This window comes from Esox lucius, chromosome 13 (assembly GCF_011004845.1).
Source record: "Esox lucius isolate fEsoLuc1 chromosome 13, fEsoLuc1.pri, whole genome shotgun sequence".
Lineage (NCBI taxonomy): Eukaryota > Metazoa > Chordata > Actinopteri > Esociformes > Esocidae > Esox > Esox lucius.
In genome coordinates this window covers 26652782-26759162 of record NC_047581.1, presented here as the reverse complement: position 1 = coordinate 26759162, position 106381 = coordinate 26652782, and the positions used below count along the sequence as shown (strand labels likewise).

The 106381-nt window shown below is 44.0% G+C and overlaps 6 protein-coding genes across 14 annotated transcripts; 4 read left to right on the top strand and 2 right to left on the bottom strand.

Moving 5' to 3' along the window:
* Nucleotides 1-6724: 6724 nt before the first annotated feature.
* foxn4 (forkhead box N4) lies at nt 6725-16770 on the top strand. The gene is made up of 10 exons (XM_010876747.4): nt 6725-7603; nt 8257-8357; nt 11314-11501; nt 11966-12078; nt 12161-12271; nt 12599-12726; nt 12925-13021; nt 13361-13568; nt 15199-15582; nt 15733-16770. Exons 2-10 carry the CDS (start codon nt 8278-8280, stop codon nt 15990-15992), a joined length of 1569 nt encoding a protein of 522 aa, XP_010875049.1. The 5' UTR covers nt 6725-7603; nt 8257-8277; the 3' UTR covers nt 15993-16770.
* A 36-nt stretch (nt 16771-16806) lies between these two features.
* On the bottom strand, nt 16807-54651 carry acacb (acetyl-CoA carboxylase beta). 5 transcript variants are annotated; one of them, XM_010876742.3, is made up of 54 exons: nt 54541-54646; nt 50612-51325; nt 43523-43655; nt 43231-43369; nt 42911-43020; nt 42578-42659; nt 42375-42473; nt 40954-41063; nt 40685-40795; nt 40148-40357; nt 39804-39974; nt 39291-39452; nt 39027-39190; nt 38651-38801; nt 38431-38534; nt 38214-38295; nt 37980-38125; nt 37700-37850; nt 37374-37508; nt 36860-37006; nt 36465-36653; nt 36108-36208; nt 35936-36024; nt 35712-35836; nt 35271-35384; nt 34432-34545; nt 34245-34334; nt 34017-34135; nt 33056-33079; nt 32324-32464; nt 32110-32209; nt 30509-30616; nt 28906-28962; nt 28415-28456; nt 28101-28316; nt 27743-27898; nt 26235-26438; nt 25887-26042; nt 25660-25782; nt 25275-25544; nt 24726-24823; nt 24470-24590; nt 24208-24318; nt 23976-24119; nt 23625-23745; nt 23319-23415; nt 22936-23032; nt 22592-22727; nt 22127-22304; nt 21688-21800; nt 21141-21295; nt 20740-20910; nt 19792-19928; nt 16807-19158 (listed from the first exon to the last, which is right to left on the bottom strand). In XM_010876742.3, the coding sequence occupies exons 2-54, from the start codon at nt 51253-51255 to the stop codon at nt 19038-19040; spliced, it is 7389 nt and encodes a 2462-aa protein (XP_010875044.2). In that variant the 5' UTR covers nt 51256-51325; nt 54541-54646; the 3' UTR covers nt 16807-19037. The 5 variants fall into 5 exon arrangements, 4 of the variants coding, with proteins under 4 accessions (XP_010875044.2, XP_010875045.2, XP_010875046.2 ...); XM_010876743.3 differs by lacking the exon at nt 33056-33079; XM_010876744.4 differs by lacking the exons at nt 50612-51325; nt 54541-54646 and adding an exon at nt 48351-48580.
* Nucleotides 54652-55413: 762 nt separating this feature from the next.
* Nucleotides 55414-73557, top strand: pole (polymerase (DNA directed), epsilon). Of its 3 annotated transcripts, XM_020052993.2 has the most exons (48): nt 55414-55564; nt 55730-55842; nt 56042-56177; nt 56389-56469; nt 56575-56619; nt 56807-56899; nt 57115-57269; nt 58252-58396; nt 58592-58672; nt 58913-59020; nt 59195-59305; nt 59391-59476; nt 59625-59744; nt 59846-59978; nt 60360-60473; nt 60599-60811; nt 60916-61023; nt 61297-61425; nt 61620-61722; nt 61837-61983; nt 62188-62333; nt 62451-62599; nt 62736-62828; nt 63017-63319; nt 63552-63747; nt 63844-64058; nt 64151-64253; nt 64418-64498; nt 64731-64853; nt 65266-65694; nt 66038-66181; nt 66679-66819; nt 67170-67323; nt 67524-67630; nt 67764-67940; nt 68117-68340; nt 68497-68717; nt 68989-69193; nt 69324-69497; nt 70007-70132; nt 70547-70679; nt 70773-70971; nt 71161-71292; nt 71529-71722; nt 72139-72339; nt 72448-72573; nt 72675-72764; nt 72881-73557. In XM_020052993.2, the coding sequence occupies exons 2-48, from the start codon at nt 55775-55777 to the stop codon at nt 73004-73006; spliced, it is 6888 nt and encodes a 2295-aa protein (XP_019908552.1). In that variant the 5' UTR covers nt 55414-55564; nt 55730-55774; the 3' UTR covers nt 73007-73557. The 3 variants fall into 3 exon arrangements, with proteins under 3 accessions (XP_019908552.1, XP_010875043.1, XP_028980669.1); XM_010876741.3 differs by having other exon boundaries at nt 55414-55842; XM_029124836.2 differs by lacking the exons at nt 55414-55564; nt 55730-55842; nt 56042-56177; ... (2 more) ...; nt 56807-56899; nt 57115-57269 and adding an exon at nt 57399-57517.
* A 2580-nt stretch (nt 73558-76137) lies between these two features.
* Nucleotides 76138-81067, bottom strand: p2rx2 (purinergic receptor P2X, ligand-gated ion channel, 2). Its single transcript, XM_010876740.3, has 12 exons — nt 80874-81067; nt 80086-80221; nt 79675-79746; nt 79334-79409; nt 79138-79234; nt 78953-79033; nt 78562-78709; nt 78120-78250; nt 77846-77936; nt 77484-77549; nt 77282-77359; nt 76138-77098 (listed from the first exon to the last, which is right to left on the bottom strand). Exons 1-12 carry the CDS (start codon nt 81011-81013, stop codon nt 76991-76993), a joined length of 1224 nt encoding a protein of 407 aa, XP_010875042.2. The 5' UTR covers nt 81014-81067; the 3' UTR covers nt 76138-76990.
* Nucleotides 81068-81985: 918 nt separating this feature from the next.
* pes (pescadillo) lies at nt 81986-98169 on the top strand. Its single transcript, XM_010876739.5, has 15 exons — nt 81986-82157; nt 83371-83450; nt 87010-87163; nt 87305-87414; nt 88317-88488; nt 89754-89843; nt 90381-90497; nt 90629-90706; nt 90881-90970; nt 92132-92262; nt 94741-94866; nt 96226-96410; nt 96499-96644; nt 97111-97296; nt 97773-98169. The coding sequence occupies exons 1-15, from the start codon at nt 82134-82136 to the stop codon at nt 97845-97847; spliced, it is 1764 nt and encodes a 587-aa protein (XP_010875041.2). The 5' UTR covers nt 81986-82133; the 3' UTR covers nt 97848-98169.
* Nucleotides 98170-99987: 1818 nt separating this feature from the next.
* gal3st1a (galactose-3-O-sulfotransferase 1a) lies at nt 99988-105168 on the top strand. 3 transcript variants are annotated; one of them, XM_020052268.3, is made up of 4 exons: nt 99992-100070; nt 100172-100306; nt 102413-102560; nt 102868-105168. In XM_020052268.3, exons 3-4 carry the CDS (start codon nt 102433-102435, stop codon nt 104021-104023), a joined length of 1284 nt encoding a protein of 427 aa, XP_019907827.2. In that variant the 5' UTR covers nt 99992-100070; nt 100172-100306; nt 102413-102432; the 3' UTR covers nt 104024-105168. The 3 variants fall into 3 exon arrangements, with proteins under 3 accessions (XP_010875040.2, XP_019907827.2, XP_019907828.2); XM_010876738.4 differs by having other exon boundaries at nt 99988-100306; XM_020052269.3 differs by lacking the exons at nt 99992-100070; nt 100172-100306 and adding an exon at nt 101414-101467.
* Nucleotides 105169-106381: the final 1213 nt, after the last annotated feature.

The following is a 106381-nucleotide window of genomic DNA, read 5'->3' as shown; positions in this document are numbered from 1 at the left end:
GGATAGCCAAACGCTTCGCTGGCTTCACAATTCTCTCATCTTTTCACTTGACAATAAAGTCAGTTATCGTTAGTGACCGCCATACGAGGCTTCATTACCGTTCTTCTAGCAGCAGGATGTTATGCTAGCAGTGCTAACTCAGTCTTTTTCAAAATAAAAGCCATAATATAACTGTATAAGTTAATATAGTTAACAATCTTGTATGTACATGTTATGTTTAATGTCCGTTCCAATGTAATTCTTGTCTGTTCTTTTTCACAGACTAGATTGTTAACTATATTGCCTTATACATTTCAATTATGGCTTTTATCATCACCCATATTGATAGATACTGTATCATTCACAAATGGCTAAATAGCTGTTAAAACGGCCAGTGGCAAAATAAGATTTGTTCAGGATAGACAAAAATCTCGCTGGCCACAACCTTGTAGATTATGGGAAGCCTAAATAGAAACTGTTTACCATACTGCGACTATTTCTTGGGGATTTACGAATTATGTCTCTGGATTTGTTCAGGATAGACAAACACTTCGCTGGCTACACGATTCTTTTGTCTTTTCACTTGACAAAAAATCAGTTATCGTCACTTATGATACTGTAGTTATTGTATCAATGTCATTCACGAATGTCTAATAAACTGTTAAAACGGGCAGTGGCAAAAGCCATAAAGTTCATAGATGCTATTTGTGGTGGAGGTAAACTTAATAAAAAACGTTATTCAGTTTAAGGCTAGTTAATGGTGTCTAACAAAATCTTCAAACTTGGCGTGATGTTAATGAGTGAAAATAATATAATAAATGTGTACATTTAAACAGAATAATAAACTGTTATTCACAGTTTGCGTCGACGTCAGTGTTGCCATGGTCAGAGACAGATATTGATGAAAGTTTAGCCTAGTTTATACAATTCTTAAAAATCGACAGGTTGCATTGGGAAAGCAGTGCATGGAAAGACTATGATTTTCACCTTATAATGGTGATTCATGGCTAATCCGGTGCGATAATTCAATGCCCAGATATAGCCCCGCCTCCACGCCAATATGGCTCAAAACTTGTTTTTGAGAAAACATGACTTGAAGAAATTGCCAGGGAGACACTACTAAAATGCGGGAGACTCCCGTAACTTCCGGGAGAGTTGGGATGCCTGCACATACTTCATAATGGTCACCATCAATCAATCAAATGTATTTTATAAAGCCCTTTTTACATCAGAGGCTGTCACAAAGTGCTTTTACAAAACACCCAGCCTGAAACCCCAAACAGCAAGCAACAACAGGGTTGATGTAAGGTCGCTAAGAAAAACTCCCTGAAAGGGCCGAAACTTAGGAAGACACCTAGAGAGGACCCAGGCTCTGAGGGGTGGCCAGTCCTCTGGCTGTACAAATTGTAATAATAAATGCATGTGGGTTGTGTCTGGAGTCATTAAAACAATCCAAGTCAGCAGGATGACCAGATAGACAAGGACTGGGACAATCGGGGGGAGGAATGATCAGCGGAGTGGCAATCAAAATCATCAGGTATCGTCAGCTACTTGATCTGCAACCCACTCAGGAGGACTTTTGACAGGGACAGCTACGAGTCTTGAGGGCCTGGTGATCCTGAGCTGTGGTCAAAGGGCTCATGTCTTAAGTTAAAAAATTTAAATGTAGAGAATGCATTCATTCAATTTACAAAGGAGAAGAACTGACCCCACTGTCTAGGAACAATAATATAGCAGCGTAAAACCTGGGGGTTGAGACAGGGGTCCAGTGACACTGTGGCCCTATCCAAGGGTTACCCCGGACAGGGCCCGTCCGGCAGGAAGTCACTCCACCCACCAAACATCAACCAGAGTGACACAAACCAACCACAACCACCTTGAAAGAGGGAAGAGTATCGCCCACAGAGTTCACTCCCATTACATGATAACCTACAACCGTACTGAATTTTCATGCTTAATTCATTTTCTCCCATCATATATCTTTGCCTTGTAAACAGATATAGGAGACATTAAAATTAATTAAAATCAACCTGAGACTGTCGAGCCATTCAATGGTGTCCCCCCATTTTTTCATCACAGGGAAATCACAGTAACCACAGTAACATGTAGCCTGTAGTGGCAAACACACCCATGTACACCCACAGACACACACACACACACACACACAACGGGAAGCACAGGTGTCGGGTTCCACTGCTCCGATGACCTAAATGAAAAAAAATATCCCATTTCCCTCAACTTGTGGCAGTTTGAGCTGCTTCCCACCATTGGAGTAAAGTTAGACATAATGGATGTTCAGATGTTGCCCATTTCAATTATCCACCCTCCACTCCGAGAAGTTGTCAGAGGGGCTACTTCTGCCCGAGCCCCCCTCCTCGCGCTCCCAAACCCGGCAGCCCAGCAATGCTTGTCCAATCTTAACAAGCTTTGCACTACCCACTGGGCTCTGATTCAGCACGAGACCCAGTTAAATCCAATTACACAGGAGTCAGAGAGGTTGATTTTCCCATTAGAGATTCCATGCTGAGAATGAAGGCGGGATGATAACATTCACATCATACGACCATTACTGCCAGGTCTCTCTCTATCCACACTCTCTCTTCAAACTCTCTATCTCAATCCCCCTTTTCCTCTGTCCTTCCATCCCTTTTTCTCTTGTATTCTTTCTCTCATAGTCCATCATAGTAATTTTTCCAGAGCAGCGGAACGAACGACCAGGCCTCCATCTTTAGTTCAGATCCCAGCTGTGGAATACAGGGTCAGCAGTGTTACTTGTTCCTTGTATACATCGAAAGACAGTTCTTTACTTTCACAAAATGTTGTGTTTTTGTCTGGCCTTTTTGGGGCCCTGGGCAAGATGTTGTTGGGGAGCCTCCCCACAATGCAGGTAAACAATGTATTTAAATGTAACAACGTACTGGGGGGACAGAGAATCTTTAGCTACAGTTAATGAACATTTAAAAAAAAAATCTTTCTTTTATATATATTTTGTATGTTTTGCTGTAGTTTGGAGGAACGCTGTTTTTTTCTGCATATTTCCTTTTTTTCACCCAGTTTTTCTCTCCAATTTTGTGAAATTTTGTGAAAATAAGGCCCTACCTCATTGCAGCAACTCCGTACATTCAATGTTGAAATACAGTGTGTTCAGTGGTTCTTATCAAGCTACCTGCTAAACCAGGAAGTTAATACTGCAAAAGCCGGAGCGAACGCATTCTCAGGTCTTCTACCTTCACTGAGCTCATAGAAGCCCCAAGCCGCCACAAGGAGAAGCTACATCGCAACTATATTAAAGTACTGACCCCCCAAACACAGATGGGGCTGGCCAATTGGACTGCCCTCTGTGGGACACCAGGCTAATCCGAGAGAAGGATTTATACCCTGCTATCACAATGACGCAGCTAACTGCTAGGCAGTGATTTTACCGCTACACCATTCAGGGGCCCGTTTTTCCACTTATTTCCCAGTTTCTTAAAAAATAAAAAATACAAATATTTGATGTAGGTCCAAAACCCTTATAGTGGCCTAGGAGGCCCCAGGCATTCACCTATTCAGCTTATACAAAGGGCCGGCCCAAGATAAATGACACAAGAACCACCTGTATCTTTTTCAACCTATCTGAGCTGGATTACTGTCTGTTCTATATTAACAATATTACATTAGCCCAGCTGTGGCAGTATCTATTACTCTACAGAAAGATCCATGGTGCAGACAAACAGAAAGGCATAAAGAATCGGAGAACAAAAGGTATTCCGAGCATGGCCAACTTGGAATCCTGCTCAAAAGCAATAAAGTGCACTATAAACATACAACCCAATTCTTTGAGCATTCATAAATAAGGCTAAATACATAAAGGCAACTTGACATTGATATGTCCAGGGCCATACATCCCTCTGGAATACGCGGTGACTGCTTTGTCTTTTTCAAAGGACATTTGGGAGCTCTTTTGGAGTTAAGGCCATGTCTAAAGCAGTCTTTTTATGAACTGTTTTTCTCCGTCTTACCATTTAAGCCTGTGAATAGGTTGGTCTGGAACTGGGTGCCACAAATGTCAACCTCATTGACCTCTTCAAACCTGAGAGAGGAAGGTTGTGTGATCTCCCAGTACAATAGCACTGTGACAGAGAAAATGTAACCTGTAGATTTTTGATCTGTTCTGTAGTCGTCCTAAGCAATGCCATAGTCTGCCTTTCAGAGGGAGGATTTTTTGGGTACTACAGACGTCAAATAGTCTATCCGAGAGAGTTGCCCATGAAATGTAACCTTTTTATCTTCCTCATCATAGCTGGATGATAGTAGCTAAAAGGCTGTGTTGGTACATCTCAAAAGCAGACTGATGGAAAGTGAAAACTTAACAGCGCTTTAGAACACCTAACCCACTACAACTTCATTGCCAGTCCTGAAATACTGTTAGTCCCATCTGTGCTCTCTTTTTATTGGGTGTAATGCTCCTGTCAACTGTCTCTCCTTTAAAATGAAAGGAGAAGACACTGATGTCGGCCAACTGAAGTACCCAGTATTTTTAGACACTCTGAAAACATCTCCATACGGGCTCATTACCACATGTGTAAACGACAATGTGTAATTGGAATCGTGGTTCTTTCTGGAAATTCCATTAATCGCCTAGAAATAAAAGAAAAAGTGATTATCACTCCCTTCTTATAAGGCAGAAATTGGCAGTAACTGTCACAAAAGGTCTTCGGACCAAATTAACCAAAGTCTGAGGATAGCCCATCAGGCCAACCCTAGCCTAATAAAGAACACAATAGCTTTGGCTGCAAGCTGGACTCTCCTGGCGCACCTTTGCTAAGTACGGCTGACAGCTAGCTTCCTCTCTTTGGCCATGGGGTCACCCCGGGTGACATGTCAGTCGGGGGACACTCCGTTACTGGCTCTCTATCTGGAGTGTCAATTAGACGGGTGAACTGACCGCCCTCTCCCTCTTATGGACTGACTGCTGTTTTTGGTAAACACTTGGGTGGAAGACAAAAACAGAGACATCAAACAGTGGTTGCTGACCATTCAGACGGGGCATCCCATTGTTTCCCTATTATTTCTGAGTAAAGACATGGAACCAGTTCTGGAAGTCCCATTCTGACTGCTCTTCACTGGGCAGTCATTTGAGTCACATCAGCTAGGCTAGTGATCAGGGTCCATATTATTAAAGCATCTTAGACAAGTGCTGATCTAGGATCAGGTCCCCCCTGCACCACTTCCTGCGTTAGGTATGGCTGTACTCCAAATGTTGTAAAGCATGAACCTGCAGGAGTAACACTTATTGGGGACAACAAAAGGCTTTTTTTGCACTCTGGAGAAGAAGAGCAACTCTGTCTTGTTGAGGATGAGCTTGAGGTTGTGGGACGACATCCAAACCAAGATGTCTGCCAGGCGGGCAGAAATGTGTGACATCACCTGGAGGTCAGAAAAGTAATTGATTGTTATCCTCATAGCTATGATAAGAGAGATGATGTGAGGATATGATGGAGGTAAGTAAAGAGAGGAGGGCCAAGTGCCAAGGAGGCTCACGAATAATAAATGACACAAACACACATTGATTTAATACACATTATTTGAAAATAAGCACCCGAAATACTTCAAATCTACACAGGAGCAGTGAGCATGCCAGCTGTTCCCAAAGACAAACAGCCATTGCATGAACCCTAGTAAGCATTTGTACAAATGCTAGATAGAAACTTCCTTCAAAATGCCAAAAGACACAAATAATGTATATAAATCTTAAGTAAATACTGAACCTCATGGGCCTGATTCCCAAAATATTGAAGTATCCCTTTAATTTGATACTATAAAACAGCCAATAGTAATTAATAAATCATTCAACCCAATACACATTTTATTGAATAATCGTATACTTTTATTTGTGGCCAGATCATGAACAGAGGAAACTTTTCAAAACCCCACCTCAAACTGAGATGAGCTGGCCAACAAGGGGTCCAGAGAAGCATAACCTGGCCAGTTATTGGTCAAATTTTCTATTGTTGGGGTACCACAGCCTTCCAACACAGAGAAACCATTTAAGTAATTAAAAGTCATATTTCATACTGGTCTGGAAAAACTGGCCTAACATTAACTATGTGAAAACAATATGATGGTTAGATTTTGATTTTACATGCATACGTGAAAGGGGTTAGGGTCCCTGGGCAAATGAACTGCTGTACTGGAGCCCTGTGAACCCCACGAGCTCTAGGACCTAAAGGCTAGGGACTTTTTGGGAAGGTCTTATTTTGTCCGTTACGATCATGCATGTAATCATTGATTGTGTTCATTGTGACAGGGCGATTTACCATCTGCGGTGTCCCATGGGGTTGACACTCCTGTCATTGGCTTTATCCCCACAGATTTAGAGGAATTTGTATGAATTTACGGTGGTGAACTTGCCTATAGTTGAGTTCTTTCAAATTTGTTCATGTGAAATTGGTGGGCAGATTTTTAAACTGGGTAAACCGACAAAAGTAAATGTGACATTGGCTTAGACAATGTAAACTTTTTTCCGCATTCCCTTAACTGTTTTCCTTTAGCACGTAGTTAACATGCTCACATTTTATATTGCCGCCTAGGCTAAGGAAAACTACTGTGTCAGTGTGTCTCATATCATAGGTTGACCTCACAAGCTCAGCAGCGCAAATCTCTTCTGACAAGTGTCAACTTTACCGCCCTGTTGTTTCCTTGGCTCCTGCACTCCCCTGCGCGCCTCCCAGGCTATTTTTCCCGCTGTTGTGCGGAGCAAATACGCGGGTGCAGCCGCGGGGAAACAAATTGTCTGCAAGCACTCGCCTTTTAATTCACATTCATTCAGGGACTCACAAGTAACGATAGACACCATCAGAGTCGGGTCTCAGTTGTTGGAATACCTAAAAACTGGAACTTACGGAGAAGGACCGGACAAAAACGAATCGAAGGGGGAACTTGCTCATGCTACAAACAGGCTATATATTTTTCATGAGCAATTGTGCTTTGTTTTTTTTGTACTTGTCATTTTTGTAAAATCTGGTATTTGTTTTTCCACTATTCAGCGCTTTTCCATTACAATTGGGCAAACTTGTGCGTGCATAGAATAGTAGGCAACTATGGTGTTCATAGCCTACTGATGCATTTAAAGCGCACCTGCGCTAAGATCAAAACGATTTATTTTTGACTAACCAAGAAAAAGTCACTGTAGGCCTAGGCTGTTGGCAAATGCCTTAGAATGACAATTGTCAACAATGTTGGATACAAACTTGGCTGCAGCTATATAGTGGAGACTTTTTTTTAAATCCAACAAGTCTCTAATTTGGCATTGGCCATAGGCGATATATTATAAAGAGACTGTACAATCAGAATAATTATTAAGGACATAAGCTGCATATAGTTTTTGTACGTACGGATGCTGTCCTGTCTTCAATTGGACGATCAAAACTGTTACATAGGCAGCGCCTGTCAAACCCTTGGGATCCATCCCCGTGAGCAAAATGAGTCTCCACTGAGGCTACTGCGCATGACAGTCTGCTGGACAGCTCCAGAGAGGGAAATTTAAAAACGGTTTTAGGGAAACAAGTGCAGCACTGTGAAAATACAGTAGGCTACACGGACTCATTACCAGCTCACTTTTTCAGCAGATTATCCTAAACAGGTAAATTGTCCTTTTTTGTATTACAACTATGATTATTTGGAAATAGGTGAGACGTTGATTGAAATGGTATTATGAAATTAGAACACCATTTGTTTGCAAGTTTCATTGATATAATAGTGGGAAACGTCGAATTGGGACTGAATACCTATTGGACTATTTTCTTTCAGTCAAGTTAATAAATAGCGTTATAAATTGCAATTCTAACCGGTAAAAGCAAAATACTGTCAAACTTCAATTTTATATTTAAAGGGTAATGCGAACTAAGAATACACCTGTTTCGTTTTATTTATTTAACACTAACATTAAAGCAGGAATTAGTAATAGTTGATTTTGTCTAAACAGCTGACATGATTGTTAAAAACCTATACCAGCATTGTTATTAACTGGTCGTCATCAAATTGTAAATGTTATTATAGCAATTTATATAATTAGCTATTACATTATTAGATTTATACATAAGCTGTTTGATGTGCTAATATTATATTCATATTTATTATATCAAAATGTCTGAATAATTAATTAATAACCTGCAATAAGTATGAATTCAGATTGTCATGTCTCTCTTAAAAAGAGAAATAGACCTAGGTCTAAATTATGTGAAAGTATTGAAGCCTAGGTGTCTTCATGTCTTCAGTGCCACTTTTTCATTGCAGCATTATCAAATAAACCAGGAAATGATAGAAAGTGGAATTACATCCAGAATGTCAGGAATTCTTGAAAATTCTGGCCATCATCCCTCTCCACAAGATTACAGGTAAGACTGGATACATAATGTTGCATAACTTCTCAGGATATCTTTTCAGTTACTTTGATCTGACAAAATCCTAACCACTAGCAGAAATTCAAACTTTTTTTAAGTTCACTACACTTCAAAGTGTTATGTGATGATGATAATTAATGTACGGTTCTAAAATATCCACATAAGTTTAATCCAAACATAAATGGACAGGTCTTTTAGTGAAGGTGTGGAGAAATCATCCCTCTCTAACGACACTGCTACAAAAGGGGGGGGGGGAGGGGGCAAAGGGGGAATGAAAAAAAAAACCCACCCTAAGAATAAATGATTTTCAGTCTGAATGGATCTGTCAGAAACCATCAGCTCTGTTTACACTCCCGCTGTCGACACACGGAGACACTGAGCCCCATGGCTGGCGCGGTCCGAGGGGGAGACGGGGCTCTCCAGGTCACTAGCGGGGAGAAGTGGCTCCCAATTAGGAGGAGGTGGAAAAGGGTGGGGTGCTGTGTAGGGATGAACCTCTGGGAAAACTTGTGGGACTGGTGCTAGACGAGGGGAAGTCACATGCCTGGTCTTCACTGAACATGCCCTTTATTGTGGGTTATGTGGGGGGTGTAAGGGGGAGGCTTCCCATTGCTGTAGACACATTTATGGTGATAAGCCTGGGCCTGGAGATACTAGGTTTTCAGAAACGCCATTAACCGTGAAGCATGTGACCTCCTTGCATAGTTCAGAGCTTGACATATGCAATAAGAGTCGTGTAGACCTGGATTGCTTCCATTCAATTTACATTTACATAATTTTTGCACCTTGGCTGAAGTCAATTTCTCATTCAATTGGAAGATGGGTACAAAACACCTTACATTGCAAAAAGCTGCCCTTGTTGAAATTCATGTCTGCATATTGTATTGTTCTATGTTTCGTTATAATAGAAATAATCCCCTACCAGATTGTAATTTGATGAATCTCAATGACAATATTAGACAAGTGGATTCAACTTAAATAAAGAAAGCAAAATAGCAAGGGATACTACTGTAAGAGCTGGATTGTCCTGTTTCTAAAGTTTGATGAAGAATGGCAATACTGTCCTCACATATTGACCATCAAACACCACAGTAAAGGAAACAAAATACATCTCAGAAAACTGTCTGAGGGATCTGACCACATCTAAGCTATGTGGCAATTGACATTTGGTTTGCATTGATTTTAACATTTGTATTTAGTTTCAGACCAAATTAGTTCACATTTGCATTCTGCTTCACTTGGAACTAGTGCTCTCTAAAATGTGTTTGACCATTTGGATTTAGCCTCAACTCAGGGTTCCAGCTGGTGAGTCCTATATTTAGATCTTTTTTTAAGATTTAGAGAGACAGACCCTGTCAGGGTATGTGCATGTGCCTGGTTGTGAGTGGATGTAGATGTGCAGGCTTTTGTGTGGCACGTGTCATACGTGTTTGTGGGGGAAGAGGAAGCTCATTTGAAAGCTGAAAGTCGAAATCGGTGTAGTTTCCACTGTACAGGATCGTCTGTCACTCTGCTTCAGAAGGGACGGTTATTCCCCAGTCTTCACCAGTAACAGCAGTCAAGGTGTCTAAACCCTTGTGCCAAGGCAAAGCTCTTGGGAAAATCCTGTCATTCATTCAGGTGACAGACTAAGGGAGCAGTTTAGCCTGACCTCCAGCAACTCCACCCTCCTACCCCCCCTCCCCCCTGTCCCCCAGGGCGCTGTCTACTGCCCGGATCGGGGGAGGGAAGGCCAGGAGTGAGGGGAGAGGCTGGAAAGGGACAGGGAAGCAGATGGCATCCTATTTGTCCCTCTTCTGTGAGGGCTGTCATTCCAACAGATTAATGCAGGAGCTGGTAAAAAAAAAAAAAAACGGCAGAGACAATTAAGGAAGGGTCTAGTGAGGAACAATAGGGCCACGTGCCACTGGGCAGATTTGTCGTTTGGGACACAATAGGTGATCATTTTTCAATAGACAAGGCCAACTGTTGCGGAGTAACATGTGTCGCTCTCCCATGTTTTCAAATGATCTCATGCACTGTTTATTTATGATTCAGCCAATGGTAAAAGGGAGATGGTGGTCACCTGACATAGGGGTGATTTTGTTTGCAGTTGGTGGTGGGGTGGTGGTGGGGGGGGGGGGGGTCCTGCAGTGTCCAGACCCACAAAGTAACTGCATAGTGAGTGTTGTCATAGCGACCCCAATTACTCAACTCTTCTACAGTAAGTGTGCACGAAGACGACTGAAGAGGATTCAAGAGGAGTCTTCCTTTTTCTCCCTGCAGAACCCAGCTGTATTAAAAGAAATAATGAGCAAAAGCTGACTGGCATTCCATGCACCGATTAAGCAGAAATTGCTTAGTTAGTCTTAAACAATATTTTATGCTGGTATAGGAATTCATTTTAGACAAGACTAAATCCAATTTCAGCTGTGGTTCAGTAGCAAACCTAGACATAATTTTTCTTTTTATTATTTAGAGCGGAATTGTAGAAGTTGATCATGGGACTGAGTGACTGAATTACAAGATGACAATTCAGTCTTTTCAAACACACGAGGACATAATCATTTATACATTTCCCGAGCACCACTGCAAACTCAGTGTAGAAATATATATGAACACGCCGAAAGGTTTCTCACTTCACTGGGATGTTAATATCACTAATCAAATAGCACTCAATAATCTAAAACGGTAATTCCCAGATGAGACTACGCTCTTGGATTATGGTGAACTTTCACTTCCCCTGCTCCAGTACTGGCTTGTTACTTTAGGTGTACGTTTGCTTCAGATGCAACCAGACCAGGGCTCAAATGATGCTTTTGTTAAATAAATGGACACTTTCGGGTTTGGATTTCTTTGATTTCCCAGCCAATAACTTCCAATGCTATTTAAACCCAGGCCTGGATATAACATACAGCTGAAGGGTAGTCTGTGTCTGAGCGGCTGTGTTGCTTGTGTCTCACCCCTGCAGACTCCTAACCACAGACCCCTCCCAGCTACGAGAGGAGGATCTCCCCGGGGACCTGCAGTCTCTGTCGTGGCTCACCTCTGTGGACGTGCCCCGGCTGCAGCAGATGGCTGATGGTCGCGGCGGCGCCGGAGGAGACTTCAGCGCTCCGTCCCAGGGGCAGGGTTGCAGCCTGCTAGAGCAGCAGACAGGTGAGGCGCCAGCAACGCCAGCCGTGATTGGGTAGCTCAGCGGCGCTGCTGCTGCTGGGCTCTGGTGTGGAGGAAGACAGGTTGGACAAAGTTTTGGCCAAACAAGCGTTAAGAGGTCATCCGTTTTGGCCAGGGAGTTGGTAAACCATGGTCAGGGTTGTGATATGCTACTGTGTAAAACGTCTGTGTTTATTCCCACTGCAAGTCAGCTATCTATCCGGACAGTTCTGTCTAAGAAAGCATAAATGTTGTTTTGTTGTCTGCTTACATATTTTAAATTTGGACTCTTTTGGAAATGGCTGCAATTTCACCCCATTCTGGAGATTGAGTCTGTAATTCAGTGGGATCTCTGTGGATATTAGACCTGAGCCGTATTCATCTGGAATGACAAAGGGAAATAAGGAAGGGAAGATTTCTAGCATTTGAAGAATGCTGACCTGGATGTTGTACTGCTTTCCTCACAGCTCAGCTGAACAACATGACCATGGCAGGGGGACAGGGAGCCATGATTCACCTACAGAGCAACATGCAGCACAGCCCCCTGGGAATTAATGTCATCACTACCCACAGCGGAAGTGTAAGTGGCATCCCGACCAACCTTTTCATTAATCAATACTTATAATCTTGGTGTGGGTTATTAACCTGGGTCTCTTGCACAGATGTCTCCATTCTCCATGAATGGGCAGCCCTCCCCTGGGTACCAGTGTCCTGCCTCTGTCTACCAACCTACAGCCCAACAAGTGTTCACTCTGACCCAGGCAAGCCAGCAGGTAATTATGTCTTTCCTGGGCTGTGGATCCAGTTGGTGAAGTATAGATGCATTACAGTTTTGCAGAGTTGTTAAAGTGATGTGTTTATTGTACATTTAGAAGACCACACATTGTATACCTAAATTATAACATGGCAGCCTTTATTTGCATTATAATTTCTAAATGTGTTAGAAATATTCTGTTTTATTACCTAATATTTGGGTGAACTGTGAGCCAAAGGCTGATCAAGAGTTAGATTTTTTATGTCATTCAGTCAAACAACAAGGCATTTTTAGTTGAAAATAACATTCTGAAATGTTTTCTTGGGTGTCTCTTTCTCTCTCTCAGTGTTCTCCTGCTGGGCTTTACAGCAATGTCTCCTTCAACAACCAAAGCCTGTTCACACAGCCCCGTCTGGCTCCACAAAGCCAGGACCTGCAGCCTAAGTCTTTCCCTAAGCCCATCTACTCCTACAGGTGAGGGTTCCACCAGAGGTCTTCACAGTAGTATTGCCATGCCCGGGTAACGTTCATTATTGTGTGTGTTAAAGAAAAAGACACGCTCATGTGGTCTCTGTGTTTCAGTCATGAACGTAACACTGATTATCAACGTTATGTAGAATGGATTTACTTTTGACACTAAATGGTAATTTGGCTTGTTTGACCCATCTTCAGCTGTTTGATTGCTATGGCCCTGAAGAATAGCAAGACGGGCAGCCTCCCAGTCAGTGAGATCTACAGCTTTATGAAGGAGCATTTCCCCTACTTTAAGGTAAAACTCAATGAGGTCTAAAGGATTACCCAGCCCGAGATTAAGACTCACCCTGGACTCAAAGCATGTTCAATCACCACTGAACATGCTTTTGAGTCCAGAACTTGGTTCTAGGCTACTTTCTGGATCCATAAATCTGTCACAGTATTCTATATGGCAGAAGTAGTCATCCCCGTTCCTGGAGTTTTGCAAGTCCAACTAGGGGCTTTCCCAGGCCAATGGGTAATCAGTTCAGAGATGACCCAAATGGTTCAGACAAAAACATGTTGCCTACCTCTGTCATAAACATGTTGCCTACCTCTGTTAAGTGTGTTGTCTAAATGTCATCTCTCCCTGTAGACAGCACCAGATGGATGGAAGAACTCAGTACGACACAACCTGTCTCTAAATAAGTGCTTTGAGAAGGTGGAGAACAAGATGAGCGGGTCCTCGCGCAAGGGCTGTCTTTGGGCCCTGAACCCAGCCAAGATTGACAAGATGGAGGAGGAGATGCAGAAGTGGAAACGCAAGGACCTCCCAGCCATCCGACGAAGCATGGCCAACCCTGGTAAGACCCCAGGGCAGAGGCTCACCAATCCACACGCTCCAGTTCATTAGGCACGAAAACAAGCAACAACAAAAACCACAGTCAAACAGGGAGGGACAACCTGAACTTGACATTTTCACTGTTCTTTGCAAAACAGTTAAAAGCAAATTGTTTATGTGCTCTACTTAACACTATTTATTAACAAAGAACATGAACGAACATCAATGAAGATCAGTTTTATGTAAATTTGGTAGGTGTCGTGGATACAGTACAGTTTTCTGTTATATTGGCAAAAAATTGGTTTGACCAAAGTATTTGTTCGATAATATTTTGTATGTCACTGTTAGTATTACAGAACATTTGTTTATGATACAAAACCTAATATATCCATTTAAATCAGAAAAACTGAAATTGCTTTGATAAAATGTACACCCTAGGCTCAGTATTTGATAGCACAGCCTTTGGCCAAAATAACTAACAAGTGCTTCCTGCAACATTGTACTGGCAGTGTGTCCTCTTTTGGTGGAAACTGATCTAGTTCTTCAGATTTTAAGAGCCTCACAAATGCAGTTTTCAGATCTCTTCACAGGTTTTTAGTAAGCTGCCATTGCAGCTCAGCGTTTTGTCTTGAAACATACCTACATGCTTTTTGAAGATTGTTTTACAGTCATTGTCCAGCTAGAAGACCCTTGACCTTTAATGGAAACCAAGCTTTCTGACACTGTGTTTGACATCGTTAACTATCGGGAAGATGTTTACTTGGAAGGCTTTATTTTGTTTCCAGAAAACAGAGATGGTGTGCTTTATCGTGAGTTATAATTTGGTCTGTCAACAGGAGACAGTACCAGAAGGACTGTGAGAATTTCAGGAGTATTTTGGAAAATTTTAGTCAAGCTTGCTTGTCTTTTTCTTAGCAAAGGGTCTCCTATCATACATTGCCCTTTCATTAAGTTGGCAACGGATGGTGGTTTTTAAAACTGTAATACCTTGTGTCCAAAGGTCAGCTTGAATATGTGTGGTTGTTGTTTGAGGTACTTTTTTCACCTTTCATACAATCCACTGTGATCTTCCATCATGCTTTCTCTTACTGCCACATCTAGGGAAGTTGTTTAGAGCGGCACAGGCCTTGAACTTTTTACAGTGGAAGAGGAACATAAAGGTCTTTGGAGAACTTGTAGCCTTGAGCTTTTCCATGATTTTTTAAGTCTATTCAAACTAGTTGAATGCGTGATTTTCATATTGCAGGCAGATGCTCACCACAGTTCCATTCTAAATTAAAGAAAAATCATCTAATGACATCTAATTATTTTGGACTAAATCCTAAAATACTGACGTTTTAGCAAATTATTCAGATAATTCTTTGGAGTTTTTTTTACTGCACACCAAAGAAATACATATGTGCATACCAAAATATGTTGGATTTCAAAACATTTCTAGAAGAAATGGTGCAATGTATGTCAGTGAAGCGATACTTGGATCTAAAGGGACTTGTATGGGTGGTCATGGGAATATCCCAGTTGACACAGACATGATGAATCTCTGGGTAGCGTTACGCAGCATTACAGAGAATGTGCAGTGTTGTTTACTTTGGGGTCAGTCCTCGACCTTTTATTAGTCACTCATCCGCCCAACTCCCTATTCTTTTGGCCAGATGAGTTGGACAAACTGATCACGGACCGGCCAGAAAGCTGCAGACGGAAGCCCCTGGACCCTGGGATGACCCGTCTGACCAGCTGTCCATCCGGCCTGTCCCTGCCCGTCCCGGGCCAGATGCAGGCCCACCCTGTTGTCACCCTGTCGCTGCAGTGCCTGCCCATGCACCAGCACCAACAGCTCCATGCCCAGGCCAGGCTGGCCCCGGTGTCCCCCGCCCCTGCCCAGACACCCCCCCTCCACACCGTTCCGGACCTCTCCCACAGCCCCCTCACCACCCAGCATTCCGGCAAGCAGCCCCACGACTTCTACAGTCTCCACGGTGACGTCAACGCGGAGGTGGACGCCCTGGACCCCAGCATCATGGACTTTGCTCTACAAGGTGAGTCTCTGCAGTGTAGCGCACAGTCACAACACGGAGTGTTTTAATCAGCAAAGTTACCTTACTCTGCACAGCAGTTACCCACCCTTCTTGGCTCTAAGAAGCAGTGATAACAACCAACGTGACGAAGTGAGTTCCTCATGTCCACAGGTAACCTGTGGGAGGAGATGAAAGATGACAGCTTTAACCTGGAGGCGTTGGGCACCTTCAGTAACTCTCCTCTGCGTCTGTCGGACTGTGACCTGGGTACCATGACCGGCAGCCTCCCTCCCGCGTCCAGCGGGGGTGGTATGCCCTTCTCAGACCTGCAGGTGACTGGCCTGTACACTTCCTACGCCGCCCTGGACGGCCTTTCCTCTCAATATATGGGGACGCCAGGCAACAGCAAGCCCATCACCGCCCTGCTTTAATGAACAGCTCAGTACGACCGAGTGGAAGGGGAAGCACAGGCAGGGCTGCACTGAGGCATAACCAACAGAATCAAAATACAACAAACTACATTTTTGCACAGTGGATCAAATTGTCGATAGCCCTCTCGGGCATCAAACAGCCACCACATCTCCATAGACCGAAAGGCCTGAATCCTCATAAGTTTTCTTTGCCCAGTAACAGAACGACCGGTGTTGCTGAATCCAAGCCCCTGCTAACAGAAAGAAGACCTTTGGAATTCGGACAAAATCATTGTTTTTCCAAAGTGGGAACAGTTTAATTGAGGAATTTGACCAAAATAAACTGACGTTCTTGGGGGGTACAATACAACTTGGCAGGACAGATGTACCTCCGGCTAACAATTGTCCCATTGACATGTCTGTGTTTTTGGCCTTATCATGGTCCTGTTAGTTCTTTATCTGTTGTCTGTATTGTACTAGACAGTGTCACTGTTACTGTGTTTTATTTATATTTATAAATGGCAGCCTGCGAATGGGAGGAATTTATCAAACATGGATACCTGTAAATATTTCAATGTTTTAAATCCCTGTTATCTCCATGGAAAAGCTATTGTTTCTTTAACAGTATTTACCCATACAATCTCAAATTCCAATATCAAAATTGTCAAATATGTTTGTTGGCCATTTACAACCATTTGGTATTTAAATGTTAAAATCCATCTGTTTTGAATTCACATTATTGTTTTACTAAATAATATCAGGCTCAATGTACTGTAAAATTATACATTAATAAAGTCACAACGGGTGAATAAAAAAAGTTGCCACAATCAGTTTCTTGCTGAAAATACATTTATTGGCTTTATTGATACCCATTAGGGTAATGATATATATTTAAATAATGATATTTAATTACAGACACAATTTCAAATGGACATCTGGTATTGTGACGGAGGTATCAGCAGAATTAGAGGTTGGAGTCTCATGGCTACAATGCTGTTAACCATTAGACCCACGCCTGGCCCGGTTCACCTGAGCTGAAGAACAATTAGCATTCTACTCAACATAGTAAAATCACCTAGGCATTAAACACATCAGACCAAAAGTAACCATGAATCCATCGAATCCAACACATTCCCGTTGAATATTAGCACCACACTAACACTGTAGAGGTGTGAAGGTACGCACTAGCATCGAGACGGTGTCATTCTCTTCTGACAACCATGCAACATCAGTAGCTACGTATTCATACAATGGTGTTTTCTGAACTCAGCATAAAGAAAATTTGCACATTTTGCCATCTGTGCTTTGTTAACATGAAACTTCTTAAAAATAAAATTACAAAACGTGTGTGATGACGTAGCGCAATCAAACATTCCTAGCGTTTTATGAACACCACAGGTGGTTTTATCAAAAACAGCTGTTGCATTAGATAGTGAGTAGATTATATATTTTTTGAGCACATCAAATATCATGTCAAAGTTATTGGAAAGTACATGCAGTCTCATGCTGAGCACTTTCACCACTCTGTGAAGATCATAGTAGTTAATATGTATTACAATAAATTACAAGTTTCCCCAAATCAGTGTGAGTATCACAGAACATAGTTACCACTTGAATGCAAGTTAACTTCAATATGTTGATTATTTTATCTGTAGTGGCATAAAAAAAACTGCAATGCTGAATTTCTAAAGGGGAAGTTAAACCTTTTAACTTATTTGTGCTGAGAAAATTGGTTGAATTGCACATTGTGTTATGAAAATGTGTCAAGGCATGTTAAAAAGAACTCCAGACCTACCAATATTAAGTCAGAACCTTATTCTGGTTACTAATTCTGCTTTTAAAAAAATTCTGTCATCAATCATTTCACTCATGCTGTTTACAACAACAATAAAAACATGCAATATTGATAGTGGATTTGGGGAATCAGCAGAGCAAAAATAAGGACAGAAATGTTCAAACCTATGGCAATACTATTTATATGCAACATTACTGGTAGTAAAACTGTGGATGGAAATTGAGTTACTGACAACAATATGTCAGTATTAGAAATACATTTTTTTAAAAATTCTTTTAAAATCAATAATACAACTAAAAAAATTCAAGGGCACTTAATAAACAATTGTGTACTACCAAAAAAAGATGCTGACTGACTTTGAAATTGCACATGGTTAGCTTTTGAAGGACAATTCTGACATGATAAATCATCTTTGATCTATGGTAGATCAATGTATCACTTAAATTAATGGGTAAATTGAATGTAATTTAATTCCACTGAAATGGGCCTTCAGTTAAAGCAGTCATTAGTGTGACTGCTGTCAGAAGGCTACACATCCAACCCCAAAGAAAAGCTTATGGAAATGTACTGGAACTGGCACATAATTCACATGAACTACATTTTACTTGGTACACAAACTGAGGCTTCGCTGTGAACACTCTTTTCGACACTGACTAAAACCCTGAAAACAAACCTGATCTCTTCTCTAATACAGCATTAGTGAAAAGCAATAGGAAGCTTTATAGAGTATTTGACAAAAAAGGCACATCCTCCAATCCATTCAATACATGTTTTTCCATTAATAATGTGAACTGGAAATAGTAAGGAGAAGTGATGGTCGCCTGTGATTACAGCAGTTTCATCAGTAACACGGAACCGCCGTTAGTTTCAGTTTCTGGTGGATGGAGGTTGAACTTCTGATAATGTTCTACTGGTTCCATGGGAGGAGTCAAAGCCCATCCAAGCCCTGGTACAGTATGTGAAATTATCTTTAAGTATTTATACCCAGTCCTGCACGGATCATCCAAAACATGTCCGAGCACAGCATGTCGTGTTCAGTGGATAGTTCTAGGGTGTCATTATTATCATGCCTAGCACATTAGTGAACAGCTAGCCCTGACCCTGAGAATTAGACAAGATTCTGTCATTGGCTTTATTGTTTAATCTAGTTACAAACAGAACGTACTGTAAGTGGCAGTGATGGACAGATACTGGTTATGCCCGGTCACATCCAACAGGCTGACTGAATTCCTGGGATTCCTGGGATGGGATGCTTAGCTCAGACGTATAGTTTAAGTGGGGGCGTCCATCGTGGCCAGCAGGTGGGAAATCTTTGCCCTCTGGGACGGGGTGATGGCCTGGCTCATATGGATGATGCAGTCCATGGCTACCTCAGGGTTGGCCTCCACCAGGCTGAGAGAGGACAAACAGTCCATACATATAACAGCATTGCTGGTGGCAGATAGCCAGCATACAGTGGGGCGAGTGTGTTGACATGGTTGATAAACACGCAACAAAAAAAAAAAGTGACAGTATGAAATGACTCAAATATTGACTATATATTTAGCATAGCTATTTTACTCTAAAAACTATTTAAATTTACTGTAAATCACATTCAGCTCAAATCGCTCAAGAAAATATATTTTGTTTAATAAAAACAAAACTTAAAAAGGAAAGTGGAAAAATAATGGACATCTGTTATTTTCAACCCAAATCTCCGTAAGGATAGGACACAAAGAACATGACATCTAGGTGCCCACAAAAAAAGGGCCCTTTCTACTAACATATATACATAAATTAGGAATAGAGGTTTAGGGGGTTATAATTAAAGGTCATGTTTAGATTTGGGGGGTTAGGGTTATGTTTAGGTTTAAGGAGCAAAATTATAGGCTTAGGGGATTCTCTTTCTCTGGGCAATTTTAATATAACATTTTATTTTGCATACAGTATAGTACTTACATGATTTGCTTAATGCAGTCATTTTAATCATTAACAAGGACAATTTCTCACTCAAGTAAATGCACATGTGTGTGTGTGTGTGTGTACCTGCGGATTTGTTTTAAGGCGTAGTCCCTCTTCAGGTACTTTATGTTCTCTCTGATGGTTGATCTCATACCGTCCTCTTTGGCCAAATGCTTCTTCAGCCAGTCCACCACCGCTTCATTGTTGTCCCAAAGGTAAGCCTGGGGATGGAGCACAGAACCTCATTAACCCACGCAAAACCTCAGTTAAAGACACAGAACCTCATTAAACCATGTGAAACCTCAGTTAAACACACAGAACCTCATTAAACCATGTGAAACCTCAGTTAAACACACAGAACCTCATTAACCCACGCAAAACCTCAGTTAAACAAACAGAACCTCATTAAACCACGCGAAACCTCAGTTAAACACAGAACCTCATTAAACCACATGAAACCTCAGTTAAACACACAGAACCTCATTAAACCATGCAAAACCTCATTAAACCACACAAAACCTCATTAAACCACACAGAACCTCATTAAACCACACAGAACCTCAGTTAAACACACAGAACCTCAGTTAAACACACAGAACCTCATTAAACCACGCGAAACCTCAGTTAAACACACAGAACCTCATTAAACCACATGAAACCTCAGTTAAACACACAGAACCTCATTAAACCATGCAAAACCTCAGTTAAACACACAAAACCTCGTTAAACCACACAAAACCTCATTAAACCACACAGAACCTCAGTTAAACACACAGAACCTCAGTTAAATACACAGAACCTCAGTTAAATACACAGAACCTCAGTTAAACACACAGAACCTCATTAAACCACGCAAAACCTCAGTTAAACAAACATAACCTCATTAAACACAATGGATAGGAGTGGAATAGACTGTGTGAACGGTGGAATTTGCCTCCGGGTACCTCTTGCAGTAACCCCCCATCATGATGTTTAGACGACTTGGGTCTACTGCCACGACCAGAAGAACGGAGACATTCCACTGTGACTCACCTGGACCGTTCCCTCTGTCTCCACGAACCAGCGGCGCAGCATCGACTGGATGTGTCCGTCACTCAGCTCCGGGTTAGCCTGCAGGACCTCGGCCTTCACCACGCTTTCCAGCAGAAGGCGCCGCAGACGCCAGTAGAAGAAGCTCCGCACATTCTTCCAGTCCAGGATGTCCTGCATGCAGCAGGAGGATTTAGAGGGAGGGACACTAACACCACGTTTACATTAGCAGGTACAGAATAGGTCGAGGCATCACACGTGAATCTCCAGCCTGTCCATGTTCTCCCCTGGGTCTTCCTGATTCAGCTCTGCAGGGTAAAACCAGGCTCTGGAACGGGCCATCTTTAGACTGACAGTCATAATGGAGTGTTGCTTTAGAACACAAGAGGAAAGTGGTTCCTTACTGTGATGGCGCCCTTCTCCTGCATTCGACCGGGTGTGTCGTGGAGCTCCACAAACTGCACTGCCACCTGGTGGTAGATGGGCAGTAGGAACTCCTCCCTGGCCCTCAGCTTGGCATCCAGGTCTAGCCGCTGTTTGTCCGTCAGCTCTGGTGTACCTACGCAGTCAAGAGGTTTTATTGGCCAGTGTCTCCAGGGTCGTGTTCGTTAGGACGTGGTGCAGTCAAAAATACTTTACAGTGAAAAGTGAAAAAGCAGATGTGTTGAGGTAAACCTGGTGCGTTTCCAGATTATCCTGACGCATTTCAGGCCACATACTAATAATATATAATACTATAATAAGAATTCATAATATAATAATACTCATAACAATAATACTATTACTAATAATAATCTATAATAATTTACATGACCCAGTTTTACTTAGAAGGGTTGTTGAACCGTTGTGACTCAACACATGGCAAACATAAATCTATTGTTATAATATAATAAAACATGATTTCTATTGGGCATGAGGCAGAAGACAACAGGTAATGTTGTAGAAGTTCACCAAGCTGTTCAGCCAGACTGGAGTAGACAGAGTCGGTCCGGCGCATAGTCTTCAACAGGTCCTTCCTGCGATACTTGATTTCAACCGTCCCCTCTGCCTCGAGCACACCCCCTCTGAGAGGGAGAGGAGAAAAGGAGGAGGGGACAGGATATGAATGAGAGCTCATTCAAATCACACAGAATCTTCTCTCCGGAACAAATGTATAAAGGCATCAATATTTGAGATAAGGAAAAACAATATTGACAGACCTTTTTACACTGTCAGAAGGCTTTACTATAAATGTGTCAGTTTGCTTTAATGCCGGAATCTGCTACCAAATAATTAAACTGACATCATACTTCAGAGAATGAAATGTCCTAATGCCAAATACTTCTTACTACTATAAACTTTCAAAATCGAGCACAACAATTCCCCTCTCGACAGAAGTAGAAAGGCCCACCTGCTCTCCCTGTCGGCATAGAGCTCCATGCACAGAGGGTTTATGGTGGGGTCAATCACGACCCAGGACCCCCCTCTCAGCTCGGCGTGGGGCGGGATGTAGATCAACACGGGCTGGCGGAACTGCCGCAGGCCATCCACAATGTAGGCCCCAAACTTCAACACCTGGTCATACATGTCTAAGGAAGAGCGAGTGAGAAACAGACACTCAGTCATGGCCCAGTGTGTACGCTGTTTACACATGTTTCTGCAGCCGTACACTTTTGGTAGTCAGAGCTAGGTAAAAAAAAATAATGACTTGACATTTTTTAAATACTTCAACATTTATTTCAATCTGTCAAAGAGGCTTTCTTTGGCCTCTTGGGGCATATCCATTTATGCCACTTTAACAGGCAAGCTCAAAAAAGCACAGTGTGAAGTATTTCATGTGATTTCAAATAGTGTTTCCGTAAAGCCAGGTCAGTACCCTTCATTCCGCCAGAGAATCCTCTCCAGTTGGCGAACACCATCAGAGGAAGCCGCTCACGGTTGAAGTCGTGGATGACCTGGGCTGTCTTGAAGGCCGAATCAGGGAACCACACCTGGCCGGCTTGTTGGACCAGCTAAGAGACAGAGACACACGGAGGGCTGTTAGATTACCGCAGCTGGCGTGGGAGTCTGGCTTGCCTTATCAGATCATGTTTCGCTTTTGGAGATGATGAAAAGCCTCAGACTGAATTAATAATGGCTTACTGGCGTGTCCCTTTGAGGTCTGTGGCATAATCCATCATTCAATCACACAACCTACAATGAGTACACAAAGCCACCTACTCTGGCCTCCGAGTCCAAGTTGGCTGGATCGGCCGGGATAGCAACCTCAACGGTGCGTGTTTCCACAGCGATGACACCGATGGGAATCCCTCCTAACCTGTGGCGTTCATTATTACACGTCAGAAACATCTCAGTTATTACCATATCCTGCCGGTAAAAAGCTGTTTGAGCCTTTATAATGTAATTTAATAACATTTAAAGTATCTCCCTCTATGGCTGCTAATTAGTTTGGATTATTGGAAAATTATTAAGTCATAAAAAGTCATAAATGCTTCATGAAGCATTTCGCCCTCAGCCTTAAGTATTACCCTTATGTCTTGTGTAACCAATTCCTAACAGAATTACGGTGTTACAGGTTTCAGTCATGTGTTGAATCCACTCACCTGGCTCTGCCCACCACCACTGTCTGGGCCCAAGACCCCAACACCTCCATGAATGAACCGTGGTCACAGAATCCACTCAGCCAGCCTCCCTTCACAGCTAAACACAACAGACCCAGTTTCCTCCACAGTGAAGTGCATCACTTGTGTCGAGTGCACATTGAAGACATTTTGTTCTGTTATACGGTACACTAACACAATAGATCTACAACAACCGGCCAACACATCCACGTCTGTCAACTGCGGGGTGGCGGAAACAGAACCCGGGCTGAGCTAAGAGGATTATGTACGCTGCAGTGCGTGTCTCACTGGGGTGGGGCCTCCCGGCCAGGAGCCAGCGGGGGTCATACGGAGCCTTGGTGGGGGTGAACTCGATCTCCCTCTCCACAGGGTCTTTGGGCGTGATCATCGGCACCGGCGAGTGCTTGTTCTGAAACCAGAGACGAACAGTTCTGAGATCTCCTACCCGGGGGGTTGGACAGCGGAATACGACCGCGTAGAGGACACCTGCAGCAGAAGTGCTGAACTAGGGTCAGATGTGTCCGTTTGGCCGAATGGACAGGGCAGACCTGATCGCAGACCAGCATCTCGGAGAAGCTTTATGACTATGGGCTCAGATGTGGGATAAGGTCAGGACTGTGTTCCATTCATCTGACCTACCTTTGGCATATAGGAGAGCCATTGCAGAATGGTGAAAACTCCCTCAAAGTCATCCGGCACAGTAGTGTGACTCACTCCATTGTTGTGCATGATCTGAACCCCTCCCAGCTGGTTATTAGAGGTGTACACCTCACGGCCCAGAACCTGGAACACACAGCCGGATAGTTATTCTGGGTTTTCTCCTTGGAAATGTCCCCTGGCGTGAGTCCAAACACTAAACTGAAGGAGGCACCTTGTTGAGCGCTCCAGCCCCAGTCAGGATAATGTGGGAGTTTTCCACCTGAATAACCCTCTGCCCCAAACGCACCAGATACGCCCCGATCCCAATGGCCCGGCACGTCACCTGCAGAAACCAGGACACAAGAGGGTATTGAACCAAGCCGGGTGGCACGGTAGGTCCCGGCCCAAACGCTGGGGTGTCTGACCCCACACAAATAGATGCGTGCGTTTGTCTCTGTACAGCGTGTTGGGTGGATGTGACGGGTCTTCCTGACCATGCTGATGGTGATGATCTCGTCGTAGGCCTGGGACGTCTCCCCGGCGATGGTTCCCGATCCTCTGAGGTTCTCTACCCCCAGACCGTCCTCGGTGCCGATAATGTCTGTGATGATGTACCTACAGCCCAGCCAGTGGGCGGGGAGAAAGAGAGTCAGCCAATCGCTGGGAGAACAAACGGTTGGTCGGATGCCTCAGTTGATGAAGGAACAACTAGCCCCTAGTCAGGGATGCGGTTGTGCGTGCGCGTTCTACCTGGACTCTCCGCCCTCCTCCACGTGGTGGCAGTGAACGGCGCTGGTGGAGCTGATGCGGGTGTAGTCCTGCGGCGTCAGGTACAGATACTTGAACCCCTAAAGGTGGAGACAATCGTCAGTGGTCAAGGAGGTCGGCTACCACAGGGCAGATTGGGATACCACCATGGTGACAGCCTGTCACCAATCCCCAGCCACAGCATCAGTCCCCAGCCACAGCATCAATCCCCAGCCACAGCATCAATCCCCAGCCATTCGTCCGACCACCAGACTGTTTCCCCCCACATCATTGCTTCCCTTCTAGCTCCCACCTAGTTCCGGTTTTGAATGAGCTTTAGATATAGTGGTATTAGTTTGGCTTACGTAAACAGTACACTACACTGAGGACCTTATTTTTAAATTAAAGATATTATTTGGGGGGTGTTTTGACACTTCATTGAAATAGTAAATGACAAAAGGTGTACAGATCGGAGACAGGGGTTGAAGGGGTTGGAGTGCGGGGAGTCGAACCCTGGTCTCTGGTGGGAGGGGGATGATATGATAATATCACCTTGTAAGGGTCCTGGGGGTCGATCCAGGCCACCTGGAACATGTGTCGTATCTCTTCGGCCAGGCCGATGCGCGCCCCGCTGTTGGCCGAGATGTAGATGCGTGGAATGCCTTCGGCCCGGGCCAGCTCTGATGCCCGCAGGAACAGCTGGTCCTCCTGGGGCCCAAACGAGCCAATCATGTGGGTGATGTCGTTGCAGATGACGATGATCTCACGGCCCGTGGGATACTCTGGGGTCTTCATCCGCATCCGGAAGGCCACCATTCCCACCTGGGAGAAAGGAGAAGGGGAAACAGGATCGCCATGGGTCTTTGGGGGGTTTTGGGGCTACGCTTATCTCTGTTCTAGTTCCTTCCAGTCCATGTAAACATCTTATGGGTTTTACATCATTGTCTCCAGGCAAGCGGTTCATCTGCACCAGCCGGTCCTGCGAGTCCAACACCAGCTCTGTGCAAATAAGCACATCTTCAGGGTAACTTTCCCCGGGACCCCACAGCTTAAAGAGGGCCTAGCAGACAAACATAAAAAAAAAGACATTGGTTGAAAACCGAAAAGACAAAGGATCGGGTATCAGAAAACATTTCTGGTCACAGAGAGACAGTGTCCCCCCACCTGTCGGAACATCTCCGGGAAGTCGTAGGCGTAGGTGGTGCCGAGGCTCTGGGCCTGGAAGCGTTTAGACTGCAGCAGGTCCTTGGTCACATAGGGGTGGTTGATGAGCATCCCGTGAAGAGGGCCCTGCTTGTCCCCGTAAGACTGGAACATGATCTGGAGTTCACAGGGGAACCAGAGGTCAGCTGCAACTCATTTTACAAAACTGATGGCAAAACTTAAAAAATAGATGGACATAAACAATGAATTTCTCTGGCTATGGCGTTGAGCGCCAATCTGTGTGACAAGTCAAGAAAGCCCATGTCCCGGGCACCAGCCTGGTTATACAGCTCTCCCAGATCCATCTACCTGTCTCGTTGTGGGGTCAGTGACCTCCTTGTACAGGCTGATGTCCAGGTAGTACCCGGACTCGTTGGTAAGGAACAGGCGGATGGGGATGGCGGTTCCTGTGGGCGTCAACCGGATGTTGATCTTCAGTTCGGCCTGGAGGACCCGGAGCTTCCACAATCTGCTGCCGTACCGCATCACCATGGAGCGCACGGACTCCTCAATCTACAGAGGAAAGAAGGGATCAGTCACTGAGTGGTATCACAAACTCCTCAATCTACACAGGAAAGAAGGGATCAGTCACTGAGTGGTATCACAGACTCCTCAATCTACAGAGGAAAGAAGGGATCAGTCACTGAGTGGTATCACAGACTCCTCAATCTACAGAGGAAAGAAGGGATCAGTCACTGAGTGGTATCACAGACTCCTCAATCTACAGAGGAAAGAAGGGATCAGTCACTGAGTGGTATCACAAACGGCCTCCTTCATATACTCATTAAGATGTAACATGAATCATTTCCTAAGTGGGGTCGGCTTTGTTCTGTCCCATAAGGTCAGTTCTGGCTCAGAAGCGCCCATGGAAGAAAAGGTTCTGCATAGTCCATTTAAATATGGGATATTTAAACTATAAGATATAAGAGGATGTGGTATATGACCAATATACCTTATTTCTGCTAAGAGCCTGGATACAGAAGTGGAGAGAAGTGGAGGTCTAAACAGATTAACGCAGAGTAAAAGTGTTTTGTCATACCTGTGGTGTACAGTGACATATGGTGTTTTGTCATACCCGTGGTATATAGTATCATACAGTGTTTTGTCATACCCATGGTATATAGTATCATACAGTGTTTTGTCATAACCGTGGTATATAGTATCATACGGTGTTTTGTCATACCCGTGCTATATAGTATCATACAGTGTTTTGTCATACCCGTGGTATATAGTATCATACAGTGTTTTGTCATACCCGTGGTATATAGTATCATACAGTGTTTTGTCATACCCATGGTATATAGTATCATACAGTGTTTTGTCATATCCATGTTATACAGTATCATACAGTGTTTTGTCATACCCGTGGTAAAGTGTCATATGGTAAGTGTTTTGTCATACCCATGGTATATAGTATCATACAGTGTTTTGTCATAACCGTGGTATATAGTATCATACGGTGTTTTGTCATACCCGTGCTATATAGTATCATACAGTGTTTTGTCATACCCGTGGTATATAGTATCATACAGTGTTTTGTCATACCCGTGGTATATAGTATCATACAGTGTTTTGTCATACCCATGGTATATAGTATCATACAGTGTTTTGTCATATCCATGTTATACAGTATCATACAGTGTTTTGTCATACCCGTGGTAAAGTGTCATATGGTAAGTGTTTTGTCATACCCGTGGTATACACTGTTATATGACACAGCTTAAAGCATTCAGGGTTGAAACCGGTTTATAGAAGTACTAATCAATCACTTAGCTATGCACATGCCAGAGAGAAGCTAAGGGACAAGGCCCACTGACCTTGGATGGATCCATGATTACGGTGGGGACAAAGTTGAGGAAGATGTGGTTGCAGTCAGTGCGCACATTAGTGTTGCTGAAGGCGACCTCCAGCTCATCCATGGCCTCCAGGAGAAGACGCTCACCTTCATTCTGCAAGTACTCAAAAGAGGCTTCCTGGAAGAGGGAGTTATAAAGAGAAAATACTCCAGAATTAGAGTGATAAGAAATTCTCCAATATAGCAGTAATAAGCCTCCAATATAGAGTTAATAATAGGTATACATGGAAGCCAAATCTTTGGAAAAGTGGAGTTAAAAGAGGAGTTAAAACCTCTCTCCACCCTTGACCGTGTGTAGCATTGTCACCAGCCCCCTGTACCTTGGTAATGAGGTCAGAGTGGCGGATGATGGCTCGAATGAAGAAGCGGTAGTCGGTGACCTCGGCACCCTCCTGCACACGAGCTGCACCAAGGTACAGGTGCATCTTGTGGTTGGCACAGGGCACGGCTGTCAGGTCAAAGTTACGCAAGCGGTTCAGCTCCAACTGGAAGGCCAGAGCAGGCTCTAGGTTTCTGTAGATACGGTCCTCCTGGAACTGGGAAAGAAAGAAAAAAGGGAGTAACCTTGTGTTTAAAGTTGTTCAGGTTTAAGATCAGTTTACTGGGAAAAATATTTTGTAAAAAAATGTTTTACCCCATCTCTGGCTCTGAAAGTGAAGAATTTGGGAAATTCCCTCTGGTAAAAATCAAAGAGGAAGATAATATCAGTCTCCATGCATAATAAGTGGGCAGAAACATGGACTACAGGAACTTGTCCAACAAGGAAGACTAATTTCCGTTTTCAATGAAAAAACATTCTGCTATGAACCGCACGGATATAACAATGCTTTTAAAATAAAATAATAGTCAGGGTTTGGGTCAATTGCATTTTTATATAAAATAAAATATTTCAAATCCAATTTCCTCTCATAAATGTTTTTTGGGAAATTAGTACACCTAATTGACTGGTTCTGAAATGGACCTTAAAAAAAAATACATATTGTATGATGATATTATGTTAAATATTAAATTAACAGATTAATTGCGAGTGAATACTACGAATAACAGTAACAAATTGCACTAATATTCTAGATAATATTCAGCAAGAGCAAAGGGAATTTCAAATGTTTTGTAGAAACGTCTTACCCTCTGTGCTATTAAAAACGTGATTCTTCGTATGCCGTGCTCAAAAAGTACAACTTTCTGTAATAACAAATGATCACATCAAGTACCACAGCTGAATCCAAAATTACACTTCAGTCAAATGTTAACAAGGTACTAAGTAAAATAATAACATTTACAAGAATGAATTTCAAACAATGACACAGTTTTTCCCTCTTATTGTAATATAAATGGCGTCCTGCCACTGCTAAATGTGAAGGACCACCACAGAAAAACTATATTTTTATGAAATAAAATGTTTCCCCCCAAGCTGAGAGCAGTTAACCATAGCACGTAGTTGACTATTGCACAGGCATCAGAGGAGTGCAACAACGTCCTGCACCCGACGTTCGGATATCAAGATTGAGTGAGGTCAAATAAAGTAATGGCTGTGTCTGTGCACGAGCACGTTTGTGTTGAACTGTCAGTAAGTGGCTGTGACACTGATTTAAAGAAGGTAGCCATCGTCTGAGCGACAACCAAATGTAAGAAGAAAGCTAACTATTCAACTGTCACAACTGGATAGCTACAATAGATTAGCTTCAAGTTGGAAAACAGAGATTCAGCAACAATAAGACCTCCGGTTTTTGTATTTTGCCTTCAAAATAAAAAGGTCTACTGTGAAATTTTTTGGCGGAGATGGCAGTCGCCATCTTGGCATCGCGTCACTCTGCCTAATTCCTGGATAGCAAAAAATGGGCAAAGAGGTGGGGTGTGGGCGCAGCTGAGGTGCTTTGCTGCTGAAACAACGGCCACCTAGCACAACATTACTAAGTTAGCAAAGGCTAAGAAGCTACGCTAAATGCTACTGGTATGCTACTCTGCGTTGCTAGCCGGCTGTTGGTAGCCAGTCACCGTAACGTTACCAGTTTACATTTGAGGCAAGTTAACCTGAAACTACACAACAAAACGTAAATGCTTAAAATGCTTCAGCATTTCTTTAAGATATAAAAGGTGGTAATTTTGCAACTTTTGTCAAGATGATAGACAAAAAAAATAGGTAGAGACTTGTAGGTTATATATACAAAGGGGGAACTGTCACAAAGGGGGAAATAAGCAATATACACCAAAACCACTTTTTGAACCAGGCTGTAAACATGTTTATTTCTGCTGTCAAGTTGGGCATTTTGCCATAGAGATCTATGGAGATTGCTCCCGTTTGCAGCCAGCCTCAAGTGGCCATTTGATGAATTTTCTCGAAAATAAAACTCTGAGGTGTGTCAATAGTCTATATAGTGTCTACAGTGCATATTGTGTATATTCTCAAAAGAAAAATCATGTGGGAAAAATATAAAAGGAAAAATTACAAAATTACTATTAAAATAACTTTACATAAAGAATATTATAAGGTGGACAACACTGAGAAATGCTTAGAGTTTAAGTTTAGAGAACATATCGAATATAAAAAAAAATTATGCTGGCGTGTTGGCAACCCCAAACACTGACAACTTGTCTTCTCCCTTTCCCTTACCGAACCAGATCAGAATGGTATTAGTCTACACGGAACATTTGTAGGTTTACAGTGGGGGGATATAATACGATCAGTAATGTTAGCCTAAGAGTTCGGGGAATGAAAAGTGCAGCTGACCTTAGACTGGGAGAAGGTAGCGAAGGCTGTGACCAAGGCATCGTCGTCCTCTGTGTCTGCCAACTTGATGGACACATTGATGATGTGGATGGGGTTCTCCCTCATGTTCTTTAGCAGCACAGGGAAAGATCTTGAGAAATCTTAACCATCCCCTCGTATATATCTCATAAAATTTATATTATATGACGAACATTTCATATCTCATTAAGCCACACAAATCCTTATTATCAGACAAACAAATAATGAACTTCATCAACTAAAACCAGAGTGTGCAAAAAATATAACAGACCCATAATTAACGGCCACTGGCCGTTTTAATAGTTAATTGGCCATTTGTGAATGACATTGATACAGTTAAACTGACTAACGTTTCTTACAAAGTTTACCTCCACCACAAATAGCGGCTATGTATTGCATTTGCCACAGGCCATTTTAACAGCGTTTTAGCCAGTAATAAGCTGTACCAGTATCTAGTTACTTACTGGAATCTTCTTTCACGGCAAAACAACATACTTTTTTCTTCAATTCGTGAATGACATTTATACAATAACAATCAATAAAGGCGATGATAAATAACTTTTCATCAAGTGAAAAGACGAGAGAATCGTGGAATCTACCAGAAATGACTAATACATGTTGTTGCTCTCAATAGATGCAAACTTTGGTCTTCCACATGAGAGGCACTGTCTTTAACCACAACGCCGCGGCATTACACGTTTCAGCAGTCGCTAAACTCCATTGAGGATTTTGTTAAACTGACTAACGTTTCTTATTAAGTTTACCTCCACCATAGCGTCTATGAACTGTATTGCTTTTGCCACTGGCTGTTTTAACAGCTTATTAGCCAGTAATAGGCTTACTAGTATCTACTAACTTCCTAGGAATAATCCTGGGAATTAAGCAATTGCTAGCGAGACTGAAGATGAACTATTCCATGCCAGAAACAGTCGCAATATAACCGTAAACAGTTTCAGTTAAGGCTTACTATAACATAACTACATTGTTAAGCCAACAAATGTATTTGTCTACCCTGACCCAAAACAAATGCACGGATGTGTACTCCGAAACAGAAACAGTCGCAATATAACCGTGAACTGTTTTATTTCAGACTTACTATAATGTAGATACTGAAGGTTATATCCAGTATCTGAAGTTTTCGTCTATACGGAATAATTCATAAAGCGTACTTCGCTTTGCCTGCGAGGAGATACGAACTCAGGACCTATAGTTCACAAGTCCACTTCTCTAACCACTACGCTATTTAAAAAGTATTCAGTCAGTCACTCAGTAAGAGACATTCGCTCTTCTTAGCTGGCTCCACTTACGCAGTCCAGCAATCTTTTGCCACAAGAACTGCAGGATATTAGCCTGAAAACAGTTACATTCTCTGCAAATATTTTTTCCCACACCAAAACCCGAATTTGTCAGCCTAAAAGAAAAACAACAGCCATTGCCACACTAAAAGTAAGTACTCTTTTGTTAGCCAGGAAAAAATATTATAGTTCGGTGTTTTTAGGGATCTCCTTGTTGTTCAAGAACACCATCAAAGGAAAAAGTTCTGTGAAAACATTTTAACATGATCCCAACACATAGTGACTTGCCTTGCAGCTGTCTTCTTCATAGAGGCCAGAGCAGGCTTCAGAGAACAGCGGGCTTTCCATGAGCGGATCGGCAAAGCTGGAAAGGACCTCGTCAAAGTTCCTGCGCACACACACCCAGCAGATGGATGCACACATCGGGTCAGGGACAAGGCTTGCTGCTATCCCAGAATGTGCAATCTAGACACCTTAGAGCTGAGAGCTCTGTGGTTTTCACCTTTTGAAGTCGTCGAAACACTGGAAGGCTACCATAGCACCCATGCGCTGACAGGGGGGAGAGAGTTCCCCTTCCAGGAAGAGTTCGCTCCCCTGCCGCCTCATCTCAAACTGCCCTGCGCTGTTCACCAGCATTGACAGCCTGAGGGGAGGAAGGACATTAGTTACTTCGGTACGTTCAGTCAAGGTTGGAGGTGGATTTGCTCCAGCAGTAGGCAGGGTGAATAGCATCACCACAAATGAGTGTAATGTAACTGGTAATGAACTGAGTGTTACACCATACGTACCTGTTTCGGAATTAACAACGTCTTGGCTCACTAAACACTTTACTAAAACTTTCAATAGTACAAATTATTGTCTGATTGTGTTTACTTGGATGGTATGAATTTTTTTGGGGATTGAAGGTGGTGTGGGCAGATTACTAGAGTGGACTAATTCATTTAAAATTTGCCACTGTCACACAGAATAAGGTTTTAAAAAGAAACATTGCTTAAATTAGATAAAAATTACTAAATGTGCTTCCAAAAAGCTACTCTGCGAACGTTGAAAACGGCACAAAAGGATTTAGAGAAAAATAAGGACATATTATAAAAGAACCTTCTGAAGAGGTGAAAGGTTTCCAAAAATTAAGAGACGGGCAAAAGCAACACATTCAGCCATGCATTGCTAGAAGACATACACAGAGAGGCCAGACTGCTAGACAGATCGCCTGGAAGGAGGAGCTGTACTCTACCTGTTCAGAGTAGGGCTGCTCCCTCTGAAATCAGATCATGGACAGGTGAATGTTAGCAGTAGATAGTAATATCAGTAGACCTGGACTCTCTTCCTGGACATTTAAAAGCATTCTTATTCATTTTAAGGCTATTTCAAAGCTATAGCTTTGCATACATTAATAATCACTCTAAAAACCCTTCCCAAAACAGCTTTCGGTCTTGTTATTTCTCTACTGTGTATGATTGAGATCGATTGTGATCCATCTGGTAGCCATCACAAAACCTGATTACTAATAGAACAGGAGTGTGCAGAGGGATCAAACAGTCATTTTCCTGGTTTGTGGAATCGTAGCATCGGTATCTTGAAAGCAATCTGATACCAATCCAAATTGTCTGTTCAGATCTTTGCCCCAATATTAAGGGTTTGTCCCAAATGGGAAAGAGTTAGGGGATTGTCAGGAAGAACAGATATGGGTCTACTGCCCTATCCAAAACAAAGCTGCACACAAGACTGTGCCATGTGAAGTGGTTAAACGGGCTTGTTAGTGCTCCCAGTAAAGGGATAGAAAAACACGTTTGAATCACAAGGGAATTGCTCGCATGTTGTTTGGGAGTAAAGGGCGACATGAGCAAGTTAATTAGAACCAGAGTAATACTGAACTGCAGAGAGACAGTATGAATTTTAATTTTAAAAAAATAAAAAAATAAAATAAACATTTCAGATAGGCTCATTATTAACTAAGACACAATAAATGTCCATTCACACCGCTCGACCATAATTACAGCCTTTGCTGTGAATAGCAAATCATAAATAACCAATTATAAAGAACCGGCAATAGAAACCATGGATTGTATGTCGCAACTATCAAAATAGCAATATAACACCAGGGTTTGGAGATAATAATAATGTCCCGCGCTTCATCCGGTACAGACGTGCTTTGTGACGCTGGCAGAGAGCTGCCGCCGTCAGTGGCTGGTTACCTGTTGGGGTGGGACGAGGGTAACATGAACTGGAAGTCCACGGCACACGTCCCGTCCTGCAGCTGGCGATGCTGGAGGCTGTTCAGCTCATAAGCGATGTAGCCCCTGCGCACATACACCTAGACGAAATGGACAGCAGGGGCGTGAACCTGACGGGGAGACCGGTCGGAAATGATCCGCATCATCACAAAGCCAAATCAGATTCCCCTGCGGGTTTGCCGTGCTCACCTCCAGGGCAGCCATGCACACCACCCGGTTAGAGTGGTAGAAGAAATTGGGCAGCACGTCGAAGATGGAGGTCTCAGAGAGTATGAGTTTCTGCCATGGGAAACGGCAGTATTATCGGTTAGATCTGGCGGAAGTCTTACCCAAAGAAACGCCGCTTCGGGTAAATAAGAGAACGTTTGATGCTCACTTTCAGGTTTTCCGGACAAAACTGGTGTCCGTACATGTCAATGGCAGACAGAAAGATAGATTCCACCTGGTTGTGCCTCAGTTCATAAGAGGGCAGATGGGAAGCGATCAAAACCTGCAAAATACACACATTTCCATCAATTTACTTTATTATGACACAAAATGCATCCAAGTCACTACCATCGATCACTTTGCTAGACTGACTGGAGGTTTCCCCAAACTGACTGAGATCCTGCCAGACTGACTGACTGACTGACTGACTGGAGGTTTCTCCAAACTGACTGAGATCCTGCCAGACTGACTGACTGGAGGTTTCCCCAAACTGACTGAGATCCTGCCAGACTGACTGACTGGAGGTTTCCCCAAACTGACTGAGATCCTGCCAGACTGACTGACTGACTGGAGGTTTCCCCAAACTGACTGAGATCCTGCCAGACTGACTGACTGACTGGAGGTTTCCCCAAACTGACTGAGATCCTGCCAGACTGACTGACTGACTGGAGGTTTCCCCAAACTGACTGAGATCCTGCCAGACTGACTGACTGACTGGAGGTTTCCCCAAACTGACTGAGATCCTGCCAGACTGACTGACTGGAGGTTTCCCCAAACTGACTGAGATCCTGCCAGACTGACTGACTGGAGGTTTCCCCAAACTGACTGAGATCCTGCCAGACTGACTGACTGACTGGAGGTTTCCCCAAACTGACTGAGATCCTGCCAGACTGACATCTTACCAGGCTGAGTGACTGTGTGACTGACTGGAGGCTTTCCCAAACTAAGTTCCAGCCAGACTGACTGAGTAGTGCAGAAGTTAATTCAGCAAACAGTTCCAAAACGTACTTGTCTGGCACGCAGGGCCACCTTGCAGTTCTCAATCTTGTTGAGCTGCGTGAGCTCTTTCAGGATGGCCATCAATTCGTCTGCGAGTGTTGGGTCCCGCCCACAGAGCTGATCCTTAACATCACATATAACCAACTCCCTTTTAGCATAGTTAAGGCATAAAACATGACAATGAACCGCAAATAACAGAAAACTAATTGACATGTTCACTGAATATGACCAGAATACATTATTCTAGGCAGGTGCGAATTAATAATGAAAAAAATACGAATCTAGCGCAGGGACAGGTTGCAGGTTGTTTTGGTCAACGTGTCAAATATAACAGAATCACCTGGGCAACGCAGGTTCCTCCGTAAGCTTCATTTCACTGTCCTTTGTCAAGTGTAGGAATAGCTGCATGTGTGTGCGCGTACGTGTGCGCGCGTGTGTGTGTAGCCTTACAATGAGCATGGTGACCAGAACGTTCTTCTTGGAGACCTGGGCATGAGAAAAGATGCTCTCCAGCACAGGGGTCATGTCAGGCTTGTACCGCTCCCTCAGGTTGATCACACACTTGTCATAGTGAGCTGTTGACACGAGGAGAAACGCAACGTATCACCACAACAGCCCATGTCTGGAACACTGTCCACACAACCGCGCCATATCCACAGTGAAGGTCCAATCACCTTGCTGGAACTGCATCTCCACCTGAAGGTAGCGCTTGAGCAGGTCCAGCACCACGGACTTCATGTAGCCTCGGATCCCACTACGGTACCTGCAGAACACCCGCCCACCGTTACAATCCACTAGACCCGAAGAGACGGCTGTCTGATTCATGTGAAATAACAGAAGGGCGACCTCTGCACAAGCTGGACAATACTCTGAGTGTTCATGAAGAACACCTCCCGGTCAGCCTTCCTCTGTAGGGTGGCTGCGTGGCTGTCCAGGATACAGGCGATCTGAAAGGCCACAAACTAATTAAGCAGGCATACCGTAGTCAACAGACAAATGGACGCCGAGCACATCACATTCCCAGCCCCAAGTCACAACGTAGCAGTGATAGTAAGGGGCCACGGGCCGATCAAACAATGAGAATCTGTCAAAACGCGGGTAGACTTATGTGAGTTACTGTGAGATACTGTGGGACCACTCACATTCATCCACTTGGCAAAGTGACCAAGGCCAAAGGGAAGGTGAAGGTTCCGGGTCACTTACCCTCTGGCTGGGGAACTGGCAGAGCACCGAGGTGATGTTGCTGGCGTACTGGGCCATGACCTTGCGGATGGACTTCTCCACGCCGGGCGGGACTCGGCTGGCCACGCTGGTCATGATCTCCTGGAGCTCCAGCAGGGGCAGTGACGGGTCCCTCAGGGTCTTCATCAGAGTTTCCACCCACTGCTTCAGCTGCATCACACCCCCGTAACACAGCTCAACCAACACCACCGATCCACAGTGGGCACATGCAAATGCCCGCATTCAAACGTGTCCCTGATTTCCTTCCTGAGCTGTTAAAACATTTCTTTGGGGCGTTATAAGAAGGGATCAACCACAGGACTTTGATCATGTGGACCTGGTGGTAGGAGCTGCTTCACAGTAGTTGAGGCTCTCACCTTGTTACTGAAGTAGGGCTCGGTGAGGCAGTAGCCGTCCATGACCTTGAACAGGTTATCCAGGACCATGTGGAAGACTTGGTGGAGCTTCTCACCGGCGATGGGTTGGGGCTGCTGGGGGGGGAGAGGGGCCCTGTTCAGCTCCACCTAGACGTTTCACAAAAAAGACGGACGTTTTACATAAAAACAGCCTCCAAATATGGAGTTGGTAACGACTCACTGACTGAACTGATGTCAGTGGGCGTGGCTGGACTGTTGTCAGTGGGCGTGGCTGGACTGTTGTCAGTGGGCGTGGCTGGACTGTTGTCAGTGGGCGTGGCTGGACTGATGTCAGTGGGCGAGGCTGGACTGATGTCAGTGCTGATGTGCAGGTGTGTGATTTCCAAGACGTATGTTTTAAACATGTCGCAGTCCTGTGGTTACTATCGTATGCCACGACAAGGCTCTAGCTGTATTATGAACGGGGTGGCGTTTGAGGTGTGGCCGTTCAGAATGGGCTGAGGGGGTGACTTGCAGGGTGGATGCTGCTGGGATCGTCCAGGTCCACGCGGGCCACCACACAGCCAGGCTGCAGAACCGCCCCGTGCCTCTTCACATAGTGAATACAGCCCGACTCCAGTACTGAGAGGGTCATCACCATCTTCATCACCTGCGCACGCACACATACATACATATTGTATATTATATACATATTTTATATCACACACACACACACACACACACACATATATACGCACGCATGCACAGGCACGCACACGCACGCACCGGACTACCAATCTAATGAGGATTGAATTATCATCAGAGCCCAACCTGTACTCTCTTATGGAATCCCCTACTCACCTCAATCTCTGCATATGAATTCCCTGCACAGATATGGCCTCCGTCCTCCACCAGGTACTGCAGGAGTTTACCAGCAGAGGGCGACCTCAGTACCGTGGGGTCCTTCTCCTTCTCAAACACACACGTCTTGTTGCCAACAGTGACCCGGTAGCTGGGCGGATACAAACGCACGCGTTGCACGAGTGAGACACACGGTGGCCCGTTGGGACACTATTCACTTTATGGCCCCTCCATCCATTTTGCTCAGATCTGAGAGAGAGAGAGAGAAACAGCGGCCAACCTGTCCACCTCCTCCTTCATGTACGTGGTGTAGCTGCTGCCGTTGTAGGAGAGCAAGAGGCCGCCGTCGCTCATCCGGTGGACATCAACCTCAATGTCCGAGGCGTTCATGATAATGACATACGTGGTGGGGGACTGGCGAGCCACCTGTTGGAACACATTATCACTTGGTCTTCTGTTGACGTCAATACATGACCGCGTGAAAACCTGAGCGAGTGGTAACAGGAAGTCCTACCTTGAGGCAGTATTTTACCCCCTCGTAGATCAGGTCTACCTCAACAGTATTCAGCAGACTGGCTGCGGGCAGCACCTGGCCCCTGAGGAAGGACATGACTTAAAGAAAGCCAAACAGCAACAACACACTGGAGCTGGTGGCATATTCCAATATAATCCTCTCAGCCTTGAGGGCGAAGGGAGAAAATGTCAACAGGACAATCTCAGTAGTAAGGCACCTTTCCAGTGAGTGCAGGAAGTCAGACATGCTCTTCCTGAAGCTGGCGTCAGCCACATGTAGCGACCCACAGATGACCCCCAGTAAGGTGTCTGGCCGCTCCGCCTTCAGGGAAAACACAACGATGGACATGTTTTCACACACACTGGTGACCTCTGTTACCAACCGTAGCCTTAAAAGGCTGACATTCAAAACATTCACAGTCCCTGAGGAACGCCTACCTGAACTTTATCTGCGATGAGATTGTCCAGCCAGCCGGTGTCAATGTCGTTGTTCCTGAAGCTCTCCGTCTCTAGGAGCTTGATGAGGTACTCCACCGTGGTCCTGAAGTCCCCACGGATACACAGCTCCTTCATGGCCACCACCATATTCCTGTACCACAACACAGCAACCACCATCACCGCCCAGGTATGGTCACACTTAAGCTACACCCATACTTCAATCAGTCTACACACTAATGGGACTTAATCACTCCTTCATATCACTAGTCCATACACCCTGATCACTCCTTCATATCACTAGTCCATACACCCTGATCACTCCTCCAGGCTCCTACCACATGCAGTCCTCAGCACAACAAGGGAGCGACAGACTCACGAGATGGCCTCCTCTCGGTTCTCCCCCCAGGAGAAGCAGTGGCCGAACTGGGAGTCGGCAAACTCGTGCAGCCCCCCAGTAGCCCCCACGCTGAAGTAGCCCCACACGTTCTTACTGCTGCGGAAGTTGAGCTCCTGGACGGTCCCTGAGCTGGGCTGGAAGCCCTGGGAGTGACAGGGAGAGACGGGGGGGGGGGGGGGGGGGTAAGGAGCCAGCCTACAAAACCCATGCAGTCAGAAAGCCGTGAAAAATGAAGAGGTCCACCTCGTCTGGGTTCTCGCTGGTGATGCGAGCTGCGATGACGTGTCCACGAGGACTGGGGACGCAGTCGGGAGCCTCAAAGTTGATTGGGGTGTCCCCCCAAGGGGCTTCTCCATACAGCACGCGGATGTCTTTGATTCTGTGGAGGGGGATCCCCATGGCTATCTACAACAAGGGAGACCGGCCCCGTTTACACAGTCTGTTCTGTCTCCAATGAAACCAAAGATGCTGTTCTTTAGTTTATTTCTGTCACTTCAAACCATATTTATTCTGACAATATTCAGATGGAAGTGCAGCCAATTTTGCATTTCTTGTATGTCAAAATGTGCACACAGGCCCAAAAAAAAATATCGGGAAACCCTGGCCAGGACACACCAACAAACAACATGAAAAGGAGATAGCAATTAATCTTAGGTCTATGCAAATGGAATGGAACGGGACTAGACCTCATACCTTAAGGACCAGGTCAAACGACCGGGGTCACCCACTGAGGCCTGACCTCCACCTGGAGCCTACCTGTAGCTGGGCAGCTGGCAGGTTGACATCCCCGATCATCTCTGTGCAGGGGTGCTCCACCTGCAGACGGGGGTTGAGCTCCAAAAAGTGGAAGCTCCCATCCTCTGAGAACAGATACTCCACGGTGCCAGCGCTTACGTAGCCCACCATCTTAGCCATCCTCACTGCATACTAACACAGGGGAGGCGTTCATCAGACACCAAACAGGGACTAAAAAAAGGTTTCCTCTTGAACACTATCCTTCGCTGGCATGACTATATCTACTGTTGTAGTGAAATACTGCCATGGAAATGGCTCAGAGACCAGGCGGGAATATAACGGCAAGGAAAGCCCTGCATCCTCACCTGTTCCATGTGCTTGAACGTGATGGAAGATGCTATGGTGGCGGGCGCCTCCTCGATGATCTTCTGGTGTCTCCGCTGGATGGAGCAGTCTCGGCCAAAGAGGGAGATGGCGTTGCCGTACTCGTCAGCAAGGATCTGGACCTCCAAGTGCCGAGCATGCTGGGCCAGCTGCATGACAAAGATGGGCGAGCCAGGCACCTCGGCCTGCACCTGAAGATGGATGGATCCACCAAGTCACCATTTACTAAAACACTCACTGTTTTTAGAATCCTCGAAAATATACATTTGCCGAAATTCCATTGAATTCATACACGCGGTCCGCGGACAAAACACCCCTCAGCGCCAATGACAATCAGCATACATTCCCGTGTTTGTATGCCTGCCTGACATTTAGCTGGTGCCCATGAAGATGAAGCCATGTCGACGCAGGGGTTGGGTTAAGGTTAAAGGTTACAGTGGTGATTAGAATTAGGGGTAAGTTAGGAGTTAGTGTTAGGATGAAGGTGTGTGTAGCGTGTGAAGTGTGACAACACAAACCTGTCTAAAGAAGCTGGCGAAGTCCTCAGCGTTGTCCACCTTCCGGATGCCCTTCCCCCCTCCTCCCTCTGAGGCTTTGATCACCACTGGGTAGCCAATTCTCTCTGCTCCCTTCAGACACACACACACACACACACACACACACACACACACACACGGTGAACGTCAGCATTCCTAGTGGTGAGATTCTCTTATTGTTAAAACCAACGTGCCACCGTCCGTATTCATCAGGGAAGTGAGGCGGCGGAGGTAATGGCGGAGGTGCTTACAGCCAGCCCGTCGGCCACGTCAATCACGCAGCCTTGCACATAGACCTCTGGAGGCACACTGATCACACGGCCGAGGCTCCGGTCTTCGTCTGTCCAGTCCACCGTCAGACCTGCACAACACACCCGGGTAGAGGAAGTGGCTCAAGGACAGGACAAACACACTCCTGCAGGAGAGACAACTGGCCGTGTAGACGCGACAATCAGGTAAAAAAAATGTTAAACTTCAGTATTCAACATAACTGCTCTTTATCATCTACATCCACCCCCTGGGTCAGATCCTCCGTCACCTTAAACTGGACTTCCACTGCTCTGCCGATGACACTCAGATCTACCTCAGCACTAACCCTCACCAACCCTCCTCTGTCTCATATTGAAACTTGCCTGGCAACAATAAAAACCTGGCTGCAGCAGAACTTCCTCAAGATTAACGGTGACAAAAATGAATTTCTACTACTTGGTACAAAATCCACAATAACCAAAGCCTCACTATTGATGACTCTGTTGAATCGCCATCCCCTCATGCACGCAACCGAAGTGTCATACTGGACTCCTCATTCAGCTTCCAACAACACATAAAACAGACAGTCAGATCCTCATTCTTCCACCTTCGCAATGTTGTCAAGTTACAGTCTTCCCTGTCCCGCACTGCCGCTGAAACCCTAATACATGCATTCATTTCTGCCCGTCTTGACTATTGCAATTCTGTCCTTTCTGGCATTAACTCGTCATCTCTCCATAAACTACAACTACTTCCAAATTCAGCTGTATGACTTCTCAAACACACCAAATCCTGGCAGTACATCACCCCCATCCTACAAGAACTCCACTGGCTCCCAATCTCTAAACGCATTGACTTCAAAATTCTTCTTCTCACGTATAAAGTCCTCCACCAACTTGCTCAACCCCATCTCTCTGACCTTATTCCCCAATACCACTCCTCCAGGTGACTCCGCTCTGCCACTGCTGGCCTCCTTATCATCCCTCGATCCAAGCTACGGATCTTTGGAGACAGGGCTTTTTCACAGGCTGCTCCAAGACTTTGGAATGCCCTTCCACAACTCATCCGTGACTCCAAATATGTTGCCATCTTCATCTACCACCTCAAGTCTCATCTGTTCAAACAAGCCTATCCCTAGCCACAGCCCTATGTTGTTTGACCCCACCCCCACAGCCCTATGTTGTTTGACCCCACCCCCATTTTATTGTTTTTGTTTTGTTAGCTACCGTTTGTCTCATTGCTCTATCTGTAGTTGTTTGTTATGTATGTATTGTAAAGCGTCTTTGGGTCAATGAAAAGCTCTATATAAATGTAATGTATTATTATATTTTTATTATTATGATAATAATAATAATAGTCAGTTGCCCAGTGTGAATCCTAATACTGAATGTTAATGTCGGGAAGTGGGTCGAGGATGGATCACCTGATCCGCTCCAGGGCAGGGTGGGGATGTCTGCACTCTGGGCCACAATGGAGGAGGCCACTTTATCACCAAGAGCCCACATGGCCTTACTGGATGGCCCTGAGACACACAGTCACAAAAAGGAATGGAGCTTGTGTCGTAATGGGAAAAATGTATATTTGCTAATTCAGTCATCCAAAAACGGCGGCCATGCTGAGCTGTACCTAAGAAGGAGATCCCATTCTTGTTCAGTAGTTCAGGAAGTTTGGGGTTCTCCGAGGCGTGACCCCACCCAGCCCAGACGGCCTATGAACAATGAAGGAAGCTGAGATCAGAAGGAGCCATTAAAAATGTATTACTGAAAAGGAGATGCACCTCGGACCACAGCAATTTGACAGCTAGTTGTTGCTTCACCAGAGATAGAATATTATAATTAGGGAATATTCTTTCTACTAATTATATTTCAAGTCATAGCAGCACAATGACATAAGGCATAGAAGACATCTATTCACACAAACAGTGACAGCTTGCACCCATTTCAAAGAAAACAGTCTAACCTGTACAGGGATTCTTTTGGCAATGTCCACGATTAACTCTACATTAGCATAGTTGTTGTTGTTGGCACCTCCAGGGACAGGTACATAATGGTCGGCCATTTTGATATATTCTACAAAAGAGAGACAGTCACGCCACACAAATACAACCATATCAGACACCTGGGAGAACATCAGGTGGGGATTTCTTTTTTTATTATTTCACTTTCCATATTTACCAACAGTTTATGGTCTTTTCTAACATTTCCCTTATCTACAGACCTGCAGAGAGGAACGAAGAGGAACAACTTTGGGGAGCTCATGATGACCAATAAAAGACAGACCTGCGTTGGCTTTCAGGTCCTCTGGGGTAACCATCACAACGAAACGGACGATCCTCTCATTACGGAACATCTCGTAGGACCAACGGCGGATGGAGCGCATGCATTTGACTGCTGCGATGCCATTATTGGCGATCAGCACCTTGAGAAAGAGACAAAGTGGCACTGTCCTGTTCACAACTCTGACCCGGCGTTTTGTTGACTTCTGTTGCCTGGTTTGACGGGCAGTTTCATATAAAGTGTGATCAAATTAGAGTTGTGTTTGCAAAAAAAGGCAGACCGGGAAACATCTGACCTTATCTATGACACGGTTCCCACCAAAGCGGGTGACAAACTCGGCCGGCGAGGCCACGGTGAAATCTCTCTGCAGCTCCATCTTCCAGTGATCTCGTCCCTTCTTCACCAGGTGTGGACGGGACATGCTTGGCCTGAACGAGACAGATTAGAGATTGTCCAAGATCACAACAGTATCAACTGCATCACATTTTAATAAATATCAACCTAGTTACTCGTTACTTGTCTTTTCTGATCCAAATCAATGTGAAAATGTGTAAGTAATGAATGTAAAGGGCTATAATAACTGTGTTCAGAATTAACCGTTTACATTGTGAAAAGTAATTAAAACTTCATAATAAATCCATTAATATTCCTAAATTCTATTACGGGAAGAAACCCAATGCTTTTTTAATTATCTGCGGATCATCTGCGGAATCCTGAAGTCTGCAGACCAAAGGTTCACGTTGTAACGGATTTATCACAAAACTAAAAAGTTAAATCAGTCAAGCTGTAAAGTAGGTCCTGGTAATCACACAGACTTAACGCATAACGAGGAAGCACTGGAAATCAATGGACCTTTGCATCAGCCAGCCAAAGTTCAGTCTTAGATTGCATCAGTAAGCTGTTGCTGCTCTGGTCACAAGTGCATGTCTCTCAAGGCCAAATACATAGTCAGCCGTATCCTATGGAAGGTGTTCAGTCCACCTTGCCAGACAGATGTTTTAACATGGCTACAAACTGGCAGACTTCAGGCAATCTCAAAGATATCTAATCCAGATTTCGACCTGCAGAGGTGTTTCTGCCTCTGTGACTCCGGTACTGTCACACCCACACTGCATGTATGGACAATTCTCCTTACACTACAGAGCCAACCAAAGGTTAAAATGCTATCATAATCAGCAAAATACGTTACTATATAGCCAAGTTATAAACAAGACTTTAACCCTGTCAGTGGAGGTACAGAAGTTGACCATCACACAATTGTTCCAAACCACAGAACACCCAGAACAACCACAGAACACCCAAAAACAACATAAATCAAGTGCATATAAATCAGATAAGATAGAAACATCAATATGAACATGACACTGGTTTTGGGAGGATTAAGTCGGTAGCTAGACTATGGAAAATCTGCCCTAATTGCAAAGCAACATAAATTGCTCTGGACACAATAAAATGCTTCACTCCAAAAATGATCAAACCATGAACCAAGCGAACAAGCGAAAAAAAATTCCTCTGAGAACTATTTCTCTAGATGAAGCATTATGGGCGATAAAAACTTTAAAAATGTAAGTACATTGTTTTGGTAATGCCAAGCATGTCCACAGACACTTCTGTGCAATAAATATTATAGATTACTGTAGACATACTACAGATGCAGTTATGGTTTTATTCAAATAAGTTAGGATTTTCTTAAGTTAACAAAATGTGTATATTATTAAATAAATACTTTGTCTCAGAATGCACTTCGGTAATGACAATTAGCGGGACAGAATTATCAAATTCACGTGAACATTTAAAATAAGGAAATTAATGTTAAGTAAATGTTTAAAACTGTTATCATGAGAATCACCCAACATTTTGCTGAACAATACTGCTACCTAACTGGACTTCGGTTTGTTACCAAACTTGGTACTTTTAAGGTAACTCACCGAATAACGTCGGCGCTGAGTACCGATTCACGTAAAATCAATCGGTGGCAAATCTCAGTACCTGAAAGCTCATCTGGGTGAGAGAGTAGGGAGAGAGTGAGACTATCTCACTTGCTACAGTACTTGTTCAATGTTCAACATGAACTGAGTCAGGGCAATGGCAAGCCGAAAGCGGTCCTAAGTATGGTTACACTTTTAAAAAATTGACCCAGACAACGCTCACTGCAATATTTGTGATGCGAAATTCAAAGCTGGCCATGGCAACACGTCTAACCTGAGGAAACACCTGGTCAAACACAAAATGTTTCTAAAAGCTGAAGCGTGTACCGTATATGATAGCATGAAATCCAAGTCGCCCGCCGTAGCCGCAGTTAACGTTAGCGCTACAAAAGGTACCGGTACCGAATTCCAGGTTCCGGTATCAGTTCAAATGCGAACGGTACCCAACCCTAACAGGTCTATTAAAAGTTGCTAACTAGCAAAGACTACTAACAAATGTGCACACGGGTGTTTATGCACTCTGATCTGAAATTTGCATTCACTCAAGTGTTGGAAAGAACGCTCATTTTCTTTGAAAGTATGTACTACTTATCGCCTATTGCAAAATCTCAGACTCAACGTTGCAAATTTTGATTCGGTTTGGTTTTTTTTAATTGGGAGAGGCAATTATTATGTCGATTAAATCACATTCGTGAAAAACCTTTATTCTATTTACTGCAAACTGTAATTTCTTCTGCGCGGAGTTTTGCAGTAATCAAGCTCCACTCCATTACTCTCTTCAATAATCTAGTTTGCGGAATGGCAACTGATAATGGTATTCCGTTGAATTCACAGGGACTCCATGTGCCTATGCAAGCACTGTTCTGTTACATAAAACAACAAACAGCCAGCTGTTCACTACTCTAGATATCCGGTCACTACTCGAGATATCCGGACTAACGCAGGCATACCAACGATGAACAAAGCCCGTCAAAAAGATGGTAAATAACTTTTCTGAACATTCTTGTCAAAATACTGAAACAACAAACACTTAAGTTGGAGTGTTGTTATGCAACCAAACATAACGGTTTATTTCCTATTTGGTTTGAGTTTTACACCTACATTTGTTTGGCAGAATGCATACACCCTTTGTAGTCAAATAGTTTCCAAGAAAATTCAACTAACCTGAAATACTGAAACCATTTAAGGCTTCCATCTCCCTCCATGGCATTTCTCCCTGTCTAGAACCAAAACAATAGGACCTCCACCAGTCCCTTCCGCACTGGGCCCCTCCTTCCTCTTACCCCTTCTACTGGCACATCAAAAAATCCATAAAATCCCTTATATGGAACAGAATACTGCAGAAAACTTCCCTGTGTGTGTGTGTGTGTGTGTGTGTGTGTGTGTGTGTGTGTGTGTATGCATGCAACGCTTTGCCTAAAGAAGCAGCAGCTGCTAAATCATTTGTGTAGAACCGCAAGTAACTAGTTTTAAACTGTAAAATGTGTCTGCAGTCCCCCTCCCCCCACACAACTTAAAGGCCAAGTGCAGTCAAAAATAGGATTTCTGTTTTTCCACATGCTGGTGAAAACAACACAATACAAAAAACTTTGATAATGCCCTTTTTGTGTAAGAGCTGTTAAAAAACAGCTGGAGTGTTCTCCTGTTTAGATTGGATAGCACTTTTGGGCTGAGCTTCCTGGGTGGGCCCCAAGCCTTACCAGATATGAATATTTAATAATATTATAATATTATAATTAATACTATTATTAAAAAAAAACAATGCAAAGTTTTAGGAGATGTCACTAATTTGCTCACACCTTGTTGAATTACAGCAACACTCGACATTCAAACCAACTCTCCCCTTATAGAGCACTCACTATACTCAATTATACTTCTGGTTGGCCATCTAACCACAACTTTGAATACTTTATTTTCTAATCTTCTTAATTTTTTTAAAGCTATGTAGATGGCACAATGATCCCCTTTCACGATTCATGCGCTTGTTTTCAATGAAATTAATGATGTTAATGGACTAGGTCTATATAGTCAATATTTATCCACTAATAGATTACATTGATTAGCTAATTGTGCAAAAATTGGCATGCCTTTGCAATTGTAACAAAAAGGAAATAAATACGTATTGATTTTGTGCATCATTAAATGGTAGGAAATACAATAATCCCCATCAATATTTATATGAAATTAATTGTATTAAACAAATTAGGTGGGTATAGAATAGTACATTTTCGCAAAATATTTCACAACAATGATTGATTGCACAACTGACTCAGCAACACTTGAAAATGACACTGTAACTGTCTCAGGCCATTTGTATATTTCTCTAATCAGTTATTAAAATGAAAATCATCATCAAATTGCATCTGTCAATAGTTTTATTACTAGCAAATGTTTTTGTTTTGGCGGTTACTAGTAAATGTATTTGTTTTGGACAAGTACCTTCATCGGTTGGACAAGTGAAAAATCGGTCTCACTTGCCCAAAGTACAAGTGGCTGAAACAATGTCAGCCCCTGTGGAAGGGCCAGCTTTACTATTTGACAAACACAAATTTGGATGAAAAAATGAAAATGTACACCATGATACCACCATCACTGCAGATATACAGTATAAGGGATATTTTTATGAAATTACAATGCAATAATTCTACAAAATGCCTTTTTACCACAAAACGATCTCACTGGAACACCTTGGCTGTCCAACCAACACGACTGAATGTTACTGTCAGGGAGGTGAGGTTTCATGTAAAACAGAGAAAAGGTGGGGGAAAGGTCTGTCAACTAGACCAATGACTATTAGTCTTGGTAAAGGGATGTGCTCCAAACCATCCAATCACATCTGTGTTTGTACACTCCTTCACATTTCCTAAGAGCCAAAGTTTATACACATAGCAATTTACAAGACAAAGTGATGATTTAAACACTGCATTAAAACACGGCATGAGCTAGGCCCAGGCTACTTACAGACTAACTTACAACTTGTTTTCTTCACAAAGCACCGAAAAACTAAGATTCACTTCCTAAAGTTAAAAATTAAAATCAGAAGGAAATGTTTGTAGGTAGCAAAAATAGAACTGTGTCATAAGGCCTGTACAATGGCATCAAACAGTGCTAATCAGAAGAATTCCACTTTACAAGGTGGAAAAACAATCACCCCTTGAAACAAACGAAGAGCTGTATTTGTTAACGTTATCTTACCTGGCTCCCCTTCCAGTTTCACCTCCATGACAACTCCTGCCTGAAACTCTGTCTAGATTGGACTGGGGTGGTCACAGGCAAATTAAATTACATCAAGCAGACTCATATGCTTAGCTGACCAACAAATATCAACAAAAGTTCCTTGTGCTCCATGCCCAAAGGCCACATGGAGCAGGTCCAATGCATTTGCAGAGAACTTCTCGAAGGTTGTAAATGTTCTTATTTAAGCAAGCGCACAACAATGTTGCACCCGGCATTCCAGTTCTCAAAGTCAAAGCCAGAGTCACTTGTTCCATTAATAGTACACAGACGTGGTGCATGCAACAATAACACAAGTCAGTGGCTGCATGCATGCAGTCGTCAGGTGATCACCAGCTGGTTGTGTGGAGGACAGGATAGGAGGGCAATAATACCTAAGTGGCTGGAATGCTGAGCCTGGCCAAGACTAAGCCTCTCTTGTTGGACAACAGCGCACTCTGCTGATAATGAGAGGGTACTGCACTGACAGACACCCTCAAGTCACAGTCAAACCAGCTCACAATTCTCCATGTATTTTTCCACAGTGGGATAATAGGGAAAGCGCTCCTTCACTAGCATCATGCTCTGAACTGAAATAACTTCCAATATCATTCATATAGAAAACAAGTGTTTGCACACCACTTTATTCTGATATTAATAAAATTTTAGTTCAGCTGAAAAGTGGGCCTTGAGTGGTCTACCAGTCTACACTACACTTATAACGCTGTTGCGATGATTTGAATCAAGACAAGGCCTACTATTTTAGCACTCTCTCCATGCAGTGTAAAATGCAAATAAATACAGAATGCAATGATGTGCAAATCATTTATCCCTATAATGAATTGAAAATAGCACAAAGATAACATGTCAAATGTTGATACTGAGAAATGTTGATTTTGGAAAAATACATGCCCATTTTCAATTTGATGCCAGCAACATGTTTCAAAAAAGTTGTGACAGGTACATGATTACCACTGTGTTGCATCACTTTTTCTTTTAACAACACTTTATAAGCGTTTGGGAGCTGAGGAGACCAATTGCTGTAGTTTTGAAAGTGAAATGTATTCCCATTCTTGCTAGATATAGGAATTCAGCTGCTCAACAATCCATGGTCTTCTTTGTTGTATTTTTGGTTTCATAAAGCGCCAAATGTTTTCAGTGGGTGACAGGTCTGGACTGCAGGGCAGGCCAGTTTAGCACCCAGACTACAGTATTTTACTACTTTTGAACTGGGCGTTGAAAACAAGCCGGATGGTTCCTCTCCTCTATAGTCCTGAGGATGTGCCTCCATGATTCCCAAAAAATTCCTCCATGATTCCTCAGACCACAGGACAGTTTTGCACTTTGCCTCTGTCCTTAAATAAACTCAGGCCCAGAAAAGGCAGTGGCGGATCTGGATCTTGTTTATATATATTTAACTTGCATTTCTGGATGCAGCGACGTAGTGTAGTTTGTTAACGGAAGTGTTCCTGAGCCCATGAAGTGATTTCCACTGCAGAATCGTGTCTGTTTTGAATGCAGTGCCGTCTGAGGGCCCCAAGGTCATGGCCATCCAATATTGGTTTTCGGCCTGGTCCCTTGCATATTTCAACACTACTGTGGTTTTCTCCCTGGGGTTTAAGGCCAGGTTTTTTGTAAAAGCACTTTGTGATAACTGCTGATGTAAAAAGGGCTTTATAAATACATTTGATTGAATTGATTGATTGATACAAAGATTTCTCCGGATACTCTGAATCTTTCAATTATATTATGTACTGTAGATGATATCCCCAAACTCTTTGCTATTTTACGTTGAGAAGCGTTATTCTTAAATTGTTGCACTATTGGCCCGCACAGACTTGTGGTGAACACATTGTGGTGAACCCCCCCCCTCCTGACAGACCCATCCTCTCTGGAATGAGCTTTAATAGCCAAACATGTTACTGACCTGTTGCCAATTGACCTAATTAGTTGCGTGATATTCCACCAGGTTTAGTTTTTTACTATTACACACATTTTCCAGTCTTGTGTTGCTGGCATCCAATTCACAGTGGACATGTATTTATCAAGAAACAATAAAATGTCCCAGTTTCAACACTTGACATGTTGTCTTTGTACTATTTTCTATGGAACATAGGGTTTAAATGATTTGAGAATCATTGCATTGTGTTTTATTTACATTTTACACAGCGTCCCAACTTTTTTGGAAACAGGGTTGTATTTAAAACTTTACCAAAGAAGTGAAACCACATGCCAGTGCCTACCTCATCCCAAGGGAGGTGGTGGTTGATGTTAATGGTGGAACTTGTTGTGGGAGGGAGAAGACAGCTGGGGTTGTTGATGCCGTTTGCTGTGGGGTTGAGGAACTGGCCACTGACTCAGAGGAACCAAAACCTGGAGGGGGTTTCATGGACAAAGGTGGCTCATCATCTGAAGAGTTGTCCTCTGACGCCCCCAGAATGAACTTCAGGCGTGCTCTTCGAGCCTCAGGGCCTTGACTGAGCTTGGGCCTGGTGGTTCTACTGGGAGGCTGGGGTACCACAAAGGGAAAAGGGGATGACTGTGTGTGCTGCTCTGTCATCTCCCCTGAAGAGGCCTGAGAAGACTGGAACACCCCTGGCCTGGGTATCAAGGGACCCTCTTTGGGGTCAATGGGGGTTAGCGGACGGTTTGCTGTGCTGTCTGTTGAGGTAGATGCAGCAAGACCCATTGGTGTGGGGAGTTCAGCAGGAGGCAGGGCAGGGGTGACTGCAGAAGCGGCAGCTCCTTCGGCCATTCGCGCCCCCTCCCGTGCAGACGCTGTGGAGTTTCCACAGTCAGGAGCCGTTTCGTTCGCTTTCTCCAGCATCAGCTTAATCCTCCAGAGGACCCACAATAGTAGTAATCCAGAGAGTAGCAATGAGAACATTCAAAGGCATCCTCTTGAATCTGTAAAATAAAAATGTATGGGTGGGAGGGTGGACCTCAGGGTCCTGGACCTGGGAGGAGAAACTGCAGATTATCCACACCGACCACACCAACCACATACGGCAAGAGTTTTGCTGATAGTGTTCATTATGATGAGCAGCCTATAGGGTATTTTGAGGAAGTTTGACATTAAATACATTTGCTAAAATGGGAGATTGATAATGGGACAATTGAAAGGTACAACAATCAAACTAGTAGTAGTTTGAAAGGTGATTAATTTATTTTCTGCTTCAGAATCACTTCAGGCAATTTACTGTAGTAAGGATTTTCTCTACACAGTCTTTATGGTGGATTCTACCATTATGGACTTCACATTTGCATGCAAAATCTCTACTATAATGTCACAAAATACAAACAAACATGGTGTCACTAAGTTTTTACATTGCAATGCTGTTGATCAAGTCCAATAAACACACACCACAAATAACTTTAACTGACTAGGCTATACACAGGTTATCAGCTAGCTAGCTACTCACAAAACACTAAACATCGATTTTTATCAAAGCAAAAAAAGTAATGTTTTGTGTGTACTTTCATATGGCTCATGGGTCTCTGCATCAAAGCACCAAGCCGACTACCAAAGTCAAGTTTGTTCTTTGACTGTGCAGCTGACAAGTGGCTTGGAAGCCACACAAATTGTCTGGCATCGCCCAGGGAATAGGGGAGGCCTCGTCGGCAGGGATTTGCTGATCTCATCAGGCTGCAGAAACGCTCTTGTGCCAAAAGCTAACGGAGTTTGCCTTGTGAGTGAGCGTGCCCTCACACACAATGACAAAGACTTCTAATAACATAGCCACCGTTTTTATGTTCTGTGCTTAGAAAGGTCCTTGCAGAACCAGTCTGCTTATGGTTTCCAGACGAAAATAACTGGATATGAAATACATGGAGTCCAAGGAATGTATATGATAAACATGTCATGCATTAACTTTGGCAGCACAAAAAAAATGTAATGTCTACAAAATGCATAATACCATTAGATTGCATAACCCACAGCCATCAAAACTAGATTTGAACTTTAAAAGTAAAATTGCTTGGACTTGCATTAACTATTTCAAAATGAAAAAGCTTAAGATTTTTAAGTTGGGACAGACTAACCACACAAGATGTTTTAAAAAATTGTATGAAAGCAACCTAGTCCTAAACGCACTGTATGTTTTAAAGTTTGAAGTGTCCCTGGCAAAAACAATGTGGGAAAAGTAGTGTGCCAAATAATAAGAAATATTTTGAAGACTGAAAATTGGGACTCTTAGCAAGCCCAGTAATGAACCTTCTAATACTTATATTAAAGAGCAAAGGCTAAAGCTTCAAATAACAGCTTCACATGGCATACATATTTGCTTTTTATCACCTACAGACAGGTTCTTGGTAAGGCAAACACAACATAAAAGATGCCAACCTCTATTAATTATTTCTCAATTATGCTTTTAATGTCAAAGAAATCCTGTATGCAAAACCATCGCTAGGGATTTCCTTTTCTCATCTCGTGCTAACCAGTCCCTCAGACGTGCCGGTCACCTACGGGTTAACTAAGGTCATCAGTTGAGCAAGCATGACCTAACACGCACTGATCTGACTGACTTTCTGATTGGACAGTGTGGATGCGTAAGACAAAGACATGCTCCGAATCCACTGGGACTTGCTGTGATGAGGGAGGGTCGTTGATAAAAATGGACAAAAACAAAACAATTAGACATCATTAAATTGTGGAGGGGAACTGTGCAAATGTAATGTCAATAACACTGCGATTGCCCCAAAGGATTCTGATGCAGATATGCTAACTGTAGCAACAAATTATCATTACAAAATAAATACAAAATCAAATAAATGAGATTGCCTTAGATGTAATGAATAAAAAATGATTACATTGTAAAAGATCTCATAGGTTTCCCCAATTAATTTTTGTTCTTATCAGCTGTGTAGCGCTAAGACATAAGACATAACATGCCCCTGTGGGAGGCCCCAGGACTGAGTTTGGGAAACTCATTGTTTAGCCCCCCAAAGCTTTCACAACACTACATTGTGAACAGATTAGCTGAAGTTTGATACTAGCCGTAGGTCAAGAGTCAGCAATCTCCTTTATCACACAGTTAAGGTCAGGGCATAGTAAAGTAAATTTATCCTGGACCTGTAGAGTAAACTTCTAACCTTACTCAAAAGGAACAGGACAACCTCTAATAGCGTGGGTCAGTAATAGGACCGTAAACAAGAGCCAAAGAAACATGCCTTTGGCAGTGCAGAAGGTAGCTCTGTAAATCGCTATAAAAAGTGACATGCAGAACTAAACATTTAGATTTGTTGGCTACTTAGAAGAGGCAGCGTCTTAACACTGTTATTCTTCACTACTACCGTGTGACATTAAAAAACGTCTCTTACTGCCGACGAGGGTTAAGTGGGTTTCATTCATACTAACATAGCAAACAGCTGTCTTGTTTCCATATGGGGTAAAGGTCAGCACTGTGGGAATGATGTTGATGAGGGGGAGGGGGAGGGGCAATTGAGCAGAGGTATAGGTAAATATAATAGCTAAATTATATAACAAAATAAGTTACACAAAACATGTTATCCTCACATACCCAGAAACTGACACTGTCTTCTCTTTACTGTATATACTTACATCGAGGAGGTGGATGTGCAGAAAGCAGTACAAATATGTACAAAAAACGAATGGCCTTGATCGTTGAACACGTTTATCAAAGATCAAATATTTGAGTTAGGTCAGGAGTGACACCTTTTCAATATTTCAGATGAGGTTGTCTAGCTAAATTTATTACCACAGATACATATTTCCTGAGAAATGTTTCAGATGCGGTAGTCAATTATTAGTACTACTTCTTACTCCACATTACACGAGAAATAGTTACCCAAAAGTCCTAACTGTCCCTTTCTGGATGTAGCCTAATTCTATACAACAGTGTGGATGGATATGTAAAAATTAATAACAATAATACTGTAAGTTAGCACAGGGTGGTAAACATTACTAGCAAGCTCGGTGGTATACTCTGGTCGAAGGGACGTCCGCCTACGTTTTGCCACTGTTTATTTATTTTCATGTACTACAGTAGCTAGCTGAGTTTTTCAACTCCACGCACGATATGTAGCTACGTAGTTACGCTGCCGGCACTGTACGAAAAGGTTACAAAACACATCTCAGTCTAAGATCGGCGTTGGATCTTATGGTAAAGGCTAAATACTTGTAGTTTTGGATAACCAACTGTTTGATGCTTACCTCTCCCAGAGCTTGTTGCTTACCGTGCGGTCAACACAATATTTTAAATCCTGTTCGATTTCATCAGCACAAAATATGTTGTGGTAGTGTGAGAAGGGCACTTGCATGTTTTGAGCAATAACCAATGAGAGTCAGCTAAAGTCGCGACTTAGATGATGACGGTATCGCATCACCCAGGGCGATGACATTTACAAGTCTAGCATGCCTTGCACATGCCAACGTGAAATTGCATACTGTTCTGAAGTTCATAAGCAATGTTATTATTTTCAGAATTTACTGTCTCGCGTTTATGTCTGACAGAAACGTTTTAGACATATTTACATAACGCTCATTACTCTAGGAAAATATACAGCATAATCACATCGTTTTTTTTGTGTACAATTATCTCATCAGACAAACCAACTGAAGAATCGTGTAGTCTGTCATACCAAAAGTATAAATAAACACCATAGCCCCTACACCATGTTGTCAACTTATAACACATACATCACTCCATTCGATGTAGATACTATAATTATATCTTCCCAGTAAGGCAGTTATATAATAATAGTCTGGGGGTACACAATGCATTGGCATGTAACATAATCAGGTGCTCAGGTTTAACAATAATTTGCGCCATGTAGTAACTTTGTTAAGGCGACACGGAAATTGTGCATGTACAAGAAACATACAAAATCTACTTTCTATAAAATGAATAACATAAAATGCTTTAAACTCCTGAGCAAAAGACGATTACTTCTCTTACGGACAAAATCCAATTCTCTCGCTAAATGCAATTTCACTCGGTGTAAACTCGGTAACCCGGTCTCGCGTAATCGAATTCTCTCATTTCAGCGCTGTTGTTTGAGTCAAGTCCCTAACGCGTAACTTCCGTCGAGGGGATGTCCACTCCCAGACGTTGTCGCGGCAATACAGAGCGCGCCAAATTCTAGCGAAGAACAACACAGGCATGTGTCAAACTGTGTTCTAGGCTAGCAAGTTGAGATAAATGGCTGGTTCTATTTAGAATAGAATGTACATGGAGGTATGCCCGTTTTTTTAAAAACATAGAAATTGTGCGGGACAAATAACTTTAGTCCAGTGTTAGCCTGCTAGCCCCAACTTTACCTAGTAGCTTGCGGGCTTACGAATTTGGGATTTGCATATCTCGCTTGCTACAGTAACTTTAATTGATTCTATCGAATGTTAGTTGTGAATTTTTTATAGCCCGGTTACCTGCAAAATCCGGGACAAGATGGTTTTACAAAACAGTGGAAGGTACAAGTCAGAGCGCGGACAAGGGGGTGAACATGACAATCAACAGTAAGTCACTGTCTACAAGTTTTACTTTTGCTGGCATTATGCGAACAAAACAGCCATCTTAATTACACTACTATAATAGTTGGCGAGTTAGTTAACTAGTTAATTACCCATACATACAATTATTCGCAGTGCCATTGTGACTTGCCAATGCGTGTGTAGACTACGGTATTGTCTGATCAAGAAGTCATGTATTCTGTAGGGATGACCGGTCGTCCATGTCAGCTGCTAACCGCCTTGAGCGCAGCCAGTTCACCGACGAGATGGACGCTCGTTTTGGCTTCGAGAGGATGAAGGACCCCGGAGAGAAGACGGGTTGGCTCATCAACATGCACCCTGTAGGTCCATTAGACCACAGTGGGCTCTGTGTGAAACTGGGTTTCAGTTGGGCCCAAACAGGCCCTTCTGTCCTTGCTGATCATATGCTTAGGGATATGCATTAATAAATCGTGAATCTGTCCTGTTCACATTTCTGAATAATACCAATCTTGTTGTGCCTGAATTGAAAGGCTTGATAATATCAACTTGCCTCCTGTGTTCCCACCATAGACAGAAATCCTGGATGATGACAAACGGCTGATCAGCGCTGTGGACTATTATTTAATCCAGGAAGATGGAAACAGATTTAAGGCAAGTATCTGAACACCTGATATGAACACTTATTCAAGAGTGATCCCAATGACTGTTCAGCTTGGGCACTTTCATTCTTAGTTTTCACTCTTCTTTCTTTTACAGGTGGCCCTCCCCTTTAAGCCTTATTTCTACATAGCCACTAAAAAGGTAAGTCAGACAACCAGGCCCTAGTTTTAAAACGTTTTGAAAAAAGGAAAAGCTGTACCCTTCAGGGATTTCGATGCAATCATTTATTTGAATCAGAACTTGGTCAAATGATCATGTAGTTTAGAAATGAATGTGCTTTGTTACTTTGCGCTGTAATGATCGTGTGGACCACCTATCTGCCCCTCAGAACTGTGAGAGGGAAGTCATCTCATTCTTGTCCAAGAAGTTCCAGGGGAAGGTGTCGAAGCTTGAGATGCTCCCTAAGGAGGATCTGGATCTGGTGAGACACAAAACCAGGGCCCATGTAGAAACTAAAAAGTTATGGAACAATGGACGTACACATTACACATGTGATCTAGAAGGAAAAACCCTATTTAGTTTATCGCTGTTACTATGGGACGCTTTATGAATACGGTCCGTGTTTGTACGTATGTGAGATGGGATCCAGTGTTACTGTAGGGTAAACCATTTAAATCCTGGGGTTTCTCTCCATAGCCCAATCACCTGGTTGGACTGAAAAGGAACTACATTAAGCTGTCATTCAACACTGTGGATGACCTCATGAAAGTCAAACGGGAGATCTCTCCGGCAGTGCGCAAGAATCGGGAGAGGGAGAAGTCGAATGACATCTATACCTCAATGTTGTCAAGGTAATAACATCTATACCTCAATGTTGTCAAGGTAATAACATCTATACCTCAATGTTGTCAAGGTAATGACATCTATACCTCAATGTTGTCAAGGTAATGACATCTATACCTCAATGTTGTCAAGGTAATGACATCTATACCTCAATGTTGTCAAGGTAATGACATCTATACCTCAATGTTGTCAAGGTAATGACATCTATACCTCAATGTTGTCAAGGTAATGACATCTATACCTCAATGTTGTCAAGGTAATGACACCTGCACCACAGTGTTGTCAAGGTAATGACACCTGCACCACAGTGTTGTCAAGGTAATGACACCTGCACCACAGTGTTGTCAAGGTAATGACACCTGCACCACAGTGTTGTCAAGGTAATGACACCTGCACCACAGTGTTGTCAAGGTAATGACACCTGCACCACAGTGTTGTCAAGGTAATGACACCTGCACCACAGTGTTGTCAAGGTAATGACACCTGCACCACAGTGTTGTCAAGGTAATGACACCTGCACCACAGTGTTGTCAAGGTAATGACACCTGCACCACAGTGTTGTCAAGGTAATGAAAATCCAGATGAATGACATTGACAGTAATTGACACTCCCGATCTAGTACTTGGTTGCACCACTTTTGGACAGAATAACTGCTGACATATCCTTCTTGTAACCATTAATGACTTTGTTGCTCTATATTACTTGTCAGAAGCTCTGATTTTTCAATGTTTGAGTGGTTTTTATCCCACCAACAGCTGTTGTCATGCCTACAGATATGGATGGAATTATGTGTTTTTTGATCTGGACTTTTTGCTGGTCACTATAGAACGGTTCAGCATCAATTTTTAACCATTCCTTGGGACATTTTTTAATGTGTACGATTGGTGGCTTGGTGGAAGAGCCACAACTTCTCATGGAGATCCAGTTTGGACACGGGGTTGGGCACTGGACTCTTCCTACGCTGTTTTTGACAGGCTCTGTTGTCATCAGTGCATTGGCAGGTGGGAGTGTCTCTGCCGTGGACGAGGACGGGTTGTCCAAGAAAATCTCTGACCAGATGGACAACATAGTGGACATGAGAGAGTACGACGTGCCTTACCACGTACGCCTGTCCATCGACCTAAAGATCCACGTGGTGAGGGCCTCTGACCATCCTTCTGACCAGTGGATAGACTGGTCCCAGATATGTTTGTTAATTCTCCACAAAGACCCAATGAGTTGGCCAGATCTGGGACCAGGACAGGAAGTGGATGCTTCGTAGAATGATGAGTTCTCTGTTACCATAAATCACATATGAAGACTTACTGTTGACTGCTGGTTTCTTCCCTAGGCTCACTGGTACAACGTTCGTTATAGGGGAAGTGCCTATCCACCAGAGATCACACTAAGAAGCGACCTTGTGGAACGACCAGTAAGAACGTTTATAACGTTTTTGGTGACCTTGAGTGTTTAGAAAGGCGCATATAAATAAAATGTATTAACATATGCCTCTGTACGTTCTTACTGATTTCCAGTTGTTTGGGAATTTCTTTGATCCATCAGTTTTTCATGGTCACTCGCTGTCTGTTTTTATGTGATTTGCCGAGATCCCTATTTGACTAGCAGCCAAAGAAGTGTTCCTCATTGTAATCCTTTTTTCTCTGTTTGCCAGGACCCTGTGGTGCTGGCCTTTGACATAGAGACCACCAAGCTTCCCCTGAAATTCCCTGATGCCGAGACGGACCAGATCATGATGATCTCCTACATGATCGATGGACAGGTATGTTGACTGAGGCTTGTTCCAGATCTGTTTTTACTGTCAAGTCCACTGCCATTGTCGGTACTGCACAAACTGGTCTAAGATCAGGCTAACGTCCTGTGATCACGTCCTAAGCGGTAGTTGTGGATTATCAGTCGGTTACACGCTTTATCTTGTCCACGCTGTTCCTGCCAGGGCTACCTGATCACAAACCGGGAGATTGTCGCTGAGGACATCGAGGACTTTGAGTTCACTCCAAAGCCGGAGTACGAAGGGCCATTCACTGTGTTCAACGAGCCCGACGAGGTAGATTACGAAGGACTGAACACACCTGGGCCTATACCACAGAGACAAACATTCTGTGCACAATAACATACCTGTTTGTTCTCAGGCAGGCCTAATTCAGCGATGGTTCGAGCACGTCCAAGAAACCAAGCCGGAAATCTTTGTCACCTACAACGGAGACTTTTTTGATTGGTACGTTGGTCCGAAAGAAACCAAAACGCACCGTGTTGGATCACCTGGACTCAGTTTGGTTTTCTTTGTTAACTGTAAGCTGTGTGGCGGCATCACAACCCTGATGCTCCTCCCTTTCCCTTCTGTTCTTTATCTCCCATGTCGCTAGGCCCTTTGTGGAGACCAGGGCTGCTCACCATGGCCTGAACATGTACAAAGAGATTGGCTTCCAGAAAGACAACCAAGGAGAGTACAAGGCTAGCCAGGCCATCCACATGGATTCCTTCAGGTCAGGCCTAGTACCTCACTGTCTGAGTGCTGCAACACGCACACACACACACACACACACAAACTAACCAACCCACCTCTCTGTGCGTGTGTGTGTGTCAGGTGGGTGAAGCGTGACAGCTACCTGCCAGTGGGCAGTCACAACCTAAAAGCGGCTGCGAAGGCCAAGCTGGGGTATGACCCCGTGGAGCTGGACCCTGAGGAGATGTGCCGCATGGCCACGGAGGAGCCGCAGGTCAGCTGGTGCACAAACACGAGTAGCGCTCTTAGTGCTGCTCAATCAATCACATTTATTTATAAAGGAACAATAAATGCATGCGGGCTGTGTCCACAGTTTATAGGACAGGGACACCTGGGGGGGTGGGTGGGGGGGGGGGGTGTCACCAGGTAGCCTCTTAACCTGTAACACAACCAAGAGGACTGGCTGGTGATGTAGGTCTTACCACCCCTACTCAGGCCTTACACTGCCGTGTATTTTAAGCATTAGGCTTGGTGAGAGGTTGCCGGGATAGAAAACTGAAAGAAGAGACTTGTGTGTGTGCGTGTGCGTACGCGCTCACGTAATCCTAGATGCAGCTTAGTGGTCTGACTGGTTTTCTCATTGCTGTGCCCCCAGACTCTGGCCACTTACTCTGTGTCGGATGCCGTGGCCACGTATTACCTGTACATGAAATACGTCCACCCCTTCATCTTTGCTCTCTGCACAATCATCCCCATGGAGCCGGATGAGGTAGGTCTCTTCAGTTTGTCAGTTTAAAAATAGACAATTGAAGATAGCACTTGGACTCATTATCTGTGTGTGTGTGTGTGTGTGTGTGTGTGTGTGTGTGTGTGTGTGTGTGCGCGCGCGTGCAGGTTCTACGGAAAGGCTCCGGGACGCTGTGTGAGGCACTGCTGATGGTGCAGGCCTACCACGCCAACATCGTCTTCCCCAACAAACAGGAGCAGGTGTTCAACAAGCTCACGGACGACGGTCATGTCATGGACTCTGAGACCTACGTGGGGGGTCACGTGGAGGCCCTGGAGTCCGGCGTGTTTCGCAGTGACATTCCCTGCCGCTTCAAAATGGTACAGCCCAGTCTACGCTCGGACCGCTCCACTCGTTGTCTCCCTAGGGGTCTGGCTGTGCTGTTGTTGACTCTGATTTCTTCCTGGTGTGTTGTTGCGGACAGAACCCGGCAGCATTTGACTTTCTTCTTCAGCGGGTGGAGCAAACGCTGCGTCATGCCATTGAGGAGGAAGAGAAGATTCCCCTGGAGCAGGTCACCAACTTCAATGAGGTCAGCTCCCCCAGGTTCCAGACTGCCACCAAATAGTTGCATTTTGCCATCCAATCATGTTGAAACTGCAGCTAGACCTGGTTTTAAAACATATTTTCTATGCAGTGTAGTTATAAATGTACATTCGGTCAATTGACACTTATCAGATCATCACAAAGACAGAAACATGCATCTGAGTGGAACCCCAGTGAGCTGGGAACTTTTCTGGTTTCTCCTCATTTCTCTACAAGAAATTCTGTATCATGAATGATCTTCTATCTGCACTGCCTATAGGTGTGCGAAGAGATCAAGAAAAAGCTTCTCTGCCTGAAGGAGGTCCCCAACAGGATCGAGTGTCCCCTCATCTACCATCTGGATGTCGGGGCCATGTACCCCAACATCATCCTCACCAACCGCTTGCAGGTACCCTACACAGCTTTCTGGGTACTTTCTTGCATCAGAAGTTGAGACCCACATATAATGAGCACTCCAATACGTATATGTTGTATTTTGTGTGACTGTTTTATGCCACTCTTGGCCTGGAATTGTTCAGCCTTTCATTTAGAAGTTCTGGGAAAGCTACTTATGCATGGCTTGGTTCCCTCTCCCCTCTTCAGCCTTCTGCTATGGTGGACGAGGCCACGTGTGCTGCCTGCGACTTCAACAAGCCGGGGGCCAACTGTCAGAGGAAGATGAGTTGGCAGTGGAGGGGGGAGATTAGTAGGTTTTCTTTTTCACATGACTTTTGTTCTGGCTGCCGTTCCAGTTTGACCCAGGCCCTAGCTTTGCTTCAGAGACCGTTCGTAGTAATGTCTCCTTCCTGTCTGTCCGCAGTGCCGGCCAGCCGCAGTGAGTTCCACCGCATCCAGCAGCAGCTGGAATCCGAGAAGTTCCCTCCGTTTTTCCCCAACGGCAGACCGCGGGCCTTCCATGAGCTTAACAGGGAAGAGCAGGCCCGCCATGAGAAGAAGCGCCTAGGCGGTGAGGGATTTCTTCTGACTGTTCTGGTTGTTTGCTCATTCTAGGCCTCTTCCAACGCAAAGGGGATCTGTTAAATGGTTTGTGCAGTATTCAAGACCGTTCACTGACTTTCTCCAAGGGAGAATTGTGGACGGATGTTTCCTCCTTTTGATCCTTAAAACACACCGCTGAGGTTTTGTGATCCGCGCCTCTCTGTTGTCCCAGACTACTGCCGGAGGGCCTATAAGAAGGTTCACCACACCCGGCTGGAGGAGCGGGTCACCACCATCTGCCAGAGGGAGAACTCCTTCTACGTGGACACGGTGCGAGCCTTCAGGGACCGCCGCTACGAGTTCAAGGGGCTGCACAAGGTACCGGCCCGACGCTGGCCTAATGTCTGCCAGTGGTCCAGCCATGCCCCTGTTTTTCACTTGCAGTCCGTGCACAGCAAGGGTCAGTGTTCTTCTCTGTGCCCGGCGCCACTGTAGGTGTGGAAGAAGAAGCTGTCGGCCGCGCAGGACAGCGGTGACGCCGCCCTGGTGAAGCGCTGTAAGAACATGGAGATCCTCTACGACTCTCTCCAGCTGGCCCACAAGTGCATTCTCAACTCCTTCTACGGTTACGTCATGAGGAAAGGGTACGTGCGGGGGAAATCTCCACCGCCCCAAAGACGTTGTGTCAGTCGGTCGCTGTTTTCTGTTTTTGTCCTGTAGTTTTGCAAGCTGTTGACCGTATGCTTTTGTGTTGTTGTGGTTTCCGTGTTTGTCCACTAGGGCGCGCTGGTACTCCATGGAGATGGCCGGCATTGTGTGTTACACTGGAGCCAACATCATCACCCAGGCCAGAGAGCTTGTTGAGCAGATCGGGTAATTAACGTAGTCCTGTCACACACCGGTCGCTCACTGCCTTGTCAGCTCAACTTTTCACTTTTGCGCCCCACAGAAAAATGTAGTACAGAGTAGAATGATACCATGAACAGAACTCTGTCATTGCATGGCCACGTCTCCGTAGTCACTGAGAGAAATATTCTGTGTTTCTGGTTGTGCTACCGCAGGAGGCCTCTGGAGCTGGACACGGACGGCATCTGGTGTGTCCTACCCAACACCTTCCCGGAGAACTTTGTGGTGAAGACGAGCAACGAGAAGAAGCCCAAGGTGACCATTTCCTACCCGGGCGCCATGCTTAACATCATGGTAAAGGAGGGCTTCACCAATGACCAGTACCAGGAGCTGGTAGACCCCGCCTCCCTGACCTACGAGACGCGGGCGGAGAACAGCATCTTCTTTGAGGTGGATGGGCCCTACCTGGCCATGATTCTACCAGCTTCCAAGGAGGAGGGGAAGAAGCTGAAGAAAAGGTACAGGCCTTAGCTAGTAGATGGTATTTCATTCGTGTCCCCATGAGACACAGCTCAGGGGGACACACTCAGTGGGAGTGCTGTACTTACAGAGCATTGCTGTACTTACAGACAACCTTTTCCATGGACCATGTGTGTAAAGAACAGTCTCCGTTCAGTAATTATTATTTTTTTCCCCCAATGATAAACTGCATGCGTGATAACGTGGGCGACGGCTCTGTCCTGCCTTCAGGTACGCCGTGTTCAACGAAGACGGCTCTCTGGCCGAGCTGAAGGGCTTCGAGGTGAAGAGGAGAGGAGAGCTGCAGCTCATCAAGATCTTCCAGTCGTCCGTGTTTGAGGCGTTCCTCAAAGGCACCACCCTGGACGAGGTCTACGCCTCGGTGGCTAAGGTGGCGGACTACTGGCTCGACGTGCTCTACAGCAAGGTGAAGAGAGAGAGAGTGTGTGTGTCTGGCTGAGACTGGGATGGGCCACGCTGTCACCGTCACACCGCAAAACCCTGCCATTTCCTCTGTGCCCAGGCCGCCAACATGCCGGACGCGGAGCTGTTCGAGCTCATCTCGGAGAACCGCTCCATGTCGAGGAAACTGGAGGACTACGGCGAGCAGAAGTCCACGTCCATCAGCACTGCCAAGCGTTTGGCGGAGTTCCTTGGGGACCAGATGGTGAAGGATGCGGGGTTGAGCTGTCGCTACGTCATCTCCCGCAAGCCTGAGGGCTCGCCCGTCACAGAGAGGTAAGGCGGGCTGACGGACACACAGGCCCGTGCCGTAGGCTGGCAGTAGAGGGCGCATCGTTTCAAAGTGTTATCTTTCTGCCTGTCGTTAGGGCCGTTCCGCTGGCCATCTTCCAGGCGGAGTCCAGCGTTAAGAAGCACTTCTTGCGGAAGTGGCTGAAGACGCCCAGCCTCCACGACCTGGACATCCGCTCCGTAAGTCCCCAGGCTATTTCAACCAGGCCGTTTCTGCCGGGCTTCAGTAGAGCAAAGGCTGTTTGTGTTACTGCTTGAGCAATTAATTTGAGCCCAAGTCTTATTAAAGATTTCCACAGCATCTTGGCTGAGTCAGTCACTAATGAGCCATGGACTCTGTTCAGATCCTCGATTGGAGCTACTACATTGAGAGGTTGGGCAGTGCCATCCAGAAGATCATCACCATCCCTGCCGCCCTGCAGCAGGTAACCAGCAGCTTTCATCCATGGCTCTGAGGTGAAATCGCTCCGAGGTGCCATTTTAGGTTTTGAGTTCACAGATCCTAACCTTGGCCAATAGTGGGTGAAACTCAAAACTCCCCGAGCCCCAGTGTCTAGGGGCAACCGCCCTCCTCCAGGTCCATATGGGACTTGATTATTTTAAGTTCCTCTGGGCCCCCTACTCACCCGTTATGGTTCCACTGTGATCCGGCTGCAGGTGAAGAACCCTGTGCCCAGAGTTCGCCACCCAGACTGGCTCCATAAGAAGCTGCTGGAGAAGAATGACATCTACAAGCAGAAGAAAATCAGTGAGCTTTTCACCAGCGAGGGCAAGAGACAGGTACACTGGACATCATTCTCACGAGCACAAATGATTTTTCAAAGTGTTTGTTTTTAAATGGTAACGTGCCAGTGTTTTAAATCACATATGGACCTTTTATCAGTTATTATATTTATCTAATAATGTTTGACAGCTGATTTACAACTACACAAACAGTTTAATAAAGTATGAAATGCAAATAACAGCCTACAACCATCTACTTTCACCCTGGCTTTTTTCCAAACGTTAAGTATTGAATGTGTATCCATGAGTGATTGCAGTTAATGATTTGTGAGGTTTTATTTTGAAAGCACTCCGCAGTTAGTTTACAAATAAGTTGTCCGCTGGCAGCGAGAGCAGCATGTTCAGCTAGCCTTGATCCTTGCCCCATGAATACACACTTATGCCTGTCCCCTTCCTGGGCATGTCCCAGGTGGCCCCTCAGGTCCCGGGGCCGGGACAGGCAGCTGACATAGAGGACTTTGGGATGCCGGCCAGACCGCTCCAACCAGCTATCCTGATCAGCACCAAGCGCAAGCGGGCGTCCCAGGGCGAGGACAGCCAGGCCGTTGTGTCCCAGGAGATGGAGCTCACCCAGTCCTGGAGGGAGATCCTGGGTCCTCCGCCGCCCACAGGGGAGACGCAGGAGGAGCGGCTGGTGTGGCTGCGCTACCACAAGAAGAAATGGGAGCTGCAGCTGAGGCAGAGAAAGGAGCGGCGTAAGCGGCGGCGCCTGTTGGACGGCGAGGCCCAGCCCGTGGGGGGAGGGGTGATCCGGGACGCGGGCCCCGCCACGGGCCTGGGGAGCTTCCTCCGCCGCACGGCCCGGAGCGTCATGGACATGCCCTGGCAGATAGTGCAGGTGAGTTGGGTTGGGCCCAAGGATCCGATCTCAACGTTCAGTTACCTGGGGCCCAGATCTGAAACGAAGGCAGCTGGTCATTGGAGATGGTTCTTTGTGCGGAACCAGTCCAGCCTGGGTCTTTATGTGGAACTAGTTCAGACTTAATTTAAATCCGACCCACTGACCAAAGGATGTTGAAAAGACTCATTTCAGTATTTCGCTCGGAGGGGTCTGTCTTTTGTTTGTGAATACTTCCATGGTGCACCCATATGTGACTTGTCGGAGCTGTATAGGAAAAATGGAAGGCTTGTCTTTTTAATGCACATTATTGAACAACTGTGTGTGTGTCCGTCCTCCCCAGATTGCTGAGACCAGTCACCCTGGCCAGTATAAGCTCTGGGCTGTGATTGGCAGTGACCTGCACTGCATGAAGCTCATCATCCCACGGGTGTTCTACGTTAACCAGAAGGTCCCTAAGCAGGAGGAGGGAGCCTCCTACAAGAAGGTTCATTACATTTAGTCTCATGGTTGATTGAATCACAACAAGCTCCCTACCCCTGATCCCTCAGGCCTTCCAACTGTCCCCGACTGTACGAAACGACAAGCTCCCACCCCTGATCCCTCAGGCCTTCCAACTGTCCCCGACTGTACGAAACAACAAGTTCCCACCCTTGATCCCTCAGGCCTTCCAACTGTCCCCGACTGTACGAAACGACAAGCTCCCACCCCTGATCCCTCAGGCCTTCCAACTGTCCCCGACTGTACGAAAATGACAAGCTCCCACCCCTGATCCCTCAGGCCTTCCAACTGTCCCCGACTGTACGAAACAACAAGTTCCCACCCTTGATCCCTCAGGCCTTCCAACTGTCCCCGACTGTACGAAACGACAAGCTCCCACCCTTGATCCCTCAGGCCTTCCAACTGTCCCCAACTGTACGAAACACTTTGATAGAACATCTTCCATGAATCTGATGACTGACAGCTGGTGTTTGTTGTGTGCAGGTGAACCGTCTTCTGCCTCGCTCCAACATAGTGTACTTCCTCTACCAGTACTCCGTCCCAGAGGACATGTACCAGGAGCACATCAACGAGATCAACGCCGACCTCTCGGCCCCTGACATCGAAGGGGTCTATGAGACCCAGGTACCCTATGTGGGGATTACAGCGGGACAGTTTGTTGCTATGTGTGTACTGAGAACTCTGTGGGGTGAAAGGTTGCTTTCTGTGTCTCAGGTGAAGGTTAGTGTAGTTTGACCTCTCATGCAGCGTGAGCACAGTAAGGACACTGAGAAGGCCAGAGGGGCATTCATTGACACACAACAGGTGGACAGAATGGATATGACTGTTACTCTCTGTGTATACCAATGGGCGTGTTCAGTACAGGTCATGTTTGCCGGAGCAGGGAAAACCTGCAAAAGGGAGGTTCTGCTCTAGCAGACAAGTCCACGTTGTGTCATTAGCTGTCTAACACGCGACCCCTCTGTGTGTGTCAGGTTCCTCTGCTGTTCCGGGCCCTGGTGCAGCTGGGCTGTGTGTGCATGGTCAACAAGCAGGTGGTCCGGGCCCTGGGGGGCCGGGAGGCCGAGGCGTACGACCTGGAGCACCTGGAGATGCGATCTCTGGCCCAGTTCAGCTACCTAGAACCAGGTACCACCACGCCACACTCAGCTTTGGCTTAGATAATTTTTCAGTCATTTTTTTACAGTTTCTCTATGCATTTTTCGTTTAATGTTGACAATGTACAATTAGGTGAACCTAAACCAGGCTGTTATTCAGATTGGTGCCTAACAAATGTAGAATGTGACGAAGAGAGCTCTGAATCTGTGTGGTTGTTGGCTCTTCCTCAGGGAGTGTCCGACACATCTACCTGTACCACCACACCCAGGGCCACAAAGCCCTGTTCGGGCTGTTCATCCCCTCACAGCGCAAGGCCAGCATCTTTGTTCTGGACACGGTAAGACCCTGTCTACTATGTACCCAAACACATCACATCGCCCTGGTAACCTAACACAAACCTCCAAACGAGATTTTGAACTGTTAAAGGGAAGTAATCAAGTCCCCTCGTCTTCCTGCTTGTCCTCCATTAGGTTCGCAGTAACCAGATGCCTAACCTGAGCACACTGTATGGGGCAGAACGTACAGCGCTGCTGGAGAAGACCAGCGAGGAGCTCCTGCCTCCCGAAAAACACACCTTTGAGGTGCGGGCCGAGAATGACATCAAGGCCATCCACCGGGCTCTGCAGCGCATACTCCTCAACTACAAGGTAGTACTGCATACCTACAAGGTAGAACTGCATACCGCTCGACTATGAGGTGGTACTGCATACCGCTCGACAACACAGATTGACATTAGTCGTCAGAAAAGAGCCAGGTGTTTTAGTATGGGAGGGTTCCCGTTCTCTGTCACTGTCAGTTCATAGACTCCGCTCTCTGTCTCCAGGAGGAGCGTCGCGGCCCCACCCTGATCGCCGTTCAGTCCAACTGGGAGCTGCGGCGCCTGGCAGTGGGCATGCCCCTCCTGGAGGAGTTCCCCGTAGTGCCGGTGCACGTTGTGGACGAGATCAGCTACAACGTTCTGGACTGGCAACGCCACGGGGCCCGCCGAATGATCCGACACTACCTCAACCTGGACAGCTGCCTGTCACAGGCCTTCGACATGGCCAGGTGGGCGGGACAGAGCAGGGACAACAGTCCCACAGTGCCCAGGGACTGTCAGTGGATGTGACCCCGGTTATATTGGTCTGGGCTTCCAGTTGAGTCGCAGTTTATTTTAATGCCCCTTTTCTGGTTGTTGGTGGCCTCCGCCTCCTCCCTCCTCAGGTACTATCACCTGCCGGTAGGAAACCTTCCCCTTGACGTGTCCATCTTCGGCTCGGACCTGTTCTTGGCCAGGCATCTGAGGAAGCACAACCACCTGCTGTGGCTGTCCCCCACGGCCAGACCTGACCTGGGGGGCAAGGAGGCGGACGACAGCCGGCTGGTGATGGAGGCCGATGACAGGGGCTCTATGGAGATCAACGCTCAGGGCTGCTACTCCACTGGTACACACACACACACACACACAGACACAGACACACACACACACACACACACACACACACGTTTGTTCTTCATAACCCAGCGGGCCTTACAGTGTCTTGTAGATCCATCCAGTATACAGCCTGAAATCAACAGTTTATTTACTTACAGTTGTCTTGTTGTTAGGAGCTGCTCGGCTAGACACAACAGCCCCTGGTGGTGTTGAAACAGAGGCTGTGTGCCTTTCCAACATGTTTCTCTGCAGTTTTCAATGTCCTTTCTCCTGTGTCTCAGTGTGTGTGGAGCTGGACCTGCAGAGTTTGGCCGTGAACACCATTCTGCAATCGCAGCACGTCAACGACATGGAGGGAGGAGCCAGCCTGGGCGTCAGCTTCGACGTCATCCAGCAGGCCTCGCTGGAGGACATGATGTCCGGGAACCAGGGCGCTAGCTCGGTGGCCAGCTACGACGAGACCGCCCTCTGCTCCAACACATTCAGGTGATTTGGAGTGACTCCCCACCCGTTGACACCGCGCCTGTGACCGACGCCGCGTGGCTGGTCCCAAAGCTCGGCGCTGTCGGAAATCCTGGTAGTGTTTTGACCCACTTCCTGTGTCTGACCGGAGCAGGATCCTGAAGAGCATGGTGGTGGGCTGGGTGCGGGAGATCACGCAGTACCACAACGTCTACGCTGACAACCAGGTGATGCACTTCTACCGCTGGCTGCGTTCGCCCAGCTCCCTGCTCTACGACCCGGCGCTGCATCGCACCCTGCACAGCATGATGAAGAAGGTCTTCCTCCAGTGAGTGACGTTAGGGGCGCTCTAACAACCCCAATCTGCCTTCTGTCCTGTCCAGTGGAGTGGGGACCGGACGAGTGTGGCAGTTCTGAAACGTCTCCGCTTAACTCTGTTTGTCCACTTTTAATAGTTAATTTTCAGCTATGTCTACTGTAATGTGTAGAGAATAGGAAAATGGGGTGTTTTATTTGAAGATTTTAGAGCAAAATTGTTTGACAATAAAATTGTCTGAAAGCATTGACGGTGCATTTAAAGCTTTCACAATACATAAACACAATATCATGAAATTACACTATCACATAAAAACAAGTGTTCTCCGTGCAGCGGCTTCTGCCTACCATTACATTAGACCAGATGTCCGTAATCTTGTGATGTTTGTTCTAATGCTCACAAACCGATTGGAGAATATGTGACTAATGGTAGCAAACGCCGCTAATTGGCTGGCATTGTATTTCCTCTCTGGGAGAATGGAGAATGCCTTGATGAGTCTCTTCTCTCTTAACGTCTCTCAGACTGGTGGCAGAGTTCAAGCGTCTCGGCTCCACCGTGGTGTACGGGAATTTCAACCGGATCCTTCTGTGTACGAAGAAGAGGAGGATAGATGACGCCATTGGCTACGTGGAGTACATCACCAACAGGTTGGCTGGTTGCAAACCCGTCCCGTTTATTTGTCGCCCTCTCAAAAGTATTTGTATCCCTTATTGAACCGATCAGAGGGTTCGCTGTGTAAGTATAAAAGAAATGGAACTTAACGTGAGAGAACCTTACATTATTATATAGTTGACATATCACAACATTCTTTCTCTGAGAAGTGTCACCCCAAGTCAGGAGGCTTCTTTTCACGCTGCTCGCCCGGCTAGGGTGTTAAGAGTCTGTGCAAGCTTTCTCAACCAACCACCAGAGTTAGCGTGCAGGCCCTGGACTTCCCTAAGGGAGTCGCTAGATTGCAACGAGTCAAAGACAAAATGGCTTCTTTTTTTAATTCAGGTTTTTTAGTAATAATAGTTTCAAAATTAAAAGAAATAAAAAAAAAAACATCTGTCTCCTTGTAGTATTCACTCCAGGGAAATCTTCCATTCCCTCTCCATCTCCTTCTCCCGCTGCTGGGAGTTCCTAATGTGGATGGATCCGTCCAACCACGGAGGAGTGAAGGGCAGGTTGCCATCCAGTGTCCTGTATGGAGAGGTAGCCCCCCCCCCACCCCTGGTTCTCTAACTGATGTTTCCTGTCCTACACAACCAGTGAAAATGTCTGACACACTGCCGCATCGGCTTTCAGAACGAGACGGCTCAGAAAAAGAAGGGTACTGGGGATGAAGAGGGCAGCGAGGACGAGGACGAAGCTGACGGTGGAGGTGAGGATGATGGAGCTGAAGAGGTGGATGAGGTGGAGGAGCTGATCGAGAGCAACTGGAACATCATGCAATATCTACCCCAGACCGCCTCCTGTCAGAAATACTTCCTCATGATCATCTCCGGTAGGCCCTTGTGAACATCGTCGTTGTTCTCCATCGTTCACATTATCTTGTGTGCTGTGCTTGATCCACAATGATTTTGGAGGGGGGCGTGGCGGGGGGGCGTGGCGTGGCGGGGGGGGGGCGGGGGATACATCAACATTTTCTGTGTTATCACTCCTTTATTCAGTCTCCCGTTCGGTTTCCTCTCAGCCTACATCGCTGCTGTCTACCACAGCATGCGAGAAGAACTGAGACGCAATGCCCCGGGAGCCACGCCCATTAAGAGGCGCGGTGGGAGCCAGGCTTCCCAGCAGGCAGTGGGAGACTCCGGCGCTCTTCCCGGTAGGTAATGAGAAAGGGTGACACCCCAGGGCTGTATGTGGTGAGAACACCACAGCAGCTCTCTGTCAGCCTGGGTTTCGTTTGCTGTCCACCGCCGACTCCTCTTAACTAACAGAGGGTTACAGCTTTCAACAGTCTGCCATAGGTGGCATACCCTGGAGGACCCAGAATGACTGGCTCTTACTCAGCTACAGCGTGTTGTAGTCATCTCTGCCGTCTCTCCTTCAACCCCACAGGGATGATCTCCTTTTCCCAGGAGTATGTGTCCAGCGAGCTGACCCAGAACTTCTTCACCATCACCCAGAAGATCCAAAAGAAGGTGACAGGCAGCCGGAGTGTGACCCAGCCCTCTGAGATGTTCCCTGTTCTGCCCGGTTCCCACCTGCCACTCAGCAACCCTGCCCTGGAGTTCATCAAATACGTCTGCCAGGTCAGTGACTGGCAATCAGGCTCATATTGTTCAGTGCTAACTGTAGAAAAACCCGAAAAGGAACCTGGCAAGGTTAGTTCAGCCGGCCTGCAATTAAAAGTGATAAATGTTGTGGCCCTCACTGGATTCCAATCCGGGTCTCCCATGTGAGTGACTGTGTCTTTAACCACTACACCACGTTGCTATATGTTTGCCCAGGGTCGACATAGCATCTCAACATTAGATCATTTAGTCACACATTAACGTCACGCCTAGTTTGAGTCACTCACTCACTTAGTGACACTCGCTCTTCTTGGCCGGCTCCGCTTACATGGTCCGGCAGAAAACCAGTCTTCAATGGAAATCAACAGCTGTTTCTTGTTAGGGCAGACCGAAAGTTCCTCCCCTGTTCATATGCTGAATGGGCTCCACTGTAGGTCCTTTCCCTGGACAGCAACATAGTGAACCAGGTGAACAAGCTGAAGAGGGACCTGCTGAGACTAGTGGACGTGGGGGAGTTCTCTGAGGACGCCCAGTTCCGTGACCCCTGCAACTCCTACATACTACCTGAGGTCATCTGCCATCACTGCAACTTTTGCCGCGACCTTGACCTTTGCAAGGATCCCTCTGTGGCACAAGTGAGTCAGCCCTCTTTGATTTCAGCTTCTACCCTCATTTCTGCATTGCTGAGCGTGCGTGCCCATGTTTGTTCCCGCAAATGTGACGTATGCAATCCGTGTTCCCAGGACGGCTCGGTTCTGCCTCAGTGGTTCTGCTCCAACTGCCAGGCCCAGTATGAGACGGAGTCCATTGAGATGGCCCTGGTGGAGGCCCTGCAGAAAAAACTCATGAGCTACACTCTGCAGGACTTGGTGAGGAACCCGTGTCAACCGTTGTGTGTCAAAGGTTTCTCAGTGAGCCAAGATGTCAGGAAATGGGGGTGGTGAGGTCTAATGTCATGTTCCAATCACAGGCCTGTTCCAAGTGTAAAGGGGTGAAGGAGGCCAACATGCCTCTCTACTGCACCTGCGCTGGTGATTTTGAGCTCACCTTTCCCACAAAGGTTTGTGTTTTTCAAGCCCGATTGTGTCTCTAACTGTATTCAAGCGACTTCTGCTTAGACGGACAGGTGTTGAACCACTGTGCAACCGGGTCTTATTAACACCTCCCCATCCACAGACGTTAGCAGAGCAGGTCACAGTGTTCCGGAACATCGCCGCCCACTACAACATGAACTTCCTGGAAGAGACCATTGACTGGCTGCTGGTCATGAGCCCACAGATAAGCCAGGCAGCCAGACACTGACCGGACAGACCACAGTCAAGAATCGACGAGATACCTGGCTTTGGTGCCCTTATCCACTGATCATATCAGTCGACAGTGATGGATTCTGTGGGGACCACCAGAGCAAAACGTTTTGCAATCGAGGAAAAAAGGTTTTGTTGGACTTTCACTGTTGTTTTTTTTAAGGTTTTCTTTATGGATTTTGAATGGAACCTAGACATCCCCCGTGGTGGGAGGGTCACTGCTGGCTGTTTTCAGATGTAGCATCGGTTGAATGGGCGTATTACTAACTAACTAACAGACCGGCATGGATGTGAAATGGTCACTCATCTTTGTTGTTTTGCTTTTCTGTACTATAGCTGTAAAAAGTGGCTCGCCCACCCATGTCCTGTAACCATTAATGAGTTCATGAATGTCAATCAGATTCCATTCTATTTAAGTATCTGGCCCAAATGTACAGGTATGGTGTGTTATGACATTGGAATGCTTGTTAATGACCGAGAATACACAGCTAACTGTCAGATCTATTCATGTCTTAATGTTTCTGTCAATAAATATAGTTTTGTAAATGAGGACAGTGCACATTTATCAACGACAGAGTTTGTGGGATTCTTTTTTTTACACCAATACATATCTGTTAGCCCAAACCATGGTAAATAAGGGTGTTGAGTGCTGCTCCCTAGACTGGGAACCCAGGCCTCAGCAACACACGTCGAATCGTTAGGAATTGGATGCTAATGGGACTCAGAGGAATGTTTACTTCACCCATTTGTCCTCTAACTGCATTCAGGGTTATGGTCCCCTTAGAGATGAGCTACTGAGTCCTAAAAGGCACATCTGTCTGACATTAGAACAAAAAGCAGATGCTCTCTATCCAATAAAACCTATCCGAAGTGCATTTCAAATCACAGGAAACAGTGCAAATGTGTCTGGTTGCTACAAAGGGTCACTTATAAAGTAATGTAACCAGTGGTAAAGACGAGAAAGATAGGCTGTACAATATAAACAGACGATTAGCTGTATTTGATTCCAAGGACTAATACGAAGTAACCGCACTCGTATGAGTTGTCAGACCATTCCCCCACAGAGGATGAGATCCTTCAGCCAGGGCTAATGCACTGTCCTCATCCATTCTAACCACGTTTTTAAGTTTGGATCCTGAGATTGCCATGGCAAAGTGTTGTTTTTGTGTGGTCATTTCAACATTTAATGGGTTCAATGATTGCTTAGAGTAATCGTCTTGCTTGAAGTACCACTTAAGAAAAATTTCAGATCCTGGGGCATAGTGAGGGCAGTAGCCCAGCCACATGTAGCCCCCACCAGAGAGACAGGATCCAATTCTTGTGTCCATATTGATCTCCTGTCTCTGTTTCCTCATGTTTGATTGTGTCAAATGCATCAAGATAAAAACTACAAATAACGGACCAGTGGGAACCAAACAGCAACCTAAAACATCCCATTTACCTCAGTTGATAGAGCTTTGCTATTATGTTCTAGTGCCTTTTGGGAAGCAGGGGTAAAAATGTATGCTCTCACTACTTTAAGTTGCCCTTAGTAAGAGCGTCTGCTAAATTACTAAATGTTACATCAAAGATCCATCACAATATTTGTCAAATTGTTCTAAATTAATTGCTAGTTTAAAACAAAATAATTGCATGAGTGTTCACACCCTGCAGGTAATCCATGTGTAATTACAGCCACAAGTCTATTTGGATAGGTCCCTATCAGCTCTTTCCATCTGGACACAGCAGTTCTTTCACATTCTTCTTCGGAAATTTGCTCAAGCGCTGTTAAATTGACATTTGGTGAACAGCAAATTTCGACTCTTCCTGCATATCAGTTGGACAGGGGTCAAAGCCTGGCCCACTCCTGGACATTTACCCTTCTGTTTGTAAGCCACTCGAGTGTGGCTTTGGCTGTGTGTTTCGGGTCTTTGTCCTGCTGGAAGATGAATTTTCAGGTCTCTTGCATACTTCAGCAGATTTACTTCCTGGATTTCTTTGCGGCATCCACTTGCATCCCCATAACAATATGCTGCCGCCACCATCCTGCACTATAGGGACCGTGTTCTCAGGATGTTGTGAGGAGTTAAGCTAAAAAAAAAAAAAATCTTTATCACAAGGGTCAATAATGTTCAGCTATTACCTGTCATTGTGTTGCTTTAAGACTAGTATTTTATCACTACTTCTCAACAAGCATTTCATCACTATTGTTTTGCTAATGTTATCAGCTTAACATAACTGAAATTATAGTTTTGCACAGAACTTCTTCGGTTTAGCATTTGTTGACAAAACAGTGGTGATGCCGACGCCAGAGTGCACATTCACCCCCATCTTTGTAGTCATCTATAAAGAAAACATCTACTGGATTTGGCTTCTCACAGTCTAGATCAAAGTGATCTTAACCCATTAACCTCCATCTGGATAACCTCATTGTCCCAGGGAGGACTCACTCTGTTTACTGATGTGCATTTCTCTCTCAGACAAGTAATCTAATTTCACATCTACATTGGAGCTGAGTCTTACAATTACATTAGTAGCATTGGGTTACTGCTGACCGATAGCTTGTCTCAAATGATAGAGTGAAGTCTTTACAGAGATCAAGCTAAATTCTATTTCACTTCATACACTTTATGACATCATGTTGCAGGGAAAAGCCCCTCATTACAGGTAAGTGGTCAAGGGTATCTTTTGTGATGCAAAATAAAAAATATATCAAATTCTGTATTAGAATGGCATTATTAGCCTTATCTTAAAATGTGCACGATATATCACTAGTTTTTGTTCATTTCCCTTAGCTCTAAAGTATCACTGTGGTTAAGAGACCACAGCATTCTTTGCTACAGCACACTGATCCATTAGACCTCAGACTTTTCAATATCAATGTTTCTATTACTCACTATGGGTCCAGATGGATTCACACTTCCCCACAACCTTGTTAACATTTCCCACAAAATGGTTCCTTTATCATTATTTGATTACTCTCTCCTAGAGTAGCTCTGCTGCTAGGAATCTGGGCTCTTTTATTCCTCTAACCACTCAGCATCAGCATTCAACATGAACGTCGATGGAGTGAATATACTCCCAGAGAATAATACACTGGGACTGTAATATAAATGCATTTATCAAGACAGATAATTACAGTAGTTCTGTTTTGACACCACAAAACTCATGTGACAAAATACAATGTGTTTATTTAATCTAATCAGATGTAAGTATATGATTGACTGTTGGTAACCTGTATTTGTAACCTGTAATCACAAGTTACAAATGTGTGTTAGATGTTTATTATTGTTTGTGTCTATAGTGTTTACAGGTTATTGACCTGGTTTGGGGTGAAGCATGGCGTGTTCTCAGTATGATGTACTTGTAAATGAATTGCTATTCAAGATTTAGTTTTTCTTTGATTTGATTGAAATTAGAATTGTTAGCAGTTGACATTCAGCTGGGGGCCATGCCGAGCTGGTCCCTGTGAGTTGAACTGTACATCTCTCCACGGGAGTGTAATTCTATTCCTGAATATCAACAACATTTACATGGAATTTAAACAAACCCATTACAGGGCATTTCTTTCAGTGAAATAACCAATGGCACTCAAAAAAGCCTTAGCTGTTTTTCGGTTCTCTTCCACTGGGACAGAGGTTGATACATCAAGTTGGTCTCTGTGAGAACATCTAAGACCATGGCTACATTCCACTGCTCAAGCGTTGCTTTTGCCTGACAGTATGCCTGGATAGGTATATTACATGTCGGCTAACCACATTCTATGTTATAGCAATGTCACTCAATGACAGCATTAATGACGTAGCATGCAACAATGCCACTATACAATATTGCAACTGTGCCATGTTGATGCCACTCCGCTATAAAATAACTGCATGAAATTTCTGAGCAAGGGAACGTGAGTCATCAGTCAGTCCGTGAGTCTTTTCAGCAGTCAAGAGCCTCATCAACGCACGTGGCCAAAAGACAGCCGTGGCCAGAAGGTCAATGCGGCGACGGGACATCACAGGGCCACTCCTTCTGACAGGTCGGAGTGTGTAGAGCAATAGCTGATGATGGAGAATTCTGTGGGAAGTGTGAGATTCTGGGTGGAGTTCTGCACTTTGCTGTCCTGTAGAAATATACAATCAGAATGACATAATTTAATGTGTTTGGAACACTGGTAACGAACATTTAACTTTGGACCCTACATTACCTAACAGGGTGTCTAATGATATAAGCTATTATATAGCACAAAACAATCAAAACATATGATCTTGAATGTATCTTTGAAATCAAATAGTCGTTTTCTTACATCATCAAACTTTCTGTCACTGTAGACATCATTCTTGTCGATGAAAGTGAGCATGATCCAGTCACAGATTATGGAACACTGGAATTAATTAAAAGAAGTAACATGCAAATTAATGAATAAGAATTGGCACAACAATTACTGGAAGTTGTTACAAACCAACAACATTAACTCATAGCAATGGCATTGGTGATTTTAAACTCACTATTCCAACTGATGTCATGGCTGTCACTGTATTGATGATAGTTGGGATGATGCTGAAACGTCCGGCCTGGAGAGGAATAATCACGATGAATGTATGAGATTACCTGAGCCCATTACTAAGTGTTTTGACTTACAGGCTGTTGATTCATTTAGGAAGGCGATCAGAGAAGGAACTTTGGTTGCACTTCATTTTGACAGTCCCAATGTCAGTTTCATACAGTCAACAAACTATGTGTTAATAAGCAACTGCATGACACGGTTTAGTTTAGAGTTAGCATTAGAATGAGGATTAGTGTTAGGGCAGGTAGATAGATGTTATTGATAGCATGTAGAGAATCTACAGATGGATGATCAACTGCTTACATGTCCATGAACTATGACGTCAAGACGAATTCCAATGGCATTGATAAGAGTCCGGAATTCTTTTCCATCCTTACTGTAGTACTTGGCAAATCTGAACAAAATTTCAAGTCAAACAATGAAAAGGGGAGAGTCACGTCCTCCATGGCTCTTCAGTGTCTAGACATAGTAGAGGATAGTTTCAAATTGTCCAATAAGAAACACAAATTTTTTCATTGTCCACTGTTGTACACAAATGAACATGACAGAGTCGATCTCAAGTCGCTATGAGGCCCACCTGAAGTCATAACCAGAGTTGGGCAGGTTCTTCCGGAGGTCCAGGCGACGGAAGGAGTAGGTGGGTTTACATTTTGAGGAGTCCAGGTCAAGGTCACACTTCCAGTTGATGAACACTCCAATCACTCCCCCCTGACAGGATACAATCCACAAGATCCACCACAATTGCAGCTTTATCCAATGTATCACCATTTCTTACTGTTACTTAATATCTCTTTATTTTTATTTTTGTTAACAATTATTTAAATTTTTAGTAATTACTGCCAGGTTGAGAAATATGAGAGATATGTTATTATATACATTAAATCAGTGTAGAAGATTTTGTCTTTGAATTTCCTATGAAGCTATGGACCTCTAGTCATAGAGGTTCTTTGCGGTTTGTAGGTTGGAATACATAGTGTGACTGTCCTTATGTCCAGTATGTATTGCAGGTGTTAACGTACGGTTTTGCAGAGCTCGCTGAACTTCTCCCTGGCCTGTTCTGCGATATAACCCAGCCGGAAATTGGGACAGTAGGGATGATTCTTCTCATCGTAATGACACTTTTTCAAATATTTCTTGGCATTCTGTTGGTTTGTTTTGATGTTTCCTCTGCCAATGAGATAACAGAAGATTTTACAGACTGTTGAAACTGCGTATGATACATATACAGAGTTGCCAATTGAATACAGTTCTTTATTTCACCCACATTGAACTTGTATGGCAGTGTGTTTTTGATTTGCCTGTGTGTCTGCATGTGTACGTGTATGGAAGGTGGGTGCGTGCGTGCATGCATATGTTATGCACTTTGTGCATGTGTGTGTTTGTTTGTTCTTGAGGACGTTCATACTACACCTCAGCACTTTAAATTTGGGGAAATGGACAGAGTTCTTGATGTAAACAGTAAAATTGATGGCTTCGGCTAATGCCGGCTCCCTGAAGAAAACAACAACAGATTACACCCACGTGATGTCAGCATCTTCAAGAAATGTATTAATTGGCTTTGATTGTTTCGATGTGCCATGAATGTAGACCCTCACTGTATTGCTGCGAATTGCTCAATAGGACACCAGGTCTGAATCTCACAGGTCTTGAAGGTCTGATTATAGTAGGGAACACAGCGCCCAGTTCTCTTTCCTACAGGAAACACATCAGACTGAATGCATTACTAAACAGACCTACAGACATTCTGGTTTAGTGTGACTGTTCAGTTCCACAGCATTTCTCAGTTAGTACCATTGCCATTAAAGTCCACTTCTCCTGGGATGCAGTCAGAGTCCTTTGAGCAGTTGGCATTGGTAACTGTAAAATGCTAAGAAAACATGAAAAGCATTATCATTTAGACATTATCAGAATTTGCCAGCTGACTTGAGGTGTGGTTGTAGCGTGGCTGTGATTTTGATTGTCATCACGTTTTTTCACATAGCTTTTCCAGGAGTAGCGCTAGTGGCAATCATAGAATCACGGTACCCAATTCAATACCCTGCACCATATTGATCAGGTAAAACTGAGTCAGGGATTTTATTCAGCCGTTCACAGTTTCATGAGGACATGCGTGTGTGACGTTGAGCTCTCACCTCAGCACACGTGCCTTGTCTCTGGTTATATGTGACCACTCGTCTCAGTATTGCACTGATCACATCACCGCCCTACAGGTGCAATGCCACAAGGAAAAACTGACCGTGTGAAGTGGTACTCACATAGGCTGCATTACATAAACATATAGTAAACATGGCATCGTCTACAGTATATTACATATGTTATTTTACATAGAGTCTTTGCTTTGTGAGCGCAGAGCAAAAATGCATGTTCAGGATTACATTGATTGTAGTACACTACATTGCAATCAGAGATTGCCGTTCAGACTGATCTGCAAATCACCTTATAACGTTTTCTAAATAACTGCTCATTGTTTCACATAGATCAGTCAGTTTGGTGAATCACTGATCATGGGACTGAGTCAAATTGATGCTTTCAAGTGGGCTCACCTCTAAGGGTCTGACGTACTCCACCGTGTCGAGGACATGGTCTCCTTGCAGTGCTGTGCCTTTCATTTTAGTGTAGACTGAGCTCTCTGGCCGCGTCTCACTTTCCTGATAGGCCTTCTGACTAATAAACACATACCTGTAGCAGAGCGATATGATATACTCAGATTAATTTCTGTTCCGAGGACAGATTCAGTCTTTTCAAAATGACTTTTAAAATGACAATCTAAATTCTGTTTTCTTAGTTTATGATATACTGTACACATTTTGACTTCATTTGAAATGCTTGATAATCGTAACCGGAAGAATCTAGTTTTTCATTAGAAAGACACACATCCACCTCCAAAAGGACCATTAGGAAAACAAAATCAATGAACAATGCCTCATTTGGATCAAGTTACACAATAATGGTCAGTAATGGCCATTTACACTTAAAAGGCATTTGCTCAACACGAAGCATATTGGTGAATTTCACATCATATGTATGGAGAGAATAGCAAATGAAAGCAAGAATATGGTTACATTTGATCATAGCTTATAAACCTACAAAAAATGTTAAGGTACAATTTACAAAACAATTTAAATCACACCATTCTTCTGAAGATTTTCAATACGATTAAGTACTAAACATTGCCTACTGGCAGAAATCAAGACAGCTCACAGATAATGGAACATGTATCATCTGTCACAAAAAAGTCAGCATTTTTGCTCACCACCACATTACAAGGAAATTTCCATCGTATTCTTTTATCCCAAATAAATGCATGCAAAAACAGGAGACTGAGGCTTACCAGATGAAATAGGTGATCACAAGAAACTGAACCCCTCTATAAATAACTCCAAGTTTTCTGTTTTTAACCACCATTACCTTCGGTGTCTCATAGTCCCAGAAACCAAGAAAATAATCCCTAATAAAATCAAGCAGTCCCATCGTGGATTCTTAATTTATAAAATGTTTTCTCAGATGTTAAGTCCTGAGTGTGTTCTTCACAGCTACTTCCAAGGTTGTGTAATGTCTGAATCAGTCGCTCTCACTCTCTTTCTCTCTCTCTCTCTCTCATTCTCTCTCCCTCTTTTCATTTTTCTCTCTCTCTCTGTGTGTAAATGAAACAGTGAAATGTTTACTTGTTGCTAATCCTAAACATTCCAAAATGATGTTGTTTAGGAAAGCTAATACATTGACAATAAGTAGATTCATCAAAATAAAATGAGCATTAAAGGGGAAGGTTTAAAAAAAAGAAAACAAACAATGCCAAACGATGTACATTTTTTGTGTTTTTGTGTGTCTGTGTGTCTGTGTGTTTTTTTTTATTATATGAAGGAAGTCTTCAGAAATCTAATTTATTGCTAATGAGTCACACACTGCTAATGAAAAAGGGTGCTCAGATAACAATAATAATTACAAAACCTTGACTTGTTCACTTTTAATTTTTTTTACGGGGGGCTTCAAAGTATGCTTCCAAGGGCATCTAAAATTATGTTTTTCCTAAGCTTAACCCAGCAAACCCAGCAATTCCTAATCTTAACCCTAACCCGGCCTGGACTCCTAAACTGAACCAATAGTATCCGAACCTTAAAGCAACCCCATTTCTAACACTATGCTCAACTGTAGGTTTTTCCTTAAACCATACCCCTAAACTGGAAATCTAAATGGGGACAATAGAGCTTAATGTCCAACTTTCTCTAACCTTACCTAACCCTAACCCTAACCTCAGTGCCGTAACATTTATGCCTATGCATAAACTGGCACTAACGCTTAACATTAAAACAAACCAGTAATTCCTAAACCCAACTGTACGTCCTTCTGGAATAGATCATCTGATCAATGACTAAATTCTAAAATATTCTTAATAACGAATTATGTTCAGGCCTAAAAAAGACAGCTTTAAGTGTCGTGGTCCTGCGAGTTCATTCAGCGCGTGTCACGCAACACGTGCATCTGCCACGGTGTTTTTTTTGGTGGCGCTTGTGTTTACATCGTTGTCTACAGAATTTGACTTAAACATCTAATAACATTTTCTGTAGAAAAAAAACTAACATATCTACTGTAAATGGGTGGGCTACAGAAAAAGAAGGTAAGGATGCCTGTGAAATTAACTATCCAAAAACATAGTTACTAAGGAAGATGTTTAAAGCTATAGCTAAAGTTAGCACTTTGGCTAGCTGCTTTGCTAACTGCGTTGGTTTTAATGAGCACATCATATAGTTTTGGAACGAAAATGTTTACCTAACGATTTGCCTCATAGTCAGCTTGCTATAATATATAATTAATCTAATAATCAAATGGTGTAATAGATAGCTATATGTAATAAACTTGTAGTTTTACGTCTGCGTAGCTGAATGACGTTAGTGGAGTCATGCGGTTGATTCATATTGTTTTCAACCCTGCTAAATAACTGTTGTGTTTAAGTAATCATCTGTAGGGAAAACGTTATTGGCCCCTTTGTGAACTCAGTATAATGAAAGGGATAATTAGGGTAAAATGTTTATACTTTGTATAACTACCAAGCCTTATTTGGGTCTAAACAGTCCAATATAAATGTAAGTAACTTTGTTACTATGAGTGACTTTGTCAGCACCAGGTTGTAGAGGCACGTCATACGCATATCAAAATGTAATTTATGAAGACCTTCAGGAGAAAACATTTAATGCTTATCAGTCTGGGAAGGGTTCCAAAACCATTTTTAGGGCTCCAACGAGCTACGTTGGTTTAGGTCCTGACAAAACATCCAAGAATTAGGAATACAAGTCTTTCAGGAAGTCTCAAAGGACCCAATAAGAACACAATCTGCAGGCATCTCTTGCCTTGACTAAGGTCTGTGTTCTTGACTATATCAGAAAGATAGCGGTCAGCTGGACGTGTATGGTGCCTGACAGCGTTTTTGATTCAGTTCTCACAGGCTGCCAGCTTGAGAGAATAAATGCTCTCTTTACTACAAGTTGCTCTGGATAAGTGTACTGTTATAGGTACAAAAATTAGAAATGTAAAGACAGGTGGCAAGATATGTGATCCATGCCTGGTTAGCGGAAACCACTGCTAACTAAGAATAACATAAATTATTGTCTCAAGTTTGCCAAAACAAACACCTTGAGGATTGTCCAGGAAAATTAGTTCCAAATATATTGTTTGGCATGATGCTGAAAAATTCCTCCATCCAGCAGTTTGCTCATATGTCTAAATACACGTTGGGTAGTAACACAAAGGAATAAACTTGGTTCCTCCAATATCCAACAGTGTCTGACTGGTTGTCTTCATGTGTTGTAACTAAACCCTGTGTCTTGTTTCAGTATGAGAGGGGCTCTGCCACCAACTACATCACAAGGAACAAAGCTCGCAAGAAGCTGCAGCTGAGCTTGGCTGATTTCAGGTACTGAATTATGTTGTATTCTGCAAAAGAATGAGTACAAATGTATTGATACAGACGTTACAGGTTTTCCAAGCGGTTTGTTTGGAATGTTTAAGGTTCACCGCAATGTGGTAGTTATCTGCTTTTTGCAGCGCTGTTCTGTTCCTGGCTTGTATTTTCGGTTTGCATTATCAAACTATGATGCATTGCATATGATGTGCAATAAGTAAACAGTAGAGGAAAGTTCACTGTCAATCAGCTGATAGTATTCTTGGTTTTGATAAAGGATTTAGAAAATGTAGACCAGCGTAGTGGAAGTTGGATATTTTGTCTCAGGTGACCTCCTGTGTAAGTATGGTTGTATTTATTAATGTGGGGTTTCCAACTGCAGTCCACACTCTGAGCCATTTCCAATACATTTTTTAAATAAAATTTCTGACCAGATTTTGTGCTTTTTGTTTTTACCCACAGTTTTAATTGGTGGATGTTGTGCTGAGAATGACAACATTAAATTTTTTCAACAACTTGGCAATAAACACACCATGTTTATAGGGGACAAATCTTACTTAGTGTAGCTTTAACTGGAAAGCCATAATATTCCCATACGGGAGACCTGATGGATATGACTGCGGTCAATCTAGCCGACTCAAACTAGCTGTTTGTATTAAATGAAAGTAGGTTAATGCAATAGAACCCCCAACAGGAAATTCATATTTCTTCTCAAAAGAAGTCCGGATCAGATGTACAAACACTAAAACAAGTTCTTACTACATCGTACGTTCAGAAATGTTTAATGCATTAATGTGTCTTGAAATACTAAATATTCAACCAATAGAGCCAGACACGCGTATGTCTTGCGACTCAGACTGCTTTTCAGAGTGCTTTCATGAATGTTATGGTATAGCCACACACAATTTTGATGAACAGCTAGTTTGACCAAGTATTTTCAAGAGTCGGTTAGGTTGACTGCAGTTGAACACTGCGGTTAACCTAGCCAACTCTAGAAAATATTTGGCTATAATAGCCATTTGTAAAACATTTGCGGTCCCCTTTAAGTGTACAACACATCTCAAGAAATGTTTGATTAGATTAAACTTTGTCGTTAAACAGTACAGTACAACGAAATGTACTTTACATCTAACCAGAAGTGAACATAGAGTGCTTAAAAACTACTGTAGAAAAATGTCTGTATCGTGTTGGAGAAATTCACATTTAAATGTATAATGCATCTCTATGTTGACTTGAATTATGCTACAATTAAAGCTACTTATTATGGGAATTGTAATGTACATAATGTTTTAATGTAACTAAGTGTAACTGCATTCAAGTTGCCAGAGAGATGCATTATGCATTCCATTGTGAATCTTTCCAAATTGCTACATTAAAGTTTCTCTGTGGTGTATATACAGTTATGTCCGGAAATAATTGGACACTGACAAGTTTTATTTTGTCTGTTTACCACAATATATTAAAGTTACAGTTAAATAATGAATATGGGCTTAAAGTGCAGTCTCAGCTTTAATTTACAGATGGACAATGACCCAAAACATACTGGGACAGGAACCCAGGGGGTTTTAAGGCAAAAAAGTGGAATATTCTGCAATGGCCGGGTCAATCGCCTGATCTCAACCCAATCGAGCATGCATTTCACCTGCTGAAAACACAACTTAAGGCAGAAAGTCTGTAGACAGCTGTAGTAAAGACAAAGTTTTAAGTCAGGAACTGAGGGGTTAAAATTAAGAGACCACTGCAAATCAAATCCTTCTGTACCTCTCTCAAAACCTTCCTTTTCAACTTTTTTGGAAAGGAAAGACAAAGGTGCAGTGGTCTCTTCATTTTTTCCAGAGCTGTACTTGGTTTGCAGGCTTCTTGTGTGTCACTGTTATTTAGCTCGTAGGCAGACATAGTTAACAGAATGCACTATAAACTATGATTGGTCAAAACAGATGAGCCGTTTAATATTATTGGTCAAATAGACAACACCGGTCCTGTACCAGTTGGCGGGTGGAGAATAAGCAGTACCAACACATTTTAATGTGAGAACAAGTGAAAGTGGGAATAGTTGAAGTGGGAATAGTGACAAAGATGACAAGCAAAAGTTTTAAAATGATACTCTGATTTTAAAAGGGGAGTTTGAGCACTGGCCCATATGGGTCTGTGACTGTCTTTGTGTACTCACCCGATGTTAGGTCTTACTGGGCCAGGGCCAGCGGGCCGTCATTGATGTTGAACCTGGGGGGCTTAGGAAAACAGCCGACCAGAAACTATAGGCTGGATGACCTTTAGTCCTATAAAATGTCTACCGACAGGCAGAGGAGAACAAAAGAGACACATGAGGTTAAAAACGTTCATATGTAAAAGATAAAAAATGTAGCATGTTAATATGTGAAGTATAGAGATATTGCTTGTTATTTTGGTTGCTATTAGGGAGGACATTGTAGTGTGCATCAGCTGCTCTAGTGGACGTGGACAACGGGGCTTCTTTCAATTGAGTAGCCAGCTATCACAGGGGGCCGTCTGGTGGAGCGTGGTGTTACGGAGGTTGGGGTACCACCTTTGCCTATTTTTGAGCCTGGGAAAACCCTGCATTTAAAACTGTCATCCTCCACTGTTGAAATTGTGAGCGTAGGTCTGTGAGGTATCATGTTAATAACACTATCTGCAGAATCTTTGCTTGCTGAGGTAAGCATGGCCCAGCTCAATATTACATTTGATTGGAATAGGTTCCCTTTTCGTGAGAGTATTGATTTTCAATAGGCTAAACACTTAGCCATATCAATCAAACAAAAAGTATTCGTAGGACATATATAAGTTAACTTTCTTAATTAAAACTAAATTGAGCCTGTTTTAGCCAATAATGTTGGTCTTTAGTTGGAAACAGTCTTCTGACTGCTGTAGTGTGGCCATTTATAGATGTATGTGAGTCACCTATCCAGGTCAGTAGAACCACATTGTTTAAAAACTTTATTGGATCGGTTATATAGAAGGTACTGACATTGTCTTGACTCCATTTTTCCCCAAATGTAATAAACACAAACTTTATCTAATACTTTAGCTAATCAGCTCTACTAGCTAATGCTACATCCAGGCTGCGATTGTGTCTTGGCTAACTGAATGGATGGTTCGTTGTTCAAATTTTTCAGCGTCAGTGACATTCTGCCATACAATGCAAGCAGTTTCGCAGTAGTGGCAGAAAACCATCATTGAGCCTTGAGAGTGAGATTCTCCCAAACGTTTGATATTTTCTATTTTTCCCCTGGCACCGTCCTGAATGTTCTCTGTCTTCACTGCCATGGAGAAAAGCGGCTACAAGTAATAAATAAATTAATAAATGCCGGGTCAGACAACTTATTTTTAGTCCTTCCCTATTTTGTTTTTGTTTTCTCCCATTTTGTTTTCGTTAACATTATATGGAATTTTGCCAAGGCTTTTATGTAGAATAACTTAGTGGATGTAAGTGCCTTTGATACTTAATGCAGCTCTACTCTGGATGTGAATGTAATAACATCATGGCTTATGGCATCCGTTTCTGTAATGCCATGTTGACAGTCAGTGCCTGTTTATCTTCTTTTCCACACAGGCGCCTGTGCATTCTTAAAGGCATCTACCCTCATGAGCCCAAGCACAAGAAGAAAGTGAACAAGGGTTCCACGGCGCCCCGCACATTCTACCTGCTCAAAGACATCCGGTTCCTCCTGCACGAGCCCATCGTTAGAAAGTTTAGGGAGTACAAGGTATGGTTTTGTGTTACTCATTTGACAGCTTGGTGAAGACGTTGTTTGAAATGTTATTTAACCTTTTGGACAAAGGAGATTTTCTGGTTAACCTGTTTGGAAATGTAGTAATACTGCCTTGTCCTGTTTCGTTTGGGGTAGGTTTTTGTGCGCAAACTGAGGAAGGCCTATGGAAAGGCAGAGTGGACAGGGGTGGAGAGACTCCGGGACAACAAGCCTGGCTATAAACTGGACCACATCATCAAGGAAAGGTGAGGTCCCAATCCACTGCAATGAGAACTGGAAACAGCAAGGTGGCAGTGTTGACCTGATCATTATTTTCAAGAGCCTTTTTTTTGTCAACTGCTCTTCGAACTAAAATGTCTTTCCAGCTACAAAGTCCCATCTTTGCAAACCAGTAAATTGGTTTTGAAAATATATAATAAGAATGACAGTCGCCATCCGCTGTCCCTGAGTAATGTCTATGCTTTTCCCCAGTGTTTCAATTTTTCAAGTGGATGAAGTTTGAGAGCATATGAGCGTGAACATTTTTTTTTTCACATTCTAAATGCGTTTAGCCACCAAAACCACAGCTTAACCCAACCTTAATAGGATATCTGGTTTTGAGCCCTGTTTATTTCTCATATAATGATGATGGGGCTTTCACACTGACAAGCAGCAACACTGGCTCTGTTGTTGTCAGTGTATGAACATCTGAAATGCCTCTCAGCCCAGCAGCAGCAATGAATAGGCTGACGTCCACAAAGGGGGGTGCACATTATTTGGCCTCGTGCCTGTTTATTTAAAAAAAAAATGTCTCTTCCCTCCGGGAGAGATGGTGGGCAATGTTTGTGATGATTCCCAAACAACCTGTCAAACCTGATTATGTTGGTTTCTTAAGTCCAGAAGACGCCAACCAAAAGAGCTGACCATGGCGAAACAATCGAACAAGACTTGGAATCACTGATGAAATGTTCCCTCACCATTTCAAGAAAACTAAGTGGCCAGTGACGTATGATGACAGCTTGGAGCTGTATCCCCGGTTCACTGCCTCCATCTCTCTGTCGCGGCTCAAGCCACTCCGCCTGCTGCTTGGTTACCCCCTGTTCTGTGGAAGCCCCTGTGTGCCATGTCCTCCGTGTGTTCCTGACAATGAGTGTTGTGTTTGTGCCAGGTACCCCACGTTCGTCGATGCCCTGCGTGATATTGACGATGCCCTCTCTATGTGCTTCCTGTTCTCCACCTTTGCCCGCACGGGGAAGTGCCATGTCCAGACCATCACGCTTTGTCGGCGGCTGTCTGTGGAGTGGATGAACTACATAATCGCATCTCGCTCTCTTAAAAAGGTAGGAAGGGCAAGACTGCAAGGAGCAGGTCCTCAGTGAATATCTGTGTTGTGGATAGAATGCCCTTTCCAGTGGGCCGTTCTTCATCTTACAGTTCGTCCTGTATACTGTTGCAGTGTTATATGCCTGACATTTACTGTGGCTTCAGAAGTTAGTAAGAGTCCTTCACTTTCTTGGTTTTATGGACTACATTTAGGGTTCATTTAAATATATGTTGGTGTCCGCTTACACACAATACCCATAATTACTGAACAAAAACATTTTTAGATGTGTTTAGATTTCAATTTATTGAGAATATCTCATGTACATTAGTATACAGACGTTTTTATTTAGTAAAAGCTGCTTTGGCACTACTTTGGGCCCCCCACCCTTGTCAGAAGACATCCCCACAGCATGCTGCTCCCGCCACCATGGTTCACCATAGGGATGATGTATTATCCAGGTGATGAGCGGTACCTTGTTGTCTCCAGGTGTAGAGGTTTGTATTCAGACCTAAAAGTTAGTTAGATTTTGGTCTCTTCAGGCCAGAGGGCTTTTTTCATCTAACTCCAGATGGTATGTCAGTTGCATTTTACTCAGGAGTGGCTTCCATGTAGCCAGTTAACCTTAAAGGCCTGATTGTTGTCCAGTCTCTTCTGCAGAGTAACTCTGGAGCTCTCTTAGAGTGGCATTTTGGTTCTTGGTCACTCCCAGACCAAGGCCTTTGTTGCCTGGTTACTTAGTTTGGTTGACCAGCAGTTCTAGGCAGTCTGATTGGTTCCAGACTTCTTCAATTTCACAATGCTGAAGCCCACTGTGCTCCTGGGAACCGTTAATGCTTTTTCTGTATAACCATTCCCAGACCTATGCCTCTTATATAGATAGGTGTATGCCTTTCTAAATTATTTTCAATCACAGATGGACTCCTGCCAAATTCTAGATACATTTCAAATATAATCAAAGGACACAGGATGCATATGGCCATTTTGGAGTGTTATGGCAAAGGGTGTGAATACTAATGTGCATTAGATTTCATTTAAAAAATGTAATTAATTAGCAACCTTTTCTAAAATGTGTTTTGCTTTGTCATTGTGGGATATAGTGTGTAGATTAATGGCACAACAAATAATCAATAATCAATTAATTCAATAACACAACAAAATGTGTAGAATATGAAATGGTGTGAATACTTTCTGAAGCCACTGTAAATGAACCAATGAAATAGTTGCCTGTTTCCATATTGTATACAGGTGAATGAGATGTATTGATCTTCTTTTGGCTGGCAGGTCTTCCTGTCCATCAAGGGGATTTACTACCAGGCAGAAGTCCTTGGACAAGTTATCACCTGGCTGGTGCCTTATCAGTTTGCCCATGATGTAAGTGCTGATTGATCAGAGCAGATATTTGCCAAAGTCCATTGTTGACTTAACATTGTGTTACCATCTGATGGGGCCTGGAGAGATCAGTTTCAACTGATTCAGAGCCAAGAACTTGCCTTGAGTAAATGATATTGTTTGCAGAAGTACAAAGTATTTCAAATACAAGTCAGACTCCTGTTTAATGGATGAGTTAGGTTTTTTAGCCCTCTTTGTAATTGGTTTTAGTTATAAACAGCCTCTTATTAGTTCATGGGTAAGATTTTAACTGTACTATTAGCATAAATACAAGCATAAATGACCAGAACATTTAAGTTAATGTTTCATATGTTTTTATAGAAATTATTCAAATGATTTTAAGCTGTTAATTAGAGGAGTGAGAGAAGAGTATGGTAAACGCTCTTCTGTATTTTTATACTAAAGGTTAATAGGGACGAACACATCTCTACTATACCCGCTATCTGTTAATTATGAGCCAAAGATGCTTCTGTTGAACTACATGTTGCCGTCAGGTTTAACCTGTTCTTTCTCCGTCAGCATCCGACAGATGTGGACTACAGAGTAATGGCCACCTTCACAGAGATGTACACCACCCTCTTAGGCTTCGTCAACTTCCGCCTCTACCAAACTCTCAACCTGGTGTACCCGCCCAAGGTATCCCAGTCCCTGTCCCAACCTTGGGTCAAACACATCCTGAACGCCCCATCATTTTACCTCAGCGGACCGATATCGTGTAACAATTCTCAACTTTGTAGAATTGCTGTTAACTCCTCACCTTCCTCCAGCTGGACAGCAAGGCGGAGTCGGAGCTGAAGGCAGAGCATGAGGCGGACTACGCCATGGACTCTGAGAGCTACCTGGAGGTGGGCCTTTCTCCACTGTGGAGATTGATTTATATCCATGTAGAAACCTGAGGTTGTCTTGATGATTTCTCTGTATGTGAGTGGGCGGCCGGCCCCACATCCCCACTGTGATGGCACGCTTGTCAGTATGTTTTAAGAGGAAAAAACAACCCTTGGGTTTGGTTCTGTCCACAGAAACTGTCAGCTCTGAGTGCCAGCCTGGCGCGAGTGGTAGCCACTGCCGAAGAGGAGGAAAACCAGATGGACCAGTTTCCAACCGAGGGGGTAAGGAGACACCTTTATCATTTAGCCAACACCTTCATTCAAAGCCCCTTACAGCTATGTGCACCACACAATAGAATAATAGTGAGTATATTTTACACCCTGAATCAGCTTCAGCCCATTCAGTTCTAGAAGGGGGGGGGGGTGGAGCTGGTGAAGTACAACATTAGTTCTCAAAGACAACAGTGCTTGGACTGTAGATATGCTTGGGGTAGGGTTTCGGAAAATAGGCATGCACTTTGCTCTAGTAGCTTCGCTGCACTGGTGTTCTAATCTGGACATCATAGCCAGTTCCACTCAGTTTGTTCATTGCAACCCTCATGTTGGAGTCTTAATTGAGGATGAGGTGGAACAGAAAACCAGCAGGCTGAGCACCTTGTAAGGTAAGATTAGAAAACCCCCATTCTACTAGATCCACCATAGGGCTGACGGGGCAGCGAAGAGCTCTTACTGGGCTGACCGGGATCTGTCAGGTCAGGATGACAAAGAGGTCTGAGGTAGCAGAACAGAGCTTCGGTAGTGATGTCCAGTTTCAGCTTAGCCTGAAGGTGTTGGGGGGGCTGTTTCCTCTGATGCTACTTTAGCAAACTACGTGGACCTTAAGACAACGCAGTTTGTAAGAAGATTGAACCCCTGGCAGGAAGGCTGGGCATGACTGAATACTGGATTAGATGCTGGGGTTTGATGGCACAACCAGGGAGCCCTAGCACCCTCTGAGGTGATGGGCCGACGTCCCAGCAGAGGAATCGCCCCCTGGGTAGGACTGCAAGAATAGTTCAGTGTAGTCCATCTGTTAATGATAGGAGAGACTGTGATTATAAGTACATTTTCCATTTGCATATTACTCCCTTTCAGATCCCTGTTGTCCACTAATTTTTTTTATAGAATGTACTGATCCGAATGTAATCTCATATTTTATGTAGTATTTTTATTAAGACATTTGTGGGTGATGTAAAAACAGCTTGATGAATTAATTGGTCACAGAAGGACTACTTGAGTGGCCAAACAAACCGGCAGTACAAGGAATCCTGTCAGCCTATTAGAAATGTGACACTGGGGAGCACAACTCTAGGGTCTCCTGAAATTGGGTTTTTGTAAACAACATGATGAAACTAATCCCATCCTGCCAACTGCCCTTCTAACAGATATACACCTTTTCTGCAGGAGGACCAGGAGAACCTGGAGGCCAGAGAGAAGGAGCAGAAAGAGCAGGAGGCCCATAAGAGGCTTTTCGAGGGGCTCAAGTTCTTCCTGAACAGGGAAGTTCCCAGAGAGTCACTGGCTTTTATCCTGAGGTGAGAACCTGTCCCCCACGTTTACCCCAGCTTTCCTGGACTGCTCAATTGTGTTTAAGTGAAAATTATGGCAGTTCAACTTCTCTGCACATATGAAGCAAGCAGGCAGTCATATCAAATTATATTTCCATGGTCCATTACCAGCTTTGTATGAGGTTTTAAAGTTAGGTTCTGTTTGACTTAACATTCTATGAAGTAGAGTAAGACATTATTGGTATAATAAATAGATACAGTTCAATGAGTTGTATAAATCACCATTATCTTGCTTGGTAGTAAAGCAAATAGCTATAAGTTTGTAAATCAAATATTGTTACATTGTTTGCTGCCTGTAGCTATTTGCTTTCAGTTTAAAAACTTAGTTCTTTATTACGACTAAATATGGCTATTAATGTTGACCTTGTTAAAATACTGAGGTCAGTGATGGTAATCAGTGAAAATGAGGCTAGCTTATCTATTGTTGGATCTAGATCAATATTTATTTATGATGCCCAAATATATCAGCTTTTTCCCCCATCCTCCCATTTTCAGTGGCTACAGCTAGAAATGAAATAGCTTTTACATTAAAATTGGCCATAAGGATGAAGGTAATATTAATTAACCTTTTTTGTTTTCTGGTTTGCAAAATTCTTTCCCGTTCTCCAGGAATGTTTCATTCCTTTGCTAACTAGATACAGTATACGTTATGCTAATTTAACGTCATATTTCTCTAATTGTAAATTCAACGTATTGTCATAAATGATGTGGGCATCACAGCCAGACAGGCAAGTTCCTATTTATTGGCCATGTGGATTTGTGACCAGGTTGGGACAGAAGCAAGCGTCAGCTGACAGGCTGCAGAAGTAGGAATTATACTGAATTACAAAGTATGCTGAACATGTTTGAGGGTTTATCTACTGTTCCGTCGTTGGATCTTTTTCTCATGTCGCTCTGGCTAGTTGCTGTTCTTGTGTTTTAATATCTACATTAAAATAGATGTGAAAAGTGTGTTTAGTATTTTGCCCATTGTGTCTAGGAGAGGACCGCGTTACGCAACATGATGGAAAGTCCACTTAAAGTGGAATAAAGACTAATGTCTAATATTTATTTATAAGTTCATAAGTCACTTCTTCATGAATAAGTAGTAGTTGGACTGTCTCTCTATGCATGCAACTCTTTCACTCCAGGAGAGCAGGGTGGAGCTAGCTTGATTGCTGTGTCAGAGGGTTAGATTTCTCTCCCCCCAACTAATAACATTTGATAGAACTTTGTGAAGTAACGGTTATCTACTAGGCATGGATGAGCAAGTGCACCATTATCTGTATCTGTTCAACCAACTAAATTATCTGTATTCGTACTCTGAATGAGTGTGGCTTAAACCGGAAGTGGGTGGGGCAAACCAGACATTTTAAATTTACGCCTGAAATTGATGTGGGTTGATCAGAAGTTGCTATTTTTACTAAAAAAATATTTACAGAACAGCTTCAGAATTGAGCTTCAGAGTAAATGTCTTCACCGGTCCACCAGACCTGCATGGTCTGGGTCCAACATTGGTACTTTTTTCTCATCTTAGGAATCTGCAGTTCCCTCTAGGCTGTTTAAGCCAGGCCAACTGTTTGGTTCTTGTATAATGTGATGTTCATATTTTCAAAACAATTTCATTTTCCATGCATTGAATGCATTTAGCCCCCTGATCTTGACCTGCGCTGGTGTGGTGTGGGTCCTGCAGGTGCATAGTCGTGGGAAAGTGTGGTGTGTTTGGGTATGGTATTCTCCACTGCTTTCATTCCTTTGTAAGTCACGCTGCTGAAACGGGTGCCTTTTGGGGATCCAAACTCTATTAAGATATCGTTCTGCAATCAGTTATCCCCAGGTTAAGTGGAGAAAGATTTATAAAATATTAGAATTTTGAGTTCTTCTCTTCCTTAAGGACAAATATATAGGAATGGACCAATATGCAGATGAATATTGACAAGTAATGCCACCGTTGGATATAGGAAATTGCCGGTAGGATATGTCCGTATACAGCTAGTTTGACCAAGTTTCTTCAAGCCGGCTCTTGAAAATACTCGGTCAAACGAACCGTTTGTAAAAATTGTGTGCGCGGCAATACCATAATATGTTAAAGATCTCTGAAAAGCAGTCTGAGTTGCAAGACACGTGTGTCATGCTCTATCGGTTGAATATTTAGTATTTCAAGACACATTAATGCATTAAACATTTCTGAAGGTACGATGTAGTAAGAACTTATTTTAGTGTCTCCGGACCTCTTTTGAAGAAATAGGAATTTCCTATTGGAGGTTCTATTGCATTAGCCTCCTTTTATTTATTACAAACTGCTAGTTTGACCTAGTATTTTCAAGTCGGCTAGGTTGACCACAGTTTTTAACTGCGGTCAACCTAGCAGTCTCTTGGAAATACTTTATCGGGCATTGGTGCAGAACCACTTTCTGACTGGTTAGTAATTGCAAAATGCTGTAATTGTTTTTTTGTGCGTGTCAGGTGTTTTGGTGCCGAGGTGTCCTGGGACCAGTCCCTCTGCATAGGTGGAACCTACGACGTGACCGATGAGAGCATCACCCATCAGATTGTAGACCGGCCCAACATGGACAAGCAGTACATCAACAGGTGAAGGCGGACAGATTATATTATATTCCTACACCTCGACGGGTAAAGGTGGACAGCCAGTCAGACCAGATTAGATTATATTCCTACACCTCGACGGGTAAAGGTGGACAGCCAGTCAGACCAGATTAGATTATATTCCTACACCTCGACGGGTAAAGGTGGACAGCCAGTCAGACCAGATTAGATTATATTCCTACACCTCGACGGGTAAAGGCACACAGCCAGTCAGAACAGATTAGATTATATTCCTACACCTCGACGGGTAAAGGCGGACAGCCAGTCAGACCAGATTAGATTATATTCCTACACCTCGACGGGTAAAGGTGGACAGCCAGTCAGACCAGATTAGATTATATTCCTACACCTCGACGGGTAAAGGTGGACAGCCAGTCAGACCAGATTATATTCCTACACCTCGACTGATGTGGGAAGTCTGACCGACCTAAACAGTTTATATGCAGGCATTTCATCTGTTGTCTTGCAGTTCATTTGATAGAGTGGTCTAAGGCAGCGGTTCCCAAACCTTTTCAGTTACTGTGAGATCAACAGGATTTTCCTGCTACAGTAACACTGATCTCATGGGGCTATTCAGAGCCCTGTTACCCCTGATTGGGAACCACTGATGTAAGCAGACACGTGCGGTCAGCATGGTTTCTGATCTCCTCGCTCAGACACCCCCGGCTTCCCCATCTTTCCAGCACTCTTCTATCTCTTCCATTCAAATTCACTTATACAAAATAACATCTGTTTCTTCAAAAACAGGTTGCAACCTCACCCCTGTCTTTCCCGTTACCACATTTCAATTCAGCCAAGCTACTTTCCGGGGCTAATCTCAGACCCAAATGACCATGGGCTTTTTGTCTGTGCGCTGCCTGGCTGCTAACCGTTTCTGGTTGGGGGTTCCCCTTCAGTCTCCCTTTAGAGATGGGCTCTGCCCGTCTTCACAATGGCCCCTTTCAGAGTCTGTTCTTGCTTGGGCTGGTCAAAGGCCCCTGTTATCCGGGGGGGGGGGGGTTGATTGCTGAGCCACAAGTCACAGACCTTTTCCTTCAGTCCTCGTTGAAGAGCTGAGCTGTACACACCATCTCCTATTACAGCCCTGCTGCATCCTGTCATTCATTTAGCTGTTATGGCCAGTAGACATGACACAGCCACAATGTTGGGAATGTTGTCAAGTCCTTCTAGAACGTTTAAATGGAGTAGTTCCAAAGGCATTAACCCCACCGTTCTGATACTTCAGAGCATTATTTGAAAGAAGACAAGTGTTCCTTCCATTTTGATATGTTCCTGTGTAGAAGCGTTGCAGTAGTTATATAAAAGACTCACGTGTTTTTGGGGGCGGGGTCTTGTGGTGTCCAGGTACTACATCCAGCCCCAGTGGGTGTTTGACACGGTCAACGCCAAGATGCTCCTGCCCGTTGAGGACTACTTCATCGGGGTGACGCTGCCGCCGCACCTGTCGCCCTTCGTGGAGGAGAAGGACGGTGACTACGTGCCCCCTGAGAAGCTGAAGCTCATGGCTCTGCAGCGCGGAGAGAAGCCTGGTATGAACTGAGCTGAAGCTCTGCGTGATGTCACAGGGTTCTGTTTTGATGTATGTCAGGTTTAACTGAACATCAACTTTCTTTTAAGGACAAGATGATGAGGAAGACGACGACGATGATGATGATGACGACGAGGAGGAGGAGGAGGAGGAGGACGACGATGACGGCGACGATGACGAGTTAACTGAGGAGAGGAATCTGAAGAAAATGGAGAATCAGCGAGCCCAGGGCAAGGTGAGAATAAGAATGTCTAGATGTTTCACCATCAGAAGGCCAGGTGTTTTGTTACGTCATCCAATGATACTCCCTCAAATACCTCCTGAAGTGGATTTGAAATTGCGTGCTAGGACCTCCATGTGACAAATTTCTACTCATTTTTAAAGATGTATTATGTTGTTTGGCTCAGTCTGACAAATGTTTATTTTATTTTTATTTTATTTATTTTTTTAAACAGATATTTGTTTTCGCTTGCTAGCATGCTAACATTAGTTGTTGAAGGCTTACACGGGAACCAGTTCACCCCAAATTAAATGTCATGTTCTTTGGAATTCTATTGTCTCTTCCTGCGTTTATTGGTGAAGTCCCAATAGGAGTTGCTGTCCCAGGCTTCTATCTGCTGTGTGGAAGCCTGGGGTTGAGCCTCCCTGTATGGGTCAGGGTACCACCAGGACACACCTTCAGACTTGTCTCTGCTCTCCAGACTCTAGCAGTAAAGGTGACCCCCGGTAAAGTCAGACCCTGGGAAACTGGCTCTGTGGGGAACCGTGTGCGTCTGGAGCAGGAGGAGAAGGCGGAGGAAAAGCGTCTGGCCATCATGATGATGAAGAAGAAGGAGAAGTACCTGTATGACAAAATCATGTTTGGCAAGAAGAGGACAGTCCGAGAGGTGAGTGGTCGTCGCCACCAACTGACTTATGGCGCTTTACTAGTCTTCCTCAATACATTGTTAGTGTGTGTGTGGATGCATGTTGGGGGGGGGGGCGGGGTCTCATTTATTATAACAATAGATTCTAACAGATTTCTAACCAAATGATCAATGGAATAACTTCAGAGGATGTAATATTCATGGACACAGAGGTTGATCTCCACAATATCTCCACCAATCAGAGTTGGCAGAGTTGCAGTGAATTAGCTTGAAAACCACTAAATGTTCCCTCTGTTGGGTGTTTAAAATGTTCCTAACCAGACGCAGTCCTGCTGGCTGCTCTCTGTGTTGAACTATGGATAATGGTTAACAGGGTTTGAATAGCTGTCTCACTTACTGAAACGATAACCTCTTTGAAAGGACGGGTCATCTTGGTTGCTCACCTATTCATTCTCGTTTTACTCTGCAGTTTATTAACTTGTGCTTCTCCTTGCTAGGCAAACAAACTGACTGCCAAGAGAAAGGCCCACGAAGATGCCAGCAAGGCAGAGAAGAAGGCCAAGAAACAGTAGCCACCGAACTGTGGATATTCATCAAGGACTGGTGATGATTTTTACAGTTGTGAGACTCATGAGTTTGTTTGTAAAAGAAAGTGTGCATGTTTCCCATGGGGAATGGGATGCGTGTTAATATCAGGTCACATGTTGACTCCCTCTGACTTCATTGTTCCAAAAGATTTTCCACCTGGCTTGTCAACAGTTGTGATGTGAATTTCTGTTCTTATTTGAACTCTTATGCTGGTCTGGACTGTTTAGGTTCCTGAACAATATTTCCATGTTTCACCCTCTTTTAAACTATTATGTGTAATTAAATGGGGTTCTGTATTCTTCAGTACAAAACTGTCTGTGTCAATTTTTTGTCTACTGTTAATAAATAACAAGCCCTAGTGTCATCATTTAAAAAATAAAAAAGATGCTTTGTTTAAATTGTTCTTCAATAGACCTGGTGAGATGTGACTAGAGAAACTAGTACATTTCTTGTAAAAGTTGAAGGTAGTTTTATTACCTGCTCTGCCAAAGCTAAAATAATTTTGCCTTTACACTTCATATTATGTCTTTTCTGAGTAAAATGGGCTAGTTGCCTTTTGTCTTTCTCCTGACTGACCTGCCACCCTGTATTGAAGGTATCTTATGATTCAACAAGAAAAGCTTGTTTGCATGTCTTGTCTTTGGATTGGACCTCATCAGCTTTCCTTCCAGCACTGCTATAAACTAATCAACCGAAGATCTGCCATCTTACTGCTGGATATAGAAATTCTCCTATTGGAACTAGAGTTCTTTTAATTCTTATTAAGACTTCCTCCAGACCTTTCTTTATGCAAGGTTTTAGTGGTGTTGGACATCATGAGTGTGCGATTGTAATTAAATACTTACTGTTACTTCACCGCAGCACTCACTGGGAGTCATTCTCTTAGGTTTGGCTGGGCTTTAATAATTCATTGTTGCTGGCAGTGTCTCAGAGTGGAAGGAGCCTACCTGGTTTCATGTGTGTTGGTGTGTTGGTGGCCCAGTCAGGCCTGATATCAGGTGGAATCCAACGCCACCACACGAGGTCTGTGGTGTAGATGGAGGCAGAAATCAGCCGTGTCGCAGTACCTTTTCACAGTGCTGGACTCTGGTCCTCCTGGTTGCTGCAGTGGCGTGGCGCCGCTGTCCCGTTTGTCTCCGGCCTGCGGCGGGAGTTCCCTGGTGGGGGCTGTCTGTCCAGGCCTGTGGGTGATGATCACGAGGGCCCCGCCCTTTGACCTAAGAGCGTCTCCTGATCCGCGTACAGACCCCCCCCCACCCACAAGCATCATCTGCGTTCCACACATGCCCGCCCAGTACGGGTCACAGCCTGGCACTCAGGGCGGGCGGGCGCCCGCCATAACGCTGCTACCAGTTAACAAAAGGCTGAGTGTTGAGGCTGGGCTGGGTGACCCATGTGATCCCTATGCCATGTCGTTGTTGATTAAAGGGCTACAGTGTGCTGAGGGGAGGGGTGGCGCCCACCACCTCTTAATGCAGTGGTCAGTGGCTGTATGACCCCCCTTATGGGTGTCTACCAATAGACTCCTCCGTCCCAGACCCGTATGTCCGGGACCTTTAATGACACAATATGACTGCTCTAGCAGATGGTAGTGGTGTTAAATACAGATTAATTGAAATGTAATACTGTGTCTTTTCAGAGTGTGTAACACCACGGTGCATGTTCTGTTGTCTGCATTGTCGACTTTTTAAGATATCGCCGTCTTCGTTGCCATTGTTTAATTAATATTTCTATTGAACCAGTTTTTCTCAGTGATCTAAATGCTCCGCTTGCCAACAAGACTCCGTTAGACGGAGCCAGGTTCATTGAATTGTCACAAGACCTTTCTGCCTTGGTTCTCATTTGTTTTATACTGTTCGCCAGCCATTCTATATCAGTTTGCGGCTTAGTCTCCACTCCAGTGTCTGCTCTCAATAGCCTTCTGTATGCAGCCGGAGAATAGAGCCCATCCTCTCCCTCCCGCTCTCTTACATCCCTCCTTTGTCTGTTCCTTTCTCTCTCATTCTCCGTCTACCACACACGCACACACGCTTGCTTTCACTCTCTCCTAATCTCTCCCACGCACCCCACCAATTGCAGTTCCCCTGACAGGGAGCCCTGACGTCACCAGCGCCTGGATGGACCGCCCTCATGGAGCTCTATTCAGCTGGATCCCTTTCCGAGTTGAAAGGATCAGGTGTGCATGAGGGGAAGGGACCACCTCTCAGGTGAATGGGCTTCAGCGCATTGGGCACAATACAGTGTGTATCCATTAGGAAGTACTTGACCATGTGGGGTTGTGACACTGTGTGTGACCCGTTGTGTGCAGGCAAAAGTGACCAGTCAACTGGACGATCCCTGTGAGACCTAGTGCTATGCACTCGAAGGAAATGCAACTGAACTGTGTTTCAGCTTCAGTGGCATTTTTTAACCAACTGCAGTTCTGGGATTTCTGCAAAACAGAGTAAGTGTTACTTAAAGTATCATGTGGTTTTATTGGAAAATCTGTAATGTATGTGAGAGTGTTCTAGTTGTAAACGTCAGTTTGTTTTTTGAAAGCAGGTATTGGACTGTGCAAATAAACCTCTCAAGTGTTTTACTTGAAATGGAAGTTGAAGAAAGCAGATGTTAATGCTTCGTTCAGACTTGAGTCTTTTTGGGCACTGCCGTTGTGATGAAGTACACTGTAACATCCATTCAGTGTCCAGAATGGCATAAATTATATCAGCATATGCTTATGAGACTGGAGGTTAGGGCAGTATTAGGTAATCATTTGAAATATGGAGTAATGAGTGGCTTTTAACCTTCCCCATTGAATTTAATTTGAATGGCATGGTGGGCATTTCATAACATCTGCCTGTTATGACCACACTGTATTTAGAGTATACCATATGAAACTCAAATTAATATATTACTCCACAGTACACAGCCATTTTTACCTACGTTTTAGGTCTCTGCCAGTGGCTGGGGACAGGAAATAGGGCAGTAGGTGACCTGGCATATACAGCTCTAACATACAGCTGTGGAACAAATGAAGAGACCACTGCACCTTTTTCTTTCCTTTCCAAAAAAGTTGAAAAGGAAGGTTTTGAGTGAGGAACAGAAGGGTTAAAATTAAGAGACCACTGCAAATTAAACGCTTCTGTTCCTCACTCAAAACTTTCCTTTTCAGCGGTTTTGCTAAGGAAAGAAAAAGGTGCAGTGGTCTCTTCATTTGTTCCACAGTTGTATAGAGCAATGGGACAATAACCTGAAGGATGCTGGTTTGATTCCCTGAACTGAAACAGTGATACATCTGTCAGTGTTCCCTTGAACAAGGCACTTAACTCTTCCGCCAAATAAGAATGTCTGCCGATGACTGAAATGTAATTATGCAATAGAGTACATATCAATACCCAGGTGAATTTGAAGGTTGAACAGCTCAATGAAAAGGTTGCTGTTTTGTGGGGCGTACCACTTAAACGTTTGCCATATTCTTGGTGGCCTGGGCTGGCTCTGAGCTCAGGGAGAATGCCCCCTCACATGCCTGCATAATGGGCACTTCATGGAACTCAGACGGAAGAACAAGACTCAGCAAGACGCTACTTCATCACAGACCAACCAGCAGTTGACGATTTTCTTTTACGTAAGAACACCGTTATCACTCAAATGTCTGCGAGATGGGGTGGGTAATAACTGATGTTAGACACTCATTCACAGATATCAGAATATGCCTTTTGGGTAGGCCTTTTGAGGAGAAATTGAAACTTCAGTGTTGACTGAGGAGCGTTCTGTCAAGTTGGGAGTAATATGATTTTTCTTGTTTTGGTTTGGCTTTGCTATAGATTCTCCAGGATGTAACCTTTGGGATCCGAGTGACCCTATATATCTCATGTTTATTCATCGTCTGGGTCAATGTCTTCAATCTGATATGTTAGAACGGGTGAAGACCTGAACTGGATCACCTTCCAGCTCTGTGCATTATTCATCAATGGGACAGATGAGACAAACACAGGCTGTGGAAGGCCGTGCTGTACTGCAGTTTCACTTTTCATTGTTTAAAAGCACTGCAATTTCAAAAGAAAAATGTTGAATTATGAGTGCACGTAACTGAAATAAAATCTAACAATACAACATAAGATGAGACAATTTTAAAAATGCCAAGGGATAAACCTCAAAGGATCCAACCGAGTGGATGTTTATAAGTTGCTCCTTTACCCGAGACATATACGTTAGCACTGTGACTGAGCAGCTGCACTGTGTATGCCCTAATAATTGGGCACAGGAGACAGTGGCTCTAGGTGACTAAAAGATTCCATGTCAATTGAACAGTGGGGATAATTGATTAACCTGGACCTGTGTAGTTCAGTCAGTAGAGCATTGAACCTCTCAGTTACCTAGTGTTTACAACACCAGTGTTGGGAATCTGATTCCCACGGGGTAGTACGGGGAAAATAAATGAGGAAAATCAATGCACTCAGTACTGCAAGATGCTGTGGAGATGAACGTCTGCTAAACCACATAAACGTAAACACCCCCAAAAAAGCTGCGGTACACTGGATAAAGATCGATCTATTTATTTCTGTTTCAGATAAGCCGTTATTTTGGATCATGTTTGGCAAGCACGGGAGGCAATGGAGGTCGATGTGCAAAGGCTTGGTCCTGGGTACTCTACTCACCAGCTGTATGATCCTGCTCTACTGCCTTTCTGCTCCCCAGGTCCACTTCAATCTGCTTGAGTAAGACCCACACCATTCATATTGGAGAAGGTTGACGCTGTGGTCCGGCATCCAGTGGCAGTAGATACAATCCTACTCAAGATATACCTTGAGTAGGATTATATTTTCGTGATATAGACGGCCATTTTTTTAAATATGAATTCAGATAACAAGCTACTGCACTATGAGAGGCTAAAAGAGCTTTGGGCTCCTCTACCGCTTCCATTAATGATCAATCAGTTTGTTTTGTTCATTATTTGATCATGTGTTGACTGATACAATGATTTTCTTTGATAATGTGTGGTCTGTGTATGTTTGTTCTCCATAGGGTGCCAGTGCCTTACTCCTGCGCCCATCGACCAGCCCCAACCCATGTCAAACCAATCATAAACAGCTCCCAACACACTGTAGGGCTGGCAGGCGTCTGCACGCCCAAAATGGACATTATGTTCATGAAGACCCACAAGACAGCCAGCAGCACGTTCCTCAACATTCTGTTCCGCTTCGGGGAGAAGCACCGGCTCAAGTTTGCCTTCCCAGATGGCCGTAATGATTTCTTCTACCCCTCTCCATTCGAGCACACCATGGTCAAGGACTACAGGCCTGGCATGTGCTTCAATATCATTTGCAACCACATGCGCTTCAACGCACCTGAGGTGGCCAAGGTGCTTCCCACAGACATGTCCTACATTACCATCCTCAGAGACCCAGCCGAGCTTTTTGAATCCTCCTTCCACTACTTTGGCCGACTGGCACCGATGACCTGGAAAATACCAGGCGAGGACAAGCTGGGGGAGTTCCTGCACGACCCCCACTACTACTTTGACCCAGATGGCTTCAACTCCTTCTACTTAAAAAATCTGCTGTTTTTTGACTTTGGACAGGACAACACTCTGGAGCTAGGGGACCCCAAGGTGGAGGAGGGCATCCATGCTATTGCAGGTCGCTTCCACCTGGTTATGATGGTGGAGCACTTTGAGGAGTCCTTAATTCTGCTCAAGGATGCCCTCTGCTGGGAAATGGATGACCTCCTCTTCTTTAAGCTCAATGTCAGAAAGGACTCCACCGTGTCCAAACTGACCCCGGAGCTGAGGGCCCGGGCCTTGGAGTGGAACGCTGCGGACTGGAAACTTTACCAACACTTCAACACCACCTTCTGGAGGAAGGTGGAGGCATACGGGAGCCAGCGGATTGCTGATGACGTAGCACAGCTCCGGAGAAGGAATGCAGAGATGGCAGCCATCTGTATTGAGGGAGGCCATGCGGTGGACGCAGTGAACATCCAGGAGACAGCCATGAAGCCCTGGCAACCTATTGGGGAGAAGTCCATCATGGGCTACAACCTGAAAAAGAATGTGGACAAGGCCCACCGCGAGCTGTGCCGTAAAATGCTCACCCCCGAGCTGCAGTACCTGACAGACCTAGGAGTCAACCTTTGGGTCACTAAACTGTGGGGTCATGTGAGAGACTTGATCAACTGGTGACTTGAGAGACACTTTAGACAGCGTGGATATAGGGAGAAAGAGAGAGACAGAGATATATAGAGAAGGGAAAGAGAGAGAAAGGGAGAAAAGACAATGTGGCTTCCTGTGATTGTTCTTCTGTTTGGCCCTTGTGAGAGAGCTACAAGTGATTGGGACCACAGCGATCTGCAGTTTTGTTGTTTAGCAGTGGTTTGAGATAGTTTGTGAACCCTTTTTTGTATTTCTGCCAAAGCTTGACCTAAAATGTGATGAGATTTTAAGTTCTAATAGCAGAAAAAATGCAAACCAGAATAAATACACGTTTACGCCCTCATTTCATTATTGAGCAACATTCAGTTAATTTGTTGGAAAAAGTATCTGAGCCCAGATTAATATCTTTAAAGCATATTAAAAATAGTCAAAAGTTTAGTATTTTGTCCAATAGTATTTGCATGCAATGAAAATATGTCATACTAAAAACTTCTTAAATGCACATTAATATTTTTTTGGGGGGTGGGGGGCAAATGTTATGTTTTGGCAAATAGTTAGTCAATAGTGAATTATGACTGGAGTCGTCTGAGGCATGTGGAAGTGGATGGGAAGCATGTTCCGGAGTCAGTGAGTGTGAAGACTCTCGGAAGAGGAGTTCAGGTGATGGAACTGGTTTTGGTGAGATGGGAATTGAATGTAACAGTGGATTTTTTAATGTTGTTTATTTGGAGGATATCCCGACCATAAATGTATGTAACTTGAATTTATTTAAGTGATTAACCTTGAGGTTCACAAACCATACTTCCAAAAAAAATGTGATGTTGGTTCAATCTGCTTAATTTAATCACAATCTGCTTAATTTAATCACATTCACTATCTATAATTGGGATTTGAGATTACTTGAAAATCACATTTTTGGTCAAGTGTATGTAGAAAAACTGAAAATACTAAAGGGGTCACCAAAGCCTTGTTTTAATTAATATCTACCTCTATAGTACACAAAATGCCCCAATTCATGTTGTTATGCAAATTATTACATTTATTTGCAGATAGAACCTTCTAGCCCAAAATTGGATGAGACAGCTTGACCTACATGGCCTGTATGAGACCATACAGGGTTTTGTTTTGGATAGCTTCCTCAATAATTTGGATGATGTCTTCCTCTTTTTTTTTTTTGCAGTATTGCCTTATTTGCCAATGTGATATGCAAAATATAATGCACCTGATATATTCTTGGGAAATGCAACCTTTGCTTTACAATCTGAATATACATGAGGGACAATTTATGACAATAAAATGGAAATTCTGAATGCTCAGATTAAATCTATCCATTAACAAACGGCCTGGCCAATCTTAGAAAATTTGAATTTTCTTTTATTTTTTAAATAAACACAAAATTCTTAATTAAAATGTACAATTCAAAGATTACGTGTCTGTGAATGCGTGTTTTGTCTGAGTGTTATGCACACCCATTTTTCTTATTGCCCTCTAAGGGGAGGCGAATGCATTCAATCCCATGGTTCAAATACGGTTTTGTCCCGCAAAGTCAAACTTGGTAACAAAATGTGCATGATGTTATCGTATGGCAAACACCCATTAAAAAGGCATTAAAACGCCATTAAAACAACTGCAACCGTCCGCCTGACTGATTCACAAACCATTTTGTATCTTCAATCATAAATATAAAGCTTAGATGTGACATACAGTTCTATCTCACGTCCTAATAGGTCCGCCGTCTTACCTGGGACCAGTTTGAAACAGGCAAACCACTTACAGCGGCACTTGTCATGGTGGTAATTTGTGCTGCAGTAATTTGTTCCAGAAAAAGGACAAATGATACGGAGGTGGGGAAAAAATGACATGCATTTTTCACACATCGTGCATAGGTGCAGAAAAGTATGATAACATATATGCCGTGTTTTCGATCATTTCACAAGACAGCTAACCCGGCCTAACCATAGCTATTCAGCTACGTAACCTTCCTGTATTCTACTGTTATCGTACCAAATTAATCTACATTTAGCGTTCTATTACCACAATATTAATTTCTAGAAGAAAATGAAGTTTTAATATTTCTAGGTATATACAATATATACATGTATAATGTTAAATCACAGTTAAATGTTATCTTTGGAAATACAGAAATTTACATTTGCTCTGTGCTTTTTCAAATGGATTTGTTTGTTAATATTATGAAACTATGCATGTCAGTGATTATTTAGATAATATTATGGAAATGTAACTGTTATAAGAACTTAACATGCCACTTCTACCATTTATTTCTATTGTAGCTTGTTTAGAACAGGTCCTAGGTAAGATGGCAGCATTTTTCTATTCTGATGTAAAGGGGTTTTATGACATCTATCTACCCTTCTATTATCAATTCAA

Coding starts and splice junctions, on each gene's coding strand:
- foxn4 (XM_010876747.4), top strand. CDS start 8,278: ATGATAGAAAGTGGAATTACATCCAGAATGTCAGGAATTCTTGAAAAT. Junction 12,272..12,598: donor TGACCCAGGCAAGCCAGCAG/GTAATTATGTCT, acceptor TCTCTCTCTCAG/TGTTCTCCTGCTGGGCTTTA. Junction 13,569..15,198: donor ACGAAGCATGGCCAACCCTG/GTAAGACCCCAG, acceptor TCTTTTGGCCAG/ATGAGTTGGACAAACTGATC.
- acacb (XM_010876742.3), bottom strand. CDS start 51,255: ATGTTCTCATTGCTACTCTCTGGATTACTACTATTGTGGGTCCTCTGG. Junction 34,546..35,270: donor TGGCCCTGCGTGCCAGACAA/GTACGTTTTGGA, acceptor TGTATTTTGCAG/GTTTTGATCGCTTCCCATCT. Junction 24,319..24,469: donor AGATCATCACCATCAGCATG/GTCAGGAAGACC, acceptor TGGTTTCTGCAG/GTGACGTGCCGGGCCATTGG.
- pole (XM_020052993.2), top strand. CDS start 55,775: ATGGTTTTACAAAACAGTGGAAGGTACAAGTCAGAGCGCGGACAAGGG. Junction 56,470..56,574: donor AAGATGGAAACAGATTTAAG/GCAAGTATCTGA, acceptor TTTCTTTTACAG/GTGGCCCTCCCCTTTAAGCC. Junction 66,182..66,678: donor AGGGAGCCTCCTACAAGAAG/GTTCATTACATT, acceptor TGTTGTGTGCAG/GTGAACCGTCTTCTGCCTCG.
- p2rx2 (XM_010876740.3), bottom strand. CDS start 81,013: ATGGGACTGCTTGATTTTATTAGGGATTATTTTCTTGGTTTCTGGGAC. Junction 80,222..80,873: donor GTGATCACCTATTTCATCTG/GTAAGCCTCAGT, acceptor GCTCTGCTACAG/GTATGTGTTTATTAGTCAGA. Junction 79,747..80,085: donor AGTACGTCAGACCCTTAGAG/GTGAGCCCACTT, acceptor TTGCACCTGTAG/GGCGGTGATGTGATCAGTGC.
- pes (XM_010876739.5), top strand. CDS start 82,134: ATGGGTGGGCTACAGAAAAAGAAG. Junction 87,164..87,304: donor GAAAGTTTAGGGAGTACAAG/GTATGGTTTTGT, acceptor CGTTTGGGGTAG/GTTTTTGTGCGCAAACTGAG. Junction 90,707..90,880: donor ACTCTGAGAGCTACCTGGAG/GTGGGCCTTTCT, acceptor TTCTGTCCACAG/AAACTGTCAGCTCTGAGTGC.
- gal3st1a (XM_010876738.4), top strand. CDS start 102,433: ATGTTTGGCAAGCACGGGAGGCAATGGAGGTCGATGTGCAAAGGCTTG. Junction 102,561..102,867: donor GTCCACTTCAATCTGCTTGA/GTAAGACCCACA, acceptor TGTTCTCCATAG/GGTGCCAGTGCCTTACTCCT.